The sequence below is a fragment of the Hevea brasiliensis genome, chromosome 5 (genome assembly GCF_030052815.1).
Source record: "Hevea brasiliensis isolate MT/VB/25A 57/8 chromosome 5, ASM3005281v1, whole genome shotgun sequence".
NCBI lineage: Eukaryota > Viridiplantae > Streptophyta > Magnoliopsida > Malpighiales > Euphorbiaceae > Hevea > Hevea brasiliensis.
The window spans coordinates 103,803,694-103,947,872 of record NC_079497.1 but is presented as its reverse complement, the minus strand read 5'-3'; the positions used below and the strand labels follow the sequence as shown (position 1 = coordinate 103,947,872).

General features: G+C 34.8%; 1 protein-coding gene across 2 annotated transcripts; it reads left to right on the top strand.

Moving 5' to 3' along the window:
- The first annotated feature begins 72,984 nt into the window (after positions 1 to 72,984).
- On the top strand, positions 72,985 to 134,984 carry LOC110642452 (pentatricopeptide repeat-containing protein At2g41720). Of its 2 annotated transcripts, XM_021794531.2 has the most exons (10): positions 72,985 to 73,414; positions 73,701 to 73,873; positions 76,563 to 76,668; positions 77,301 to 78,410; positions 78,498 to 78,603; positions 92,600 to 92,804; positions 94,678 to 94,810; positions 95,010 to 95,114; positions 119,657 to 119,777; positions 134,349 to 134,984. In XM_021794531.2, the coding sequence occupies exons 1-10, from the start codon at positions 73,049 to 73,051 to the stop codon at positions 134,396 to 134,398; spliced, it is 2,475 nt and encodes an 824-aa protein (XP_021650223.2). In that variant the 5' UTR covers positions 72,985 to 73,048; the 3' UTR covers positions 134,399 to 134,984. The 2 variants fall into 2 exon arrangements, with proteins under 2 accessions (XP_021650223.2, XP_021650224.2); XM_021794532.2 differs by lacking the exon at positions 119,657 to 119,777.
- Positions 134,985 to 144,179: the final 9,195 nt, after the last annotated feature.

Genomic DNA, 144,179 nt, shown 5'->3' with positions numbered 1-144,179 from the left:
CTTAACACTGCCAGATCGATACTTCTTGCCAAAGACGATCAGCTGCAATTTGTCATAACCGGCAAGCACACCAGCACTGGCAATGGTTCAGAGAATGTTTGCTCCCATACCCTTGAAGAGTGACTTAGCACTCTCATTCTTCAAAATCTGAGAGAAGGCATCAAGAGAGCTCTTGTACTTGATAGCTTCACCAGAGGTCTTCATCATTCTTCTAGGAACAGTATCAATGGGATAGGAGGCAAGGGCAGCACCAAAGCGATGAGCCAACCAAGGGCAAAACTAGCAATGAAACTATCCTGTAATCATTAAAAACAAGAATATGCTATAAAATTAGAAAATTATTGCACCCACTTAACAGTTTGAATGGTCATGGAGACCATGGTAAACTTCTAGCTTATTAGTCTTGAAAATAAACATGAAACAAATCTAAAAACTTTAACTTTACAATTTAGTTTGAATGAGTAACATGGCCAAAGCACTTGCATTGTTAGTTTCCCGAATCGAGATAGGCAGCTGGATGGACTTAAACCGCGAAGCAATTTGTTTTATGTTAGATTTGTTGTTAAATTAATAATATGAAACATTAATTTGCCTAATTTACATAGGTTCATGTATTTTTTTTCCAAATTTAAACTATTTTTCAAAATTATTTTTGCTAAACTACACTATTAATAATAGATGAAAATAATAAATCTCATAATAATAGATGAATGAAAAATACGAATTCAAAGTTAAATATTAGTATAAAATCATATAAATAATAATTATAAATAATATAATATTAATAAAATTATAATTAATATATTAATTAATTGAAATTTGATTTTTTTTGTTAGTTCGGTTACCAACAAAGATAATTAAACTGATAACTGAAAATCGATAATTTTTATTATTACTAATAAAAAACCAAACAAAACCGAATTTACTCTTATCAAAATAATCGAATTTCATTGGTTCAGTTTGGTTATTCGATTATAATTGAATAATACATACTCCTAATTATGAGATCACAAATTAATGATTAATTTTCGTTAAATTAATGGCGATCACTGACCTTTTATTATTGTTATTGTTGTTGTTATTATTGTTGTTGTTGCTGCTGCTATTATTATTATTATTATTATTATTATTATTATTATTATTATTATTATTATTATTATTATTATTATTATAGATGGTGATATGTGGTAAATAATATTTTTACATAAATGAATTTATAAAAAAATAATATAAATAATTTTTAAATATTACATTTTATCACAATAAGTTGTAATTTTGAAAAATCAAATTTTAAAAAATTAATAATTTAAATAATAAATATTAAAGTAGAATCATAAATAATATTAACAATTAAAAAAGAAATAAAAAATAATTAAATAATTATTATCATAAAAGAGTATAAAAATGAGTTATTAATGGAATGTGGCACGTGGCAAATTTTTCAAGGAAAATGCCACTTGACATTTTTTTGAGAATATCACTCTGATTTATATATATATATTAGCATAATGTTCATACCATGCATAGGTAACTTATAATTTTTATTTTTTAATTTAATTTGTACTTGCATTCTAAATATGATAAATTATTATTATTAAATTAATTTTAAATTAAAATTTCTTTATTATTTAATTTAATTTGAATAAATTTTTATCTATTATAATAATAAATTTTTAATTAATTTCTAACATAATTAATTAAAATACTTATTTAATTCTTTTTATATATATATTAATAGTAGTTTTCATGATTATTTCTTTAAAAATGTAATAAAAATACTTTATTCAAAAAATAATTTAAATTTCATTAAATTTTTATATTTTATCTCATAATTTATGTAAATCGATTTTTTATAAATTACATAAAATACATTAAATTAATGAAAAATAATATTATTTAAAAAATATATAAATATAATATTTTTTATTATAAATATAATAAAAAAATATTAAATTACTAATAATGAATTAAATTATTTAATTTTAATAATAAAAAAATATAACATTATTATTAATTAAAAATAACATTCTATTATATTATTTTTAAAAAATATTGTATCTAAGTGTAAATTTTTTTATTAATCTGATATATTTTTTATAAAATAATTATTTGACAAAAGTGGTTATCACTTTACATAAATTTAAAATATAAAATAAATACATTTCATAAAAATTAAAATTTTAAAATGTCTTCATTTTCTATTAATATAATAAATATTAAAAATATATATTATTTTTCAAAATATAGATTATATAATTTTAATATTGTAACTTTTTAATTATATTTATTTGTAGCTAAATTTTTTATACAATCATATTTATAATTTATCTTTGAAATTTTACTTTTATATAAAAATACAATTGTGATATAATTTATGCATAAAAATACAGATATTTAATTAAAATTGAAAAATAATTCTATTGTAATTTAATGATAATAAAATATGAATAATTAAAATATTAGTTGTAATTACATTCAATATGTAATAATAATGAAATAAATATTCAAAAGTTTAAGAAATATTAAATAAGAAATTTACAAAAGAATTAATAATTAAATAAATATTAATTAAACATATTTAAATAAATAAATTTTGAGAAATGACAACTACTAACTTTTGAAAGAAAAGAAAATATTTAGTGAGAGAAGAGTGCTTGATATATATATATATATTGGCATAATGCCCCATGAGTATTTTATAATTTTTACATTTTAATTTAATATTTAATTACATTATAAATAAGTTAACTTATTATTATTGAATTAATTTTAAATTAAAATTTCTCTTTTATTTAATTTAATTTGAATAAATTTTTACTTTTTATAATAATAAATTTTTAATTAATTTATAATAAAATTAATTAAAATATCTATTTAATTCTTTTTATACATATATTAATAGTAGTTTTCATCATTATTTCGTTTAAAATATAATAAAAATATATTATTCTAAAAATAATTTAAATTTTATGAAATTTTTATATTCTATCTCATAATTTATGTAAATTAATATTTATTTTTATAAATTACAGAAAATACATTAAATTAATTAGAAAATAATATTATTTTAAAAATATATAAATATAATATTTTTTATTATTAATATAATAAAAAAAAATTAAATTACTAATAATGAATTGAATTAATTAATTAATTTTAATAATAATAAAAACATATAACATTATTATTCATTAAAAATAACATTCTATTATATTATTTTTCAAAAATACTATATTTTAGTGTAAATTTTTTTTTATTAATCTGACTTATTTTTAATAAAATAATTCAATGATAAAAATAGTTATCACTTTATATAAATTTATAATATACAATAAATACATTTCATAAAAATTAGAATTTAAAAATATTATCATTTTCTATTAATATAATAAATACTAAAAATATATACTATTTTTTAAAAAACAGATTTCATAATTTTAATACTGTAACTTTAATTATTTTTAATCATCTTTATTTGTAGTTAAATTTTTGATGCAATTATATTTGTAATTTGTCTTTAAAATTTTACTTTTATATGAAAATATAGTTGAGAGATAATTTGAGCATAAAAATATAGATATTTAATAAAAATTTAAAAATAATTCTATTGAAAATTAATGATAAGAAAATATGAATAATCAAAATATTAGTTATCATTGCATTCAATGTATAATTATAATAAAATAAAATATTCAAAAATTTAAGAAATATTAAATAAATATTAATTAAATATATTTAAATAAATATAATTTGAAAATGATAACTAATTTTTGAAAGAAATAAAAAAAAATAGTGCAAATTCAAAAAAGGTTTAATAGCATTTAGGTAAAATAAAAATACTTAATGAGAAGAGGTAAAATGACCTTTTATTATAATAATAATAATAATTATTATTATTATTATTATTATTAAGGGTAACAAGTAGTAAATAATATTTTTGTATAAATAAATTTATAAAAAAATAATATAAATAATTTTTAAATACTAAATTTAATTATAAAAAGTCTTAATTTTTTAAAAATCAAATTAAAAAAATAATTTAAATCATAAATATTAAGGTAGTATTATAAACAATAATGATAATCAAAAGAGATATAAAAAATTAAATAATAATTAATATTTATAAAATAATATAAATAATTATTAAATGTTACATTTAATTACAAAATGTCTTAATGTTCCAATCATTTTGACCAAAATCAGTTTAATATGTTTTACCTAGAAGGTTTACTGTTCGTATAGCCCTAAGAAAATTAAAAATAAATAAAATAATAATAAAATATAATAATATAATATAATATATAAATTTCTAAATTCTATATAATAGAACAATTTACATAGTAAATAATAATATTTAATATAAATAACAATATTATTTGATATAGAATATAAATATAAAATATAAAATATAAAATTAAAATAAAAAAAAATCTAAAATTAAAATTAAAATAATAATTAAAGATTAAAAAAAATCTAATAGGATTTAATCATTCTAAACAACTAAAAAAATAGAATTATATTTTGAATTTCCTCTTTTTTAGAGAGAATCAGAGGTGAAGTGAAAAGGCCGAAGTGAGATCTTCTAAGAGCAATGTCTGTTTATATTATATCAATATTATATCTATATAGAAAAAAATTCAAAAATCGAAATAAATATAATGAAAAAATTATATTAATATCAATCTATATAAAGTAAAGAGATATTACCAAATAAATGATACGTGATACTTTTTTATAAATGTTTATCACATATCATTTTTCATAAATACTATCAATTATATTAGTTATTATTTAGTTTTTTTAATTTTTCTTTTGATTATCATTATTATTTATAATATTAACTTAACATTTATTATTTAAATTATTCTTTTTAATTTAATTTTAAAAAGATTAAGACTTTTATAATTAAATGCAATATTTAAAAATTATTTATATTATTTTATAAATACTAATTATTATTTATTTTTTTATTTCTCTTTTGATTATCATTATTATTTACAATACTATCTTAACATTTATGATTTAAATTATTATTTTCTTTAAATTTTAATTTTTAAAAAATTAAGAAATTTTTATGATTAAATGTAATATTTAATAATTATTTATATTATTTTTTAAAAAATTTATTTATGTAAAAATATTATTTACCGTATGTTATCCTTAATAATAATAATAATAATAATAATAATAATAATAATAATAAGTAATTGATGTTCATTAGTTTAAAGAAAATTGATCATTAATTTGTGATCTCATAGTCAACTATCCTATAATTTAATCAACCTTAAATTATTTTATATTTCTAATAAATATTTTTATAATATTATTATATTTTTTATTATTATTTATGAATTTTTTATTAAAAATTTTGAGAGACAAAAAATATATATTATATAAAATGTTTTAAAAATAAAATCTAGAGATTTAATATAATTAGTATATATTATTTTTTATATTAATAATTTAATATTCTTTTTATTTCACTTAATGAAGATTAATTATTATTATTATTATTATTATAGCTAACTTATGACGATTTAATTGAAACAGTAAAATAAATAGGAAATATTTTACTATTATAAAAATTAAATTTGAATGTTTGTTACCATTTTTTAATTAAATAATATTTAATTATAAATTAATTTTTATTTAAATAATTTTCATTTGTTTGACTATACATAGCATATTATATAAGGTATTTAATACACATTAAACACTTTTTTCTTATTAAGTATTTTTATTTCACCTAAATGCTCTTAAATCCTTTTTCCATTTGCACTATTTTTTATTATTTCTTTTAAAAGTTAGTTATCATTCTTAAAATTTATTTAATTAATATTTATTTAATTATTAATTTTTTTTATAAATTGCCTATTTAATATTTCTTAATCTTTTCAATATTTTATTTCGCTATAATTATATATTACATGCAATAATAACTAATATTTTGATTATTCATATTTTATTATCATTAATTGTTAACATAATTATTTTTAAATTTTAATTAAATATCTATATTTTTATGCATAAATTATCTCTCAACTGTATTTTTATATAGAAGTAGAATTTTAAAGATAAATTGCAAATATGATTATATAGAGAATTTAGCTATAAACAAAGATGATTAAAAATAATTAAAGTTACAATATTAAAATTATAGAATTTATTTTTCGAAAAATAGTATAAATTTTTAATATTTATTATATTAATAGAAAATAACCATATTTTAAAATTTTAATTTTTATATAATGTATTTATTTTATGAGATAAATTTATGTAAAGTGATAATCATTTTTATGAAAGAATTATTTTATAAAAAATATATAAGATTAATAAAAAGAATTTGCACTCAGATATGGTATTTTTAAAAAATAATATAATATAATATTATTTTTAATTAATAATAATGTTATATATTTTCATTATTATTAAGATTAAATAACACAATTCATTATTAGCAATTTCATTTTTTTTATTATATTAATAATAAAAAATATTATATTTATATATTTTCAAAATAATATTATTTTCTCATTAGTTTTATGTGTTTTCTATAATTTATAAAAAATAAATATTAATTTATATAAATTATGAGATAAAATATAAAAATTTCATAACATTTAAATTATTTTTTGAATAAAGTATTTTTACTACATTTTAAATGAAATAATCATGAAAACTACTATTGATATATATATAAAAAGAATTAGATAAGTATTTTAATTAATTATATCATAAATTAATTAAAAATTTATTATTATAATAAGTAAAAATTTATTCAAATTACATTAAATAAAAGAAAATTTTTAATTTAAAATTAATTTAATAATAATAATTTATCTTATTAAAAATGAAATTAATAATTAAATTAAAAAAATTATAAATTACCCATGTATAATAGGGACATTATGCTAATCTATGTATATAAAGAGCAAGGAAGTATTCCAAGAAAATGACACATAACACCATCCTTGAAAAGTTTGTCATATATCACGTATCATCTTCCATAAATATTCTCATTTATACTAATTATTATTTAATTTCTTAATTTCTCTTTTGTCATACATTATCCCTCCGTAAAGTATAACATGATCCCGTAATATACTTAATGAATTATCAAATTTCGCCTACCGATAACCCATTAAATATATTACAAGGGATTTTAAACCAAATTCAATTCATTTTAAAGTGAAAAGTGATGTTAAATCATTACTAAAAAGTCTTTAAGTTTAATTTATGTCATAAGTCAACGTTTCAGTTAATTCGACTTTTCGCAAATTTTATAAAAATTTCGGTAGAGTGCCGACTGTAATTTGAGAAAATAGTTCTTCAAAACCTGAAAAGAAAACACTTCCAATGTATTTTTCTCAACTACAACTCCATAAATGCTCAATTCAACACAAACTCAATAAACATCAATTTTATTTAATATATTCAATATACAAAAAAAAAAGTCTTAATTTTATAGAAAATAAAATAAAAATAATATCATTACAAACTTAGCTGTACAACTGCTCGACTAGTTCAATAGATACATATGAATAAAAATATTTACATCAACTAAGTTACAAGGGTATAAATAATATACCCGTACAAGATCCTCAAAATATGCTCCCCTGTCACTATAGCAGCTCACTCTGCTGCTTTGTCCTTTCTCCTATCTGCGACAGCAAATAAAAGCTATCGTTGAGTAATTATACTCAGTGGTACACAACTAAGAAAATTCAAACTCATTATAAAGCATAATATCTCAAAGCATAACAAATCAAATTTTTCATAACAAATAAAATATTTCCAAAATCTCAAGTTAATATGAGTCATTTATTTCAAACCACATTTCACAAATCACAAAGTAAAGGTGTTGCCAAGAACACACAGTTTAAACCATGACACAAAATTTCACGATCAATACTGTGTCGTACACCACGATAAAGCAATTCACCTCACTAATCGTTATTAATGAGAAAAAGGCTAGCAAGCTAATGAGTACTTATATAGTCTTACCCTACTAGCTATTATTAATGGGAGACATAAGCAATTTTAATTGTCAAACCCCTAGTAGCCGTTACTACTGGGGAGTTCCGAATGAGACTGTCATTCTAACTGTGGTTTAAAAACTAATTCATAAAATTTATATTCAAATAATTGCATTTCAATTCACTTAACATAAGTCATTCAAAGAATTTACCTTTATAGGGTTAACAACACATAATTCATAAAATTCAAGGAGAAAATCACAATTGCCACCAAAACATTTATGTTTACAATTCATTCAAAATAATTTACAAAATTAAAATCAATTGAATAAAATTAGTTGTGTACAAATCTCTAATGAGTCCCCTCTCTGCCTTGACTCACTTTTTTCTTATCCTTTGTGGTCTTTTTTTTCTATTGAAACACATAATTTGAAGTGTTTCAGTAATCATTCAAATCACTTTTAATAATAATTCTAACAATTAAACTTTGCATTTTTACTTTACTTATATAGTCCTCTAAGTTGAGTTTCTTTATGTTCTTGGTTATGGTGGTTACTATTCATGTGACTAATTGGGTAAAATATTGACTTTCTCCTATATAATAGGTATACTAGTTCTAATTACCTCTACATACCATATTTTGGATTACAATTGTGTTGGCATTAATTGCCAATTAAAATTTCAAACTTCCTAAGAGAATTTCCAAAATTTCAGTTTTGGTCACTCAGATTTACTGTTCCATTAGACCTATCTATAGTGAAAATTTGACTAACTTTTCTTCATTAAAGTTGTTCCTTAATGTCTTAGCTTTAATTCTCTTTTTGAATCACTCCATTTGGAGGTTTGTAGCTCAAGTTATGCAATTTTTACTAAAACTGGCTGGATTGGTCAAAACCTAGAAATTCTAGTCAAATTTAAGTCTGGCAGATTGTTAACCTAAGTTTGGTTGGTAATTTGACCAGGTTATGGTCAGAATTTGGGTTTTTGTTCTTCATGAAAGTTGTTCTACTATGTCTAAGCATTCCAATGTTATAAAAATCAGGTTAGTTGGACCTTTCTACACTAAGTTATGACTATTTGAACATTTACTATTTATATGGTCAGTTTTATCCAGTGACAGGATACCTAATCCGAATTTAACCAACTTTTACACCAACTTGTAGTCAGTTTTAGGGTAAGGTTTCTACATAAAAAATGTTGCTTTGGGTCTTAATTTTCATCTTCAATTAGCCTCACACCAATTTGAGTAATAGAATTCAACTTATGGCCTTTTAACTAGATAGGGGTCAAGCCGCCAGAATTTGGTCGTTCCACATTCACATCTCAATCTAATTCAATTCATGCATTCCCAATTCAATACACACAAATTGACCTAAATTCAGCCTTACACATATTAATTAGGCAAAAATTCTTAAAATTCTCAATTTTTCCAAAAACCCTAATCACAAGGAACCCTAATTGTCTAATTGCCACAATTCATAAAACTAAAGTGTACTAATCACATATCTTTAGTCATTTAAACTTGTATACCTAGTTAATTGAATTAAAACACATCATTTCCCCTTAGTTCCCATGGCTACTGAAATTTCTTCCCTTCCCAATCATGCATTTTTTTCTTCAATTTCAACAATTCTCAACTCAATTAAGTGCCTAATCATGAAAAGATGAAGAGAAATGAAAGAATCATCACTAACCTCTTGGTTGGCTTTGCAAAACCTTCACTACCCCTCTTCTTTTTACTCTCAAAATGATAAGCAAGCTCTAAGGGTGAATTTTTGTGTTGGGACTTAGGAGATTTAATGAAGGAAACTAAGGGATTTCAACCTTTTCTCACCTTAATAATGGTGGAATGAGAGAAAGTAAGAGAGAGGGAAGAGAGAGAGGGAGGACGGCAAGGAGAAGAAGAAGATGGGAATTTATTTTTTTTTTCTTTTCTTTGTCATTTTATGTTAACATTATCCCCAAATTTCTTAATTTAAAATTATAAATTATTATGATGTCATGCTTGCATATGCATGAGGTCATAATTCCCTTAAATTTCTTATTCTTTTTCTTTTCTTTCCACAACTCTTCATGTTTTTAATTATTTTTCACAATTTTAATTTCCTACATTTTAATGGATTTTCAGGTCAAGAGTTACCTCTAACGGTGAATTGACCAATTTGCCCCCTACCAGTCTAATCCGTTTTTCCAATAGCATTAAATTGCTTCCGGAACTCTAGTTTAATTATTTAAGCTGGTTCTCAATTCTTTTCTCTGGCTTTCACATTCCCACTAGCTTCGCAATTATCCCTAGGCCTAAGGTGCCATAAGGTCCCACTCAAAAATAGGGTAGTGACTGACCTCGCAGTCACTTCCCGGTTCGGTCACCCATCGCTGTGGCCTTGGCTCATTTAACCCATTATGCCTTGTTTTCTTGATTTCTATTTTACCTTCATGTAACTGTTATTAATTTTCATTCATGACATTTCTAGGTGATTTAAATATGATTTTACACATCCCGACTGTCCCTGCGGACACTGGTCACCGGAACAGTGGAATGCACAGAACTACTGATCATAAGGGTGTTACAATTCTCCCCCCCCCTTAAAATAAAATTCATCTCAAAATTTTTACCTGATCTCAGTCTCTGAACAGCTTTAGGTGCTATATTCTCATGTCCTCCTCGTGCTCCCAAATAGCTTCCTGGCCTAAATGATGGTTCCACGGCACCTTAACCAGTAGTATCTGCTTATTCCTTAGCTGTTTCACCTCATATGCCAGAATCTCTATGGGTTCTTCCTCATAAGTGAGGTATGGATTCACCTCAATCTCTTCTACTGGTAGCACATGAGAGGGGTCTGATCTATACCTCCTCAACATAGATACATAGAAGACATCAAGTATCTTTTCCAACTCTAGAGGTAGTGCCAATCTATACGCCAAAGGACCCACTCTCTCTAGAACCTCATACGGTCTAATGAAGCGAGGACTCAGTTTTCCCTTTTTGCCAAATTTCATAATCTTCTTCCAAGGGGAAACCTTGAGGAATACCTTGTCACCCACTGTATACTCAATGTTTCGCCTCTTCAAATCAATATAGGACTTCTAACGATCTGACGCAGCCTTGAGTCTATCTTTAATAAGCTTAATATTCTCCTCTGTCTACTGAACAATTTCTGGGCCAATAAGCTTCCTTTCACCCACTTCATCCCAACACAAAGGAGTTCTGCACTTCCTACCATACAGAGCTTCATATGGAGGCATCCCAATGCTTGATTGATAGTCATTATTGTAAGTAAATTCAATCAAAGGCAAGTGTGTATCCCATAAGCCCGTAGCATATCCTCCAAGATTTGAATTACCCTCTCAGACTGGCCATCTGTTTGTGGATGGAATGTAGTGCTGAAGTTCAATCTAGTTCATAAGGCTCTTTGAAGACCCCAGAATCTAGAAGTGAACCTTAGATCTCTATCTGACACAATCGATACTGGCACTCCATGAAGTCTCACTATCTCATCCAGGTATAGTTTAACCAATCTGTCCAAGCTATGATCTATCCTCACAGGCAGAAAGTGAGCAAATTTGGTCAATCTGTTCATAATGACCCATGCTGCATCATGATTCTTCTAGGTTCTCAGAAGTCCCATCACAAAATCCATCGTAATTCTTTCCCACTTCCACTCGGGTATTGGCAATAGGTGTAGCAAACCAGTTGGCACTTGATGCTTTACCTTTACTTGTTGACAAGTCAAACATTTAGCTACATACTCTGCTATGTCTTTCTTCATCCCATTCCACAAATAATGTTCTTTCATAGTTCTATACATTTTAGTGCCACCAGGTGGCATAGCAAAAGGAGGATCATGTGCTTCCTTCATAATGACTTGCTTCAATTCCACGTCATTTGGAACGTACATTCTTCCTTGGTATAGCAACAAGCCATCATCATTTACCAAAAATCCAGGCTTCTTGCCATCCCGAGTTTCTTTCATCAATTTCACATACTTTTTATCATTCGGTGCAACCATTTTTATCTGATCAATCAGCACTAGTTTCACTTGCCAAACAGCTATCATCTGTCCCTCATCATCTATCTCCAAACTAGCATGCAGTGCTCTCAACTCATATACCATAGACAAAGGGGAAACTCTTAAGCTTGTCATAGTTTTACGGCTCAAGGCATTAGCTACCACATTTGCTTTCCTGAGCTGGTAGTCTATTAAGCAATCATAGTCTTTAATAAGTTCCAACCATCTCCTCTATCTCAAATTCAGCTCTTTCTGGGTGTCTAAATACTTCAAGCTCTTGTGAATTGTGTAGATATAACACTTTTCCCTATACAGATAGTATCTCCAGATCTTCAGAGCAAATACTATGGCAGCAAGCTCCAAATCATGTGTAGGATAGTTTCTCTCATGTGGTTTCAGCTAACGTGATGCATAAGCAATGACATTTTGGTCTTGCGTTAGTACAAAGCCTAACCCATTGTGAGAAGCATCACTATATACAGTGTATTCTTTACCCGAAGTAGGTAAAGTCAGGACTGGAGTTTCAGTCAAACATCTCTTCAATGCATCAAAACTCTACTGACATTTATCAGTCCACTGAAATTTTACATCTTTTCGTGGAGCTGCCAACATAGAAAATCTCTTAACAAAATGGCGGTAATATCCAGCTAAACCCAGAAATCTATGAACTTCTGTAACATTCCTAGGCGACTTCCAATTAAGGATAGCTTCTACCTTGCTGGGATCTACCTTAATACCCTCAGCTGATACAATATGCCCTAAGAAAGAAATCTCTTTTAGCCAAAATTCACACTTTGATAGCTTGGCATACAGCTGTTTCTCCCTTAGGGTCTGTAGCACAACCCTCAGGTGCCTATCATGCTCCTTTGCATTCTTAGAATATACCAATATGTCAACAATAAACACAACCACAAATTGATCAAGGTATGGCCTGAAGATAGTGTTCATCAGGTCCATAAAGGCAGCTGGAGCATTAGTTAACCCGAATGGCATAACCAAAAACTCATAGTGACCATATCGATTTATGAAAGTAGTTTTTGAGATATTCTGCTCATGCACCTTTAACTGATAATACCTTGATCTTAAGTCAATTTTAGAAAACACAGTTGCACCCTTCAACTGGTCAAACAAATCATATATATGGGGCAATGGATATCTGTTCTTTATTGTCACCTTATTCAACTGCATGTAGTCGATTCACAGACGGAGAGTACCATCTTTCTTCTTAACAAACAATACTAGCACTTCCCAAGTTGACACACTAGGGGGGATGAAGCCCTTATCAAGCAACTCTTGCAACTGCACCTTCAACTCCTTTAGTTCAGCAGGTGCCATTCTATACGGAGTAATAAAGATTGGGTCCACACCAGGCAAAAACTCTATTTTGAACTACACCCCTCTTTCCGGAGGTAATCTTGGCAATTCTTCAGGAAACACATCTGGAAAGTCACATACTGCAGGGATGTCTCTCAATGCTGGACTCCCTACTTGGGTGTCTATCACATGGGCCAAGTAAGCTTCACACCCTTTTCGAATCATTTTTTTAGCAAGTGCAACTGAAATGAAATTTGATGTCAATAACTGCCTCTCTCCATGTATTACCACATCACTATACTGAGGGAGACCAAAAGTGACTATCTTCAATCTAGAGTCAATCATGGCGTGATGCCTGGCTAACCAATCCATGCCCAAGATTATGTCATAATCTCTAAAGGGCATTTCAATCAAATTGGATAGAAAAGTATGCCCTTGGATCACCAAAGGACAATCCTTATACATTTGGTTCACCCTAACCTTTATTCCTAACGGACTAGTTACTAGTACCTCAAAATCCATTTTCACATAGGAAAGAATAGTCAAGTAAGCAATGCTGGCACTAACATATGAATGTGTAGATCTAGGATCAAATAGCACATACACATCTTGATCAAAGATAGAAAATGTACCAGCAACTAGTGTAGATCCAGGATCAAATAGCACATACACATCTTGATCAAAGATAGAAAATGTATCAACAACTATGTCAGAAGTTTCAGCCTCTTCTCGTTGCCGCATGGTATATACCCTAGCCGGTGCACCACTATGTTCAGGCTGATTAACTGTGGTCTGACTGCTAGGAGTACTACCTCTGCCTTTACCTCAACCTCGGCTAACTGACTATGAACCTCTGGAGGCAGAACTCTGAACTTACCCTTCAACTGTAGTAGATGGTGTAGGTCTGCGAGCACTCACACAATCTCTGGCAAAATGGCCGGTTCCCCCACAATTATAGCATGCTCTAATAGCTTTATAATAAACCCCTCCGTGTACTCTTCCACAGGTTTCATAAGTACGGACTGAAGCTGTTCCTCTGGATGTCTGCTGGCTAAATAGGGGTGGCCTCAGTCCTTAAGATCTACCTCTATCAGACTTGCGAGAACTGGATCCTCCAAAGTATTTTTCTCTTTCCTGACCCAGTATTGGAAGTTTGACCAGTAGTCTTTTCACCTTTCTCTTTCTCTTCTGTAGCCTTTTTCACTGTTCCATTCTTTCAATCCATTACTCTGCCTTTAGTGGATCCACAATACCCTTGAATTCAGTAGCCCTAAATTTCATCAATTTATCATATTGTCTAGCTAGAGGCTGTGGTTGCATTGCTAGTGCTTGGGTTTGGGCTTGTGTTGACAGGTTCTAGTCATTTGTTGAAATAACATAGCCATCTGCTGAGCGAACTGGGCAGAAAACTGCAGTATGGGTGAAGCTGGAGTTGCTGACCCACTGACATTCTCGAGAGCTGGGGCCTCCCCCTGTGCCTCAGCCTCAACTGACTGCTCTACTGAGCTATCACCTTCTTCCATTTCAGTTTAAAGCGATTATCTACTCCCTGACAACAAACACAAGCAGGATTATCTCCATTAGTTCATATTCATGATGTAAATGCATCATATGTATCAATAAACGGCATTGAGCAGTTGTACTAATAAAAAAAAATTCAAATGTGTAGTTCAAAACTCGTTCAAAACATAGCTCTGATGCCACTTAAACATGTCATACCTTACCCCTCTGTAAGGCATAACATGATCCCATAGTATACCTAATGAATTATCGAACTTCGCCTACCGATAACCCATTAAATATACTACAGGGGATTTTAAACCAAATTCAATTCATTTTAAAGATAAAAGTGATGTTAAATCATTACTAAAAAGTCTTTAAGTTTAATTTATGTCATAAGTCAACATTTTGGTTAATTCGACTTTTCGCAAATTTTATAAAAATTTCGGTAGAGTACCAGCTGTAATTTGAGAAAACAATTCTTCAAAACCTGAAAAGAAAACACTTCCAATATATTTTTCTTAACCACAACTCCATAAATGCTCAATTCAACACAAACTCAATAAACATCAATTTTATTTAATATATTCAATATACATACAAAAGTCTTAATTTTACAGAAAAGAAAATAAAAATAATATCATTACAAACTTAGATGTATAACTGCTCGACTAGTTCAATAGATATATATGAACAAAAATATTTACATCAACTAAGTTACAAGGGTATAAATAATACACCCATACAAGATTCTCAAAATGTGCTCCCCTGTCACTATAGCAGCTCACTCTGCTGCTTTGTCCTTTTCCCTATCTGCGACAGCAAATAAAAGCTATCGTTGAGAAATTATACTCAGTGGTACACAACTAAAAAAATTTAAACTCGTTATAAAGCATAGTATCTCAAAGCATAACAAATCAAATTTTTCATAACAAATAAAATGTTTCCAACATCTCAAGTTAATATGAATCATTTATTTCAAACCATATTTCACAAATCACAAAGTAAAGGTGTTGCCAAGAATACACAGTTTAGACCATGACACAAAATTTCATGATTAATGCCGTGTTGTACACTACGACAAAGCAATTCACCTCACTAACCGTTATTAATGAAGGCTAGCTAGCTAATGAGTACTTATATAGTCTTACCCCACTAAACATTATTAATGGGAGACATAAGTAATTTTAATTGCTAAACCCCTAATAGTCGTTACTATTGGGGAGTTCTGAATGGGACTGTCATGCTAACTGTGGTTTAAAAACTAATTCATAAAATTTCCATTCAAATAATTGCATTTCAATCCACTTAACACAAGTCATTCAAAGAATTTACCCTTATAGGGTTGGCAACACATAATTCATAAAATTGAAGGAGAAAATCACAATTGCCACCAAAATATTTATACTTACAATTCATTCAAAATAATTTACAAAATTAAAATCAACTGAATAAAATTAGTTGTGCACAAACCTCTAATGAGTCGCCTCTCTGCCTTGACTCACTTTTTTTTTATCCTTTCTGGTCTCTTTTTCTACTGAAACACACAATTTAAAGTATTTTAGTAATCATTCAAATTACTTTTAATAATAATTCCAACAATTAAACTTTGCATTTTCACTTTACTTATATAGTCCTCTAAGTTGAGTTCTTTATGTTCTTAGTTATGGTGGTTACTATTCATGTGACTAATTGGGTAAAATGTTGACTTTCTCATACATAATAGATATACTAGTTCTAATTACCTCCACATACCATATTTTGGACTACAATTGGATTGGCATTGATTGCCAATTGAAATTTCAAACTTCCTCAGAGAATTTCCAAAATTTCAGTTTTGGTCACTTGGAATTACTATTCCATTGGACCTATCTACAGTAAAAATTTAGCTAACTTTTCTTCATCAAAGTTGTTCCTTAATGTCTTAGCTTTAATTCTCTCTTTGAATCACTCCATTTGGAGTTTTGTAGCTCAAGTTATACCATTTTTACTAAGGCTAGCCGGATTGGTCAAAACCTAGAAATTCTGGGCAAATTTAGCTCTGGTAGATTTGGTGACCTAAGTTTGGTTATCAATTTGACCAGGTTATGGTCAAAATTTGGGTTTGTGTTGAAGGAGTGGAAGCATGGATTAAGGGCATTTAAGCATTGAAATTTAAAACTTTAATCTAGGGTTACATGCAATATGGCTTATGTTTTATGTGTCTAATCAATTTCAATACTCATAAGCATACCAAAACTCATTTTAGCATGCATTAAATTCTTCATTTGCCATTTAAGATTGTGAATTAACAAAATAATTCATTAATCCCTAATTAAATAGAGAGATTGTGAATACTAACCTCTTGATGCACTTCCCACTCTTAGGATGTTCTTAAGACCCCAAATGTTGTAACACCCTCCCGATAACAACTCCGTACATTCTACTGTTCCGGTGACCGGTGTCGGTCCGGACAGCTAGAACGTCCGGAAAAATAATTAAACTTAAGTGAGGGACCATAATTAACTCAAATATTAATAAGAAACACTTAGTAAAAATTTTAAAAATAAAATACAACCAAGTCAAATAAGCCGGTGCCCAAGCGATGGGTAACCGGAGGGAAGTTGCGGTTCTCGCAACAAGGAGCCCTAGACCCGGGGGAAAAATTATAAAATAATTTTTGGGACTCCAAAAAAGGGTTATTGAGGTTCCCATGGCATTAGAATGCCAAGAAAATACCTAGGAAAAATTTTCAATCGGTACAGACAATTTTGACCCGTTAAGCCAAACGGAGGGCATTTTGGTCATTTCGCCTTCATAGGTGATTTTTGGCCGACTTGTCCAATTGAGTAAATAATTAATATGACATAAAATATGAATAAACATTACTAAAAATTAAATTGAAATTGAGTAGTGATGAAAAGAAAAGAAAAATCAAAGAAAAGCTCATTTATGACATCTTGATGATGTCATTTAAAATTGCCAACCAATCACCATTAAGTAACCATTTGACTAACTAATAAAAGAGCTAAATAAATACCAAGGAAGACCAAAAACTAGCTTCCTTCTCTTCAGCCAAAAACGTGAGTTTCTCTTCTTCCTCCCTCCATTGATGTTCAATCAAGCAAGCTTAATTTCCTACCTTGTTACACCACTAAACCCTAACCCCTTTCATTAAACCTTGACCATATCACTTGGGGAAGCTTTTGGCAGCCAAGAAGAAGAAGGAAAGTGAAGTTTTAGCTTGAAGAAATCTGCCCTACAAGAGGTTAAAGTGAGGTTAGTGCTATCCTTTCACTCTCACTCCTTTAATCCTTGTTAGAGCATCATTTTAAGTTAAGAAATTGTAAGAATTTGAAGTAAATTATATGTGTTAGGGCATCTTCAATTTTCGGTAGCCCTAAGGAAGGATTAGGTTGATTGTTTTAATGAATTTAGAATGGATAGAAATAATGTTTAAGGTATGAATATGCATGGATGTTAAAATAGTGTGCTAATTGAGGTTTATGGGTAATTTAAATTGGACATTAGGGTTTTGAGAAGTGAAACTTGGATTTAGCTTATGAAATTGTGAAAGAACATTATAAGGGTCAATTAGTAACCATTTTAGGCATGTTGACCATGAATTGGACTGAAAAATAGTATAGCCAAGTGAATGTGTAGGCTGCCTTGTTAGTGCAGCAGAGTGACTGAAAATTCAGTCCACTTGCATAGCCATAACTTTGGCTGTGTAGGTCCAATTGATGTTTGGCCAATTGGACATGAAACTAGGCTTATAATGGCACATTTTTGCTGAAGAAACCATGCCCAAAAGACCAAAGCAAGAGGACCAAAACTTGGCCCCAATCCGGACACACTGCAACAGCCCCTGCAGAATTGACCAAATGAATAGTAACTGTTCATTTGGCCATAACTCACTGTAGCTTTGGTCAATTGACCTGAAATTTTTACAGCAACAATTTAAGACATAGACAAACAACTTTTATGAAGAAACCTACCCCAAATTATGGCCAGAACCTAACCTAAATGGCAGTGGCAATCACTGTTCATGTTACTGTAGATATGGTAATTTCTGCAGAATGGAAATCCGGCCAGCTGTGGTTTTTGGACCATATCTGGAGCTACAAACTCCAAATGGAGTGATTCAAAAAAGGAAATTCAACTAGACAAAATAAGGAACAACTTTGATGTTTGCCATTTCTTCAAATTCCCACTGTAACAGTTCCAAATGGAACAGTAAAGTTATGGTACAAAATCTGAAAAATCTGCTCCTTTTGTTTAATGCTTAGAAATGGTATTAACGCTCAATGCCAACAAGTTTTAAATACAAAATGTGGTATGTTGGGAGTGCCAAAACCAATGTACCTAATTTCTACCTAAAAGTCAACATTTTAGTTGACCATAGAGGTGAATAGTAACACCGAAACTTGAAATTCAAAGATTGAAGAATTTTAAAGTATCGAATGCCCTAGTATACCTAACAAGATTGGTTTGGATAGTTTGGCATGCCAATAGGGTTCAGTTAGCAGTACTGCATATGGCGATATGCCATTCTGTGATTTCATGGCTTTTAGCCATTCTGACTTTGTATTGAGACTTGGCCTTGTGCCTGATATTATTTACAGCTTGTTAGCTGTTCTGTTGCACACCGGGAGATGCATATGTGACCGATGGTGTGACGGCCCGAGGTACTAGGTACCCAGTGCCAGTTTACCCGTTATCCAGTCCAGTCATCTAGTGTAGGTTACTTGGGGCAACCAAATGAATAAAAGTGAACAAAGTTAATGAAATAATGAATATACCAACACCAAACAAAGAAAGCATACACATTCTATACACATTTATTTTCTTGCTATTTTCCTTTATTATATTATTGCACCACTAAGCATTATTGCTTAGCGCGTTGCTTTTGCCACGCGTAGGTACTGGAGATTCCGATCGTGAGCCCAGTAGACCACAGACTGGGTGAGTCCATCCTGCAGCTCTGCACAGTGTCCGTGTCACCTCAACTTCTGCAGTGCATTGGTAGGACACTAGGTGTCATTTTGACATTTTGTAACTTAATTTTGATTTTCTCATATGTAATTAAACTAGTGTAATGTATATTAATGTTCATGTAAATTATGAAAATTTTATTTGTGAATGGAAAAGTAAATGTTTATTTGTGATTATACTTGATTATCACATGTGATGGATGTTTGAGAAATGAAAAGGTTGTTGAGAACTGAAATTGAGAAATATTGTTGAGATTTTGGATATTGGAGTTTGAAATGATGGAATACAAATATTTGAAGTGTTTTTAACAGGTTCCGAAGAACTGTTTTCTCCATTTTTAGCCGGTACTCCGCCGGATTTTCTTTAAAATCTTTGGAACCTCAAATAAATAATACTTTTGATAAATGGCTAAAATAAATTATATTTCATAAATTATATTCACAAGCATGGTATAAATTAATTAAGGTATATTAGAATGTGCCGGTACACCGTGTGGCATTACTTACTCGGGTATACTGTACACGGGTACGGGGTGTCACATTTAGTGGTATCGGAGCACGATTTAGGCGTTTATGGGCCTAGATTGAGTCCATACCATGCATTGCATTTGTAAGAGTCGAGGTGACACTAATGCAGATCTGTTTGTCTTTGTTATTTTGAATAGGATATGGACCCTTCATCTCAGAGAGCTGTTGAGGAGGAAGTGGAGAGTCATGCTCCACTGCAGTGAGGCTGGGGCATGAGAGAATCTGCTCACGGCTCAAGCGAGCACGCCGGCCTCCACAGGCCATGTTTCAGCAAATGGCCGACTTCTTTAGACAAATGGCTGGGGTAATGCCAGCACCACCACCACCACCACCACCAGCTCCACAGCAGAAATCACACCTGAAAAGGCTAAGAAAGTTTGGGGCAGTGGATTTCTATGGCAAGAGAGAAGATGACTCTGTTGCAGCCAAGAATTGGTTGAACAGAACAGGCAGAGTCCTAAAACAACTCCACTGCACTCCAGAGCAAAACCTGGAAGCTGCCATATCTTTGCTGCAAGACGATGCATATGAGTGGTGGGACACTGTGTCCAGTGAAGTACAGCCAGAAACTATAACTTGGGACTTCTTCCTCTCTGAATTCAAGAAGAAATATGTGGGTACTGTATACCTGGAAGAGAGAAGAAGAGAGTTTATTAACCTGAGGCAGAGACAGCTATCAGTGGCCGAATATGAGAAGGAATTCGTAAGATTGAGCCGCTATGGAAGGGAGATAGTCCCTAATGAAGCTGAAAGGTGCAAGATATTTGAAGAGGGACTAAATGACAACATCAAGATCCAGCTCACTGCCTTGGGAATCACAGAATTTACCAAGTTAGTGGAAGCTACAATAAAGGTGGAAAAAGTGAGAATCAGTGAGCAGACCAGAAGGGATAGACAGCAGAAGAGGGGCCCGGGTCAGTCTAGTTCAGCTCCTGCATTTGGGAAGAAGTTCAAGGGTCCTCCTGCACAGAGTTCAGCTCACCCACGTGGTCGTGGTCACCTCAGGGGCCCAGGCCACAGTTCACCCCTAGGAGAGGTCAGTCCACACCATCAGTGGGCAGCTCTCTAGGGATGGGGTTCAGGGGACCAGCCCCAACATCTTCTGCATGTCCACACTGCCTGAAGTGGCATAAGGGGGAGTGTTGGAGAGTAACTGGTGTCTGTTTGAGGTGTGGGTCAACAGAGCATCAGCTGAGGAACTGTCCACGCAGAACTACTACAGCTGCTCCAACACAAGCAGAAAGACCTGCTCCTGCACCACAGAGAGGTAGAAAATCTGGTAAATCTGAGGCTGTTGGACCATCACAGAGGCCTGCATCTGAGCCAGCAGAGAGGCGGATAATGGACCACCCGCGAAATTATGCCTTGAGAGCTCAGGAGGAGCAAGATGCCCCGGACGTCATCAGGGGTACGTTCTCCCTCTACACTACACCTGTGCATGCATTGGTGGATCCATGATCCACTCACTCATACATCTGCATCAATCTACCCGTAGAAAGGGGGATACTGGTAGGGGAGAGTGACCAAGACATTCTGGTCACTAATCCATTAGGCCACAGTGTAGTGGTGAACAAAGTATACAAGGGTTGCCCGTTAAGGATTCAGGGGTATGAATTCTTGGCCGACCTGATTGAGTTACCCTTCCACGAGTTTGACGTGATTTTGGGAATGGACTGGTTGTCACGTCATCAGGCAATAGTTGATTGCAAATTGAAGAGAATTTCTAAAAACTTGAGGGTAATGAGATCACGGTTGTGGGGGAAAGGATGATTTCTTGTCCAATGTCATCTCACACCGTTGCAAGAAGAATGATGAGAAAGGTCGTGAAGCCTACCTAGCACATGTGGTGGATACTAGGCGAGCTAAGCCAAACTTGAATGATATACCCACGTAAGAGACTTCCCAGGTATTTCTGAAGAGTTGCACAGTTTACCACCGTAAAGGAAGTCGAATTTGCTATTGAGACAACTGTACATGCACCCATTTCCATTGCTCCTTATAGGATGGCACCCATCGAATTGAGGAGTTGAAAACTTCGGTTGCAAGAGTTGCTTGATAAGGGGTTCATACGCCTGATGTGTCACCATGGGGAGCTCGGTCTTTGTTGTGATAAAGAAGGATGGGACTTTGAGGCTATGCATTGATTACCAGCAGTTGAATAAAGTGACGGTGAAGAACAAATATCCGTTGCCTAGAATTGATGATCTGTTTGATCAGTTGAAGGGAGCAGGAGTATTTTCTAAGATTGATCTCAGATCAGGGTATCATCAGTTGAGGGTGAAGGATGCAGATGTGCCAAAGATTGCATTCAGGACCCGGTATGGGCATTATGAGTTTCTGGTGATGCCCTTTGGCCTAACTAATGCAACATATGCATTCATGGACCTTATGAACCGTATCTTCCATCAATACCTAGATCGGTTCGTTGTGGTCTTTATTGATGATATTTTGGTGTTTTCCAAGAACAAGGAAGAACATGATGAGCATTTGAGGATTGTTCTACAAACCCTGAGAGAAAAGAAGCTGTATGCTAAGTTGTCCAAGTGTGACTTTTGGTTGAATGAGATTGCATTCCTTGGACACATAGTGTCAGCTGATGGGATTAGGGTGGATCCCAAGAAAATAGAAGCAGTGATGGAATGGAAGCCTCCCAGAAACACAACTGAGGTCAGAAGCTTTTTGGGGCTAGCTGGGTATTATAGGAGATTTGTGAAGGGATTTTCCCTAATAGCTGCTCCAATGACCAAGTTGTTACACAAGAATGTCCGATTTGACTGGAATGACAAGTGTCAGACCAGTTTTGAGAAGTTAAAGGCTATGTTGACAGAGGCACCAGCAGTTAACACAACAGGTCGAAAGGACTTCGTGGTCTATAGTGATGCCTCTCATAATGGGTTAGGGTGTGTATTGATGCAAGAGGGGAAGGTGGTCGCCTATGCTTCCGAGCCTAAGGCCACATGAGCAATACCCTACCCATGATTTAGAGCTTGCAGCAATTATCTTCGCACTGAAGATATGGAGGCATTACTTGTATGGTGAAAAGTGCTATATTTACACAGACCACAAAAGCTTGAAATACTTGCCAACCCAGAAAGAGCTCAACCTTAGACAGAGGCGATGGATTGAATTCTAAAAGGACTATGATTGTGTAATTGACTACCATCCTGGGAAGGCAAATGTAGTTGCTGATGCTTTGAGCAGAAAATCCATGACAGCCTTGAGATCATTGAATGCCCGTCTAACTTTGATTCGATATGGAGCTATTTTGGTGAGTTGCAAGTGAGGCCAAACTCACATGCAGATTTTAGATGGGCAAAAGGCAGATGAGAAGCTAATGGCTGTTATGAGCAAAATCTCAGAAGGAAAAGCAACTGACTATGAGGTGAAAGCAGATGGGTGTCTGTATTACAAAGGAAGACTGTGTGTACGGATGATGGGGAATTGCCTGATTCTAAAAGAGGCACACACCGGTGTATATGCTATGCACCTGGAAGTACAAAGATGTATCATGATCCAAGCTTGATTGGTGGCCTGGTATGAAGAGGGACATAGCTGACTATGTGACTAAATGCTTGACATGTCAGCAAGTCAAGGCAGAACATCAAGTTCCATCAGGTTTGCTACAGCCTATATGCATACCTAAATGGAAATGGGATCGGGTCACCATGGATTTTGTAAGTGGTCTACCCCTCACCCAGAAGAAACATGATGCAGCATGGGTGATAGTTGATAGATTGACAAAGTCAGCACACTTTCTGCCAGTTAGGACTGACTACTCACTAGAGAGGTTAGCGAAATTGTATATCAGTGAGATAGTTAGACTGCATGGAATTCCACTTTCCATCATATCTGATCGAGACCCAAGGTTTACATCGAGATTCTGGAAGAAGTTGCATGAATCCTTGGGTACACAACTCCATTTCAGCACAGCTTTCCATCCTCAGACGGATGGGCAATCTGAAAGAGTAATCCAGGTAAATAATTGAAACCAATGAAATTGATATAAATATTGAATTGAAGTGATAACAATAACGTGAAATACTTGTCAGGTCCTTGAGGATATGCTGAGGAGTTGTGTCATTGAGTTTGAGGGAAGTTGGGATAGATACCTCCCATCGCGGAATTTGCATACAACAATAGCTACCAAGCTAGTATCCAAATGGCCCCGTATGAAGCGCTGTATGGGAGAAAATGTAGAACTCCAGTGTGCTGGACTGAATTGGGCGAAGACAAATTAGTGGGGCTAGACCTGGTGAAATAGACTGAGGAAAAGGTAAAACTAATCAAAGCAAATCTCAAGGTTGCCTCGCATGCATGTAAATCTTATGCCGACCTGAAGAGAAAAGAAATAGAATATGTGGTTGGCGACAAAGTGTTCCTCAAGGTGTCACCATGGAAGAAAGTGTTGAGGTTTGGAAGAAAAGGTAAGTTGAGCCCTAGGTTCATTGGCCCATATGAAGTCATTGAACGTGTGGGTCCAGTGGCCTATAGGCTAGCTTTACCACCAGAGCTAGACAAGATCCACAATGTGTTCCACGTGTCTATGCTCAGAAGATACCGCTCAGATCCTTCACATGTCATCTCCAGAGAAGAAATTGAAATGCAGCCGGATTTGACATACGAAGAAGAACCTCTACGGATCCTAGCTCTGGAAGTAAAAGAATTGAGGAACAAGCAGATTCCACTGGTGAAAGTGCTTTGGAGGCGCCACAACACCGAGGAGGCAACTTGGGAAAGTGAAGAGACGATGAGGCAACAATTCCCTCAACTGTTTGCATCAGGTAAATTTCGAGGACGAAATTTAAATTAGAGGGGAAGAGTTGTAACACCCTCCCGATAACAACTCCGTACATTCTACATTCGGTGATGGGTGTCGATCCCACAGCTAGAACGTCCAAAAAAATAATTAAACTTAAGTGAGGGACCATAATTAACTCAAATATTAATAAGAAACACTTAGTAAAAATTTTAAAAATAAAATACAACCAAGTCAAATGAGCCGGTGCCCAAGCGATGGGTAACCGGAGGGAAGTTGCGGTTCTCGCAATAAGGAGCCCTAGACCCGGGGGAAAAATTATAAAACAATTTTTGGGACTCCAAAAAAGGGTTATTGAGGTTCCCATGGCATTAGAATGCCAAGAAAATACCTAGGAAAATTTTTCAATCGGTACAGACAATTTTGACCCGTTAAGCCAAACGGAGGGCATTTTGGTCATTTCGCCTTCAGAGGTGATTTTTGGCCGACTTGTCCAGTTGAGTAAATAATTAATATGACATAAAATATGAATAAACATTACTAGAAATTAAATTGAAATTGAGTAGTGATGAAAAGAAAAGAAAAGTCAAAGAAAAGCTCATTTATGACATCTTGATGATGTCATTTAAAATTGCCAACCAATCACCATTAAGTAACCATTTGACTAACTAATAAAAGAGCTAAATAAAGACCAAGGAAGACCAAAAACCAGCTGCCTTCTCTTCAGCCAAAAACGTGAGTTTCTCTTCTTCCTCCCTCCATTGATGTTCAATCAAGCAAGCTTAATTTCCTACCTTGTTACACCACTAAACCCTAACCTCTTTCATTAAACCTTGACCATATCACTTGGGGAAGCTTTTGGCAGCCAAGAAGAAGAAGGAAAGTGAAGTTTTAGCTTGAAGAAATCTGCCCTACAAGAGGTTAAAGTGAGGTTAGTGCTATCCTTTCACTCTCACTCCTTTAATCCTTGTTAGAGCATCATTTTAAGTTAAGAAATTGTAAGAATTTGAAGTAAATTATATGTGTTAGGGCATCTTCAATTTTCGGCAGCCCTAAGGAAGGATGAGGTTGATTGTTTTAATGAATTTAGAATGGATAGAAATGATGTTTAAGGTATGAATATGCATGGATGTTAAAATAGTGTGCTAATTGAGGTTTATGGGTAATTTAAATTGGACATTAGGGTTTTGAGAAGTGAAACTTGGATTTAGCTTATGAAATTGTGAAAGAACATTATAAGGGTCAATTAGTGACCATTTTAGGCATGTTGACCATGAATTGGACTGAAAAATAGTATAGCCAAGTGAATGTGTAGGCTGCCTTGTTAGTGCAGCAGAGTGACTGAAAATTCAGTCCACTTGCACAGCCATAACTTTGGTTGTGTAGGTCCAATTGATGTTTGGCCAATTGGACATGAAACTAGGCTTATAATGGCACATTTTTGCTGAAGAAACCATGCCCAAAAGACCAAAGCAAGAGGACCAAAACTTGGCCCCAATCCGGACACACTACAACAGCCCCTGCAGAATTGACCAAATGAACAGTAACTGTTCATTTGGCCATAACTCACTGTAGATTTGGTCAATTGACCTGAAATTTTTACAGCAGCAAGTTAAGACATAGACAAACAACTTTCATGATGAAACCTACCCCAAATTATGGCCAGAACCTAACCTAAATGGCAGTGGCAGTCACTGTTCATGTGACTGTAGATATGGTAATTTCTGCAGAATGGAAATCCGGCCAGCTGTGGTTTTTGGACCATATCTGGAGCTACAAAACTCCAAATGGAGTGATTCAAAAAAGGAAATTCAACTAGAAAAAATAAGGAACAACTTTGATGTTTGCCATTTCTTCAAATTCTCACTGTAACAGTTCCAAATGGAACAGTAAAATTATGGTACAAAATCTGAAAAATCTGCTCCTTTTGTTTAATGCTTAGAAATGGTATTAACGCTCAATGCCAACAAGTTTTAAATACAAAATGTGGTATGTTGGGAGTGCCAAAACCAATGTACCTAATTTCTACCTAAAAGTCAACATTTTAGTTGACCATAGAGGTGAATAGTAACACCGAAACTTGAAATTCAAAGATTGAAGAATTTTAAAGTATCGAATGCCCTAGTATACCTAACAAGATTGGTTTGGATAGTTTGGCATGCCAATAGGGTTCGATTAGCGATCTTGCACATGGCGATATGCCATTCAGTGATTTCATGGCTTTTAGCCATTCGACTTTGTATTGAGACTTGGCCTTGTGCACGATATTATTTACACTTTGTTAGTCGCTGCACAGGAGATGCATATGTGACCGATGGTGTGGCCCGAGGTACTAGGTACCCAGGTGCGGTTTACCCGTTATCCAGTCCAGTCATCTAGTGTAGGTTACTTGGGGCAACCAAATGAATAAAAGTGAACAAAGTTAATGAAATAATGAATATACCAACACCAAACAAAGAAAGCATACACATTCTATACACATTTATTTTCTTGCTATTTTCCTTTATTATATTATTGCACCACTAAGCATTATTGCTTAGCGCATTGCTTTTGCCACGCGTAGGTACTGGAGATTCCGATCGTGAGCCCAGTAGACCACAGACTGGGTGAGTCCATCCTGTGACTACTGCACGATGTCCGTGTCACCTCAACTTCTGCAGTGCATTGGTAGGACACTAGGTGTCATTTTGACATTTTGTAACTTAATTTTGATTTTCTCATATGTAATTAAACTAGTGTAATGTATATTAATGTTCATGTAAATTATGAAAATTTTATTTGTGAATGAAAAAGTAAATGTTTATTTGTGATTATACTTGATTATCACATGTGATGGATGTTTGAGAAATGAAAAGGTTGTTGAGAACTGAAATTGAGAAATATTGTTGAGATTTTGGATATTGGAGTTTGAAATGATGGAATACAAATATTGGAAGTGTTTTTAACAGGTTCTGAAGAACTGTTTTCTCCATTTTTAGCCGGTACTCTGCCGGATTTTCTTTAAAATCTTTGGAACCTCAAATAAATAATAGTTTTGATAAATGGCTAAAATAAATTATATTTCATAAATTATATTCACAAGCATGGTATAAATTAATTAAGGTATATTAGAATGTGCCGGTACACCGTGTGGCATTACTTACTCGGGTATACTGTACACGGGTGCGGGGTGTCACAAATGTTATCCTTTTAGCTTGTCCACCACAAGAATACCAAGAAGCAACTATGGCATCCCCAAACTTCGCCTCTCAAGCCTTGCCAACCACTTGAAGATGGGGTTTAGTGCTTTAGTGAAGATTAAAGGATGTTTAGTGAACTAGAAACAATTTCCAACACTTTTAATACAAAGAAAACAAGTGATTTCTCTTTGAATCAAGTGAGAAAATGAGGAGAAGAGAGGAACACCCAAGTTGCCATCCACCATGAATGGAAGAGAGAAAAAATTGATTTCTCTTTCTTCCTTTTGCCTTTTATACGTAGGTCAACTCTCACATACTCCTTGCCACATGTCACCAAAAGATTTCATCTTACTTTTGGTTGACTTAATCTCATGGGGCCAAGTGCCAAGCTCCATTTAAATCATAAAAGGTGGTCTTCCATCATAGGACGACAAGTGGCAAGATCATATGTTGCCATGTGTCACCATATGATTTAATCTTACTTTTATAATTTTTAATTTGAGTTCTCAACTAAATATATATATATATATATATATATATATATATATAAGAATTTCTCCTCTTCAAATTAATTTATATCAAATATAAATTAATTGATTAATTAATCTCCATTAATTAATTTCTTACAATTAAATTCATATTTAAATAATTTAAATATAAATTTAATTCATGCTATACATCCAATAACCTAGATTTGGTTTCAAGTCATACTAGGGACCTTGCAATCTTATTGCAAACCAAACCTAATTAATTAATTAATTAAACTCTTTAATTAATCAATTAAATCACATTTTACTTGATTATTAACTTGTGTAGATGTGTGACTTAGTAGTCTCATTACTTATTGGCAATGATAAATGATATTATCTGAAAATATCATTAGAACTCTTTCTTACCTTAAATGATTTCTCTAAATCATTTCAGGTACATCATAGACCATGGTTGATACCTAGCATAGCATGCCATGGCTACCCAATCAGTAATAAGGAATGCCTTAAATGAACCTTTAATCATATGTTACCATGCACTGAAATCTCTCCGTTACAAAATCCCAATTCCAGCTGATGTCATGGTTAATGTCAAATTCCATTTGCTATGAATATTATGTTCTCTTTTAATTCCAATTCTTGATTAATTAGATTTTCTTGTCAGAAACTCTTTTCTGACTAAATCTATCTGTCCTGGCCAGGAACTTAAAACATCGAGAACAATTAAATGAACTTAGGATCTTATCTCTATTTACTTAGGATAACGGATTCTATCTTGATCAACACTTATCTCCATATATAACTAGTAGGAGCCAACACATGCCCATATACCCATACACAGTACGAGTATGAAAGCAAGTATCAAACTCAAACCACCTATATACAAGAAAACTGTGTTATCTTAGGTCTAAAGATTATATGCACTGATATGATATATGACAATGCATTGACAAGAGTAAACTCCATGTTCTTGTCATAAGCATCACTGGTTCGGCCTACTTATTGTGTACAAGTGTCTATCATGTTTGTTATGTGGCATGAGACTCATCACTCCAACTTATTTATATCTCATATTAATACTTTGGGAACAAACACGATTACAATCTTTCTGGATAAGTCATGTCCTTTTGTGAAGTATCCTCAATTGTGAACCAATTTATGATACTTTATGCTAGAAACACTGTCACTCATATTCTTAACAACTTAAGAATAGAATTTATAACAAAATATCAATGGATCTTTTCAATTACACATAAATGGATTATGTAAGCAGAAATGTGAAAATGCCTTTTATTAATAAAATTATGTATAAGATACATACAAAATGATATGCTCTAGGGCATACTACTAACAATCTCCCACTAGCACTAGAGCTGTAACACCCTAACTTTAGGTAATCCGAATATTCTACTGTTCCGACGACTAATGTCTGTCCAGACAGCCAGAATATCTGGAACTACAGTAAAACTAGAGTGAGGAGACATAAATTGATTGAATAAAGACCAAGAAAAATTAAGAAAAAAAAAAAAAATTGAATTGCAAATGAGTTAAATGAGCCGGGGCTACAGCGATGGGTGACCTTACCGGGAAGCGACTGCAGAGACAGTTGCCAATCCCAGACCTATGAGGAAACCCTGTAAGATAAATAATAGGACTAAATTGAAGGCTTTAGGAGGTTTAAAAGGTAATAAAATGCTAAAAAAAAATTCAAGAAAATTTAATCAATCGGTACAGACAAATGTAACCCGATAAGTCCTACGAAGGGCATTTTGGTCAATTCACCCTCAGTGATAAATTTTGACCTAAATGTCAACCGAAATGAGAGAAAATAAAATATTAAAAATAAATTTAAACATGAATTTAAGTAATGGAAAATGGGAAAAGAAAAAGGAAAAAGAAAGAAATAGAAATTAATGGAATTATGAGGTAAGCATGACATAGGGGATGCCATCATTAAAATTTAAACCAATTAAAATTCAACAAATATATATAGAGATAAGAAGGCAATTTAAAAGAGAGAGAAATCATCTTCTTCTTCCCATTTTTCCCATGGCCAAAACCCTCTCCAAGTGTTCTTCCTCCATTTTTGCTTAATTTAGCTCAAATTCTCCTCCTCTCTCACCATATTTCCCATAAATCTCTTCATCAAAAATCATCTCCACACTATAAAGAAGCTCTAGGCAGCCACAAGAAGAGGAAATCTTAGAGTTTTCACAAGTCCAAGAGATTAATCAAAGAGGTTAGTGCACTATAAGACTTTCCTCCTTTCTTTTATAGTTATTAACACTCTAACTAAGTCAAATTTTTATGAAATTGAAAAGAAAACCTTGGGTACATAGGACTTTAAATTTCGGCAGCCATGGGTTAATTAGAGTTTGATGCTTTTTATGGATGTAAACTAGTTTAGTGATGATGTTTAATGAGCTGTTATGTGTTGAAAGTTGTATGGATTGAGTATGCTTGACCTTGAGACCTTGAGTTAGGGTTTTGACCTAACTATTTGGAGATTTTGTGAAATTGTTTGAAATTGACCAAATTGAGATTGATTGATGATATTTAGAAGTGCTATGAATGACAAATTGTAGTTTGAGAGTAAGGAGGAATGAATATAGGGAGTGCATGTTCTTTGTAGGAAATTCGGACCTATGAGTCCAGTGTCATGTTTGAGCTATAACTGAAATTGTGTGACTCCAATTGATATTAGGCCAATTGGAGGTGAAACTAGACTCAAAATAACCCATTTTTCATGAAGAAATCATGCCCAAATTTTGCCCAAATCTTGACCAATTTATTGTCCCAATCTGGATATCTATACACTGAACCCAGAAAAATGACCAAATGAACAGTTCATTTAGCCATAACTCCCTCTAGAAAGGTCCAAATGACCTAAATTTTATATCATTGGAAAGCTTAGACATAGAACTACAACTTTTATTCATAACAGCAAGCCCAGAAAATGCCTCTAACCAAATGAAATTACTGGCCTAAGTGAGGTCACTAAGCTGACCCGACTCCATTATGTCCAGAATTTTCTGGACATAAGCCTACCTGACCAGTTTTGGCAAAATGGTGATAACTTGGTCTATAAAAACCAAATCCAATGAAACTAGTGGCAAATTTTCCATAAGACATAGATCTACAACATTGATGATTTGACCAAAACCCATAAACTAAGGAAACTAGGTCAATTTACTAGGTTAATTCAGTATATGAATTCTGGAAATTACCTAAGTGATCATTTGACCCTAAAACACTCATTTAGTCATATCTCCAATTAGAAAAATCTAATTAGGATGAGCCATTGATCTGGAACCCTAAGAAATAAGGCTCCAATTTTGTTTCAGACATGGTCCTCAAATTATGAACATAAGAACCCTAAAATGGAGGTCAAAGCTACAGAACTGAACCTGGACCTTGAAGACACAGGGTACCTGAGTCCAGGCCAGTGATTTGGTCATACCTAATTCTACAAAATTTAGAAAATTGTAATTAAAATTTTTCAGTGACCATAAGACATAGGGTAATAACTTTTATGAAGAATATTAGGCCTAAAAATGACTATAGCATGTCCAATTAATTAGACTAAAATAGACTCCAGAATCAGCCTAATTTTGGACTCAGAAAGAGACAGCAAACCAGTTATGGTTATTTGACCATAACTTGGGTTCTAAAAACTCAATTAATATGATTCAAAAAGGAAAATAAAGAAAAGACATAGAAGAACAACTTCCTTGAAGGAAGTGTAGCCAAATAATGGCCACATTTTTGCCAATTGGTTAGATGACTTGAAGACACTAAATCAGGACCTTGAGAAAGGTCCATAAAATAACTGAGTATATGAGATAAAATGAATTAGAATGAATTGTTAAACATGAAAACAACATGAATTAATGAAATTATAAATACTTAATAATATTATTCTGCCCAAAGTACACCTAGACTCATTTATATAGCTTGAATCAATTAGTATACCAATTAGGGACTACAGATTGTAGTACTGCCCACAGGAATAATCATTGACAAATAACATATATCTAAAATGTCACACCTTACCCCTTTGTAAGGCATAACATGATTCCGTAGTATACCTAATGACTTACCAAACTTCACCTACCAATAACCCATTAAGTACACTACAAGAGATTTTAAAACCATTTTCTTACTTTTTGAAAGTGGTGAGCATTTTGCGTAGGAACTAAAAACATTTAATTGAAGTTGATAAGCTATGTAAAATTTTTTGTCCAATTTTATTTTTTCGCAAATTTTGAAAAAATTTCGGCAGAGTGCCGGCAGTATTTGCAAAAACAAAAAATTTTTATCTATAGAAAAACACTTCCAATAATACACTTCACCAAATTTCAACCACCAAATCACTCAATCAATACAATCCATCCAATCTCCACACTTCATAATATTTTCAAAACAGTTAAATAAATTCATTCCCATTGCATTCCAAAATATTTGGTTATCTGTAGAAAAACACTTCCAATAATGCACTTCACCAAATCTCAACCACCAAATCACTCAATCAATACAATCCATCCAATCTCCACACTCCATAATATTTTCAAAACAGTTAAATAAATTCATTCCCATTGCATTCCAAAATATTTTGTTACATTCACAAATTAGTTCACAGACATAAAAAGCCAAAAGACAATATGATTACATATTAACTGTACAACTGCTCAGTTACAAAAGTACATATGACTACAAAACTATTTACATCAAGAAATTATAAGGGTATAATCAAATACCTGTACAAAAGTCTCTGGGTAGTCCCCACAATCAGCAGCTCACTCTGCTACTTTTTCCTTATCTCTATCTGCGACAGCAAAAGAAGCTATCGCTGAGTATAAAAATACTCAGTGGTGCACAATAAAATGTAAAATGCATAATATAAAACATTTATGCATAATTTATAATTCAAAAATCTCACAATCACATTTCACAATTTTTCAAATCACATTTATAATAAATCACAATTTTCAAAGCTTAATATAACACAAATTTGATCAAACAATTTAATAAATACAGTGTTGCCAATAAACAACACAACTTAGGCCATGACACAAAATTTCCAAACATGCCGTATTGTATACCACAACAAGGCAAACTCACCCCACTAATCAAAATCAATGAGGGAGGTGGCTAGCTAGCTAATGAGTACTCATTCAAACTCACCTCAGACTGGCAAGCCAGAGAGGGAGGAAAATGATCAAATATCAAACTCAACCTCACAAATGGAGGAGGAACATAGTAAGGGACTGCCATGCCAAATGTGAATAAAAAACAATTTCAAAATCATATTATTCAACATTTCATGCAAAATATTAATCAATTTTCATTTCAAATTTCCATTTATAAAGTAGGCAACACAACATTTCTCAAAGCAATGTTTAGCATAAATTGTTTCAAAATGTATTCAAATAAATTTTCTAATAGCAATCGAAAATGAAAAGTTATTGTGCACAAACCTGATGTGAGTCGCCTTTAGGCCTTGACTCAGTTTGCCCTATCCTTTTCCAGGTCTTTTTCAGCTGAAACACGCAATTTAAAGTGTTTCAGTATCTTATCTAAGAACAAATCCAATAATTTATTTATATATACTCAATTCTAGCCTCAATATGCTTAAACTAACGTTCTTGGAAATTTTCATTTCAGAGTTACTATTCATGTCAATATATTGACTTTCTTATGCTTAATAGGTATGAGAAATCCAGTTATACCCACATACCACATTTTGGATGCCTAATTTGTTGGTTTTGATTGTTTCTTCAAATTTTAGGTCTCTTAGGTACAAATTTCAAAATTTTCAGATTTAATGTCCTATTTTGTATTATTCCATTGGTTATGTTGCTGTGAGAATTTGGCAAAGTATTCTTGATAAAACTTGTTCCTTATTGTCTTAACTTTACTTCCCTTTTTGAATCACTCCATTTGGACTTTTGTAGCTCAAGATATGGCCATTTGAACATGGCTGGCCGGATTGGTTTAACCCAGATTTCTAGGCACCTAATTTGGTTTTGGCAGTTTTAGACCACTAAATTTGGGTGGCAAAATGACTGGGTTATGGACAGAATTTGGGTTGGTGTTCTTCATGAAAGTTGTAGTGCTATGTCATACTTTTTCAATGCCACAAAAATCAGGTCATTTGGACCTGTATAGTCCAAGTTATGGACACTGTTCATTTGGTCATTTTGGTATAGTGGCAGTGCACTACACCCTGATTTGACCTAATTGTTCACTATGTTATGATCATTTTTTGGGCATGATTCCTAAATGAAAAATGTGCCATTATGTGCCTGTTTTCATTCCCAATTGGCCTCACACCAATTGGGTTAGTAAATTTTCAGTTTTGGTCCATGAAAGGAACCTAAGTCAAGCTGCCAGAATATGCATCCTAACTAATTCGAATTGCACTTGGGTTCTATCAATTCAAACACACCACAAATAACTCCAAATGGCCATTTCAAACCTCAATTAGGTTCCAATACATCAATTACAAATTTTCTCTAAATTTTTTCCCAAACCCTAAGTGCCAAAAACCCTAATTTACACAATTTCTTTGACTAATGCAATTAAAGTTCACAATCAACTTTTATACACCTAATTTAAATTAACTACCACTTCAATTCCATCAAATTCATGAAATATCAATACCCCTTAATGCTGGTCGAATTTTCCTTTAGTCCCCCATAATAGTTTTCTTTTGATTTTTAAGTTGATTTCTAAATTAATTGAACTAAACACACACACACAATAAACTAAAATTTTCAAATTAAATTGCTTACCTCCACTTGACTTTCAATTCTTCACTTTCTTCCTTTTCTTCTTTTCTTTCCTTCTTCTAAAGCCTCCTCAAGTGAATATAACAAGTTTTTATGGATTAATTTTGAGAAATTTAGGGTTTTATTAAGTGAAATCAAGCTTGTATTCAAGCTTTAATGGAGTTCATCAATGGTGGAGATATGTGGAGCAAGCCGGCCAACATATGGAGAAGACAAGAAATGAATATTTTTTTCTTTTTTTTGGTTATTTTAGGTGTTTAATAATTGGCTTTGACTTAGTCAATAATTGGGGGCAAAATAAAATTAATTTTGACATCCCCCATGTTGTCATCCAAGTGATGTAATAATACTTTTTCTTTTCTTTTTTTTTTTTTATTTTTTCATTAATTCTTTAATTTAATTCTCGATCCCGAAATTTTTGTTTCTCTGATTTTATTGCACTATTAGGTCAAGAGTCAGCTCTAGGGGTGAATTGACCAAATTGCCTCTCGCTGATTCAATCCGGTTAGCAAGTTATTCGATATTTCTTCCGGATCCCTGACGTAATTATTTGACCTACTTAAAAATTCTTTTTCGTGCTTTTCTCTTTTCCACTGTGTTCACAATAGTCCTAAGGACCGCGGCGTCACATTTTCTGGTTCGAAATTTGAGTTAGGACTGACTTCGCAGTCAGTTCCCGGTAAGGTCACCCATCACTGTGACCCTCGGCTCATTTAACTTTTTATCCTTTATTTTTCTTATTTTTACTTTTCCATCTAGTAATCACTATTTATTTTCGATCAGGGCTTTTCTATATGTCTTAAACATAGTTTTAGTCCTCTTAATTGTCCGGACCAATACCGGTCACTGTAACAGTATAATTTACCAGGTTATGTAAATAGGGGTATTACATAAAATGATTGTTCTATTGGCTTTATGTCTGCTCGATGGCTATAGTGCCAATTTTCATTATTACTGGCTTATGTCTGCCAACTAGCCTTGTGCCTGACATGACCGTTATATACTGGGTAGACATACGGATGTCTAACTAGTATACTCCCGTGTATCCAGTCTTTATAGTCTGTCATAGGTTACTTGGGCACAGTTATGAGAAATAAAATTTTAAATTCAAACAAGTACATGAGAGAACCATAAATATAAATTATATAAGACCAGATATAAATTACATGAATAAAAAGATACTGATTAATTTAATTGCTTCAAAAGTTTGATAAACATGTAAAAAGACTGTAAATTCATATAATTGTATGTTACTTTATAAAGTTATGCTTAAAATAATTATTTTAAATTATTTAGTTATTTTTCTTTATTTATGCACCACTAAGCACTATGCTTAACGTGTTGGTTTTTCTATCGCGTAAGTATAAGAGACCTACAGCAGCAGTAGTAGAGCCTAGACAGGACTTGAGCAGATCTGCTACAGTGTAGATTGTCACCTCATTAGTCATTTTGGTAGGGCTCATGTATAGTTAAATTTTGCATTTTAGTATTGTATGTAATTAAATGATGTAAATAATTTTGGATTGTAAATAAATTGTAAATTATTGTATATGAATTTTAAATGAATAAATGAAATGAAGTATTTTATTTATTTAAAATGATTACGAGTATTATGATGACATGACATGGTTATGGAAATTATGAAATGAATATGAACTGTTTAACAAGTAAAGAATGGAACCCGCCATGCACAAAATGAAATGGAATAAAAAAAATTCTACACGTAAGATAATATAATTAAATTAATATTGTACACGATAAGATAGGATAGGGTGCCTCAGCACCGAATGTAGCACACCTTGTTCAGTTATATTGCAGACGGGTAAGGGGTGTTACAAGAGCCATTCATTACAATATCTCAGACCCATCTTCTCAAAATGTCGGTCTAACTGAGTTTGTGACATAGCCTTCGTGAATGGATCAGCTTGATTTTTGGCTGATACTAGCCCAACTATCTCTCTAATAATGTGGTAGTGCCTTTCTATGTGTTTGAATTTTTTATGAGACCGGGGTTCCTTAGCCCGTATGACTGCTCCATTGTTGTCATAGTAGAGAGGAACTGCTGACTCAATGGAAGGAACTACTGCAAGTTCTATCACGAACTTCTTCATCCAAACAGCCTCTTTTGTAGCACCTGATGCAGCAATGTACTCGGCCTCTGTAGTGGAATCAGTAATCGTATTCTGTTTGGAACTCTTCCAACTAACAGCGCCTCCATTACAAATGAACACAAAACCAGAGGTAGACTTTCTATCATTGATATCTTATTGAAAATCAGAATCAGTATAACCATCCAGTTGTAGGTCACCACTGTCACACCTTACCCCTCTGTAAGGCATAACATGATCCCGTAAAATACCTAATGAACTACCGAACTTCACTTACCGATAACTCATTAAGTATACTACAAGGGATTTTGAAACCATTTTCCTACTTTTTGAAAGTGGTGAGCATTTTTTGTAGGAACTAAAAATATTTAATTGAAGTTGAAAAGCTGTCACACCTTACCCCTCTGTAAGGCATAACATGATCCCGTAGAATACTTAATGAACTACCGAACTTCACCTACCGATAACTCATTAAGCACCCTACAAGGGATTTTAAAACAAATTTCTTACTTTTGGTAAGTGGTGAGCATTTCTAATAAGTATTTAAAACATGTACTTAAGTGAAAAGCTAGTTGGAAATTTTGGCCCATTTTATTTTTCCGCAAATTTTATAAAAATTTTGACAGAGTTCTGTCTGTATTTTGAGAAAGCAGTTCTTCAAATACCTGTAAAAAGCACTTCTAAAAATTTTCCTCAACAACTGCTTCAGTTTCATACTCAATCTCAATCAATTCTCAACACATTTATCAACTTTCAAATTTCAAATCCACTGTCCAATGATCATCAAAATACTAGCAATCCATTTCATTCATATTTTATTAGAAACAAAACAATTTAGATACATCATTACAACATTTACATTAAGAGAATTTCAAACTACAATATATATTACAACTTTAAAACAAATTTTATACAAACTGCTCAAGACCCATTTTTACATGTCCATACATTTATGTGCAATATATACATCAAAAGAAATATTTACAGTTAGGGTATAAATTATACCCAAAAGCTTTAAGCTGATCGGTCCTCACACCTCAGCAGCTCAGTCTGCTGCTCCTCTAGTCTCTGTATCTGCGACAGCAATAGAAGCTATTGCTGAGTACTAGGACTCAGTGGTACACAACATACTAAAATAATCTTTATGCAAAAATTAAATCACATTTATTCAAAATTTGAACTGAGCATGCGAGTTAAACACAAAACATAAATTATGAGGTTTTAATCCCAAACAATTTCATTTTGAAGTATCAAATCACATTTCATAAAACCCACAATTAGATCATGCCATTCGAAACAAATAGAATCTCAATAGCCAGAGGCTAAAGAGAAATCACATCACAAGACTAGCTAGCTCAAATATATGGATATCCATTCACATCCTCTTCTACTGGCACACCACAACACTTCTCCAGAGAAGGAATCAAAATTCGAAACTAATTACCCCCACTAGTCGTGCTAGTAAGGTGTTCAAATATATGGTCATGACACTGTGGTTTCAAAACTTATCTTAACAATTTGCTAAACATTGTCATTTCAAATATACACAATAACTTTCACAATTTAAATCAAAACATCATAAATAAGGTCACAATAAACTTTCACAATTTAAAGCAAAAGTAAAATGCATATTTCATTCACTTTATCAATGGATTTTAAAGCATAGTGATGTTGTGCACAAACCTCAAACGAGTCGCCTGTTAGCCTTGACTCGACTCCTCAGGTTCAGTCCCGGTATTCTTTTCCACTGAAACACACAATTTCACAGTGTTTCAGTACCATAACTTAGCATAAATCCAATAATAAATTTAACTTCACTTTTATCTAGCTCTAACGTGCTAAATTCGATGTTCTTGAAATTTTGTGTTTCGGGTTACTATTCACTACACTATTCAAGTCAAATTGTTGAATTTCTAAGGCTTAATAGGTATGAGAACTCCAACTTCACCCACATACCACATTTTGGTCATTAAATTTGTTGGTTTTGGTAATTTTCTCAAAGCTTAGGTCTTTTAGGCAAAATTGTCAATTTTCGGTTTTAGAGTCCTAAGTTGCACTGTTTCATTGGTCCTTTTACTGTTGGAATTTGGCAAACCTTCCTTCATAGAAAATGTTCCTTATTGTCTTAAGTGTATTCTCATTTTTGAATCACCCCAATTGGAGTTTTGTAGCTCAAGTTATAGCCAAAATACAATTACTGTTCACGTGCACTGTTCATGCTGCAATTTTGGTTATGGCAGATTTTTGATCCATCTTCGCGCATTAATTTGATCAAGTTAAGTCCATAATTTGGTCTAATTTCCTTCATATGAAATGTTCTACTATGTCTTAGGTTTCCATCGATTCAAGAATCGCCTAAATCGGAGTTTTCTAGAGAGAGTTATAGCCATTGGAACTTTACTGTTCAAATGGAAATCTGCAGTTTTGCAGGTTCAGTAACTCAATTTTGCTCAATCATTTGATTAGGTTAATGGCATAATTTGGGTTGGTATTCTTCATGAAAGTTTTAGATCTATATCTTATCTAATTACTGGTAAAATTTCAGGTCATTTTGACTTATCTAGCTCGAGTTATGACCAAATGAACAGTTACTGTTCGTTTTTTTGTGCAGTGGCAGACTGCTCTTACTCAAGTTTGGTCAATTTGTTCACTAGGTTTTGGTCAGTTTTTTGGACATGGTTCCTAAATGAAAATTGTGCCATTTTATGTCTATTTTCATCATCAATTGATGGCATATCAATTGGATTTGTAAAATTTCCTTTTTGGTCCTTCAAAGTTGACTTGGCAGCATGACCATTCAACCTACGAATTTGACTTCCATTCTAATAATTCCCACACATCTCCTTTGGTCATTATTGGCCATTCTTTACTTCACAATAGGTCAAAGTCATTATTTATGCTTTTCTCCAAAATTTGCCTCAAAACCCTAGGCTTCCAAACCCTAATTTCACTTAATTGTTACAATTAATCACATTTATACATTTTCACCTTACTACCATACTCATGCAAGTTTACTAACACCTTTAATTCATTTAAAATACATCCACTCTCATACATCCATGGCTGGCCGAAAATTCCCTCTCTTCCTAATCATGCAATATTTTTCAATTTTCTTCATATAATCTCATTCATTTCTACCCTAAATCCATCATATATACTAAAAGAAAAGTTGGATTAGCTTACCTTAAGTGAGCAGAATTTGTCTATCCAATTCTTCAAACTTTGCTTGATTTATTTACTCCCAATCTTCTTATCAAAGTTCAAACACAAGTTTTAGTTATGGGATGTGGAGATTTCATGGCAAGATTTAGGGTTTAAAGGAAGCTTTAGGTGGCTTCAATGGAGGTTTTCATGAAGTAAATGGAAGGGATGGGAGAGAGAGTGGACGGCTTGAAGTTAAAGAAAAAGACAAATTTTTTTTCTTTTCTCTTTTTGCTTTTTAATTGTTAGTAATTATCCCTTTTAAAAGACCAAAAATCCTAATTACTAAATAAATTAATTAATTTCTTTATGACATCATGCATGATGTCATCACCTTTGACTTTTCCATCTTCTTCTTCTCTTTTTTTTATTTATTTATTTTTCTATTAGTTCTTTAATTTAATTCTCGATTCCGAAATTTTCTTTTCTCTGATTTTATTTGACAGTTAGGTCAGGAGTCAGCTCTCGGGGTCAATTGACCAAATTGCCCCTCGCCGGTTCATCTCGGTTTGCAATTAATTCCATATTTCTTCCGGCTCCCTGACCTAATTATTTCACTGGCTTAACAGTTCTTTTTCGTGATTTTTTCTTTTCCACTGTGTTCATAAGGGTCCTAAGGACCGCGGCGTCACTTTTTACGGTTCGAAATTTGAGTTTAAAATGACTTCGCAGTCGTTCCCGAGAAGGTCACCCATCGCTGTGACTCTCGGCTCGTTTAACTTCTTATGTTCTGTTTTTCTTATTTATACTTAACTACTTGAACATTACTAATTATTTGTGTTTATGGTTTATCTAATTGTCTTAAGTATGGTTCTAATCCCCTTAATTGTCCGGACCGACACCGATCACCGAAACAGTGAAATCTACCAGGCTATGCAAACGGGGTGTTACAATTCTCCCCCCCTTAAATAAATTTCGTCTCGAAATTCTACCTGGTATCAATCTCTGAACAGCTGTGGGTGCTGTCTCCTCATGTCCTCTTCTCGTTCCTAAGTAGCCGAATGATGGTTCCACAGCACTTTTACCAACGATATCTGCTTATTTCGTAGCTGCTTCACCTCATAAGCCAGAATCTCTATGGGTTCTTCTTTATATGTGAGGTCTGGATTTACTTCAATTTTCTCTACTGGTAGTACATGAGATAGGTCTGATCGATACCTCCTCAACATAGACACATGGAAGACATTATGTATCTTTTCCAACTCTGGAGGTAGTGCTAACCGATATGCCAAAGGACCCACTCTTTCCAGAACCTCATATGGCCCAATGAAACGAGGACTCAGTTTCCCCTTTCTGCCGAATCTCATAATTCTCTTCCAAGGAGAAACCTTGAGGAAAATTTTCTCACCTACTGCATACTCAATATCCCTTCTTTTCAGATCAATGTAGGACTTCTGACAGTCTGATGCAGTCTTAAGTCGATCTCGGACCACCCTGATCTTCTCCTTAGTTTGCTGAACAATTTCGGGTCCAATCATCTTTCTTTCACCCACGTCATCCCAACACAACGGGGTTCTACATTTTCTGCCATACAAAGCTTCATATGGAGGCATCCCAATGCTTGATTGGTAGCTGTTGTTGTAAGCAAACTCAATCAAAGGCAAGTGTGTATCCCAACTGCCCTCAAACTCAATCACACAAGCCCGTAGCATGTCCTCCAAAATCTGAATTACCCTCTCGGTGGCCATGCATGCGTGGATGGAATGCAGTACTAAAGTTCAATCTAGTTCCTAGGGCTCTCTGAAGACTACCCCAGAATCTAGAAGTGAACCTAGGATCTCTGTCTGACACGATGGATACTGCCACTCCATGCAGTCTCACAATTTCATCGATGTATAACTTGGCCAATCTTTCTAAACTGTAGTCCATCCGAACTGGCAGAAAATGAGCAGATTTAGTCAATCTGTCAACAATGACCCAAACTGCATCATGACTCTTTTGTGTCCTCGGAAGTCCCATCACAAAATCCATCGTTATTCTCTCCCATTTCCATTCTGGTACTGGTAGTGGATGTAACAACCCAGCGGGCACTTGATGCTCGGCCTTCACTTGCTGACAAGTTAGGCATTTGGATACAAATTCTGCCACATTCCTTTTCATACCCATCCACCAGTAATGCTCCTTTAGCCCTCTATACATTTTTGTGCCATCAGGGTGCATGGCAAAAGGAGACTCATGTGCTTCTTTTAAAATGATCTGCCTCAAATCAACATCATTAGGAACACACATTCTGCCCTGGTGTAGCAATAGACCATCATCTCTGATTGAGAATTCTAGTTTCTTGCCTTGTCGGACTTCTTCCATCAGCTTCTGATATTTCTGATCATTCTGAGCAGCTATTCTGATCTGATCAATCAACACTGGCTGTACATGCCATGCAACTGCTGTCTGCCCATCATCATTAATCTCTAAGTTGGCATGTAATGATCTCAACTCATGTACCAAAGACAAAGGAGTAACCCGTAGACTTGCCATAGTCTTGCGACTTAAGGCATCAGCCACAACATTAGCTTTCCCTCGCTGATAGTCTATCAGACAATCATAGTCTTTTATCAACTCTAACCATCTCCTCTGTCTCAAATTCAACTCTTTCTGGGTGCCCAAATACTTCAAACTCTTATGATCTGTATAGATGTAACACTTTTCTCCATACAAATACTGTCTCCAGATCTTAAGAGCAAACACGATAGCTGCAAGCTCCAAATCATGTGTTGGATAATTCCTCTCATGCGGTTTTAGCTGGCGTGATGCATAGGCAATGACATTTCGATCTTGCATCAACACACAGCCTAACCCGTTGTGAGAAGCATCACTATATACTGTATATTCTTTACCCGGAGTAGGTAAAGTCAGGACTGGAGCTTCAGTCAAACATTTCTTCAATTCATCAAAACTCTGTTGGCATTTATCCATCCACTGAAATTTTACATCTTTTCTAAGCAGCTTGGTCAATGGAGATGCCAACATGGAGAATCCCTTCACAAATCTACGGTAGTATCCAGCTAAACCCAGAAAACTACGAATTTCTGTGACATTTCTGGGTGGCCTCCAATTAAGGACAGCTTCAATCTTACTTAGATCTACTTTAATGCCCTCTTCTGATACTATATGCCCCAAGAAAGATATTCCCTTCAGCCAAAATTCACACTTCGACAATTTGGCATATAGCTGTTTCTCCCTCAAAATCTGCAGTACAATCCACAGATGTCTATCATGCTCTTCTGCATTCCTCGAATAGACCAATATATCATCTATGAATACCACAACAAACTGGTCGAGGTATGGTCTGAAGATAGTGTTCATCAGATCCATAAAAGCAGCCGGAGCATTAGTTAACCCAAATGGCATAACCAAAAACTCATAATGGCCATAGCGGGTTCTGAAGGCAGTTTTAGGAATACTCTGCTCTTGTACTTTTAGCTGATAATAACTTGATCTCAGGTCAATTTTGGAGAACACAGCTGCACCCCTCAACTGATCAAACAAGCCATCAATGCGGGGCAATGGATATCTATTCTTTATTGTCACCTTATTCAACTGCTGATAATCAATACACAAGCCGAGAGTGCCATCTTTCTTCTTTACAAACAACACTGGCGCTTCCCAAGGTGACACACTAGGGCGGATAAAGCCCTTGTCAAGCAATTCTTGCAACCGCACTTTCAACTCTTTCAATTCTGCAGGTGCCATTCTATATGGCGTTATGCAGATTAGATCCACACCAGGCATAACATCATTTTCAAACTGCACCTCTCTTTCTGGAGGTAATCCTGGCAATTCATCAGGAAACACATCCGAAAAATCACATACAGTAGGGATGTCTCTTAGTGCTGGACTCCCCACTTGGGTGTCTATCACATGTGCCAAGTATGCTTCACACCCCTTTCTGATCATCCTTCTGGCTAGTGCAGCCGAAATGATGTTTGATGGTAGTAAATGCCTCTCCGTGTATTACCACATCACCGCAAAGGGAGACCAAAAGTGATCGTCTTCGCCATACCAATCATGGCGTGATGCCTGGCTAACCAATCCATGCCCAAGATAATATCATACTCTCTGAAGGGCATTTCAATCAAGTCTGATAGGAAAACATATCCTTGGATCACCAAAGGACAGTCTCTATAGATTCTGTTGACCCAGACCTCTTGTCCTAACAGACTAGTTACTAGCACTTCAAAACCCATTTGCACACATGGAACAACAAGTGAACTGACTATGCTAGCACTAACATATGAATGGGTTGAACCCGGATCAAACAATATAAATACTTCTTGATCAGAGATAGAGAATGTACCAGCTACCACATCAGAAGTCTCAGCCTCTTCTCGCTGTCTCATTGTGTAGACTCTGGCTGAAGCACTTCCTTGTCTTTGATTGACCAAGCGTGCTCGATCGTCAAGCAGTGCCTCTACCTCTGCCTCTTCCTCTGCCAAATGACTGTGAACCTCTAGGAGCAAGACTCTGAATAGATCCCTCGGCAGTAGTAGGAGCTGGACCATATCTCGGAGCACTAGTACAGTCTTTAGCTATATGGGCCTTGCCTCCACAGTTAAAACAGGCTCTAGTGGCCCAATAGCATTCCCCCCCATGAATCTTACCACAAGTCTCACAGGGGCGGACAGAATGTGGACCCCTGCTCGACTGCTGACCAGACCTAGGGGGTCTCTGTCCAGAAAATCTGCCTCTGCCACAACTTCCACCTCGACCCCTGCTGGGTCCACTAAACTTCTTTTTCTTTCTAGAGGTAGCACCAGAACTCTGTTCAACTGATTTTTTCCCCTTGTCTTTTTCTAATTTCTCAACTTTTTCTGATTTCTCTTTCACTGGGGTTGCCTCTGATTCAATTCTCTCCAGTTCAAGTGCTTGAGACATAAGCTCTAAGAAGTTGCTGTGTCTGAATCCCACAACTTGCATCCTTATGCTGGGCTTCAAACCCGTTTCAAATCTCTTGCACCTTGCCTTGCTGGTATTAAGGAGACTCCCAGCATAATGACTTAAACGGGAGAACTCCCTCTCATACTCTACCACTGTTCTGTTGCCTTGTTTTAGACTCAGAAACTCTTGTAACTTCTGATCAACATATGCATCTGGGATGTATTTCTGTCTGAACTCTCTGATGAAGTCATCCCAAGTCAGCACTGGTGGTTCAGCCAAGCCGTGGGGGATGGTCTTCCACCAATCATACGCATCCCCTTCCAGTAGAGACACAGAATACTCAAACTTCAGTTCATCTAGGCAGTGTAGTTTCTTAAATACTCTGTCCATTCTTTCAAGCCATTGCTCTGCCTCTAAAGGGTCCACTGTACCCTTAAATTCTGTAGCCCCATAGTGGTTGTGTCACAGGTGTCTGGGGTGGAGCTTGAGTAGGCATACCCTCAGCTATTTGTTGAAACATTGTCGCCATCTCACAGTAAACTGTGCAGGAATCGCGGCATTTATGGGTGGTGCTCGACCCACTGACATTCGGTAAAGCTGGGGCTTCCCCTTGTGCCTCAGCTTCAACAGACTGCTCAACTGAGCGATCCCCTTCTTCCATAACAGTCTGGAGTAGGGTATCTCCTGAACAAGTAACACAAGGAGATTTCCCTCTGTTAGTTCATATTCATGATGTAATGCACTGTATGTAACAAAAATGGACATTGAGCAGTTGTACTTAACAAAGAAAAGACACAAATTTGCAAGTTAAAATATACTTCAAAAATTTGCTCTGATACCACTAAAACATGTCACACCTTACTCCTCTGTAAGGCATAACATGATCCCGTAGAATACTTAATGAACTACCGAACTTCACCTACCGATAACTCATTAAGCATCCTACAAGGGATTTTAAAACAAATTTCTTACTTTTGGTAAGTGGTGAGCATTTCTAATAAGTATTTAAAACATGTACTTAAGTGAAAAGCTAGTTGGAAATTTTGGCCAATTTTATTTTTCCACAAATTTTATAAAAATTTTGACAGAGTTCTGTCTGTATTTTGAGAAACCAGCTCTTCAAATACCTGTAAAAAGCACTTCTAAAAATTTTCCTCAACAACTGCTTCAGTTTCATACTCAATCTCAATCAATTCTCAACACATTTATCAACTTTCAAATTTCAAATCCACTGTCCAATGATCATCAAAATACTAGCAATCCATTTTATTCATATTTTATTAGAAACAAAACAATTTAGATACATCATTACAACATTTACATTAAGAGAATTTCAAACTACAATATATATTACAACTTTAAACAAATTTTATATAAACTGCTCAAGACCCATTTTTACATGTCCATACATTTATGTGCAATATATACATCAAAAGAAATATTTACAGTTAGGGTATAAATTATATCCGAAGGCTTTAAGCTGATCGGTCCTCACACCTCAGCAGCTCAGTCTGTTGCTCCTCTAGTCTCTGTATCTGCGACAGCAATAGAAGCTATCGCTGAGTACTAGGACTTAGTGGTACACAATATACTAAAATAATCTTTATGCAAAAATTAAATCACATTTATTCAAAATTTGAACTGAGCATGCGAGTTAAACACAAAACATAAATTATGAGGTTTTAATCCCAAACAAATTCATTTTGAAGTATCAAATCACATTTCATAAAACCCACAGTTAGATCATGCCATTCGAAACAAATAGAATCTCAATAGCCAGAGGCTAAAGAGAAATCACATCACAAGGCTAGCTAGCTCAAATATATGGATATCCATTCACATCCTCTTCTACTGGCACACCTCAACACTTCTTCAGAGAAGGAATCAAAATTCGAAACTAATTACCCCCACTAGTCGTGCTAGTGAGGTGTTCAAATATATGGTCATGACACTGTGGTTTCAAAACTTATCTTAACAATTTGCTAAACATTGTCATTTCAAATATACACAATAACTTTCACAATTTAAATCAAAACATCATAAATAAGGTCACAATAAACTTTCACAATTTAAAGCAAAAGTAAAATGCATATTTCATTCACTTTATCAATGGATTTTAAAGCATAGTGATGTTGTGCACAAACCTCAAACGAGTCGCCTGTTGGCCTTGACTCGACTCCTCAGGTTCAGTCCCGGTATTCTTTTCCACTGAAACACACAATTTCACAGTGTTTCAGTACCATAACTTAGCATAAATCCAATAATAAATTTAACTTCACTTTTATCTATCTTTAACGTGCTAAATTCGATGTTCTTGAAATTTTGTGTTTCGAGTTACTATTCACTACACTATTCAAGTCAAATTGTTGACTTTCTAAGGCTTAATAGGTATGAGAACTCCAACTTCACCCACATACCACATTTTGGTCATTAAATTTGTTGGTTTTGGTAATTTTCTCAAAGCTTAGGTCTTTTAGGCAAAATTGTCAATTTTCGGTTTTAGAGTCCTAAGTTGCACTGTTTCATTGGTACTTTTACTGTTGGAATTTGGCAAACCTTCCTTCATAGAAAATGTTCCTTATTGTCTTAAGTGTATTCTCATTTTTGAATCACCCAAATTGGAGTTTAGTAGCTCAAGTTATAGCCAAAATACAATTACTGTTCACGTGCACTGTTCATGCTGCAATTTTGGTTCTGGCAGATTTTTGATCCATTTTCGTGCAGTAATTTGATCAAGTTAAGTCCATAATTTGGTCTAATTTCCTTCATACAAAATGTTCTACTATGTATTAGGTTTCCATCGGTTCAAGAATCACCTAAATCGGAGTTTTCTAGAGAGAGTTATAGCCATTGGAACTTTACTGTTCAAATGGAAATCTACAGTTTTGCAGGTTCAGTAACTCAACTTTGCTCAATCATTTGATTAGGTTAATGGCATAATTTGGGTTGGTGTTGTTCATGAAAGCTTTAGATCTATATCTTATCTAATTACTGGTTAAATTTCAGGTCATTTTGACCTACCTAGCTCGAGTTATGACCAAATGAGCGATTCTTGTTCGTTTTTGTCTTGATGTGATTTGCTCTTACTCAAGTTTGGTCAATTTGTTCACTAGGTTTTGGTCAGTTTTTTGGACATGGTTCCTAAATGAAAATTGTGCCATTTTATGTCTATTTTTATCCCCAATTGGTGGCATATCAATTGGACTTGTAAAATTTCCGTTTTGGTCCTTCAAAGTTGACTTGGTCATGCTACCAGCAGCATGACCATTCAACCTACGAATTTGACTTCCATTCTAATAATTCCCACACATCTCCTTTGGTCATTATTGACCATTCTTCACTTCACAATAGGTCAAAGTCATCATTTATGCATTTCTCCAAAATTTGCCTCAAAACACTAGGCCTCCAAACCCTAATTTCACTTAATTGTTACAATTAATCACATTTATACATTTTCACCTTACTACCATACTCATGCAAGTTTACTAACACCTTTAATTCATTTAAAATACATCCACTCTCATACATCCATGGCTGGTCGAAAATTCCCTCTCTTCCTAATCATGGAATATTTTTCAATTTTCTTCATATAATCTCATTCATTTCTACCCTAAATCCATCATATATACTAAAAGAAAAGTTGGATTAGCTTACCTTAAGTGAGCAGAATTTGTCTATCCAATTCTTCAAACTTTGCTTGATTTATTTACTCCCAACCTTCTTATCAAAGTTCAAACACAAGTTTTAGTTATGGGATGTAGAGATTTCATGGCAAGATTTAGGGTTTAAAGGAAGCTTTAGGTGGCTTCAATGGAGGTTTTCATGAAGTAAATGGAAGGGATGGGAGAGAGAGTGGACGGCTTGAAGTTAAAGAAGAAGACAAATTTTTTTTCTTTTCTCTTTTTGCTTTTTAATTGTTAGTAATTATCCCTTTTAGAAGACCAAAAATCCTAATTACTAAATAAATTAATTAATTTCTTTATGACATCATGCATGATGTCATCACCTTTGACTTTTCCATCTTCTTCTTCTCTTTTTTTTATTTATTTATTTTTCTATTAGTTCTTTAATTTAATTCTCGATTCCAAAATTTTCTTTTCTCCGATTTTATTTGACATTAGGTCAGGAGTCAGCTCTTGGGGTCAATTGACCAAATTGCCCCTCGCCGGTTCATCTCGGTTTGCAATTAATTCCATATTTCTTCCGGTTCCCTGACCTAATTATTTGACTGGCTTAACAGTTCTTTTTCATGATTTTCTCTTTTCCACTGTGTTCATAAGGGTCCTAAGGACCGCGGCGTCACTTTTTACGGTTCGAAATTTGAGTTTAAAATGACTTGTGATCGTTCAGAAAGGTCACCCATCATTTGTGACTCTCGGCTCGTTTAACTTCTTATGTTCTGTTTTTCTTATTTATACTTAACTACTTGAACATTACTAATTATTTGTGTTTATGGTTTATCTAATTGTCTTAAGTATGGTTCTAATCCCCTTAATTGTCCGGACCGACATTGGTCACCGGAATAGTGAAATCTACCAGGCTATGCAAACGGGGTGTTACAAAAGCTATGTGAAATTTTTAACCAATTTTATTTTTCCTCAAATTTTGGAAAAATTTCGTCAGAGTGCTGGTAGTAATTGAGAAAAACAAAAAATTTACTTGTGGAAAAACACTTCCAATAATAGCACTTCATCAAATCTCAACCACCAAATTACTCAATCAACACAAATCCATCCAATATCCACAATTCAAAATAAGATTATCATCCTAAATTTTTCCAAAATTAGTTATACACCATGCATTTAAAATATTTGATTACATTCACAATTTAGTTCATAGACATAAAAAGCCAAAAGACAATATGATTACATATGATTTTACAATTGCTCAGTTACAAAAGCATATATGACTACAAAATTATTTACATCAAGAAATTACAATGCTATAATCAAATACCCATAAAAAAGTCTCTGGGTAGTCCCCACAATCAGCAGCTTACTCTGCTGCTTTTTCCTTGCCTCTATCTGCGACAGCAAAAGGAGCTATCGCTGAGTATAAAAATACTCAGTGGTGCACAATAATATGTAAAATGCGTAATATAAAACATTTATGAATAATTCACAATTCAAAATTTTCACAATCACATTTCACAATTTTTCAAAGCTCATTATAGCACCGTTTTGGTCAAACAATTTAATAAATACAGTATTGCCAATTCATACACAACTTAAACCATGACACAAAATTTCTGATCAATGCCGTGTTGTACACCATGATAAAGCAATGTACAACCTTACTAATCGAAATCAATAAGGGAGGTGGCTAGCTAACTAATGAGTACTCATCCAATCTCGACCTCAACTGGTAAGCCAGAGAGGGAGGAAAATGAATGATCTCAACCCCATAAATAGAGGATGAATGATGTGGTACTGTCATGCTAAGTGTGAACACAAAATCAATTTAAAACAATTTATTCAAATAATTTGTGAGAAATCTGGTCTATTTCTGAAGTCATATTCACAATCAACAATGGCAACACAATTCATAATTAATTCAAAAATCAAATTTTCAAGAATCATATATTTAAACAAAATTTAATATGCACAGACCTGATATGAGTCGCCTCTGGCCTTGACTCAGTCCTTTATCCCTTTTGAGTCTTTTTTAGCTGAAACACACAATTGACAGTGTTTCAGTATCTTATCTCACAATAAATCCAATAATTAATTCCTATATGCTCAATTCTAGCCTTAACATGCTTAAACTAACGTTCTTGAAAATTTTCATTTCGGGGTTACTATTCATAGTACTATTTAAATCAAAATGTTGACTTTCTTATGCTTAATAGGTATGGGAAATCCAATTACACCCACATACCACATTTTGAGTGCCTAATTTTTTTTTTTTGTTTTAGTTGTTTCTTCAAATTTTAGGTCTCTTTGGTACAATTTCAAAATTTCCAGATTTAATGTCTTATTTTGTATTGTTCCATTGATCATGTTGCTATGGGAATTTGGCAAAATATTCTTCATAAAACTTATTCCTTATTGTCTTAACTTTACTTTCCTTTTTGAATCACTCCATTTGGAGTTTTGTAACCCAAGATATGGCCATTTGAACATGGCTGGCCAGATTAGTCTATCTAGAATTTTTAGGCACTTAATTTGGTTCTGTCAGTTTTGGATCACTAAGTTTGGATGGCAAAATGACTGGGTTATGGTCAGAATTTGGGTTGGTGTTCTTCATAAAAGTTGTAGTGCTATGTCATACCTTTCCAATGCCACCAAAATCAGGTCATTTGGACTTTTATAACCCAAGTTTTGTTCATTTGGTCATTTTGGTACAGTGGCAGTGCACTACACCCGGGTTTAACCTAATTTTTCACTATGTTGATGTCATTTTCTGGGCATGATTTCTACATGAAAATTGTAGTTTTGGATCTTAGTTTTCATCTCCAATTGGCCTCACACCAATTGGAGCAACCAATTTTCAGTTATGGCCATTTGAGTTGACCAAGGTCCAACTACTAGAATTGGCTATTTCATCTGCACAATTTCAATTCCATTTCATGCATTCCTATGGACTCCCAAACATCCCAATTGGTCACTTAAAACCTCAATTAGGTCTAAATAAATCAAATTACCAATTTCCCCTAAAGTTCTAAAGCTCAAGATCCCTAATTCATTAATTTACTTAATTCATGAAATCAAAGTACATAATCTTCATCCACACATTCAATCCAACTTACCTACATATTCAAGTATGAATCTAAAGAGATAAATGAAAGAATTTCACTAACCTTTTTGGGTAGCTTTTCTCTCTTCACTTTTCCCACTTCTTCTTGAATTTTTCCTTTACTAATCTTCTTGCCAAAGCTTGATTATAAGTTTTAGTTAAGGAATTTAGTGGATTTATGGTTTAATTTGGGGTTTATGCAAGCTTGGAAGGAACTTCAATGGAGGGAGTTAGAGTGAAGAGAGAGAAAAAAAATGGAAAGAAAATGATGACAATGAGGAGAGGAAAAGAGAAAATGAGCTTTTAAAAAGGTCACTTTTGGCTGTCGAAGTGCCCAATTTTGGTTGCCAGAATCCTCTTTGAATGAAATGACTTTTAAGGCTTAAAAACCAAAATTCAAGAATGCATTTCGGCAGCCAAACTTCCCACTTTCGGCTACCTAAATGCTCACTAGAGCGAAAGTGTCAAAAGGGCACTTAAGCATCGAAATTGCATAACTTTTTAACCGGAACTCATATTTTCGATCCGTTTGAACCGTTGGAAAGTTAATTTGATAAATTTTCAATGAAGGTACTTTCAAAAACAATTTTGCATTTCTCAAATGTAAAAATTTCATTTTAGTCCCCCTTTCAAGGAAAAGTTACAAGTAGAGACACTATTCAGAGCCTGAAAGTTCGGGTGTTACAGCCACCTCCATAAATTAAGAATAAATTCTTAGTTCTTCTCAAGTACTTAAGGATATTCTTGACAACTATCTAGTGTTCCAAACCTGGATTGGATTGAAATCTGCTAGTCAAACTAACAGCATATGCAATATCCGGCCTAGTAAACAACATTGGATATATCAAACTTCCAATAGCTGAAGCATATGGAATCCTGACCATTTTATCTCTCTCTTCAGGTGTCTTTGGAGACATTTCTTTAGAAAGATGGATACCATATCTTACTGGTAACAATCCTCTCTTGGAATCAAGCATGCTAAACCTCTTTAACACTTTTTCCAAGTATAGACTTTGGGATAAACCTATTATTCTTTTCGCTCTATCTCTTTAGATGCGAATTCTAAGAATATAGGTTGCTTCCTCTAAGTCTTTTATGGAGAATAAATTTGACAACCGTACCTTGACAGTTATCAATATACCTATGTCATTGCCTATCAATAAAATGTCATCTACATATAAGACAAAGAAAGTGACAGCACTCTCACTAACCTTCTTATATACACATTGCTCATCCATATTTTTTATAAAACCAAATGATTTAATGGCTTCATCAAAATGGATGTTCCAACTCCTCGAAGCTTGTTTCAACCCATAAATCGATCGTTTTAGCTTGCACACCTTGGAACTATCTTGGGATTCAAAACTCTTAGGTTGTTCCATGAAAATGTTTTCATCAATGTTTCCATTGAGAAAAGCTGTTTTGACATTCATTTGCCAATTTCATAATCATAGTATGCAGCTATTGCTAATAAAATCCTAATAGATTTAAGCATGGCAACAGGCGAGAAAGTCTCCTCATAGTCGATTCCTTGCCTTTGGCGAAACCCTTTCGCAACTAGCCTTACCTTATAGGTTTTTACCTTTCCAGCAGAACTAATCTTCTTCTTGAAAACTCATTTGTTTCCTATAGGTACAATACCTTCAGGTGGGTCAACAAGATCCCAAACTTGGTTCTTATGCATGGAATCAATTTCGAATTTCATAGCTTCAATCCATTTAGAATAGTCTATATCTGATACAACTTCTTCATAGGTAAAAAGATCATCTCCATGATCTATTTCTTCATGAGCAAACAACTCTTGTTCATCTGCATGAAGAAAACCATATCTCTTTGGTGGATGAGATAACCTGGTTGATCTGCGAGGAATTATTGTAGATGTCACATCAATAGGCATAGGTTGACTAAATGGATCTATATCCATATGATTTGTTGGTTGGTCAGAATTCTCCAATTCTAACTCTATTTGCCTTCCTTTAACACCTTCTTGAATAAACTGTTGTTCAAGAAATATGACATCTCTACTTACTACAACCTTTTGTAATGTAGGCAAATAAAAATAATATCCAAAACTTTCTTTTAGATACCCAACAAATCAACCCCTTTCTGATTTGGTTTTTAATTTATCAGTCTTCAGCTTTTTAATGTAAGCTAGACAACCCCAAATTTTAACATGTTTAAGACTTGGTTTTCTTCTATGCCATATCTCATAAGGTGTGGAAGAGATTGACTTTGATGGAATCCTATCTAGGATATGCAAAGCTGATTTTAATGCAAATCCCCAAAAGGAGACTAGCATATCATTATTCTTTTTTATAAATTTATTTATGTAAAAATATTATTTGCCACATATTACCCTTAATAATAATAATAATAATAATAATAATAATAATAATAATAATAATAATAATAATAATAATAATAATAAAAGGTTATTGATGGCCATTAGTTTAAAAAAAATTGATAATTAATTTATGATCTTATAATAAACTATTATATAATTTAATCGACCTTTAATTATTTCATATCTTTAATAAATATTTTTATTACATTATTATATTTCTTATTATTTTTATTATGAAATCTTTGTTAAAAATTTTGAGAGACAAAATATGTAGTCTACTTAAAAAGTTATAAAAATAAAATATAGATATTTAACTTATTTATAATTAATATATATTATTTTTTATGCTAATAATATAATATTCTTTTGATTTCACTTTTTTAATATTAATTAATGCTTATTATTATTATTATTATTATTATTATTGTTGTTGTTGTCGTCGTCGTCGTCGTCAACTTATGGCCATTTAATTGAAACGGTCAAATAAATAGAAAATATTTTACTGTTATAAAAATTAAATTTTAATGCTTTTGTTATCATTTTTTAATTGAAAATATTTAATTATAAATTAATTTTTTATTTAAATAGTTTTCATTTATTTGTCTATATACAGCATGTCATATAAGATATGTGATACACATCAAACACTATTCTCTCATCAAGTATTTTCATTTTACCTAAATGTTCTCAAATCTTTTTTTATTTGCGCTACTTTTTTTATTAATTTTTTCAAAAGTTATTAATTATCACTTTTAAAATTTATTTTATTTAAATATATTTAATTAATGTACGTTTAATTATAAATTTTTTTTATAAATTTCTTATTTAATATTTATTAAACTTTTGAATATTTTATTTTATTATAATTATATATCTAATGTAATTATAACTAATATTTTGATTATTCATAATTTATTATCATTAATTTTAAAATAATTATTTTTAAATTTTAATTAAATATCTATATTTTTATGTATAAATTATCACACAATTATATTTTTATATAGAAGTAGATTTTTAAAAATAAATTGCAAATATGATTACATCAAAAATTTAGTTACAAATAAAGATAATTATAAAAAATTAAGGTTACATTATTAAAATGATGACATCTGCCTTTTGAAAAATAATATGTATTTTTAAAATTTATTATATTAATAGAAAATTATGATATTTTAAAATTTTAATTTTATTAAATATATTTATTTTTTTATCATAAATTTATGTTAAGTGATAACCAATTTTGTTAAAGAATTATTTTATAAAAAATATATCAAATTAATAAAAGAAATTTACACTTAAATATAGTATTTTAAAAAAACAATATAATAGAATGTTATTTTTAATTAATAATAATGTTACATATTTTTATTATTATTAAAATTAAATAATTCAATTTATTATTAATAATTTAATTTTTTTATTATATTAATAAAAATAAAATATTATATTTATATATTTTTAAAATAATATTATTTTTTTTATTAATCTAATGTATTTGTTGTAATTTAAAAAAATAAATATGAATTTACATTAATTATGAGATGAAATATAAAAATTTTATGAAATTTAAATTATTTTTTGAATAAACTACTTTTATTAGATTTTAAACGAAAAATAATCATAAAAACTATTATTAATATATGTATAAAAAGAATTAAATAGGTATTTTAATTGATTACACTATAAATTGATTAAAAATTTATTATTATAATAGGTAAAAATTTATTCAAATAAAAATAAATAAGAAAGAAATTTTAATTTAAAATTAATTTAATAGTAATAATTTATCTTATTTAAAATGTAATTAAAAATTAAATTAAAAAATTATAAATTAGTCATGCAAATCATAGGTATTATGCTAATATTATATATATATATATATATATATATATATATATATATATATATATATATATATATATATAAAGCAAATAGGTATTTTCAAGTAAATGACTTGCAACACTTTTTTAAAAAAGTTTGCAACGTGTTGCCTTCTATGAATACTCTCCTTTATACTAACTATTTTTAAATTTTTTTATTTCTCTTTTAATTATCATTATTATTTAGAATACTAACTTAACATTCATGATTTACATTATTATTTTTTAAAAAATTTAATTTTTAAAAGTTAAGACATTTTCTAATTAAATACAATATTTAAAAATTATTTATATTATTTTATAAATACTAAATATTATTTAATTTTTTATTTTTCTTTTAATTATCCTTATTATTTACAATACTACCTTAACATTTATAATTTAAATTATTATTTTTGTTAAATTCGATTTTAAAAAATTAAAACCTTTTATGATTAAATGTTGTATTTAAAAATTATTTATATTATGATTTTTTATAAATTTATTTATGTAAAAATATTATTTGCCACATATTATTCTTAATAATAATAATAATAATAATAGGTCATTAATGGCTATTAATTTAAAGAAAATTTTATGATTTAAATTATTATTTTCTTTAAAATTTGATTTTTAAAAAATTAATACCTTTTATGTCACGACCTAAACTATGAGCTAGATCGGCACTAGGACTTGGGTCAGTATAAGACTCTCAAAACCCGTAGTAAGCCTAACAATTTTCTAGCCCAACCATAAAACTCATGTTTTGGGCTCAATTTCAAGAAAACAACCGAACAGAGCCTGACTATATCCTGAACCATCCAACAAGGAGTTCTTAAGTCACCCGACCTGTAATCACAAAATGTATCTGTTAGTAGAAAGAATACAAGTAATGAAAGAAACGATTGTGCATTTTTCTGTTGCCTTATTTACAGAGATACTACATCTATTTATACATGAGAATATGAGCTAATTTTGACAAGAATAATAATTGCTATAATTATGCTAAACTAATCTCCTATAATCATGCTAATTGCTGCAATTATGCTAAACTAATCTCCTATAATCATGCTAATAGCTATGATTATACTAAGCAAATCTCCTATAATCATGCAAAGACAGATTTTTCTATAATCATGCTAACACCCCCCTCAAACTCAAGGTGGTAGCACGGGTACCAACTTGAGTTTGCTTAAGAGATTCTAAAAGCGAGCGGGAAGATGCGTTTTCGTGAATATATCAGCAGTTTGGCTGACAGAGGAGACAGGAATCAAACATATGGTGCCATGAGCAACATGATGACGTACAAAATGACGATCAATTTCAATGTGTTTGGTATGCTCATGAAATACATCATTATGAGAAATCTGTACGGCACTTCTATTATCGCAATGAAGCATAGTGGCAGAAGAATAAATGACACTCAAATCAGTTAATAACCACCATAACCAAAGTAATTCAGATGTAGCATTAGCAAGAGCACGATATTCAGATTCTGTGCTAGAACGTGCAATAACAGTTTACTTTTTGCTACGCCAAGAGATAAGAGAATCACCCAAGAAGAAATAATAACCAGTTGTAGAGCGACGGTCTGTCAGATCACTAGCCCAATCAGCATCAGAGTAGCCAGATAATACTAGGGAGGAGGTAGCAGAAAAGTGCAAACCATGATAAAGAGTGCCTTTGATATAACGAAGGATTCAAAGTAATGCAGAGAAATGAGTTGAGAGAGGAGCAGACATAAACTGGCTCACCAGATGAACATCATGTGAAATATCAGGTCGAGTAACTGTGAGATAAACAAGACTCCCAATAAGCTAGAGTGGCAGACATGGAAGCAGGGGAATTAGAAGAGATAATCTGTTTAAATAGTGCCTCAAGATCACTTATGGTGATGGCAGTAGAACCCTCAGTAGCAGCAACAGCAGTGACAAAGGAAGATCCAAGGATAGAGGTATTGCGAAACCAGGTGATGATCTGATGATTTTTACTATCCTAATCCTCGAGATGGTCTGTAAATTTTATATCAGTTTCATCGTTCTGTCTTGTCAGCGTAGTGATATCTCTAGTAACAATATGCCAAAGCTTGCAACTTATTAAAAAACCTTTTCATTCCTTGAACCCAAAGATTATAGTTGGACCTAGTCAGAACTGTTGCAATAGGTTTTGAAATATCAGATTTCTCCATTGATTTCCTTGTCTATAGCAGAGTGTAGATTGATAACAAGATGAGGAGAAAAAATGGTATAATAACAGGAAAGAAAGAATGAACCAGAATAGGTTGTAGAGAGAGAAGAGAGACCCCAAAAACTAGAAATAAAAGCTTTACGGCTCTGATATCATGTTAGTAGAAAGAATACAAGTAATGAAAGAAAGGATTATGCATTTTTCTGTTGTCTTCTTTACAAAGATACTACATCTATTTATATATGAGAATATGAGCTAATTTTGACAAAAATAATAATTGTTGTAATTATGCTAAACTAATCTCCTATAATCATGCTAATTGCTGTAATTATGCTAAACAAATCTCCTATAATGATGCAAAGACAGATTTTCCTATAATCATGCTAACAGTATCCATTTGGAGAGCTCAGCTCACCCTCACAATCCTTAATCAATCAATTTAATCAAATGGGAGCTCAGCTTCCTCATCCAAAATAAACATCTATCCCACATATTCACACATGCATAATTAATAAGTTTACAATTTCAAAATAAATAATTTTTTATAGCCCCAAGTCAAATAAAATACTCCTAACACATGCGGAGTTCTAAATTTCAAATTAACAATATAAATTCTCGATACTGCAACTACTTTTGGATCTTATCCACTTCCTTTTCCTGTTTCTACTATTGTTGATATCTTTCCAACCTACTATACTTATTCTTTAACCTTTGTCCTCTCTCACTCTTGTACCTTTTTCCTTCAAGGATGTCCATCCCATCATCAACTTCAACTTTCTTTTTATTTCTTAGTCCTATCTTGATTACTAGTTCCATTACTTCTAGACTTCTAACCTTATGGTTGGCTCTTACCAGCACATCCTTCATATTATGTAACGCTTGTAATTGACCATAAGAAATTCTTCTTGTATCTCCTTTTTCAACTTGACCATCAGAATATTATCATTCCCTACTACCCTTTGTAGGAAATCGCTCATCATGGTTAGATAGGAGCCCTTAAAACTATAAGTTCCACCTGAACTAACATAGCTGTGGGAAATGTGTGCTATGCCATAATTCCAGACAAGATATTTGATGTGTTCATTCTCCTTAATATAACCATATATACTGCCCATAGCTCTCCAAACTTCAACCTCAAATTTATCCATCAGCAACAATTTTATCCACTAAAACACATTCACAAATAGTACTTCCTCCAGCTTATAGTTTAGGAGAGTTGTAAGCCTTAGTAACTAACTCGGTTTAACTTCTGTCATTACTCTAATTGTCCTTTCATACTTAACATTAGGTACATACTTACAGTCATTTCCTTTTAAGGAGAATATGTACGGACTGGTGCCTACTAAATTCTTAAATATTGGGTCACCTTAATACAATTTCCCTTATTTATGTAGTCTTCTAGAGCCAAAAGCATGAGTTAAACTTGAAGAGAAAGAGAAATCTCCTCCTACAATCATCAGTACACTGTTGTCTAACCCATGTCTCTTAGTCTTCTTTTTGAAATTTCATCATCTTTTTCTATAAGATATCAGCTGTAACAATCCTTCTATTGTATCACCGATTTGCCTGACATATCATCTTAAGATTTACTATCTTTACTTATACTCCATTTTTACCTTTTATGCTTACCCTCGCTCTTTTACATCCCCATATCTTATTGTATTCTAGAAGATATCTCTCACTAATGGACTCTTCCAGAATTGATTCTAATCATATTTACTGCCATAACTCTTATCCTTATACTTCTTAGTGACCTGTGACTGTTACTCATATATATTTCTCCCGGCTCTATCTCCTATTGTCGTTCTATCACTTATTTTCATTCATGTTTCCTTATAAAGTGACCCTATTGGCTATACTGAAAATGCTTACCTAACCTTTGATCGCAAACCTCATAACTGCTATCTCACCATCTCTACTCAGGACCTAAGCCTATGTGCCATTTTCCACCATCCTTTTTATTCGTCATGCCTATTTAAACCTTTAGGTTTACTTTTATTTAACTTACTTCTTATTAATTCACTCCTTTGCCTAATAGGACAATTTAAGATACCATTGCACATCCTATAACCTTTGCTTACTTTGGTTGCATTCCTCAACTAACTTTCCTCACACTGCTAGAAGTTTAAATGGATCTTATCCCAGTGTTACCTACTCCATCTTGGGAATAAGAATAGATAGAGTTTGATCCATATCCTGCAACTCTGAACTCCATGTTTTGGCTCCTGACACTGCCCAAATTATGACCTACTCTAAGTCCTACACTTTTAAATCCTATATCTTGACAACTATCCTCACTTATGTAATCTTGTTTTGGGCTTTCTAATATTGCTTTTCAGTTCATCCTATTTACCTTGCCCAAGATGACACTTTATATACTTTATATCTCACTTTGATCTTCCTAATCTTGTCCTATTCTTGGCTATTCAATTTGCTCTTTAATTCATCTCTTTTATCTTACTCAAAATAGAACCTTGATTACTTTATTCCTTAGCTTCATTCTTTTTCTTGACCTGATAGCTATGCTAGATAACTGTACTTTTTAGTGTCTTTGCTAGGTCATCTTCACCTTTGTACTACTCAGAATTAGTCTTTCGACCACGCTAATTAGCACTTCCACTGCCATTCGAATTTCTCTCCTATTACATCTGAAACCAACTATCCAAATTTTCATTTCTATATTCCCTTCTACCTACTGATATTCTATGACTTATTTTTGCTAACTTGCAGTCATTATCCTTTCCACTGCTTAACTACAAACTACCCTTTAGTACCTTAAGGAAGGAATCTACAGGATCCCCTTTTTTCCTTGCTACTCTAAAGCTCTACATCCATCATGATCTAATCCCTTATATTCCTTATAATGAAAATTGTAGCCTCCCTAAGGGGGTACCTGAGCAACTATTTCCTATCACACTATAGTCCCATTTAGGACATCATTCCACATATCATTATATTAGTGGTACTCTTCTGTCACTCCTGAGAAAACATTACCATATTCTGTAGCATAACTGACTACAAGAGAAGTACTACCTTTATTGTATAACCACAACTGTATAAAGCTATCTGCTCTCTTTTTGTATAATAAACTTTCCTATAATGCCATTTTGTAGGCTACGAATATTATTCATAACCTTCAATCTCCTTTAGGGAGTAGAACCATACTTATGCTCCATTATCACACAAAGGAGATGCTATCTTCATTAAGCTTTAGGCAATATGTCCACTATAACACCAACATTGCTAGCGATCTCATACCAGGGACCAGAGGATCCCACTAATTAGGTGTCATCATTACACTGCAACCATAATAAAAACCTTTAGTCTCGTACTACTTATGCTATAACTCTACGCTCAAGTTAAGATAACTGAGTCACTGACTTTAGTTATCACTCAACTAGGACCTTTGATATTCTATCCCAAGGGTCTTAAACCCTAACTAGGAGTTTTCCTAACTCTTGTGCAGAAATAGAGCTCAGTCTTAACATAACTGTACCAAAACATAGGCTGTCTACAAACACCCTCATTATGGAGCACTACAGGGAAGCACACAGTTCTACATAATAATTCCATGTCGGTACTGTAATTTGTAACTTACAACATAAACATCGAGAACATTACATAGTTACTATGGTACATCCCAACAGACTAGTTTCCCTAATCTCTTATCTCTCTGGAACCCACTGATATTATAAACTTACTCTGACTAGGCTATCCATTGATGACTACAAGCAATGATATTCCTACCCCTATATAGGGCAACTATACTGCCATAACTCACCTTTATATACTCATGTCTTGTAACATCCTTAATTTTTAAATAAATATTTAGTTATAAATATTTTATTCTAACCCTAGTATTGTGGACTTCGCATAGGTACTTTCGTTTCGTAGAAATTCGATCGTCGCCCGGATCTGTAATTTCGGGTCGAGCAAATAAGCTGCTGAAACCATTTCAAAACCAGGTCAAGATTATAAGCTACCCCATCATTTTCAGATGTCCCGGATACGTTTCCAGTATCAGAATTAGCGTAGTTAAGCCTGAACCCCAAGTTTCCTTAATTATTTAGTTTTGGGTTTAGATTAAAAATCCACAAAATATTCGTGGTAGGTTAGAAAATTATAATTCCTTTTACATTAGCTTAATAATATTACTAAGGACCACGGGGCATAATTTTAGAATTTTTAGAGCTCATTTGGATAGTTTTTGCAAAAGGGTTAGTTGTAGGGACTAAATTATAATTTTTCAAATTGTGGTTGTTGACTGTTTGAATGAGCCCAAGAGGGGCCATGTGATGTGATTGAACTATGGTTGTATGACTTGTGGATATAGAAGTGCATTCTGAACCCTTTTACAAGTTGGGCAGGTTTTAGGTATAGAGGAGACTCCGCTGGATTTTTAGTACGACTTAGGGTATCTTTGATTCTTTTTAAACTTGTATTAAGTCAATTATAGTTAATAATTGTAATGAAATTGTCAAGTGAGTTGGGACAGCCATCCTCCTTCACCTAGCCGCCACAGTGACCTCGGTTTAAGTCTGTGAGTAAAATATTAATTTTAATTATAATTTCAATATTATTATATGTTCAAGCATGCCCATGCATCACTTATAATTATGTATCTATATAGTTAAACCCTAGGCACGTTTTATATTGCATTCTTAATTGATGAAGTGCCATGAATATTATTTATGGTAATTTAAAGCAATGTGCGTGTGTTGGTATTGGATATGGATAGGACGGGTAGACGAGGCTTGAGAGACACTCTGTAACACCCCTATTTGTATAGCCTGGTACATTTTACTATTCCGGTGATCGGTGTCAGTCCGGACAATTAAGGGAATTAGAACCACATCTAAGACACCTAGATAAGCCCTGAATACAAATAATTAGTAATTGCCAAATAGTTAAGTATAAAGAAGAAAAATAAAGCATAAAAAGTTAAATGAGCCGGGAGTCACAGCGATGGGTGACCTTCCCGGGAAGTGACTACGAGGTCAGCCTAAACTCAAATTTCAAATCGGAAAATGTGACGCCGTGGTCCTTAGGACTATTGCGAACATAGTAGAAAAGAGAAAATCACATAAAAGAATTTTTAAGCAAGTCAAATAATTAGGTCAGGGATCCGGAAGAAATATCGAATAACTTGCAAACCAGATCAGACTGCGCGAGGGGCAAATTGGTCAATTCACCCCTAGAGGTGACTCATGACCTAACTGTCCAATAAAATCTGAAAAATGAAAATTTTGAAATATGGAATTAAATTAAAGAAGTATGGGAAAAACAAAAGGAAAAGAAAATTAAATTAAAAAGACTTGTGATATCATAAGGCCCATGTAAGCATGACATCATTAACAAATTTAAATTCTAATTATTTAATTATAGATAATTACAAAGAGACAAATAAAGAAAATTAAAAGGAAATTTTTTTCTATTTTCTTCTTCTTCTTGCCGTGAACCCATTCTCTCCCTTCTCTCTCATTTTTTCTTTTCCTTCCATCCATTAAAGCTCACTTTGAGCTTTTGTAACCCTAAATTACCACATAAATCCCTTAGAAAACTTGTAGAAATCCTCAAATTGAGCTTCAAGAAAAAGATTTGAAAGAGAAAATTTGAAGAAAATTAAAGAAACAAGAAGTTAGGAAAGCCTCATATAAGGTTAGCAAAGTTATTTCCAAATTTCTCTTTATATTCATGTTTAAGCATAAGAATTAAGTTAGAAATTGCTAAAAATGAAACAAAAATAACATGTATAGAATTCCATGGAATTTCAGCCAACTTGAGATGTGGTAGGAATTGATTGAGTTTGATTGAATTAAAGGTGAACATGAGCTTGAATGAGTTGATTGATCATGTTTATATGCTTTGATTTAGTGAGATGTAACAATTAGTGAATTAGGGTTCTTGGCACTTAGGGTTTGGGAGAAAAATTATAGAAAATGGTCAATTGATGTAAATGACCTTACTTGAGTTGAGAAATGGTCAATTGTGACCATTTGTGGTGCGTGTGAATTGTTAGAATCAAGTTTCAATTCGGATTGGTTAGGGTCAGTATGCTGATAGCTTGACTTAGGTCCCTTTCAGAGACTAAAACTAAAATTTTACCAACCCAATCAGTGTGAGGCTAATTGAGAATGAAAATAAATACAAAATAGCACATTTTTCATTCAGGAATCATACCCAGAAAATGATCATAACTTAGTGAACAATTAGGCCAAATCCGGATTTGGGCACACTGCCCAGTACAAAAATGACCAAATGAACAATTGTTACTTAAATGACCATTCTAGGAAGATCCAAATGACCTAAATCTTATACCGATGGAAAGCTGAGACATAGCCCTACAACTTTCATGAAGAAAACAAACCCAAAGTTTGACCATAACCTATCCAAAAACTCACATGCAATCAGCATACCAAAAACTGCCAATATCCAGAAAATGCCCCGAATTCTAGGTAACACCAAATCCAGCTAGCCCATTCAAATAGTTATATCTTGGGCTACAAAACTCTAAATGGAGTGATTCAAAAAGGGAAATAAAGTTAAAACAATAAGGAACAACTTCTATGAAGAAAACTTAGCCAAATTTCAACAATAACATGACCAATGGAATAGTATAAAATAGGACACCAAATTTGAAAATTTTGAAATTGTGCCTAAGAGACTTAAAATTGAGGAAACAACCAAAACCAATAAATTAGATAACCAAAATGTGGTATGTGAGTGAAATTGAAATCCCTACACCTATTAAGCATGAGAAAGTCAACAATTTGACTTGAATAGTATCATGAATAATAACCCTGAAGTGCAAATTTTAAAAACGTCAAGTTAAGCATATTAAAGTTAGAAATAAATAGATTTGAATTTGTTTTTAGATTTATGATAAATTATGATACTAAAACACTATAAAATAGTGTGTTTCAGTTGAAAAGAATATCGAAAAAGAACCCGAAGCATCGAGTCAAGGCCAAAAGACGACTCGCATAAGGTTTGTGCACAACATAAATATTCTTTGAAATTTCTTTGCAAAGTGCATGAAATGAATTGTGATTTACTTATATTGCAAAATGGTGATTGAAATAAACAAATTGCGTTGACCTAAATTGTTGTAAAGTTTAATTGTATGTGTTTGATTTGATAATAAATGTTTAGTAAATTGCTAAGACAGTTTTGAAACTACAATGTTATGACCATATATTTGAATGCCTCACTAGCATGACTAGTGGAAGGAATTAGTTTTGAATTTTGATTTCCTCTCTGGCTGAAGTGTTAAGGTGTGTGTTAGTAAAGGAAGAAATTGAATGGATACCCATAGTTTGAGCTAGCTAGCCTTGTGATTTCTCATAAGCCTCCGGCTATTGAGATGAATATTATTCTGAATGGCATGATATAACTGTGTATTTTTATAAAACTTATTTTGAGACTGTTTTGACTAAAATATTGAATTGTCTTTTTTATCCACTTTTCATTTTTAGTACTATATTTGAATAATTGTGATTTGAATTATGCATAAAATATTATTTTAGTATGTTGTGCACCACTAAGTCGTAGTACTCAGCGATGACTGTTTATTGCTGTCGCAGATAGAGAGACTAGTGGAGCAGCAGAGTGAGCTGCTGAGGATCTCGGAGCTACGTCCTTGAGATTTTGTCGAGTATAATTTTATACCCTGATTGTAATGTTTATTTTGGTGTATGTAAATGTATGTACATGTATAAACTGGTCATGAGCAGTTGTATAGATTTTCTAATAATATTATTTTAGATTTTCTAATGTAAATTTTAGGTTGATAAATGTAAATTGATTTTTCTTTAATGGAATATAAATGAAGTTATTTAGTATTATTTTTTAAGACAATTGAATTGAGAATTATTTTGAATGATGGAGTTGTAAGAAATGATGTTGATGTTTGTTGTGGTAGTGATTGATTTTGATGAAATGAATTATTTGAAGTGTTTTTACAAGTATTTGAAGAACTGTTTTTCCCAAATATAGATGGCACTCTGCCGAAAATTTTCCAAAATTTGCGTAAAAATAAAAATGGATAAAAATTTTAATTGGTTTTTAAACTTCAATTAAATATTTTTAATAACTGCTATAAAAGCTCACCACTTTCAAAAAGTAAGAAAATTGTTTTAAAATCCTTTGTACTGTATTTAATGGGTTATTGTTAGATGGAGTCGATAATTCATTAGGTATACTACGGGATCATGTTATGCCTTACAGAGGGGTAAGGTGTGACACACTCGTTGAGACCCGATCCTTTTATGGATAAGTCGGGGTAGGCACGGCTCAAGATGATCTCGCTGGCCTCGCATTTGGTTTATCAAGCAAAAGTCCAGCTTAAGAGACACTCGCTAACAAAGGTTGGATTAAAAGAGCTGTATAGAGGATCAGCTTCTATATATATATTGTTTAAACATTATTGGGTGTGTGAGTGCTCCAAATTGCCTTTTTGCTGTTATGATGTGAATTTTATGAAAATTATGATGGTGTTGCATTTTACTCATTAGGATGCATTAGCTATAGATAGCTATAAAAATTGTATTTAAAATTGGTATTTTACTCTCTGAGTCGAACGCTCACTCTTGTTCACCTATTTAATTAATCAATTAAACTCTTTAATTAATTAATTAAATCACATTTAACTTGGTGATTATCTTGTGTATGTGTGTGAATTACTAGGCTCATCACTAATTGGCAATGAGATATGATATTAACTCTTAATATCATCAGAACTCTTTCTTACCATAAATGATTTCTCTAAATCATTTTAGGCATCTCATAGACCATGGTTGATACCTAGCATAGCATGCCATGGCCACCCAATCAGTAACAAGGAATACCTTTAAATGAACCTATAATCATATGTTTCCATGCACTAGAATATCTCTGTTACAAAATCCCAATTCGAGCTGGAGTCATGGTTTATGTCAAACTCCATTTGCTATGAATATTATGTTCTCTTTTAATTATAATTCTTGATTAAAAAGATTTTCTCATCAGAAACTCTTTTCTGATTAAATCTGTTTGTCCTGGCCAGGAACTTGAAATATCAAGAACAATTAAATGAACATAGGATTTTATCCCTATTTATTTAGGGTAACAGATTCCATCTTGATCAACACCTACCTCTATATATAACTAGTAGAAGCCAACACATGCCCATATACCCATACACAGTACAAGTATGAAAGAAGTATCAAACTTAAACCACTTATATATAAGATAACTGTGTTATCTCAGGTCTAAAGATTATATAAACTGATATGATTTATGACAATGCATTGATAAGAGTAAACTCCACGTGCTTGTCATAAGTGTCACTGGTTCGACCTACTTATCATATATAAGTGCCTATCATGTTTGTTATATGGCATGAGACTCACTATTTCATCTTATTTATATTTCATATAAATACCTTGGGAACAAACATGAATACAATCTTTCTGGATAATTTATGTCCTGTGTGAAGTATCCTCGATTGTGAACCAATTTATGATACTTTGTGCTAAAAATACTATCACTCATATTCTTAACAACTTAAGAATAGAATTTCTAATAAAATATCAATGAACCTTTTCTATTACACATAAATATATTATGTAAACGGAAAAGTGAAATTGCCTTTTTATTAATAAAATATGTACAAGATACATACTAAATGATATGCTCTAGGGCATACTACTAACACCATAAAAGCTCATGTTTTGAGCCTAATTTCAAGAAAACAACCGGACAGAGTTCAGCTATAACCTGGACCATCCAATAGGGAGTTCTTAACTCATCCGACTTGTAATCACAAAATATATCTATTTGGGGAGCTCAGCTCACCCTCACAAATTCTCAATTAATCAATTTAATCAAGTGGGAGCTCAGCTCCCTCAAAATAAACATCCATCCCACACATTCACACATGCATAATTAATAAATTTATAATTTCAAAATAAATAATCTTTTACAATCTTAAGCCAAATAAAATACTCCTAACATATGCGGAGTTCTAGATTTCAAATTAACAATATAAAATATGGATACTACAACTATAGACTTATGAGGAAGAAAGCAGGTTAATCACAAGGAAACAAATCTTCCCGTAACCTAAAAAAATAGAGTGAACAGGAGTGAGTGTTCAACTCATAGAGTAAGATATTGATTTTAAGTACAATTTCTATAACTATCTACTACTAATGTATCCCTAAGGATGAAATGAAACATAAATCAACATATTCAACCCAACTCAATTAATAATCACACAAAGAATAATTTGGAGCACTCACATACCCAAATGTCACATTAGAATATATACATATGGGAGCTGATCCCTTATATAACTCTCTTAATCCAATGCCTGCCAACGAAATCAACTCGAGCAGGACTGTCTTTTAATAATCTAAATGCGGTAATTAACGAGATCAACTTAAAGCTGTACTCGCCCTGACTTATCACAAAAAGGATCGGGCCCTAAGCGAGAATAGCTTAAGCTGATCTGCTTGTCCTACCCATATCCAATACCATTACACCACACGTACGCCGACACACACACAGAGCTCTAAATTACTCTAAGGCGACATTCATAAAAATTTCATCAATTAAAATGCAACACAAGACATGCTTAATATTTAACTACATACATATATATATAAGTGATGCATGGGCACGTCTTGAATCACAAAATAACATTGAAATTATAAATAAAATCAATATCTGCTCACTATACACTGAAGACTACTGCGGCGGCTGAGTGAAGAAAGATGGCTGACCCTGCTCACTTAAACAATTATATTAATAAATTTGTCAGCTCTAATATAAAATAAAAACTTAGAGAGTTAAAAGACACCCTAATTTATGTCAAAAATCTAGTAGAGTTTCTCCGATACCTAGGATCTATCCAACCTACAAAGTAGTTCAAATAACAATTCTAATATCACAAGCCTCAAGCCCACATATTATCAACTTCACATGACCCCTCTTGGGCTTTCCAAACTAGACCAAACTCTCATAATCAGACAATTCAATTATAAGGCTTAAAACTGATATTTTTCAAAAACCATCCAAACTAACTTTAAAAATTATATAAACTCACATCGCGATCCTTAACAATATTATAAGGCTATTATAAAAGGAATCACAATTTTCTAACTATCCATGATTATTTTATGAATTTTATTCTAAATTCGATATTAGGCAAAATGAACAAACTAGAGTTCGGATTTACCTATGTCAAATCTGACAACTAGAACATGTCTGAAACATCTGAAAACACTAGGATCAACTGTAATATTGACTATGTTTCGTGACAGGCCACAGGGCAGTTAGTCTGGCTGAAAACTAGGTCCTGGATGCTGGTGAGATATCATCGATCTGATCCCACCTACATAAAACCAAAAAATTATCAATAATTATCACAAATTTTTTTTTAATTTTTGAGAATTGAAAAGGCTCGAAAATCTCACCAAGCAATATGGATCATCCAATGATCACCTTTTCAAACGGTGTCCAATCGAAATGGGGTTAGTCCCATCTAGACAGTCTTGATGCGTTGAGTCCATTAGTGGTCTCGAATTTCTAATCCAATGGTCGGATCGCCAGAAAAACGAACAGAAGGCCACTGCCACCATTTTCTCTCTCCTTTCTCTCTCTCGTCGGATCCCTCTCCTTCAGCGTTGGCTTCAGAGGCTGCTGGTCATAAATGACAACTACTTGTGTAAGCAAGCTGTTGCCACCCATAGTCGGTGGGATGGTCATTAGAAACGACCGAAATCTGCCTGCAAAGGGGACATATGGCGCATCCCTTCCACCTCTCTCTCTCTTTCTCTCCTTATTTTCACTACTCTCGCCGGCCCTTGCCACTGCTGGCTAGCGTCTGGGGATCATCTGATGGTGAGGGAGCACACTGAAGCATCATCGGCGCTGGAGGTGGTCGGACGGAAGGGAAGAATGAAGGGGAAGAGAAGGAAAGGAGAGAGAGAGAGAGAGAGAATATGGGGGGGGGGGGGGGTGGAGGGTGCTGCCGGTTTTGAAGTTTTTTTTTTTTTACTTTTAATTACGCTATTAGTCCCTAAACTCTTTTAGATATTTACAATTAGGTCCAAAATTCTTTTATTATATTTAAATTAAATAAAACTTTAGTAATAATAATAATACTCTAAAAAAATTAATTATTATTAATTTAATTTAATTTTACATAACTTTAATTGATTTTTGATAATGACAATATTACAAATAACAATTTAAAATAATAGTAACAGTAATAATAATACATGTAAAAAGTAACATTCATAAAGTGAAAATATCATTATTATGAAAATATTAATTTAATACCATAAATAAAATAGTAATAATTTAATAATCTAATTTTTAAATATTTTCTATGTGTATATATAAAAAAACCAGGTTGTTACATTTTATGATTAAATTTAATATTTAAAAATTATTTATATTTTTTTTTATAAATTTATTTATGCTGAAATATTATTTGCTACATGTTACCTTCCATAATAATAATAATAATAATAATAATAATAATAATAATAATAATAATAAAAGGTCATTGATGACCATTAGTTTAAAAAAAATCGATCATTAATTTGTGATCTCATAATTTGCTATTATACAATTTAATCAATCTTAAATTATTTCATAAATATTTTTATTGTATTGTTATATTTTCTATTATTTTTATTATAAAATATTTGTCAAAAAAATTTGAGCGATAAAAAGTGTAGTCAATATAAAAAATTATAAAAATAAAATATAGAGATTTGACTTATTTATAATTAGTATGTATTAATTTTTTATGTTAATAATTTAATATTTTTTCATTTCACTTTTTTTAATATTAATTAATACTTATTATTATTATTATTATTATTATTATTATTATTATTATTATTATGGCTAATTTATGACAATTTAATTGAAATGACAAAATAAATAATAAATATTTTACCGTTATTAAAGTTAAATTTAAATAATTTTATTATATTTTTAACTAAATAATATTTAATTATAAATTAATTTTTTATTTAAATAGTTTTCATTTATTTATCTATATATAGTATACCATATGAGACATTTGATATACATTAAACACTTTTTTTTCATTAAATATTTTTATTTTACCTAAATATTCTCAATTTTTTTGTTGATTTACTTTATTTTTTATTATTTATTTCAAAAGTTATTAATTATCAAACTCAAAATTTATTTATTTAAATATATTTAATTAATATTTATTTAATTATTAATTTTCTATAAATTTCTTACTTAATATTTCTTAAACTTTTTATTATTTTATTTCATTATAATTATACATCTAATATAATTATAGCTAATATTTGGATTATCAATATTTAATTATCATTAATATTTAAAAAAATTATTTTTAAATTTTAACTAAATATTTCTATTTATATATATAAATTATCTCTTAACTATATTTTTATGCAGAAGTATAATTTTAAAAATAGAGTATAAATATTATTGTATAAAAAATTTAGCTAAAAAATGATTAAAAAAATTAGAGTTACAATTTCGCAATTATGAAATTTGTCGTTTGAAAAATTATATTTTTTTAATATTTTTTTGAGCACATATGTTTTTAATATTTATTATATTAATAAAAAATAACAATATTTTAAAATTTAAATTTTTTTGAAATATATTTATTTTATACTATGAATTTATATAAAGTAATAATATTTTTTATTAAAGAATTATTTTATAAAAAATATATTAAATTAATAAAAAAAATTTCACTTAGGTATAATATTTTTTAAAAATACAACAAAAATATTATATTTATATATTTTATTAATATATTTTTTATAATTTATAAAAAATAAATATTTATTTACGTAAATTATAAAATAAAATATAAAAATTTTATGAACTTCAAATTATTTTTCAAATAAAATAAATTTATTACATTTTAAATAAATAATTATAAAAATTACTATTAGTATATAAAAAAATTAAATAAATATTTTAATTAATTGTACTACACATTAATTAAAAATTTATTATCATGACTTTTAAAAATCAATTAAATAAGGAAGAAATTTTAATTAAAAATTAAATTAAAAAATAAAAAGTTCTAAATTATCTATGCACGAGTGTGTATAATTATCAATTAAAAAAAAAAAGTGTATACAATTATTGTGCGAAATTGATAATACACGCACGGTGGAGCTCCCGCTTACTTTCCTATCCACCAAAAATGGCGGCGATAAACTATCTCTGCTACCACCGGCCTCTGCTGAGCCCCTCACCAACGCTCTCCAACTCAAAAATCCTCTGCAAGAAAAAGAAAAACAATGCAGCTTTTGAGGAGAAGAAGTCGGTATTCGTGGACTATGACACCGGCCAGCACCATGTCTCTACTCAAGTCTCTGGACTCAGGAAAGCCGACCTTCAGAAACGATACCGTTTAAAAGTCGAAGGCGACAGGTTCCAGAAGGACTGGAGTCTGTCTCAGGTCGTCGATAAAATTCTCCAGCTCGGCCCCAAATCTGTTGACGTTGAGCGTCTCCTAAACCACTGGGTCGGCCGTTTCGCCCGAAAGAATTTCCCTTGTCTTATCAAAGTAACATTTCTCTCTCTCTGTACCAGTCCTTAGGTATTTAGGGTGTAGGGTTTGGTTTTTGCGCAAATGCTATGAATCTAGATTATATAGTTTAATTTCAAATTGTTTTGTTGCAATCATTTGATTTTTCCCCCCATTTCAGCTAGCGTGAGGGATAAAATTTTCCTGTTTATTTCTCTATTCCTGTGATTGTGGCTCTGAAATTGAGATGTTGGTATGAGAACGTTTCCGAAATGAAAGAGAAAAAAAGGACTATGGTCTCATTGGTACTTGTTGACTGGTGTAGGAGATAACGCAAAGGGGCTCATTGGAACATAGCATTCTAGCATTCAATTGGATGAAACATCAAAAGAATTATTGTGCTCGTAATGATATATACAATATGATGATCAGACTACATGCCAGATATAATCGCACAGATCAGGCGCGAGGTTTGTTTTTTGAGATGCAAGAATGGAGGTATGCCATTTCCCCATCCTATTTGGCAGGCTTGATAGTAGATAATAGTTGTCAAATTGGGAATCAAAATTCTCATTTGTGAATTGAGAATTGAATTATAAGATTTAGATGAATTCTGAAATTGGTTAAAAATATTTTATAGTGATGTAAAACAAGCAAAAATACATCAAAATATGACATTTTGACCAACACATCAACTTTAAATCTTTTCTCTAAAGTAAAGTGCTTTATGTTTTAGAATATCATAAAACTCAACTCAACTAAGCCTTTGTCCAAAAAATTTGGAGTCGGCTATATGGATTTATTTTCTTCGCTCTAAACGATTTTGGTTAAACCCTCAGAAATATATAATGCCTCTGGGTCATATTGTACTACTTTATTCCAAGTCAGTTTAAGTCTACCCTTCTTTTTTTTTCTATCCTCTAACCTAACCTAATGTTCTATACTTTTCTAACTGGAGCCTCCGTATGTTTACGTTTCACATGACCAAACCACCTCAATCTCTCTTCTCTCAACTTATCCTCAATTGGCACCACTCCTACCTTTTCTCTAATACTCTCATTACAGACTTTATCTAGTCTAGTATGGCCACTCATCCACCTTAACATTCTCATCTCTGCAACTCTTATCTTAGACACATACGACTCTTTCAGTGCTCAACACTCACTACCATATAATATGGCCGGTCGTATGGCTGTATGTTAAAATTTTACTTTCAACTTATTAAGAATCTTGCGATCATATAAAACTCCCGTGGTACGTCTCAACTTCAACCATCTGGTTTTAATCCTATGACTAACATACTCCTCACATCCCTCATCTACTTGAAAGACTGAGCCAAGATATTTAAAGTGATTGCTTTGGGATAGTACCACTCCATCCAAATTAACTCCTTTTCTATCACCAGTTTGGTTGATGCATCCCACATCGGTTTTGCAGGGAGGTCTTGGGTGTTATATATATAAGTTTGCAAACCTCTCCTTGTGAGCTAGCTTTTGAGGTGGAGTTAGGCAGGTTCGTATCATTTGGTATCAGAGCCTCACTCTGTATGGGTCGGTGGGCCATGTACAAAGGTTCCTTGACGTTCTTCGGGAGAGGTCAGGGTGAACAAGTTATGTCACGAGGACGTTTAGTCTAGAGAGGTCTGGAATGATGCGTCCCACATCCGTTCTGCAGGGAGGTCTTGGGTGTTATATATATGTGTTTGCAAATCTCTCATTGTGAGCTAACTTTTGAGGTGGAGTTAAGCAGGTTCATATCATTGGTCTTCACTAAACTTGCAATGCATGTATTCTGTCTTCGTTTTACTTAACTTAAAGCCTTTTGATTCTAGAGTACTTCTCCAAAGCACTAGTTTTTCTAGTGACTCGTCTCATCTATTAGAACTATATCATCCGTAAATATCATGCACCAAGGGATACTCTCTTGTATATGTTTTGTCAATTCATCTAAAACTAATGCAAAAAGGTAAGGGCTTATAGCTGATACTTGGTGTAATCCAACTGAGATCGAAAAATCTCTTGTGTCCCCTCCCAATGTGCACACAATAGTAGTTGCTCTTTCATACATATCTTTGAACACTTGTATGTACCTAATAGATACTCTCTTTTGTTCTAACACTCTCCATGAGACATCTCTTGGAACACTATCATAAGCCTTCTCCTAATCATAAGACATCTCTTGGAACACTATCATAACTTGATGTTAATCTAATCTAGTCTAAACTAAATTCTAATTTTATTTTATTATGATTCAAGAGTACTAACCATATAAAAAATAAAATACATACATAATATGATTACTAACTAAACAATATTCTATAAGATAATCTCTAATTCTTGATAATATTATAACACAAAATAAATTATAAAATCTTGGGTAACTATTGCTATTACAAAACATGGTAAGTCCACCGTTAGCTTGGAGGAGTATTGGAATAGTGGGGGAATGCCAGAGTAGGAGTAGAAGATGTAGATGCATATTGCTTGAAGAGTTATTTAGTTTTGTTTACTTTATGGGATTATTTTAATTATTTTTTTGAACTTTAATTCAGTTCAGATCACTTGGGGGATCCATGCTAGGATTACAGTTAAAAATTTGAGTTTTAAGTATGGTCTTAAAAATGCATAGGGAAGGAATCGGGGGAATCGGTTGATTCTTATTGATTTGCTTGATTTAGCACTAATTCATGTATATTTGGAATTGGCCTATAGCTATTATGGAAAAGAAATACCTTTAGAATATTAAATTTTATTCTAATTTTGACCAATTTAGGTCAAATTGTTCAAATGGACAAAATTAATACGAACTTTTAAAATTGGGACAATTGGTATAATTGGAAGGATAGGACATAATTGCGAAAAGTTGAAAAGGTTTTGCTTTTTCAACAGTTTGGCAAAAAATAAAAAGATGTATTTTATTCTTCACATCTGGAGCAACTCTGCAGTATATAGTTTTGTGTTGAGAGTTCTTTTCTTCTTCCTATATCTATAGTTCTGTTTTAAACTTGTTTCCCATTATTTATATTTGTTAAAGGTCATATATAAACATATAACATATATTTGGTGGAGGATTGGTTTGAAGGAGCGAAGGTTGTGAATTGTGATGGAAAACTAATTTTGGCCCATCAATTTTTTCACATATCTTTTTGGTGACATCATGATTCCATATTGAGTTTTTCAATTGCTAGGTGCAAGCCAGATGCTGAAACTTACAATGCTCTTATCAATGCACATGGAAGAGCGGGTCAATGGCGTTGGGCTATGAATATAATGGATGACATGCTGCGTGAAGCTGTGTGTATTTGATTTCTCCTTCCCTAATCAATCTTAGTGGTCTGATTTGATGTGAGCCTCCTTATTTTCACGTTAAAATGGCATGTGCATAGAAATGTTTGCAATGCTAACATGTAACATTGGGGATCAGTTGCTGACTTACTGTAATCATCAATGTTTGCAGGATTATGTGTTTTATAAATGTCATATTTGATGGTATTTCAATTCTACAATAGCTATTTGGGAATGGAGATTTGAGTGACATTTGTTGATATGATAGTGTGGCTGCCAGTCATCTAAGGTTTGTGCAATTGTTGAACTGGTGGACATGGAACTTTGGAAGGTCTGGAATATGGACTGATAATTTAGATGGATATAATGCATTTTGTATGAATGGAGTTTTAATAGATATGTTATCTTCTGTATTCTCTATATTTTTTAAATTGGTGCTGCCTAAAAGAAAGTTATCCAATGCAATTATCCTTCTTGAGTTCCTCTCTCTGTGCAGGAAGTACTTCTATTCGAAAGAGATAATCATCTTGCTCTTCTGTTTTCTAAATGATGTGTACATATGATTTACATTTTAAACCTTTTAATGAATTTCATGTCATATGGAAAAGATGTATGTGACCTTAACATTCCAATTCCTGCAGATTCCCCCTAGTCGGTCGACATATAATAACTTGATCAATGCTTGCGGATCTACTGGAAATTGGAGAGAAGCTCTGAAAGTCTGCAAGAAAATGACAGAAAATGGAGTTGGTCCAGATCTGGTGACTCACAATATTGTTTTATCTGCATATAAGACTGGTGGTCAGCATCTAAAAGCTTTGTCATATTATGAATTAATGAAAGGAACAAATATTCGTCCCGATACAACCACCCTTAACATTGTGATTTATTGCTTAGTAAAGCTCGGTCAATATGAGAAAGCTCTTGATATTTTCAATTCCATGAGGGAGCAGAGAGCAGAGTGCCACCCAGATATTGTAACATTCACAAGCATCATCCATTTGTACTCTGTGAGTGGGCAGATTGAAAATTGTAATGCTGTCTTCAATATTATGCTTGCGGAGGGTCTGAAGCCCAATATTGTTTCGTATAATGCACTGATAGGAGCATATGCTTCTCATGGAATGAGTGAAGAGGCATTGTCAATTTTTAATGAAATTAAAACAAGTGGATTTCACCCTGATGTAGTGTCTTATACTTCCCTGCTTAGTTCCTATGGAAGATCAAAACAACCTAGAAAAGCAAGGGAAATATTTAACATGATGAAGAGAGACAAGATGAAGCCAAATGTTGTCAGCTACAATGCACTGATTGATGCTTATGGTTCGAATGGTCTCTTAGGTGAAGCTGTGGAAGTTTTGCGGGAAATGGAGCAGGATGGTATTCACCCAAACATTGTCTCCATATGTACTCTTTTGGCAGCTTGTGGCCGCTATGGTCAAAAGGTGAATGTTGATGCAGTGCTTTCAGCCTCCAAAATGCGTGGCATTGAATTCAACACAATTGCATATAATTCAGCTATTGGAAGCTATATGAATGTGGGGGAATATGAAAAGGCTGTGGCTTTGTACAAATCCATGAGAAAGAAGAAAGTAGCAACTGATTCTGTTACTTATACTGTCTTGATTAGTGGTTGCTGCAAGATGTCAAAGTATGATGAGGCACTTGAGTTTTATGCAGATATGATGGATCTGAAAATTCCTTTGACCAGAGAGGTTTACTCATCTCTTTTATGTGCCTACAGTAAGCAGGCATGTGCATTAGCAAGATATGTGTCGTTCTAATCTTTTTATAATTTGACAGAGAACTCATATATTCTCTCTGTGTATATATTTTAGGGCCAAATCAAAGAAGCAGAATCTATTTTCGATATGATGAAGGCAGCTGGTTGCTGTCCTGATGTAATTACTTTTACTACAATGCTACATGCTTACAATGCTGCAAGTGAGTTTGTTGAATTAAACTCCTTATTTGTATGTGTGCAATTTATATGTTTGTGTGAACTAAGGAATACTTTTATGTTGATTGAGAATGGTATATTGCGTTGAACTTCTGACTCTTAATACGACAACAACTAAGTCTTAATCTCAAATTAGTTGGGATCGGCTATGTGGATTCTTTTCAAAATTTTGTTTTATTTGAAACAAATTCCCTAATATCTAAAAATTGTAAATCATTTGATACTATTTCACTCAACGTAATTTTAGGTGCTTTCAATACTCTACATTTGATATGACCAAAACACTGTACTAGGGCATTCACTGCTCTACGGTGGATATGCCCAAACCATCTTAGTTGATCCTTTCTCATTTTATTGCCAGTGTTTGCTACATGCACTCTTTGGTGAATGTGGTTATTTCTAATCTTATCTATTATCATATTGCCAAACATCCATTTTAACATTTACATTTTTACCATAATTATCTTGTTTGTATGTTATACCTTGGATGCCTAATATTTACTTTACTCCAATACAACATAGATGGCCTAACCATTGTTTTATAGAATTTACTTTTCACTTTGTCAAGGATTCTACGATACGTAGCACACCCGATGCACCCTTCCATTTCATCCATCCTATTTTGATTCTATGAGTTATATTCTCGTATATTACTATATTTTTCTAGATGATAGAACCTAAATTACTTGAATTGGTTGCATTTTGGCACTAAAACTCCATCAAATTGAACCTCACCTCCATTCCTTCTATGAGAGCTAAACTCACAATGTGTATATTCCATCCTATTTCTACTTTGCCCTAAGCCCTTACTCTCAATAGTCCTCTACAACTCTAACTTTTAGTTAATTCCTTTATTAGTTTTATCCTTAAGACAAAATCATCTGTATTCTGCAAATAACATGCGCCATGGGACATCATATTGAATATGAGTAGTAAGTTCATCCATAACTAAGGTAAACAGGCATGAACTTAAAGATGATTCCTAATGTAAACCCACTATTATAGGGAACTTGTCCATATCCCTTCCTATTGTTCTTACACTTGTAACCACATCCTCATATATGACCTTAATGATATATATTTGAAATGGATTCCGTTCCTCTCCAGTACCTATCAAAGAGCTTCCTTTGGTGCTCTATCATATGCCTTTTTTAGGACAATGAATACCAGGTAGAGATCCTTCTTCCCCCACCCCCCTAAATTTTCATTAATCTTAACAAAAAGATAGGTTTTATTGTAAATCTACTACGCATAAAGCCAAACTGGTTCTATGATTTTATTATAGGAAGTCAATCATATAATTATGTAAATAATATTCTTTCTTAATTAGTTAGCTTAATTATTGTGATATCTTCCCGATTAAAATACCTAATTATAGGATCCTGTCTATTTGTTTTACAACCCCGCAAGTGCACGAATTGCTAACAGTAATAAAATAGTGAGTGAAGTATCGTTCCCACGAGGAATTTAGTTAGCAAGTGCTAAACTACATAGCAATTCTGACTGTCTAGGCTACCGAATATGGATGGAGAGTGATTAAATCTATTTTGGGTGCTGAAAGTAAATTTTGAACAAAACTGTCTATTGAAGCAATTCCAGAATTAAGATTTCACACTTTTAACCTTATTATGGATTTTTTCTTGTTTATTCATGGGATTGAGATTCGTTGCTTTGATGGAAATTAATCCTAAGATATCCTTAGGGGTGAGCATTCGGTTCAAACCGAACCGAATTAAATTACCAGAATCGAATTACATATTTTAGAAACCGAACTGAATCGAAATGGATGAAAAACTGAATTGAACCGAACTACTCTATTTCGGTTTGGTTCGGTTCAAACTGATAAGTTTGATTTTTGTTTGATTTTTTAATTTAGACTTAATTTTCAAGTTATTTGGTCTAATTTTGACTTTAGTTTGAACCTAATAACCATTAATCAATGAAATTAAACAATTTATATATATATAATTAAATATAATTAATAAATTCTCCATAAAAATAAATCAATTTAAAAATCGATTCGGTTCGATTTGGTTTGATTTGAATATATAAAATTAATATTCAGTTCGGTTTGGTTTAACCGATTTTTTCTCTTCAAAACTGAACCGAGCCGAAATAAACGAAATTTTTATAATATAAAACCGAACCGAACCGATTGAACTAAATTGACTTGGTTCGGTTTGATTTTTTGGTTTAAACCAAAATCTGCTCATCCCTAGATATTCGAGGTCCTCTCTCAAGGCACCTAAAGTGTGTTTCAACCAGAACCAAACCCTACTCTCGTTGGCGATTAGTTCTAATAAAAACTCTTTAAATCTATGATTAATTATGGAACTTCACGAAGGATTTTAGCCTATCTCTAGGTCAGATTTCCTAAGTTCAATATTCTGATTTTCCAACACTAACCTTCGCCTTTCAGTCCTTTAATTAGGATCTTATATCATGTCTAAGTGGGTACCAACACTTAGCATGCATTAAGAACGCGGAATATTAAATCAAAGAACAAAACTCAAATCCAACAAATAAAACTCAATATTGATGTATAATAATGATTATAAGAGCTACTCTCCTAATTTTATAATAAAGAGATTACTCACTCATGGTGAGATTAACAAACATAATGAAAATAAAATGAAAGAAAATGAAAAGTCCGCTTAAAGATATAGAACAAAAGAACTGAAGAGGATTTTCGGCAGCTTTGGACTTGTGAAACTTTGGCTGAGGATTCCCCTTTTGTGCTGATGCTCTGTTCTTCAAGACGGCTATGAAGAATGTGTATGTGAAAGTGAAATTAGGTTTCTGATTGAGATTGAGAACTCCCTTTCTGTTTTCTGCTGCCTCTATTTATATTCCAAGTCTAGGGTTAGGTTTTTAGAGTTCCAAAAGCATTAGAAGTCTCTCCTCTTTGTAGAAACTGGAGCTGGAATCAAATCAGGAAATTGGTTGCCGCATGATACACGACCCGTGTGTCACTACACGGCCTAGGGCCGTGTAACTTATTAGAGCTTGAACGGTTGCATCTTGTATTGGCACAAGAGATTACACGGGGCGTTGCTAGTTACACTGGTCTGATTACACGGCCCGTGTACTTTGGTTCTTCTTTGGCTCTTTTAGCTTTCTCTTGGCAGTAGGTTACATGGGTCCGTGGCTTTGCTTACACGACCCGAGTAAAGTATATCAGCAACACTTCTCTTTCCTTTGGTCTTTTCAAACTTTCTTCTGCACTCCTATGCCTTGAAACTTCATCCAAACACATGAAATGATGCAAAAAATATGGAATTTAGAGCTTGGCAACGGAATTTATAAAAGTTGATGAAATTAATGATCATGCATGAGATTATTTATCTAAATGCTATGAAATACTATACAAATGTACTTAAAAACATCTATATAATACAAGTGCATCAGATCCTTTATATATAAATACCTTGTATCTCATTCAATACAATATATAGAAAAATATTTACTACATGGTATCAAAGCCACGTAGGAAAAGAATTTTTTGGTTCTGTGTTTGAGAAGAACCATCAGAGTCATTGTTGTGGCGTTAGGTCACCATCTCAAAGTGACATTTGGGTCTCACCGTCCATCCAGGAAGGAAGACCATCTGCCGGTGACCTCACCTAGAAAATCCGGCCATTAGGAGGTTGGCGAGTGGGTCTCACGTGCCATTACAAGTTTTTGCCGCCATCCCACTAGCTAGCACGTGGAGGTGCGTCTGCCATCATCTGCCGGTCCGATTCCTCTCGCCGGCATCGCGTTGGGGTGTACACTGCATCCCTATTAGTTATTTTGTTATAGGGTGCTCTTGTGGAGGTGATTTGTCTTGGTCTACCTACTGTTAGGTATGTCTCTGGCTTTTGTTTCACCGAACTGCTATAAAATTGTGTCTTGAGCTGTGTTTGCTTTGTGTTTATTAGTTTGGGTAAGGAGATTTTTGTGAGTTGCTGCTGTGAAATTTTTTTAATGGCTGAAAGCAAAAGTGTAGGTAGCAGATGTGATTTCTGTGATGACTAAAATCACGGAACACAAACTTCATGGTTCTAATTATTTTGATTGGAGTAAGACTGTTCGGTTTTATTTGCGGAGTATCGATAAGGATGTTCATCTCACTCAAGATCCTTCTACTGATGATATAAAGCAAACTTGGATGAAGGAAGATGTTTGTTTGTTCTTGCAAATTTGAAATTCTATTAACAGTGAGGTAATTAGCCTAATTAATCACTATGAGTTTGTTAAAGAGTTGATGGATTATTTAGAATTATTATATTCGGGTAAATGAAATATCTCTCGTATTTATGAAGTATGTAAGACATTTTATCGTGCAGAGAAACAAGATAGGTCCCTCACAGCTTATTTTATGGATTTTAAAAAAATCTATGAGGAGCTTAATGTCTTAATGCAGTTTAGTCCTGATGTGAAAGTTCAACAAGCTCAAAGAGAACAAATGACTGTCATGAGTTTTTTGGTAGGTCTTCCCCTAGAGTTTGACACTGCTAAATCTCAAATTCTTTCTAGTTTTGAAATTTCATCTTTGCATGATACTTTCTCAATAGTACTCCGTACTGAAGCTCCCCAATTCTCTCAATCTATCAATAGTGCTCTTGTTAGTCATACTGATAGTGGAAGACAAAGTAATAGAGGAGGCAGTAAGGGAGGGTATAATGGCAATAGGGAAAACTAGCGTGGTGGAGAGGTTGCCCCTAATCGTGACTCATGAGGAATTGAATGTTATTATTGCCATGAGCTAGGTCATACAAAAAGATATTGTCCGAAGTTTCAGAATAAGAACCAACAATCTCATATGGCCAATGTGGCGGTTGATGACTCTTCAGTAGCTCCTTCTGAGAAAGCAGTTTTGGCTTCGGCTGAAGAGTAAGCACAGTTCTTTCAGTATCAGGCATCTCTAAAGTCTCCTAGTTCCCCAGTCACTGTAATAGCTGAGTTAGGTAAATCTACTACACGCATTGTCTCCTCCAAGTGAGTCATTAATTCTGAAATTACAGACCACTTGATAGGTAATTCTAGCCTTTTGTCTAACTTTCAAACTCATCATCCTTTATCCTCTGTTGTTTTGGCCAATGGATCTAAGTCTTGTGTCATTGGTTATGGCGTTGCAAATCTCACACCATCGATTTTTGTTTGTAGAAAGAGATGATTCTCTTTGATTTCAATTAATCTGTACATGGGTATATATATACAATTGATTCCTATAATTGTGTTTTACTAATTAGGAAGAAATCCTAAATAGGAATACAGAATACATAATATACAGAGAAATAATATAGTGATCGACTTTCCATAACACTCCCCCTTAAGTTGGAGCATAGATGTTAATCATGCCCAACTTGTTACAAATATAGTCAATCCTAGCTCCATTAAGAGCTTTTGTGAAAATATCTCCTAACTGCTCTCCAGTTTTGATGTGTTCTATTGAGATGATCTGTTGTTAAATCTTTTCACGAACAAAGTGACAATCAATCTCAATATGTTTGGTCCGCTCATGAAACACTGGATTAGAAGCAATATGGAGAGCAGCTTGATTATCACATCACAATTTCGCAGGCAGGGAGGTCTTAAAATCAGTCTCATCTAGTAATTGAAGTATCCACATTACCTCACATACTGATTGTGCCATGGCTCTGTATTCGGATTCAGCACTAGATCGAGAAACTACACTCTGCTTCTTGCTTCTCCAATACACTAAATTTCCTCTAACAAATACGCAATATCTAGTAGTTGACCTCCTATCAACCTTAGATCCAGCCCAGTCAGCATCTGAAAAACATTCAACATTCAAATGCCCATGATTACCAAATAACAAACCTCTTCCTGGAGCGCCTCTCAGATAACACAAGATTTGTCCCAAGACTTCCCAATGAGCAACAGTTGGGGAAGACATAAACTGACTTACCATACTAACGGCATAAGCAATGTCAGGACGAGTGACTGTAAGGTAGTTCAATTTTCCTATCAATCTTCTGTATCTCTCTGGATCTTCAAACAACTCATTAGCCCCTGCTAACAGTTGTAAATTTGGAGTCATTGGTGCACTACAAGGCTTAGTACCTAATTTTCTTGTCTTTGTCAATAAATCGAGGACATATTTTTTTTGAGACAAGAAAATACCCTTCTTACTTCTCATAACTTCAATACTCAAGAAATAAATTAACAATCCCAAGTCTTTGGTTCGAAATTGGGTTTGGAGAAATGTTTTAAGAGATGAAATACCTGCAGAGTCACTCTCAGTGATGACAATGTCATCCATATAAACTACCAGGAGAATTAGACCAGCCTCAGATTGCCTATAAAATACTAAGTGATCACACTTACTCTTTTGCAAACCAAATTCCTGTACTGCTTCATTGAATCTCCCAAACCAGGCCCTATGACTTTGTTTCAAGCCATAAAGAGACTTCCGAAGCCTACAAACTTTACCCAACTCCCCCTAAGTAACAAACCCAGGTGGTTGTTCCATATACACCTCCTCCTGAAGATCACCATGAAGGAAAGTATTCTTGATATCCAATTGGTGCAGGGGCCAATCATATGTAGCTGCTAAAGAGATAAACAAGCGAACAGAAGTAAGTTTAGCTATAGGAAAAAAAGTGTCAGAGTAATCAACCTCATATGTCTGAGCATATCTTTTTGCTACAAGGCGTGCTTTTAACCTAGTCACAGAACCATCAGGATTTACCTTTACTGTAAATACCCATTTGCAACCAATAGCTTTCTTACTAGTGGGCAAAGGCAACAGTTCCCATGTACCATTAGCATCTAAAGCCTCAATTTTCTCTTTCATAGCAGCACACCAGCCAGGATAAGACAGTGCCTCACCAACAGTATTAGGGATAGGAATAGAGTCTAAAGAAGTAACAAAACACCGAGAACAAGAAGACAGTTGATTATAAGAAACAAAAGAAGAGAGAGGGTAAGTACATATATGTTTACCTTTACGAAGAGCAATGGGTAAGTCTAGATCAGAATCATGATCAGTATGAGGTACAGAATCTCCCAACGAAGTAGTCGGTGGAGGATCTGAGTCAGGAATCTCCAATCTCCTGGAATAAACATGAATAACGGGAGGTCGAGTAGGTCTAGAGACAGAAGGAACAGGCTGTGGGAGAGGACTAGACATTGGTTGGACAGTATATATTAAGAGATCATCCTCCTCCCCTCGACTCTCATACATAGATGATTGAAGAAAAAATGGAGTGGACTCAAAAAATGTGACATCTGCAGAAACAAGATAACGATTAAGAGTAGGAGAGAAACAATGGTACCCTTTTTGCAGCCGGGAGTACCCAAGGAAGACACATTTGAGAGACTTTGGATCCAATTTAGTAACCTGTGGATGAACATCATGCACAAAACAGGTACAACAAAAAATACGGGGTTCAACAGGGAATAAAGATTTTGTAGGAAACAGAGCAGTATAAGGAATATTCCCATTAAGGACAGAAAACGGCATACGATTGATAAAAAAACATGCCGTAGAAACTGCATCTGCCCAAAAGTGTTTAGGAACTTTCATCTGAAAAAGAAGAGCACGAGTTACCTCAAGAAGATGTTGATATTTTTTCTTTCGGCCACGCCATCTTTGGATGGGGTATCCACACAGGAAGACTGATGAAGAATGCCATTTTGTGTCATATGAGACTGAAATTGTGCTGAAAAGTATTCTTTGGCATTGTCACTTCTTAATATGTGCACAGAAATATTAAATTAAGTTTTGATTTCATTACAAAAGGCACAAAAGATAGAAAACAACTCAGAACAATTCTTCATTAAATATAACCAGGTAACACGAGAGTAATCATCAATAAAAGTAACAAAATAACGAAATACAGTTTTAGAATTAACAGAACAAGGACCCCAAACATCAGAATGAATTAACTCAAAATGGGATGAAGCTCGTTTATTGACTCTAGACACAGAAGGCAAACGATGATATTTTGCAAACTGACACGACTCACATTCTAGTACTAATAAAGACTGAAACTGAGGACATAGCTTTTTCATGGTAGACAAAGAAGGATGGTCTAATCTACAATGAGCTTCAAGAGGTGTTGAGGTGCTGGAGCAAACAAGCGACCGCGGTACATGATTTTCCAGAATGTAGAGACCACCTGACTCATGTCCTCTACCAATAATCTGCTTCGTCGTAAGATCCTGAAATAAACACTGATTAGGAAAAAAGGAAACAGAACAATTTAAGGTATGAGTAAGTTTACTAGCAGAAAGTAGATTAAAAGAGAATTTTGGTAGACACAAAATAAATGACAAAGAAATTGACGAAGTTGGGTTCGCAGTTCCAGAACCCATGACACAAAAAGTGGAACCATCGGCTAAAGTAAAAGTAGAGGAGGTGAGATTAGACTGGAATACAGATAGAAGACTAGAATTACCTGTCATGTGATCTATCGCACCAGAATCAATAACCCATTTGGATGAGGAAGACATAAGGCATGTAGTGGATTTACTTGACTCAGCGATCGCAGTGACAGGGGAATTGGTAGGCTTTACAGATGCCTGATATTGGGAAAACTGTGCAAAATCCTCTGTAGATACCAAAATAGTTTTCTCAGAGAAAGATACTATAGAATCCTCTGCTGCCATATTTGCGATCTGTGATCGCTGATTTTTCCTCTGAAGTTGCAGACAATTATATTTTGTATGGCCAGGCTCATGGCAATAATAACAAATGACTCATCTTGAGTCCTGATTAGAACTAGCCTCTCCATTACGCTGATTACTTCTGTTGCCTGTAATTCCTCCTTTACTTCCTCTTCTATTATCTTGTTGTCCATTTGGATTACGGCTAACAAGAGCACTAATGGCAGAATATGAAGATTGGGTACTCTATGTACGAAGGACCCGTGTGAATGTTTCATGCAAAGAGAAAATCTCAGAACTAGAGAATATGAGATTTAGCAGTCTCATATTCTGAAGGAAGGCCTGCAAGAAAACTCATAACAGCCAGTTGCTCTCGTTGGGCCTGCTAAACTTTCACATCAGGATTAAAAGGCAACAATGCATTAAGTTCCTCGTATACCCGTTTAAAATCCATAAAATAAGCCGTGAGAGACTTATCCTCTTTCTCAGCACGGTAGAATGCCTTACAAACATCATAAATAAAGGAGATATTCCCTTTACTAGAATACAGAAAATCTAAGTAATCCATCAATTCCTTAACAAATTCACAGTGATTAATTAAACTAATTACCTCACTGTGAATCGAGTTCCGAAGCTGCAAAAACTACCGAGCATTCTCCCTTAGCCAAGTTTGTCGTGTATCATCCGTAGGTGGATCTTTAGTAAGGTGATCATCTTTATCAATGCTACGCAAATAGATCCTAACAGTCTTACTCCACTCCAGGTAATTCGAACCATTAAGTTTGTGTTCTGTGATCTTAGTCATTACCGGAATCACATTAGAAATAACATTTTTATTGTTTGTCATTTGTTGAGACAAAGAAAACTAACCGAAACGCTAATCCAAAGTGTTTGCAGCAGCAAAATAACCCAAAATCACAAATTAAGCAAATACCGAAATAGGATCTGAGAGCCAAACCTCAGAAGTCCTTTAATGGTATATTGGATCAGGCAACAGCACACAGTGGTGGAATGAGGGGGTTGAGGCGACGTCGGTGATGTTGATTGGAGTCGAAACGGCCGGTCGGCGGCCAAGGTCTCTTCTGAGCTGGGTGGTGAGAACAAATAGTCACAGTAGATAGATGACCTGCTCTGATACCATGTAGAAAGAGATGATTCTCCTTGATTTCAATTAATCTGTACATGGGTATATATATACAATTGATTCCTATAATTGTGTTCTATTAATTAGGAAGAAATCCTAAATAAGAAATTTTAAATAGGAATACAAAATACATAATATGCAAAGAAATAATATAGTGATTGACTTTCCATAACATGTTTCATCTGTTTTGTGTCTACCCAAATTTGCCTTTAATTTACTCTCTGTTAGTAAAATTGCTCGATTCTTAAATTGTAATGTCTTATTTTTTCCTGGTCATTGTTTGTTCCGGGAACTTACGACGAAGCAAATTAGTGGTAGGGGATATGAGTCCAAAGGCCTCTACATCCTTGACAAACAAGTGCCAAGATCTCTTGTGTGTTCTAGTAATTTATCTCCTATTGAAGTTCATTATCGGTTGGGACATCCTTCTTTATCTGTCTTGAAGAAATTATGTCCACAGTTTCAGTCTTTGTCAGTTTTATATTGTGAGTTATGTCAGTTTGCCAAACATCATCGTTTGCCTAAAATATCTAGTGTCAATAAACGGGCTTCTTCCCCTTTTGAGTTGGTTCATTTTGATGTTTGGGATCCACGTCCTGTTGTTTTAAACTCTGGATTAAATTATTTTATTACATTTGTTGATTATTATTCTCGTGTTACTTGATTATTTTTAATGAAGAATCGTTCATAATTATTTTTTATTTTTTGTGCTGAGATTCAAACTCAATTTAATACCTCTGTGTATATTAAAAAGTGATAATGCTAAAGAATATCTTTCTAGCAATTTCCAAACTTATATGTAATAAAATAGTATTATTCATCAGACATCTTGTGTTGATACTCCATCTCAAAATGGATTGCTGAAAGAAAAAATTGACATATTCTTGAGGTAGCACGATCACTCCTTTTCCAAATGAACGTCCCTAAATAGTTTTGGCCTGATGCAGTTTCTACAGCTTGTTTCCTAATTAATTGTATGTCATCATCTGTCCTTAATGATGACATTCCTTATATCATTTTGTTTCCCTCTAAATCTTTGTTTCCTATTGAACCTTGTATCTTTGGTATTACTTATTTTGTGCGAGATGTTCGTCCATAGGTTACTAAACTGGATCTCAAGTCTAAGAGATGTCTGTTTCTCGGATATTCTTAACTTCAAAAAGGATATAGATGTTTTTCTTAGACTCTTAATCGTTATATTGTGTCTGCTGATGTTACCTTTTTTGAATCCACTCCATTCTTTTCTCCCTCACTTATTTATGAGAGTCAGGGGGGAGGAAGATGATCTCTTAGTCTATTCTATCCATCCAGTGTCAAGTCCTTAGACAAGTCCTCAGAATTCTCTTGCACTAGCACCTGCTTGACCCCCTCGACCACCTGTTGTTCATGTTTATTCCAGGAGATTGAAGACTCTTGACTAAGATCCTCCACTTGCTTCTTAGTCAGAAGATCCAGTTCCATTCACTGCTCCTTCGTCTGAATTAGATCTTCCCATTGCTTTTCGCAAAGGTAAGCGTTAATGTACTTATCCTATTTTTTCTTTTGTATGTCATGATCAATTGTCTCCTTCTTCTCGTTGTTTTGTTAGTTCTCTAGACACTATTTCTACTCCTAAAACTGTTGAGGCATTATCCCATTCTGGTTGGCGTGCTGCAATGGAAGAGGAAATTGTGGCTTTAGATACTAATGGTACTTAGGAATTGGTGCATCTGCCTTCGGATAAGAAAGCTATTGGATGTAAATGGGTTCTTACAGTGAAAATAAATCTTGATGGTACTGTGGCTCGTCTCAAGGCTCGCCTTGTTGCTAAAGGATATGCTCAAACTTATGAGACTGATTACTCTAACACGTTCTCCCCTGTTACTAAACTAGTTTCTGTTCACTTGTTTATTTCTTGGTAGCTAGATATGATTGGCCTTTACATTAGTTGGATATCAAAAATGCTTTCCTTCATGGTGATCTTCAGGATGAAGCTTATATGGAGCAACCACCAGGTTTTGTTGCTGAGGGAGAGTTAGGCAAAGTTTGCAGGCTTTGAAAATCCCTTTATGGCTTGAAACAGAGTCATCAAGCTTGGTTTGGTAGATTCAGTGAGGTAGTTCAGCTGTTTGGTATGCAGAAGAGCAAGTCTGATCATTTAGTATTTTATAGACATTCTAAAGCTGGACTAATCTTGCTTCCAGTATATATTGATGATATTGTCATTACTGGAAATGACTCTGCAGGCATTTCATCACTTAAGTCATTCATTCAAATTCAATTTTAAACAGAAGATTTGGGTTTGTTAAAATATTTTTTAGACATTGAAGTTTCAAGGTGTAAGAAAGGCATCTTTTTGTCTCAGAGGAAGTATGTCCTTGATTTACTAGCGGAAATTGGGAAATTAGGTGCCAAACCATGCAGTGCACCAATGACTCTTAATCTTCAACTCACAGTAGGAGATGGTGAATTATTTGAGGACCCTGAGATAGGAGATTGGTTGGCAAACTTAATTATCTCACAGTGACTTGTCCAGATATTGCATATTCAGTTATTGTTGTCAGTCAATTTATGTCCTCTCCTATTGTTACCCATTGGAAAGCTTTGGTATAAATTTTATGTTACTTAAAGGGCGCTCCAAGTCGTGGTCTCTTATATAGCAATCATGGGCACTTAAATATTGAGTGCTTTTCAGATGCAAATCAGGCAGGTTCAAATATTGATAGGAGGTCAATTACAGGATATTGTATCTTTGTTGGAGGAAACTTAGTATCTTGGAGAAGTAAGAAACAAATTGTAGTTTTTCGTTCGAGTGCTGGATCAGAATATCGAGCTATGGCCGAAGCTGTGTGTGAAGTAATGTGGACACATCAGTTATTGGATGAAGTTGGTCTTGAGATCTCATCTCCTGCCAAGCTATGGTGTGACAATCAAGTCGCTCTCCATATCGCTTCTAATCTAGTATTTCATGAGTGTACTAAGCATATTGGAATTGATTGTCACTTCCTTCGAGCAAAGATTCAACAGAAGATCATCTCAACAAGGCATGTCAAAACTGGAGAGCAGTTAGGAGATATCTTCACAAAGGCTCTGAATATGGCTCGGGTTGACTATATTTGTAACAAGTTGGCATGATTAATATCTATGCTCCAAGTTGAGGGGGAGTATTTTAAGAAGTCAATCTTATAATTATGTAAATAATATTCTTTCTTAATTAGTTAGGTTAATTATTAGGATATCTTCCCAATTAGAACACCTAATTATAGGATTCTTTGTATATAAATACCTTGTATCTCATTCAATGTATTATATTGAAAAATATTCACTACATCCAATTGTTCTTACACTTGTAACCACCTCCTCATACATGACCTTAATGATATTTATATATTTGGAGTGGATTCCGTTCCTCTCCAGTACCTATCAAGGAGCTTCCTTTGGTGCTCTATCATATGCCTCTTTTAGGACAATGAATACCAGGTAGGGATCCTTCTTCCTCTTCCCTTAAATTTTCATTAATCTTAACAAAAAGATAGGCTTTATTGTAAATCTACTAGGCATAAAGCTAAACTGGTTCTATGATACCTTAGTAGTATCCTTGAGTCTGTATTCAATGACTCTTGCTCATAATTTTATCGTGTAGCTCTTTAGTTCAATGCCTTGGTAGTTTGTACAGCCTTTGTTCTTCAATATAGGAACCAAAGTGCTCTTCCTCCACTCATTTGGCATCTTTCAAGATTTTAGTATGCCATTGAAATTAATCTATTTCAACCTTCCCAAGGAATTTTCATACTTCAATAGGGATAACATTTAGGTTGCAAGATCTCCCTTCATATTTTTAAACTCAACAAACCTAATTCTACGAGTGTAGTTAAGGTTATTCTCCATCAAAGGAACATTAAGGCCGGTAAAGGCATCCTCATGAGTTACATTGACCAGTTGATCAAAGTAGCATTCCCATCACTCTTTAATCTCATTATCACAATATCTCTTGAAAAAACTTGTTGAACTTCTGACTCTTAATTAAAACAAAAAAATCTTTAATTCTTGATTAAATTGCATTATTTCTGCTTATGTTGTGAGAAAATTAACGATATGAGCATGCAAAATAAGTAATCTCTCTATCCTTATAATTAATTTGCAGCCACTTCTCATCCCTTCATATCCCTAAATTATTCTCTACTTCATGCTTCTTAGCGCCTTTCTCTGAAACTGTGTTTCTCTGTCCTTTTATGATTCAGAATACTGGGAAAAAGCATGTAGTCTACTTCAAGAAATGGAAGATTATAATATCCAGCCAGATACAATTGCATGTTCGGCTTTGATGAGAGCATTCAATAAAGGAGGCAAGCCAACAAAGGTTCTTATTCTGGCGGATTTTATGAAAGAGAGAGAAATCCCATTCAGTGATGCCATTTTCTTTGAAATGGTTTCTGCCTGTAGCCTGTAAGTATTCACTCTTATTTTATTTTATTCCTAAAGGAAGGATTAAGCAATTTAGAGGTGCATGTGAATGGTCTTTTGCTGGTATTTTTGTAATCATATTGTTAGACCTGGCTGCTACATGAATCAACCTTGCTCATGGATGTACTTACATGACTGAGATGTGGACCATAGGTGGAACTGAATCTTGCTGATAGCTGTTATTGGTGTTCCTAATGATGCTTCTTTCATCCTTTAGAGATATTTTTAGCAAATATATGCTTATCACCCAAAAGGAAATCTAATAATATCCATAGTTTGAAGGGAAATAACACAATTCACTGTTAATAATTAATTTAAGATGTAGTTCCCCTATTGTCTTAAGTTTGTTCAAAAGGAAATTTGTTATGCAAAATAATGAGCTAGTCAGTTTATCAATACGATCATCACTGCATCAAGATTTTCTCCAGAAGATAAGTTCCACATTCTATTATATTATATATGCGTTCCACTCAAGTGAAGAATATTAAGTCAAGTATCATATAGTGAAAGGAAAAGGAGTAGACACAAAATTATAAAACTAATTTACTAAAGTTTCATGTTGAGAATTCTTGCATTAATCTTTCTTCTTCTTCATCTTCATCTAATCTGCCTCTGTTGTCTTCCCTTTTCTGGAGGCCTCTTGCCCTAACAAAAGCTAAGGTGGGGGCTATATGTTAACATGTACATTTAATAATTAATATCCCATGCTTTGCCCCATTTTGCTCTTGAGCCAAGGCTTAATAATAAATTTTTGTAATTGATAAGAAAGTAATTAAACAAGTAAGCATCAAGGGAATGAGGTAAGTATATCAAGTGTGTAATTGCTCACTTAGACCCATATGAGGCTTTTTGGCTGCACCTCACCCTGTTTTGTTTTTGTTGGGGGGGGGGGTGGTTGTGGTTGTGGGGTGGGGTGGGGTTGTGCGTGTGCGCTCTAAGGGTTAGCAATTTCCAGTGGTTCAATAAAAGATAGTATTCCATTGGTCTCATTCAATGCTTTGTGTTTTCCCACTCTACCATGGCAAGGCTGCATTATGCTATGGGTTACTGGCAGTGTAGATTATTTAGATTCATTTTGCCTTTATTATCTACTTGTGTAAATAGTAAGTTTCGGCATTATAGCGTAATGCAGCGTGAAGATCACAAAAGAACACACCCTCACAGTGAAAAATAGAGAGAAAATTCTCTGCAATATTTTTATTAACTGAAATCTAAACTATAGTACACAGATTTTAGGCTATTAGTAGAGTTTTAAGTCTCCTAAACTAACTACGAATATATGCCTACTATTTAGGAAATTTAGATAAACTAAAATGCATTAGGATTCCTTGATTAGATAGGAAAAACTAAATCCTAATTAAAATAGGGAAACTAGAAACAAATCCTGATGGAAATAGGAAACTAAGACAAGTCCTAATTTAATTAGGGAAACTAAATTTGGAGTAATAACTTACTGAAATAGGAAGTCTAGAGTAACTTGGATAGCTTCGGAGGTGAATTTGGACTGAAACAAGCAAGATCCCCGCTGCTGGACAGAGAACCACACGCCCTCGGTGTGTGGACTCTGGACAGGACTGGTACATGCCCAGGAGTGTACTGCACTGCCACACTTTGCTAGAATTTCTGGAAGTTGCTGCAACATACTGATTTGGCTCTGTTTTCAACCCAGCCTTGTTCCTTTGCCTTTTTCCTTGTTTCTTTTACGACCAAGCTCTGCATCATAGTGACCTAAATCTTCTTATGACTTGCCTAGATGAGTGACTTTAGGCATCATAAATTTCGTGCTCTTTTAATGAGCGCTCACTAACTATGCTTAGTTTATGCCATATTACTGACATATGAACTTTGGTTGCAGATTACGAGATTGGAGAAGAACAATTAACTTGGTGAAATTGATGGAACCTTCATTCTCAGTAGTTTCTATTGGACTTTTGAATCAGCTTCTTCATCTTCTTGGAAAAAGTGGAAAGATTGAGTTTATGATGAAGGTAAATGAATATTATTCAAATGCTTAATAATAATTATGTCATTGAAACAGAATATTGAAATTGGATAGTGAAGCACTAATTAATCCTAAGCTTCATATGTGTGGTACTGTGTCTTATTTTTTAACGGTAATATTCTTTTATTTTCTTTGATATCTTTTGTGCTTAATTTGCATTACTTTTTTCTTGTTCATCCGAGCAGTTGTTTTACAAGATCACAAAATCAGGTGCTGAAATAAACTTCAACACTCATTCAATCTTGTTGAAGAATCTTGTGGCTGTTGGAAATTGGAGAAAATATATTGAGGTATATTTTCTTTTTCAAATTTCTGTTTAATTTTATATATAATTTCATACCTTCTCTTTTAACAAATAAATGCATGGATAGCATGCATTTTCTCAATTTCTAAGTTTTGGTTCCAAGTTGAGCAGATGTCTTTATATTTCTTAAATTTCTAGGATGCATGTTTTGGACTTTTAAGCTTCAGTGTAGCAGCATAGAGTAATTAAAAGCATTTGATGTAACTATAGAAAAGTTGATAGTCATTTTTGGAGTTTGATAGATATGCCTCTTAAAATAAATTTAGATGCCTTGATAGCATGAAGCGTAAAAAACATATTCCTTAAAATTTTAATGTCCATAATTTGTTAATAGCAAGGAGATATGAGGGATTGGAAGTAATTAATTTTACTTAACAGATCAGATTTGCCACTTTTGTATGTCCTGTGACTGTGACTGCAAAGTTTATCTTTCATTACCATACAAAGTTGTTTTTAATGTTGCAAATGTCATAGACATGCAAGGGTGGCACTAGACTTTTTTTTTCCCTTGTTTTTTTGTAAAAGCTAGAAAATTTAACTGCACGTTGTGCAGAATTCCATATCTCTTATTTTGGATGGTATGTTATAATGATTTTAAAAATCAATTCTAAATTTGAGAAATTATTTGCCGTTGTTCTATATAATAACAAATTTTATATGAGATTAAGTGATTATTAGAAAATAACTCTTATTTGTAGACTATATATTGTAAACTTACATCCATCTTCAGTTTATGTAATTGGATCTTTTTAAATAATGTTTTAAAACCGCTGATACTAACATGATACCTTTGAACTTCTGAATTTATTCTCTATTGATTTCAACTTAAGATGTACATGCAGTGATGGCTAAAATGAATTTTCTATTTCTACAAAAGAATTTGGAGATATGCTTAATATCCCAACTCACTTGCAAAGGAAATTAACTTTAGGTTAAAACCTAGATCATGTAATGTTAACCTTACTGGTATTATCGATTAGCAGTCATAGTTATTAAAGACTCAAGGCGCACTAAGGCGCCAAGGGGTATTGGAGCTTAGGTACAAGGCGTAAAGCGTAGCCGCGCGCTTGAGCAAGGTGAAGTGCAAAAAAAAAAAAAAAAATCCATTAAAAATAAATTATATAATAAATTCATTAAAATAAGCACTATAAATTTAATTACTATAATATTGATTACATATGTAATATGTTATTCATTTCATTATTTATTTTTATTTATTACATCACCATGATTGTCAATTAAACTATATATATTTGTGAAAATTATCATTAAAATGTATTATATTAATTTTACTTTTCTATCAAATATAATATTAAAATAATAATTTTAATTTTTTATTGTATTATAATTTTAATTTTCACTATATATTCATTTTAATAATAGTTTACTAAACATAACTTAAAGTAAACTTATTACAAATAAGTATGTATCCAATTTAAAAATATTTTATATTTATTTTTAATTTATGAAAAATTAGAATTAAAAAAAAATATATATGAAAAGAAACTAATAATTAATAAAATATATTAGCTTCTCGGTGCAATTTATGATCTTAAACTGCTGCATTCTACTATAGTGAAATGGTGCTCATGTGGGACTTAGTGAAACGCTGTGGTTTCAAAATTAATAGGGGTAAGTTTCCTGTTGACCAGTCAATCAGCCCATTTAAATAGTATTAGTGCATGACAGATAGGACACCAATAAAAGTCCACTTCTTCTTCTTCTTCTTCTTCTTCTTCTTCTTTTGTGGCTGTGGTCTTCTTCTTCTTCTTCTTCTTTGTTTCGTGGCTGCTGTTTGCATGTGGGTAAGGAAAGAATAAGCAATTTCTGGATTTTTTATGGCTGGGCTCCTTGGGGCGCGCCTAACCTTGGTGTGCCTCCTATAGGTTGCTCACCTTTGAGCTCTTGAGGCGTTGGGTCACTTGCTTGGTGCGCCTTGCGCCTTAGGCGCGCCTTTGATAACTGTGTTAGCAGTGTTGTCACCAGGAGGTTGGGCACTCGCCTAGGCACCCGGGTGAGGTGAAATCCAGGCACCTTGCCTGGGAAGCCTCTAGGTGAGGCCACTTCAACCAGATGCTGCCTAGGCCCCCAGGCGAGGCGAGGAAAGGCGAGAAAATGCAAGAAACTTAAAAAAAAAAAAAAGGTTGACAGAGAAGTTGATCATGGCCCTCCTCAAATTGTGAAAATTTTTTTTCTTGGTCACTTTTTTCTTAAACCAGTATATTATTTGAAATTCTGCATGTATTCTATATTTTTTGTCTAAAATTTTGTCACAGTTGTTCCAAATGAGCATGTTTATTGTTCCTTGTCTTGTTCTTATTACTCCTTATTAGAAGTGTTGTGGAGTTCTTTGGATTTCATTGTTCTTATACTCAGTTAGTGGAAATAAAAGAATATTTTCATTCTTCTTCTTCATTGATCTATGATTTAAATTCCTACTCCATCAAATACACTTTCTATCCCAAATATTTTTATCCCTCTTAAATATTAGTTTTTAAGGAAACATTCAATTCGTGCAATGAATATTATTTTTCTAAAATTCTGGCACGTTACACATTACAATCTATTTGAGTACTCTATTACAGTAATCTAATCTATTCTAGTATTTACAAGTTACTATTCTAATATATTCTAGTGTTCTTAATTCTTATGATGGATTTTTTTTTTTTTTTTTTTTTTTTTTTATTTGGTTAGGATCAAAACAGATGGCTGAAAAATCTATAGTATCATCATACGCAAATAATAAAAAGGATCCAATATGAAAACATACAGGAATGCCTAGCACCTAGGCAAGCGCCTCGGGCGATGGAGCATCTTCTCGCCTTAAGGGTGTCTAGCGCTTTTGACAACACTTTCAATTAGGTTTAGAGCAATAACTAACGAAAATTTATCACTACAATAAACAACAATATGAAAACTAATTGTAGAGATTCTTGTGAATGAGATTAAGTATCCTTGCTTGATATGAAGTGTGTTCAATAGCAAAGAGGCTGAGAAACTCCTGGGAAAGAGCTCTAAAACCACATTAAACAGAGGAAAGCCTTGATAAGACATATAATTTAATTGTTAAGTAAGAAACTGTTAAGAGTAAGGACCTGTTCTTCACCAATTATAATTTCCACAAAAGAAAAAAAGAAATAGAATGGATAAGTAGAGAAGGAATTTTGATTAATCAGGAAAAACAATCTCAATACAAGAATATGTTTTCCTCCAGTAGAGTCTCTCTGCCCACCGAGCTTACAAAAGCTGGTAATTCAGTACTACAATTCCACACCTCTTTATTCTACTATTAACCTATATATAGAGTTCCCTCCCTTTACAAATTTGTTAATCACTCCAGCTGTATTTCCTAAATATTCGCCCCATTCTGTTGAGCAGCCACTGTCCACCTATTTTCTTGATCCTTGAGTCTTCTAGAATACACCTTCCATTCCCTTTTTGCTCTACCTCTTCCTTCAGCCAGCATCTGGCGTGTATCATTGCCACCTGCTACTGCAACAGCCTTGTCCTCAAGGCTGAAATCTGGAAATTGGCCGTGAAAATCACTCACATCAATCCAAGTGGCTTCCTCAATAGGATGTCCTTGCCAACGAACCAATACTTGGTGAACTGTAGTGCCATTTTGAACAAAGTCCCTATGAGCCAAAATAGTTTCAAGAAGAATAGGAATAGGTTCATCAACAGCCAGTGTAGCAGGGAGGTCTGTTACTACAGGATGATCTCCTATTACCCGTTTCAATTGAGATACATGAAAAATAGGATGAATTCTAGCAGTAGCAGGTAGCTGTAAACGATAAGCAACAGGCCCAATGCGAGCTGTAATACGAAAAGGCCCATAAAATCTGGCAGCAAGTTTTTGGATTGATGCGAGAATGCACTGTGTGCTGCCTATAAGGCTGTAATTCAAGAAAACGGTTTCGCCTACATGAAACTCAAGATCACGACGTTTTTTTATTAGCGTGCTGCACCATCATAACTTGTGCTTGCTGTAAATTGTATCTCAATTGCCTAAGTATCTCATCTCTATCCATCAAAGCATGAGAAACAGCTTCCACCCTTGTTTCTCCTGGCAAAAACTGAATGAGTGAGGGAGGAGGTTTACCATATACAATCTGAAAGGGAGTGAGCTTTGCAGCCCCTTGAAAACTAGTATTATACCAATACTCAGCCCAATGAAGCCATTTAACCCAACCTTTGGGTTGTTCAGAAGCAAAACACCGAAGATATTGTTCCACACTCTGATTTAAGACTTGATCGACCATCGATCATGGATGATAGGCAGAACTCATTCGTAACTGGGTACCCATCAATCTGAAAATTTCAGTCCAAAAATTACTAACAAACACTGGATCATGATCACTGACAATAAAATGAGGAACACCATGGAGCTTGATGATTTCTCGAACAAAAAGATCAGCAACAGTAGCAGCTGTAAAAGAATGGCGCAGAGGGAGGAAGTGGCCGTATTTAGAAAGTCGATCAACCACAACTAATATACAGTCCACGCCTTGAGATTTTGGCAATCCAGTAATAAAATCCAAAGAGATATCTTCCCAGATATATGTTGGAATAGGAAGAGGATGTAAGAGGCCTGCAAGAGAGAGAGTCTCATACTTGTGCTGTTGACAAATAAGACAAGAAGCAACAAATTGTTGGACTGATTTCATCATCTCACGCCAATATAACCCTGTAGCCAACCTTCTATATGTTCGGAATGCCCCAGAATGACCTCCAATAGGGGTGGAATGATACTCTGAAATAAGACGGTGCACCCAATAAGAGGTTGATGGAATGACCAAACGGCCTCTATAAAATAAATGCTGTTGGATGAGAGAATATGGGGGCCTAGAATGAGCATCATGTCGTAAGGCCGCAATAATGGGTTGTAGGACTGGATCTTGTTGTACAGCATAAGATACAACATCTAAATCGAGCCAGTGAGGTTGACTTATAGCAGCTAATTGCATATTATCAAAATCACCTCGACGAGATAAAGCATTAGCAGCAGAATTCGATTTGCCGGGTTTATAATGCACCTCAAATTGAAACCCCAATAACTTAGAAACCCAGCATTGTTGGGCAGGGGTGATAATGTGCCGCTTCAAGATATGTTTCAAGCTTCGTTGGTCTGTTTTAACAATAAATTTCTGGCCTAACAAATAAGGTCTCCAATGCCGAATAGCCAACACTAGGGCCATTAATTCCTTATCATAAGCCGAATTAGATAAAGTGTGAGAAGAAAGAGCACGACTAAAATAGGCAATAGGGTGACTGCCCTGCATAAGAACGGCCCCAATACCGTTACTCGATGGATCACATTCGATTTCAAATTGTTGTTGAAAATTGGGCATCACCAAAACTGGAGCAGAGACAATGGCTATCTTGAGCTTCTCAAAAGCAATGTGAGCCTGAGAATTCCATTGAAAGTGATGTTGAGCTGCTTTAGTAGTCAATGAATTGAGGGGTTGAGCAATTTTGCCATACCCATTAATAAACCGACAGTAATAGCCTGTAAGAGCAAGAAAACCTCGAACAACTCAAACTGATTTAGGAATGGGCTATTGAAGTAGAACAGAAATCTTTTCAGGATCCATTGCGACACCCTTGGGAGAAATGATATGCCCTAAATATTCAATGGTACGACGGCCCATTGCACATTTCTTTTTATTGACATGAAACTAGTGGTGTTGTAGGGTCTGAAGAACTATGTCCAAATGATGCAAATGATCTAGCCATGTTTTATTGTAAATAAGAATATAATAAAAAAAAACCAGCAAAAAGCATATCAGCAGAAAGCATCTCAAAAACGGGCGAAATATATCATTCATAATGGCTTGGAAGGTGGCAGGGGCATTAGTTAACCCGAACAGCATAACGAGGAACTCGTAGTAGCCAAAATGCGTCCGAAAAGCCGTTTTGGGAATGTCCTCAGTCTTGACCCGAATCTGATGGTAGCCCGAACGCAGGTCAATTTTGGAAAAATAAGTTGCCCCATGTAATTCATCAAGCAACTCCTGGATCACCGGAATAGGGTACTTATCAGGAATCGTGGCTTTGTTCAATTTGCGATAGTCTACACAAAACTTCCAACTCCCATCTTTTTTCTGAACAAGTAAGACCGAACTAGAAAACGGGCTAGTGCTGGGGCGTATAATACCGGTTGCTAACATTTTTGAAACCAATCGTTCTATCTCATCCTTCTGATAGTGGCCTTAACGGTAAGGTTTGATTGAAATTGGATCAACCCCAGCTTGTAATGGAATACCATGGTCAGTTACCCTAGAAGGGGTAAAGTACTAGATTCAGTAAACACAAAAGAATACCTGGCCAATAATGCATTAAGTTGATCAGTTTGAGAAGAGGAGAGACCGAAAAAATTCCTCAGATGTAGGCATCAAAGAAGAGCAATTCAAAAGCAAAATACCATATTCAACATCTGCCATTTTAATAAGAGAATGGAGTGAAACGGGGGAGTGGATCACAGACGGATCCCCAGTGAGAGTAATTTCGCATCCTCCTTGTGAAAATTTCATAGACATTTTCTGCCAATTAACACAAACATCACCTAGTGTTTCCAACCAAGAAATACCCAAAATGATGTCGACGCCTCCCAAAGGAAATACATAGCAGTCAGTGGAGATAGAAAAATCACTTAGAATAATAGAGAGAGTCTTACAAAGCCCAGAAGAAGTTTCACAACGCCCATCCCCCAATCGCACTACAAAAGGAGAAGTCACCTGAGTTTGCAATTGCAAAGTGGTAACCAATTTTTCAGAAACAAAACAGTGGCTAGCGCCACTATCCACCATTACAATGACTGGAGTATTAGCTACCGTGCCCTGTAATTTCATAGTCCGAGGATGACTGATGCCTCCCACCGAAAACAAAGGAAGGTCCATTTGAGTGAAATGGGACTCAATTGCCGTTGGAGAATCGGATCAGCAATGTCAACAGAGTCCAGATCCCCAATACCTGATAGGTCATCATCTTCGCCAGCAATTAACAAATGCAAGGACTTGTTAGGTCATTGGTGCAATGGAGAATATGGAAGCTTACAGCGAAAATCGAGGCCCTTAGCATGAAGATCTTGAAGTTCCTGATTGGAATATTGGCGATAGTTTCTGCCCTTGAGACTCTCTGGTGGTGTTAGTGTAAGAGACGATGGTGAAGAAGAAGTGGAAGGTCGGAGACTAGACCTAGGGGGCTTATCCACAGGTGTGGGCTTATGGACTGAAGAAACAGATTGGGTAGGAGTAAAATGGGCCTGATATTTTGCACCTGAGCTCAAGAATGACTTAGAGCCATATCCAAAAGAATTAGCCATCTTCCCCAAAGGAGAGGAAGTACGTCGGGGTTCTGAAAATGCTGACGAGATTTGGAGAGCATGCTCAACCTCTCGAGCAAGAGTCATGGTGCGTAATAGATTTGTAGTTTCATGATTGCGTAATTGAGACTGGATGTCATCACGAAGACCATTCAAAAAATAACCCAAATAATGGGGATCTGTCAAGTGAGGGACCTGCGCCGCTCTAACCACAAAATCATCAATTTATGTGTAGAAAGAGATGATTCTCATTGATTTCAATTAATCTGTACATGGGTATATATATACAATTGATTCCTATAATTGTGTTCTACTAATTAGGAAGAAATCCTAAATAGGAATACAGAATACAAAATATACAGAGAAATAATATAGTGATTCACTTTCCATAACATAGTGATTGACTTTCCATAACACTCCCCCTCAAGTTGGAGCATAGATGTTAATCATGCCCAACTTGTTACAAATGTAGTCAATCCTAGCTCCATTCAGAGCTTTTGTGAAAATATCTCTTAATCGCTCTCCGGTTTGATGTGTCTGTTAAGATGATGCATTGTTGAATCTTTTCACGAATAAAGTGACAATCAATCTCAATATGTTTGGTTCGCTCATGAAACACCGGATTAGAAGCAATATGAAGAGCGACTTGATTATCACACCACAATTTCGCGAGGAGGTCTTAAAACCTGTCTCATCTAGTAATTGAAGTATCCACATTACCTCACATACTGATTCTGCCATGGCTCTGTATTCGGATTCAGCACTAGATCGAGAAACTACACTCTGCTTCTTGCTTCTCCAAGACACCAAATTTCCTCCAATAAAAACGCAATATCCAGTAGTTGACCTCCTGTCAACCTTAGATCCAGCCCAGTCGGCATCTGAAAAAAATTCAACATTCAAATGCCCATGATTACCATATAGCAAACCTCTACCTGGAGCGCCCTTGGATAACACAAGATTTGTTCCAAGGCTTCCCAATGAGCAACGGTTGGGGAAGACATAAACCGACTTACCACACTAACGGCATAAGCAATGTCGGACGAGTGGTGTAAGGTAGTTCAATTTTTCTACCAATCTCTGTATCTCTCGGATCTTCAAACAACTCACTATCCCCTGCTACAATGTAAAGTTGGAGTCATTGGTGCGCTACAAGGCTTAACACCTAATTTTCCTGTCTCTATCAATAGATCGAGGACATATTTTCTTTGAGACAAGAAAATAGCCTTCTTACTTCTCATAACTTCGATACCCAAGAAATACTTTAACAATCCCAAGTCTTTGGTCTGAAACTGAGTTTGGAGGAAGGTTTTAAGAGATGAAATACCTGTAGAGTCACTCCCAGTGATGACAATGTCATCCACATAGACTACCAAGAGAATTAGACCAGCCTCAGATTGCCTATAAAATACTGAGTGATCACACTTACTCTTTTGCATACCAAATTCCTGTACTGCTTCACTAAATCTCCCAAACCATGCCCTAGGACTTTGTTTCAAGCCATAAAGAGACTTCCGAAGCCTACAAACTTTACCCAACTCCCCCTGAGCAACAAACCCAGGTGGTTGCTCCATATACACCTCCTCCTGAAGATCACCATGAAGGAAAGCATTCTTGATATCCAATTGATACAGGGGCCAATCATATGTAGCTGCTAAAGAGATAAACAAGCGAATAGTAGTAAGTTTAGCTACAGGAGAAAAAGTATCAGAGTAATCAACCCCATATGTCTGAGCATATCCTTTTGCTACAAGGCGTGCTTTCAACCTAGCTACAGAACCATCAGGATTTACCTTTACTGTAAATATCCATTTGCAACCAATAGCTTTCTTACCAGTGGGCAAAGGCAATAGTTCCCATGTACCATTAGCATCTAAAGCCTCAATTTCCTCTTTCATAGCATCACACCAGCCAGGATGAGACAGTGTCTCATCAACAGTAGTAGGGATAGGAACATAGTCTAAAGAAGTAACAAAACACCGAGAACAAGAAGACAATTGATTATAAGAAACAAAAGAAGAGATAGGGTAAATACATGAACGTTTACCTTTACGAAGAGCAATGGGTAAGTCTAGATCAGAATCATGATCAGTATGAGGTACAGAATCTCCCAACGAAGTAGCTGGTGGAGGATCTGAGTCAGGAATCTCCAATCTCCTAGAATAAACATGAACAACGGGAGGTCGAGTAGGTCTAGAAACAGAAGGAACAGGCTATGGGAGAGGACTAGACATTGGTTGGACAGTATATATTAAGAGATCATCCTCCTCCCCCTTGCTCTCATACACAGATGATGGAGAAAAAAATAGAGTGGACTAAAAAAATGTGACATCTGCAGAAATAAGATAACGATTAAACAACGGTACCCTTTTTGCAGCCGGGAGTACCCAAGGAAGACACATTTGAGAATTTTGGATCCAATTTAGTAACCTGTGGACGAACATCACGCACAAAACAGGTACAACAAAAAATACGGGGTTCAATAGGGAACAAAGATTTTGTAGGAAACAAAGTAGTATAAGGAATATCCCCATTAAGGACAGAAGACAGCATACGATTGATAAAAAAACATGCCGTAGAAACTGCATCCGCCCAAAAGTGTTTAGGTACTTTCATCTGAAAAAGAAGAGCACGAGTTACCTCAAGAAGATGACGATTTTTTCTTTCGGCCACGCCATTTTGGGATGGGGTATCCACACAGGAGGACTGATGAAGAATGTCATTTTGTGTCATATAAGGCTGAAATTGTGCTGAAAAGTATTCTTTGGCATTGTCACTTCTTAATATGCGCACAGAAATATTAAATTGAGTTTTGATTTCATTACAAAAGGCACAAAAGATAGAAAACAACTCAGAACGATTCTTCATTAAATATAATAAGGTAACACGAGAGTAATCATCAACAAAAGTAACAAAATAACGAAATTCAGTTTTAGATGTAACAGAACAAGGACCCCAAACATCAGAATGAACTAACTCAAAAGGGGATGAAGCCCGTTTATTGACTCTAGACACAGAAGGCAAACGATGATATTTTGCAAACTGACACGACTCACATTCTAGTACTGATAAAGAATGAAATTGAGGACACAGCTTCTTCATGGTAGACAAAGAAGGATGACCCAATCTACAATGAGTTTCAAGAAGTGTTAAGGTACTGGAGCAAACAAGCGACCGCGGTACATGATTTTCCAGAATGTAGAGACCACCTGACTCACGTCCTCTACCAATAATCTGCTTCGTCGTAAGATCCTGAAACAAACACTGGTCAAGAAAAAATGAAACAGAACAATTTAAGGTGCGAGTAAGTTTACTAACAGAAAGTAGAGTAAAAGAGAATTTTGGTAGACACAAAACAGAAGACAAAGAAATTGACGAAGTCGGGTTCGCAGTTCTAGAACCCATGACACAAGAAGTAGAACCATCAGCTAAAGTAACAGTAGAGGAAGTGATATTAGACTGAAAAGCAGATAGAAAACTAGAATTACCTGTCATGTGATCTGTCGCACCAAAATCAATAACCCATTTGGATGAAGAAGACACAAGGCATGTAGTGGATTTACTTGACTCAGCGATCGCAGTGACAGGGGAACTGGTAGGCTTTAGAGATGTCTGATACTGGGAAAATTGTGCAAAATCCTCTGCAGATACCAAAATAGTTTTCTTAGAGGAAGATATTGTAGAATTCTCTGATGTCATATTTGCCATCTGTGATCGCTGATTTTTTCTCTGAAGTTGCGGACAATTATATTTTGTATGGCCAGGCTCATGGCAATAATAACAAATGACTCCTCTTGAGTCCTGATTAGAACTAGCCTCTCCATTACGCTGATTACTTTTGTTGCCTGTAATTTCTCCTCTACTTCCTCTTCTATTATCCTGTTGTCCATTTGGATTACGGCTAATAAGAGCACTACTGGCAGGCTGTGAAGATTGAGTACTCTTTGTACGAAGGACGCGTGTGAACGTTTCATGCAAAGAGGAAATCTCAGAACTGGAGAGAATATGAGATTTAGCAGTCTCATACTCTGAAGGAAGGCCTGCAAGAAAACTCATAACAGCCAATTGCTCCCATTGGGCCTGCTGAACTTTCACATCAGGACTAAAAGGCAACAATACATTAAGTTCCTCATATACCCGTTTAAAATCCATAAAATAAGCCGTGAGAGACTTATCCTCTTTCTCAGCACGGTAGAATGCCTTACAAACATCATAAATACGGGAGATATTCCCTTTACCAGAATACAAAAAATCTAAGTAATCCATCAATTCCTTAACAAATTCACAGTGATTAATTAAACTAATTACCTCACTATGAATCGAGTTCTGAAGTTGCAAAAACAACCGAGCATCCTCCCTTAGCCAAGTTTGCCGTGTATCATCAGTGGGTGGATCTTGAGTAAGGTGATCATCCTTCTCAATGCTATGCAAATAGACCCTAACAGTCTTACTCCACTCCAAGTAATTCGAACCATTAAGTTTGTGTTCCGTGATCTTAATCATCACCGGAATCACATCAGAAATAACATTCTTATTGTCTGCCATTTGTTGAGACAAAGAAAACTAACCGAAAAGCTAATCCAAAGTGCTTATAGCAGCAAAATAACTCAAAATCACAAATCAAGCAAATACCGAAATAGGATCTGAGAGCCAAACCTCAGAAGTCCTTTAATGGTATACTGGATCAGGCAAAAGCACACAGTGGTGGAATGAGGGGGTTGAGGCGACGCCGGCGATGTCGATCGGGGTTGAAACGGCCGGTCGGCGGCCAAGGTCTCTCCTGAGCTGGGTAGTGAGAACAAATAGTCACCCTAGATTGATGACCTGCTCTGATACCATGTAGAAAGAGATGATTCTCATTGATTTCAATTAATCTGTACATGGGTATATATATACAATTGATTCCTATAATTGTGTTCTACTAATTAGGAAGAAATCCTAAATAAGAAATCTTAAATAGGAATACAGAATACAAAATATACAGAGAAATAATATAGTGATTGACTTTCCATAACATAGTGATTGACTTTCCATAACAGTATGCATCGACGGAACCAGTATGTTTGACCGCAGCGATTCGTTCATAAGGACTGTTAATACCATCAGACCCATAACGATTCAATAGCTCCATTGAAAATTGCTCCTATGTCAGTGTTTTGAAGTCGTTGACGAAGCCAGCGAAGCCAATGAACGGTATTGCCATCCATGCATATAACGGCCAAATGGATCTTGTGCTCCGATCGAGTACCATTTAACTCAAAGAATTGTTCAGCCCTAGTGAGCCAACCCAAAGGATCAGTACCATCAAAAAGTGGAAGTTCAATACGGCGAGCTGCAAGAAGAGTTTGATCCAAATTTTGGAATTCTTTGGGGCGACATATAGAACCATCACTAGAAAACGCGGGCACAGATGGCAAGGGAATTGAGGTGGGGGAAGTAGTAACCACACTTTCAGGTAGCACAGTTTTTCCTCTCGCAATAGTGCTTAATAGATCCTCAATAGCAGCAAATTTGGAATGAAAAAGCTCATGATCAGTGTGAAATTTAGTGAATCCGTCTTCGAGAGTGGAAACGGTCCTCTCTAACGAATCAAATTTGGTGTCCATTCATGTATTGGGCATTCGAACGGCAGGTTGGACCAATTTGTTAGAGTAAGGACCTGTTCTTCACCAATTATAATTTCCACAAAAGAAAAAAAGAAATAGAATGGAGAAGAAGAGAAGGAATTTTGATTAATCAGGAAAAACAATCTCAATGCAAGAATATGTTTTCCTCCAGTGAGTCTCTCACCTTGCGAGCTTACAAAAGCTGGTAATTCAGTATTACAATTCCACACCTCTTTATTCTACTATTAACCTATATATAGAGTTCCCTCCCTTTACAAATTTGTTAACTGTAGAAAGAGATGATTCTCCTTTATTTCAATTAATCTGTACATGGGTGTGTATATATATACAATTGATTCTTGTAATTGTGTTCTACTAATTAGGAATAAATCCTAAATAAGAAATCCTAAATAGGAATACAGAATACAAAATATACAGAGAAATAATATAGTGATTGACTTTCCATAATACTCCCCCTCAAGTTGGAGCATAGATGTTAATCATGCCCAACTTGTTACAAATGTAGTCAATCCTAGCTCCATTCAGAGCTTTTGTGAAAATATCTCTTAACTGCTCTCCAGTTTTGATGTGTCCTGTTAAGATGATCTGTTGTTGAATCTTTTCACGAATAAAGTGACAATCAATCTCAATATGTTTGGTTCGCTCATGAAACACCGGATTAGAAGCAATATGAAGAGCAGCTTGATTATCACACCACAATTTCGCAGGCAGGGAGGTCTTAAAACCTGTCTCATCTAGTAATTGAAGTATCCACATTACCTCACATACTGATTCTGCCATGGCTCTGTATTCGGATTCAGCACTAGATCGAGAAACTACACTCTGCTTCTTGCTTCTCCAAGACACCAAATTTCCTCCAATAAAAACGCAATATCCAGTAGTTGACCTCCTGTCAACCTTAGATCCAGCCAATCGGCATCGAAAAACATTCAACATTCAAATGCCCATGATTACCATATAGCAAACCTCTTCTGGGCGCCCTTGGATAACACAAGATTTGTTCCAAGGCTTCCCAATGAGCAACAGTTGGGGAAGACATAAACTGACTTACCACACTAACGGCATAAGCAATGTCAGGACGAGTGACTGTAAGGTAGTTCAATTTTTCTACCAATCTCCTGTATCTCTCTGGATCTTCAAACAACTCACTATCCCCTGCTAACAGCTGTAAAGTTGGAGTCATTGGTGCGCTACAAGGCTTAACACCTAATTTTCCTGTCTCTATCAATAGATCGAGGACATATTTTCTTTGAGACAAGAAAATAGCCTTCTTACTTCTCATAACTTCGATACCCAAGAAATACTTTAACAATCCCAAGTCTTTGGTCCAGGCGAGTTTGGAGGAAGGTTTTAAGAGATGAAATACCTGTAGAGTCACTCCCAGTGATGACAATGTCATCCACATAGACTACCAAGAGAATTAGACCAGCCTCAGATTGCCTATAAAATACTGAGTGATCACACTTACTCTTTTGCATACCAAATTCCTGTACTGCTTCACTAAATCTCCCAAACCATGCCCTAGGACTTTGTTTCAAGCCATAAAGAGACTTCCGAAGCCTACAAACTTTACCCAACTCCCCCTGAGCAACAAACCCAGGTGGTTGCTCCATATACACCTCCTCCTGAAGATCACCATGAAGGAAAGCATTCTTGATATCCAATTGATACAGGGGCCAATCATATGTAGCTGCTAAAGAGATAAACAAGCGAATAGTAGTAAGTTTAGCTACAGGAGAAAAAGTATCAGAGTAATCAACCCCATATGTCTGAGCATATCCTTTTGCTACAAGGCGTGCTTTCAACCTAGCTACAGAACCATCAGGATTTACCTCATCAGTAAATATCCATTTGCAACCAATAGCTTTCTTACTAGTGGGCAAAGGCAATAGTTCCATGTACCATTAGCATCTAAAGCCTCAATTTCCTCTTTCATAGCATCACACCAGCCAGGATGAGACAGTGTCTCATCAACAGTAGTAGGGATAGGAACATAGTCTAAAGAAGTAACAAAACACCGAGAACAAGAAGACAATTGATTATAAGAAACAAAAGAAGAGATAGGGTAAATACATGAACGTTTACCTTTACGAAGAGCAATGGGTAAGTCTAGATCAGAATCATGATCAGTATGAGGTACAAGATCTCCCAACGAAGTAGGCGGTGGAGGATCCGAGTCAGAATCTCCAATCTCCTAGAATAAACATGAACAACGGGAGGTCGAGTAGGTCTAGAAATGTAAGGAACAGCAGGCTATGGGAGAGGACTAGACATTGGTTGGACAGTATATATTAAGAGATCATCCTCCTCCCCCTTGCTCTCATACACAGATGATGGAGAAAAAAATAGAGTGGACTAAAAAAATGTGACATCTGCAGAAATAAGATAACGATTAAACAACGGTACCCTTTTTGCGTAGGAAGTACCAAGGAAGACACATTTGAGAATTTTGGATCCAATTTAGTAAATTGTGGATGAACATCACGCACAAAGCAGTACAACAAAAATACGAGGTTCAATAGGAACAAAGATTTTGTAGGAAACAAAGTAGTATAAGGAATATCCCCATTAAGGATGTAAGACAAGATACGATTGATAAAAACATGCCGTAGAAACTGCATCCGCCCAAAAGTGTTTAGGTACTTTCATCTGAAAAAGAAGAGCACGAGTTACCTCAAGAAGATGACGATTTTTTCTTTCGGCCACGCCATTTTGGGATGGGGTATCCACACGGAGGATTGATGAAGAATGTCATTTTGTGTCATATAAGGCTGAAATTGTGCTGAAAAGTATTCTTTGGCATTGTCACTTCTTAATATGCGCACAGAAATATTAAATTGAGTTTTGATTTCATTACAAAAGGCACAAAAGATAGAAAACAACTCAGAACGATTCTTCATTAAATATAATAAGGTAACACGAGAGTAATCATCAACAAAAGTAACAAAATAACGAAATTCAGATTTAGATGTAATGAACAAGGACCCCAAACATCGAATGAACTAACTCAAAAGGGATGAAGGCCATTTATTGACTCTAGACACGAGAAGGCAAGCGATGATATTTTGCAAGCGACATGACTCACATTCTAGTACTGATAAAGAATGAAATTGAGGACACAGCTTCTTCATGGTAGACAAAGAAGGATGACCCAATCTACAATGAGTTTCAAGAAGTGTTAAGGTACTGGAGCAAACAAGCGACCGCGGTACATGATTTTCCAGAATGTAGAGACCACCTGACTCACGTCCTCTACCAATAATCTGCTTCGTCGTAAGATCCTGAAACAAACACTGGTCAAGAAAAAATGAAACAGAACAATTTAAGGTGCGAGTAAGTTTACTAACAGAAAGTAGAGTAAAAGAGAATTTTGGTAGACACAAAACAGAAGACAAAGAAATTGACGAAGTCGGGTTCGCAGTTCTAGAACCCATGACACAAGAAGTAGAACCATCAGCTAAAGTAACAGTAGAGGAAGTGATATTAGACTGAAAAGCAGATAGAAGACTAGAATTACCTGTCATGTGATCTGTCGCACCAAAATCAATAACCCATTTGGATGAAGAAGACACAAGGCATGTAGTGGATTTACTTGACTCAGCGATCGCAGTGACAGGGGAACTGGTAGGCTTTAGAGATGTCTGATACTGGGAAAATTGTGCAAAATCCTCTGCAGATACCAAAATAGTTTTCTTAGAGGAAGATATTGTAGAATTCTCTGATGTCATATTTGCCATCTGTGATCGCTGATTTTTTCTCTGAAGTTGCGGACAATTATATTTTGTATGGCCAGGCTCATGGCAATAATAACAAATGACTCCTCTTGAGTCCTGATTAGAACTAGCCTCTCCATTACGCTGATTACTTTTGTTGCCTGTAATTTCTCCTCTACTTCCTCTTCTATTATCCTGTTGTCCATTTGGATTACGGCTAATAAGAGCACTACTGGCAGGCTGTGAAGATTGAGTACTCTTTGTACGAAGGACGCGTGAACGCTTTCATGCAAAGAGGAAATCTCAGAACTGGAGAGAATATGAGATTTAGCAGTCTCATACTCTGAAGGAAGGCCTGCAAGAAAACTCATAACAGCCAATTGCTCCCATTGGGCCTGCTGAACTTTCACATCAGGACTAAAAGGCAACAATACATTAAGTTCCTCATATACCCGTTTAAAATCCATAAAATAAGCCGTGAGAGACTTATCCTCTTTCTCAGCACGGTAGAATGCCTTACAAACATCATAAATACGGGAGATATTCCCTTTACCAGAATACAAAAAATCTAAGTAATCCATCAATTCCTTAACAAATTCACAGTGATTAATTAAACTAATTACCTCACTATGAATCGAGTTCTGAAGTTGCAAAAACAACCGAGCATCCTCCCTTAGCCAAGTTTGCCGTGTATCATCAGTGGGTGGATCTTGAGTAAGGTGATCATCCTTCTCAATGCTATGCAAATAGACCCTAACAGTCTTACTCCACTCCAAGTAATTCGAACCATTAAGTTTGTGTTCCGTGATCTTAATCATCACCGGAATCACATCAGAAATAACATTCTTATTGTCTGCCATTTGTTGAGACAAAGAAAACTAACCGAAACGCTAATCCAAAGTGCTTATAGCAGCAAAATAACTCAAAATCACAAATCAAGCAAATACCGAAATAGGATCTGAGAGCCAAACCTCAGAAGTCCTTTAATGGTATACTGGATCAGGCAAAAGCACACAGTGGTGGAATGAGGGGGTTGAGGCGACGCCGGAGATGTTGATCGGGGTTGAAACGGCCGGTCGGCGGCCAAGGTCTCTCCTGAGCTGGGTAGTGAGAACAAATAGTCACCCTAGATTGATGACCTGCTCTGATACCATGTAGAAAGAGATGATTCTCATTGATTTCAATTAATCTGTACATGGGTATATATATACAATTGATTCCTATAATTGTGTTCTACTAATTAGGAAGAAATCCTAAATAAGAAATCTTAAATAGGAATACAGAATACAAAATATACAGAGAAATAATATAGTGATTGACTTTCCATAACATAGTGATTGACTTTCCATAACAGTATGCATCGACGGAACCAGTATGTTTGACCGCAGCGATTCGTTCATAAGGACTGTTAATACCATCAGACCCATAACGATTCAATAGCTCCATTGAAAATTGCTCCTATGTCAGTGTTTTGAAGTCGTTGACGAAGCCAGCGAAGCCAATGAACGGTATTGCCATCCATGCATATAACGGCCAAATGGATCTTGTGCTCCGATCGAGTACCATTTAACTCAAAGAATTGTTCAGCCCTAGTGAGCCAACCCAAAGGATCGCATACCATCAAAAGTGGAAGTTCAATACGGCGAGCTGCAAGAAGAGTTTGATCCAAATTTTGGAATTCTTTGGGGCGACATATAGAACCATCACTAGAAAACGCGGGCACAGATGGCAAGGGAATTGAGGTGGGGGAAGTAGTAACCACACTTTCAGGTAGCACAGTTTTTCCTCTCGCAATAGTGCTTAATAGATCCTCAATAGCAGCAAATTTGGAATGAAAAAGCTCATGATCAGTGTGAAATTTAGTGAATCCGTCTTCGAGAGTGGAAACGGTCCTCTCTAACGAATCAAATTTGGTGTCCATTCATGTATTGGGCATTCGAACGGCAGGTTGGACCAATTTGTTAGAGTAAGGACCTGTTCTTCACCAATTATAATTTCCACAAAAGAAAAAAAGAAATAGAATGGAGAAGAAGAGAAGGAATTTTGATTAATCAGGAAAAACAATCTCAATGCAAGAATATGTTTTCCTCCAGCAGAGTCTCTCTGCCCACCGAGCTTACAAAAGCTGGTAATTCAGTATTACAATTCCACACCTCTTTATTCTACTATTAACCTATATATAGAGTTCCCTCCCTTTACAAATTTGTTAACTGTAGAAAGAGATGATTCTCCTTTATTTCAATTAATCTGTACATGGGTGTGTATATATATACAATTGATTCTTGTAATTGTGTTCTACTAATTAGGAATAAATCCTAAATAAGAAATCCTAAATAGGAATACAGAATACAAAATATACAGAGAAATAATATAGTGATTGACTTTCCATAATACTCCCCCTCAAGTTGGAGCATAGATGTTAATCATGCCCAACTTGTTACAAATGTAGTCAATCGTAGCTCCATTCAGAGCTTTTGTGAAAATATCTCCTAATTGCTCTCCAGTTTTGATGTGTCATGTTGAGATGATCTGTTATTGAATCTTTTCACGAACAAAGTGACAATCAATCTCAATATGTTTGGTCCGCTCATGAAACACCAGATTAGAAGCAATATGGAGAGCAGCTTGATTATCACACCACAATTTTGCAGGCAGAGAGATCTTAAAACCTGTCCCATCTAGTAATTGAAGTATCCACATTACCTCACATACTGATTGTGCCATGGCTCTGTATTCAGATTTAGCACTAGATCAAGAGACTATACTCTGCTTCTTGCTTCTCCAAGACACCAAATTTCTTCCAACAAAAACGCAATATCCAGTAGTTGACCTCCTGTCAATCTTAGATCCAGCCTAATCAGTATCTGAAAAACATTCAACATTCAAATGCCCATGATTACCATATAATAAATCTCTTCCTGGAGCGCCCTTCAGATAACATAAGATTTGTCCCAAGGCTTTCCAATGAGCAACAGTTGGGGAAGACATAAACTGACTTATAACACTAACGGCATAAGCAATGTCAGGATGAGTGACTGTAAGGTAGTTCAATTTTCCTACCAATCTCCTGTATCTCTCTGGATCTTCAAACAACTCACTATCCCCTGCTAGCAGTTGTAAATTTGGAGTCATTGGTGCACTATAAGGCTTAGCATCTAATTTTCCTGTCTCTGTCAATAAATCGAGGGCATATTTTCTTTGAGACAAGAAAATACCCATTTTACTTCTCATAACTTCAATACCCAAGAAATACTTTAACAATCCCAAGTCTTTGGTCCGAAACTGGGTTTGGAGGAAGGTTTTAAGAGATGAAATACTTGCAGAGTCACTTCCAGTGATGACAATGTCATCCACATAGACTATCAGGAGAATTAGACCAGCCTCAGATTGCCTATAAAATATTGAGTGATCACACTTACTCTTTTGCATACCAAATTCCTGTACTGCTTCACTGAATCTCCCAAACCAGACCCTAGGACTTTGTTTCAAGCCGTAAAGAGACTTCCGAAGCCTACAAACTTTACCCAACTCCCCCTGAGCAACAAACCCAGGTGGTTGCTCCATATGCACCTCCTCCTGAAGATCACCATGAAGGAAAGCATTCTTGATGTCTAATTGGTGTAGGGGCCAATCATATGTAGCTGCTAAAGAGATAAACAAGCGAACAGAAGTAAGTTTAGCTACAGGAGAAAAAGTGTCAGAGTAATCAACCCCATATGTCTGAGCATATCCTTTTGCTACAAGGCGTGCTTTTAACCTAGCCACAGAACCATCAGGATTTACCTTTACTGTAAATACCCATTTGCAACCAATAGCTTTCTTACTAGTGGGCAAAGGCAACAGTTTCCATGTACCATTAGCATCTAAAGCCTCAATTCTCTTTCATAGCAGCACACCAGCCAGGATGAGACAGTGCCTCACCAACAGTATTAGGGATAGGAACAGAGTCTAAAGAAGTAATAAAACACCGAGAACAAGAAGACAATTGATTATAAGAAACAAAAGAAGAGATAGGATAAGTAAATGAACGTTTACCTTTACGAAGAGCAATGGGTAAGTCTAGATCAGAATCATGATCAGTATGAGGTACAAGATCTCACAACGAAGTAGCTGGTGGAGGATCTGAGTCAGGAATCTCCAATCTCCTAGAATAAACATGAACAACGGGAGGTCGAGTAGGTCTAGAAACAGAAGGAACAGGCTGCGTGAGAGGACTAGACATTGGTTGGACAATATATATTAAGAGATCATCCTCCTCCCCCTGACTCTCATACAAAGATAATTGAGGAAAAAATGGAGTGGACTCAAAAAATGTGACATCTGCAGAAACAAGATAACGATTAAGAGTAGAAGAGAAACAACGGTACCCTTTTTGCAGCCGGAAGTACCCAAGGAAGACACATTTGAGAGACTTTGGATCCAATTTAGTAAATTGTGGATGAACATCACGCACAAAGCAGGTACAACAAAAAATACGAGGTTCAACAGGGAACAAAGATTTTGTAGGAAACAAAGCAGTATAAGGAATATCCCCATTAAGGACAGAAGACAGCATACGATTAATAAAAAAACATGCCGTAGAAACTCCATCCGCCCAAAAGTGTTTAGGAACTTTCATTTGAAAAAGAATAGCACGAGTTACCTCAAGAAGATGCCGATTTTTTCTTTCGGCCACGCCATTTTGGGATGGGGTATCTACACAGAAAGATTGATGAAGAATGCCATTTTGTGTCATATAAGACTGAAATTGTGCTGAAAAGTATTCTTTGGCATTGTCATTTCTTAATATGCGCACAGAAATATTAAATTAAGTTTTGATTTCATTATAAAAGGCACAAAAGATAAAAAACAACTCAGAACGATTCTTCATTAAATATAACCAGGTAACACGAGAGTAATCATCAACCAAAGTAACAAAATAACGAAATCCACTTTTAGAAGTAACAGAACAAGGACTCCAAATATCAGAATGAACTAACTCAAAAGGGGATGAAGGCCATTTATCGACTCTAGACACAGAAGGCAAACGATGATGTTTTGCAAACTGACACGACTCACATTCTAGTACTGATAAAGACTGAAACTGAGGACTTCTTCATGGTAGACAAAGAAGGATGACCCAATCTACAATGAGCTTCAAGAGGTGTTAAGGTACTGGAGCAAACAAGCGACCGCGGTACATGATTTTCCAGAATGTAGAGACCACCTGACTCACGTCCTCTACCAATAATCTACTTCGTCGTAAGATCCTGAAACAAACACTGGTCAGGAAAAAAGGAAACAGAACAATTTAAGGTACGAGTAAGTTTACTAACAGAAAGCAGATTAAAAGAGAATTTTGGTAGACACAAAACAGATGACAAAGAAATTAACGAAGTCGGGTTCGCAGTTCCAGAATCCATGACACAAGAAGTAGAACCATCAGCTAAAGTAACAGTAGAGGAATTGAGATTAGACTGAAAAGCAGATAGAAGACTAGAATTACCTGTCATGTGATCTATCGCACCAGAATCAATAACCCATTTGGATAAGGAAGACACAAGACATGTAGTGGATTTACCTGACTCAGTGATTGCAGTGACAGGAGAACTGGTAGGCTTTAGAGATGCCTGATATTGGGAAAACTGTGCAAAATCCTCTGCAGATATCAAAATAGTTTTCTCAGAGGAAGATACTGTAGAATCCTCTGCTGCTATATTTGCCATCTGTGATCGCTGATTTTTCTCTGAAGTTGCGGACAATTATATTTTGTATAGCTAGGCTCATGGCAATAGTAACAAATGACTCCTCTCGAGTCCTGATTAGAACTAGCCTCTCCATTACGCTGATTACTTCTGTTTGCCTGTAATTCCTCCTCTACTTCCTCTTCTATTACCCTGTTGTCCATTTGGATTACGGCTAATAAGAGCACTACTGGCAGGCTGTGAAGATTGGGTACTCTCTGTACGAAGGACCCGTGTAAACGTTTCATGCAAAGAGGAAATCTCAGAACTGGAGAGAATATGAGATTTAGCAATCTCATACTCTGAAGTAAGGCCTGCAAGAAAACTCATAACAGCCAGTTGCTCCCGTTGGGCCTGCTGAACTTTCACATTAGGATTAAAAGGCAACAATACATTAAGTTCCTTATATGCCCGTTTAAAATCTATAAAATAAGCCGTGAGAGACTTATCATCTTTCTCAGTACGGTAGAATGCCTTACAAACATCATAAATACGGGAGATATTCCCTTTACAAACATCATAACCGAAACGCTAATCCAAAGTGCTTAAAGCTACAAAATAATCCAAAATCACAAATCAAGCAAATACCGAAATAGGATCTAAGAGCCAAACCTCAGAAGTCCTTTAATGGTATACTGGATCAGGCAACAGCACACAGTGGTGGAATGAGGGGGTTGAGGCGACGCTGACGATGTTGATCGGAGTCGAAACGGCCGGTCGGCGGCTAAGGTCTCTTCTGAGCTGGATGGTGAGAACAAATAGTCACCCTAGATAGATGACCTGCTTTGATACCATGTAGAAAGAGATGATTCTCCTTTATTTCAATTAATCTGTACATGGGTGTATATATATATACAATTGATTCCTATAATTGCGTTCTACTAATTAGGAAGAAATCCTAAATAAGAAATCCTAAATAGGAATACAGAATACAGAATATACAGAGAAATAATATAGTGATTGACTTTCCATAATATTAACCACTCCAACTGTATTTCCTAAATATTCGCCCCATTCTATTGAGCAGCCACTGTCCACCTATTTTCTTGATCCTTGAGTCTTCTAGAATACACCTTCCATTCCCTTTTTGCTCTACCTCTTCCTTCAGCCAGCATCTGGTGCGTATCAGAAACTCATAAGTGGTTTGAACCCTAAATTGAAAAAGTAAAAAAGGGAGAATCTATGTTTGATAACTTAAAGTATACATTGGTTTATAAAATTTGTAGTACTTGCTATTAACTCTACGCTGAGAGTCCTTGTTTCGGTGCTTTCGTGCTAGAGAATTGTGAGCTTTTTTATTTAAATCATGGACTTCTTGCTCCAGGCCATTCATAACCCAAGTATCACATGTTTAAAGTTACATGAACACATCTTCAAATGAGTTCTTGAACTGTTGGTTGCTATCATAACATTCTATAAAGAATCCAAGGACTGGTCTGGGGGAAAAAAATCATATTTTTGGTTTGTTGGTTGCTGACGCCTATGGCCATTCCAATTTTTTAAGATCGTGTTTTGTAGGGAGGAAATAGCGGAAAGGTAATGGAAGTCATTATTTCACTATAAATGGAATGTCTAATTTTTTTTTTCTCAATTATTCTTGAAAACAGATATAAGACATGATGTTGGCGTAAATTTATAGAGAGTCCAAAGGCAGGGCCCGTTTGATTTTCATCAAACATTTCCCATGGACTTCATAAATCCATGGCAATCAAAAAGCCTCCATAAATTTAACCATGAAGTTCATTAATGCATGTTAATCAAAAGGCACTTCGTAACATAAAGAGTTGAAACTTGAAGGTTATCTAAGAGAGGGAAGAGAAAACGGCTGAAATTGAAGCATGAGAATGAGAGTGAGAAAAAGCAAAAGAGGAAACCGTAATTGATTGCAATGGTTTCAAGAACCTTTATATCTCTTATCATGATGCCACATGGCGAGAAAGTGAGAACTCACTTTAGCAATAAAAAAGAACCCCTTAGCAGCATGGTGTCAACCTCTGTTAGAGTTCAGCTTTATATTATTTATATAGAAATAGATAGATGTATTGGGCAATAAAACATGCTGATATGCCCTTGTCTGAATTGTTATTTGAGTTCTTTTAATTGTACAAGAATGGAAAAACTCAGCAAATTTGACAATGCAGGTATTGGAATGGATGGTGGATGCTGGAATTCAACCTTCAAATGGGATGTATCATGATATATTCTCCTATGTGCAAAAAAGTGGTGGGCCTGAATGTGCTGCTATCATTCAAGAAAGAGTTGGTATTGCAGAGTCTCATCTCCCTTGCAATAGAATTATATTAATTCAGATTTCATGGTTTTATTTATTATGCACACAATTCTATCCAGCTAGCCACCCCATCCTCCATTAATGTACCATTGTTGTGGGCTTCGTTGGGTTTCCTTTTGGTTACTGCTGCATATAGTTGGACAACTATGGCTATATTTCTATGGTTGGTAGGAAAATGACCAAGATATCCTCCTACCTTTTAAAGGCTTTAGGAATTTAAATTTTTCCCCTAAAACTTTGTTTATATCATGATGACACAACCCAGATTCTCACATGGAAGTTTATGGACAAGACTAGAAGGGAACGTTTTTAACCCTTGGAATAGGGTATAATGGTGCTAAATGTTATTCGAATTCGGAAAGTTAGACCAAATTTAATTTGGGAAGATAATTATACTTGTTGGAAGGTCAAAGACATAAGAATAAATATAGTTCTTAGACAGGTTGAGGACCATCTTAGGAGAAATGAATATTTCAAGGCGAATAACACCTTAAATATATTGCAGAGAGCTTTCTGCCAAGTTCAAAATGTACCAGTTTATCATCAAGATAGCTTGGTAGGATCATCTTCCAAGAGTGACACCCTTTTGAAAGTTTTTGAACTTGGAAGAGATTGCATTATAGGAGAATTATTTTTTTTTTCATAGACTTTTAGGAAGGGTCTCTTGAGCTTGTTTGAATAGTCCTGATCAGTTTCTGAGAACATATAGGAAGTCATAACCCTAAAATTCTTGGGATTTAATCTTGAAATCTGTTTTTCAAAAGTAATAGTAAAACTTAAGGAGAGTTCAAACTCTCAATAGTCCTTGTGGATTGACTTCATTTGAGCATTTGCATAATGAATTGGAGTCATGCTAGAGATGGTTGCCCAACTGCTTGAATAGTGTGTAATTGTTCACTTTTTCAGCAGTGATTTTCCTCATCTTTTTTTCCCCCTCAATTTTGCTCTGCTTAACTTCTATTATTTCAAATTTCAAGTCCAAATTTTTTTTTTCCACAAAGAAATTTGAAAAATTCCTATTATTCTATCTTTTGGTTTTGATACCCTTCAGGGGAGCATGTTCATATAGTGGCGAAATTAAGAGTTACTTAAGGATATTTTTAGGATTTTCTCTTTGTTTTTTAATTTCTTTCAACTTTCCGTATTTTTTGGGATAATGAAGTTAGTAACAAAGTCCAAACGTTCTTTTTTCTTTGGAAAATAATTCTTAAATTCATTGCCTAAGAGTCAATCCTTTAAATGTCTAGAATAATCTTCAATAAACCAATTTAGAGAATTAAGGCGATCAACAATATAATTTAACAATCCTACTTCTAAATACTTACATATTAGTGATCAAGATAAAGTAGTTAGAATGAGAAAAATATCTGGTCATTTCGGTGTTGGGCAAATGCACCAAGCATTTCATAAAAGTTAAAAATGTAAAACTCAAGTTCTTGATATAAGGAAAAAATTTGAATTCAATATCTTCATGGGAAAGCCTTCTCAGTCTTTTGATGCTAGCAATTTAGTTAATATTTGTGAAATTCTTTGTTTCATACACGGCAAAAATAAGATACTGCAATCTAAGAGTTGTTGCACTTAACTTCCGTAAACAACACCCCCCCCCCCCCTCTCTCTCTTTGTCTACTTTAATTTAAAGCTAAACCTTAAAGCCTTTTTTTTTTTTTTTGCACTTTGATTAGAAGACATAAATGATAAACATTGTTGAAATTAGAGAAAATTAAGTGTTTCTATTTGTATTTCACTGTACAAATTGATTTACAATTATTCTAATTTATACACAAAGACTAAAATCTAAATAGGAAAAAAATAAAGGCTGATAAATACAAATATTCCTAAGTTACAGCTAATGCACTAATTAAGAGATTTCTAATTTACAGCTAATGCACTAATTAAAGGATTCTAATGCTCCCTCTCAAGTTGGTTTATGTCTATTGCATATGCCCAACTCGCAAACTAGGGTATGAAACACCTTACAACTTAATCCCTTTGTAAACACATCAACTAACTGATCTTGCGAACCCACGTAGAAGACACTGAACGAACCATCCACAATTTTTCCTTTTATGATGTGTTTATCAATCTCTATATGCTTGGTTCGATAATACTGAACTGGATTGTGAACTATACTGATGGCAGCTTTGTTATCACAAAATAAAGACAAACCACTAGCTTCTACCAGTTCTAATTCCTCCAACTTCCGCAACCACAGTAACTCATAGATACCTTGAGCCATTGCTCTGAATTCAGCCTTTGCACTGGATCTAGCTGTCTCATTCTGCTTCTTACTTCTTTAGGTAACTAGATTATCACCAATAAAAGTACAATATCCTAATGTTGATCTCTTATCATTAAGAGATTCAGCCCAATCTGCATCTATAAAGGCCTTAATCTGAAGGTGGCCATGCTTTGAGAACATAAGTTCTTTCCTAGGTGCAGATTTTAAGCATCGTAAGATGCGGAAAACAGCCTTCAAATGAGATTCGCGAGGATCATGCATATATTGGCTCACTAAACTCACTGCATATGCTATGTTTGGTCTAGTGTGTGAAAGATAAATCAGTCTACCAATCAATCTCTGATATCTCCCTATATCTATTAATTTTCCAACTCTAGCTTGCAATTTATGATTTGTTTCAATGGGAAGACTCTGTTGGTTTACAGCTCAACATTCTTGTTTTTTTCAACATATCCAGAATATACTTCTTTGGAGAAATAAAAATTTCTTTATCTGATCTGGCAACCTTTATTTCAAGAAAATACTTTAGCTTTCTCAAATCTTTGATTTAAAACTCTTATGCTAGCCGCTTCTTTAGATGAGCTATTTCTTCCTTATCATCACCAGTTACTACAATATCATCCATAGACAATAAGTAGTGTGATTTTATCTCTACAATGTTTTATAAATAAGGTGTGATCAGCATTACTTTGGTAGTATCCAAAGGAAGTCATTGTTTTACTAAACTTGTCAAACCATTCCCTAGGTGACTGTTTTAAACCATACAAAGCCGCCTTCAATCTGCATACTTTTATTCTGATTTTTTCATCCTCAAACCCTGGAGGAATTTTCATATACACTTCTTCTTCTAAGTCACTATATGGAAAGACATTTTTTATATCAAACTATTGTAGGCTCCACTAAAGATTTGCTGCACATGATAGTAAAATTCTGATGGTATTCATTTTAGCAACAGGAGCAAAGGTTCCTTGGTAATCTACCCCATATGTCTGTGAGAAGCCTTTTGCTACCAACCTGGTCTTATACCTTTCAATTGAACCATCTGCTCTATGCTTCACAATGAACACCCATTTGCATCCAACTGGCTTCTTTTTCAGTGGGAGAGTTTCTATGTCTCATTTTTTGCCAAAGCTTTCATCTCCACCATGGCTGCCTTTCATTTTGGATCAAGACATGCTTTCTTCCAATATTGTGGGATAGAAACAACGGAAACAGATAATAGAAAGGCTCTATAGGATGGAGACAAAGAATCATAGGAAATGAAGTTAGAGATGGGATATTTAGTACAGGTTCTAACACATTTTCTAAGAGCAATAGGAATATCAAGATCATTATTAGAAGAGGGAAGAGCAGACTGAGACTCATCAGGAACCAAAGGAGACTCATCACATACCTTAGGATGTCTAGGAATTGAATCCAAAGTTTCCAATTGATCGGCAGTCTTCTGCTTGATGGCTATATTTGTCTTGTTACGCCGAGTATATAATCTCAAATTTGGCCTATTTAGTCTCCCTTGAGATTTAGGTGACTATCCTTGAGTATCATTGTTGGGTCTAAGCTCAAAATTTAGATTGTGAAAATGAAGATCAGGAGAGGATGAAGATGAAGGGAATGACACCTCTTCCTTCCTAAACTTCCATTAAAGAGGTGGATGAAAATAATATTCAAATTCTCTGAAGGTAACATCCATGCTCACAAAATATTTTCGTGTAGGTGGGTGATAACACCTATACTACTTCTGAGTATTGGAATAACCAACAAAGACACATTTGAGGGCCCGAGGTTCTAACTTCCCACTATTAAGTTTATGAACAAAGCAAACACATCCAAAGACTTTTAGAGGGAAAATATATGAATTTTTACTTTGCAAAACCTCTAAAGGACTCTTGAAACTCCAATGTCTGAAGGGGCATCCTGTTAATAAGATAGGCAGCAAAAAGAATAGCATCCTCTCAGTAAGGTTTAGGAATATTCATGATAAACATAAGAGACTTAGCAACTTCAAGTAAGTGTCTATTTTTCCTCTCAGATACTCCATTTTGTGGACTAGTGTTAACCTAACTAGTTTGATGTAAAATCCTATGAGATTTCAAATACTCTTGAAAGACGTCATTCATATATTCTATACTATTATCAGTTCTCAGTATTTTAATATGGACATCGAACTGTGTTTTAATCATTTTGTGAAACTGCTGAAAATAAGAAAAAAAACTTCATTTTTTCCTTTCATTAAATATACCTAAGTTAACCTACTGCAACAATCAATAAAGGTCACAAATCATCTATAATCCGATAAAGATATAGTTTGAGTAGGCTAATCATAAAATGAACTAAACCTTATTATTTATTGCAGTATAAGATTGTCTAATATGTTTAGCAAACTCACAAGCATCACATACTAACAATTCAGTTTTGCATTGCTTAAATAAAAAAGGGTAAAGTTTCTCTTAACACAGTAAATCAAGGATGTCCTAGTCTCCTATGCCATTGAATAATTTCTTCCTCAGCACCCTTAGATTGCACCAACATAGCCTGGCCAACATAGTCATTTAGTAGATATAGCCCATCTTGCAATCTACCATTGCTAATCGTTCTTCCTGTTATCAATTCCTGAAAAATGCAGTGAGTGGGAAAAAAATTCAATTTTGCAGTTGAGAGCTTTTGTGATAGAATTGACAGATAGAAGGTTAATAGTTTCTGCATATGAAAAACAGAAATGAGACTTATAATAGTAGTGCTTTTAATAGAATTTGTTCCGGAAACATTAGATAAAGATTCATCTGCAGTGCGGACTTTTTCTTTGCCTAAACATGGAGAATAGGATATGAAATTATTTGAAGAGTCTATCATATGCTTGTTTGCTCCAGAATCTGTAACCCAAAAAGAATTATTAAGATTGCCAAGAAGAGCATTACCTGAGTTGACGAAGTTGGAAGAGGCAACTATAGTTGATTGCGATTCAAGTTGTGATAGCAATCGCCTTAAAGTTTGTACCTCTTCAGTGGAAAACATCCCAGTAGTAGCAGTATCTTCAGAGGGATCTAAAGCCTTAGATACATTAGCTTGTGATCTAGCGCAGCTCATTCTTTTTCCTCCACGTCCTTTGGCTGGGCGACCATGTAGTTTCCAACAGTGTTCCTTAGTATGCTTGGTTTTTCCGCAATAGTCGCAATGGAGCTAATCCTTATTTGATGGACCATGTGATTGTTCTCGTGAAGAATTAGCAATTAGCCCTGCCTTATCAACAGACACAAAATGAACTATGACACTCCTTCTACTCTCCTCCTGCTGAACATAAGAGTATGTCTGTCTCAAGGTAGGTAAAGGATCCTTCTCAAGTACTTGGCCTCGAATCTGATCATATTCCCCATTTAACCCAGTAAGAAAATTATAGATCTGCTTTTTCTCAATCAGTTTTTGGAACTTACCTGCATCATCTGGACATGAAGCTTGAAAGTCCTGGTAGAAATCTAGTTCCTGCCGTAGAACACTCAATTCTGCATAATACTGAGCAACAGTTATTTCATCCTGTTTCAAATCACGAACCTTATTTCTAAGCTCATACACTTGTGCATTGTTTCCAACTTGAGAATAAGTCTGAGAGATTGCACCCCCAATGGTAGCTGCACTATCCAGTAGCAAATATTCATGAGCTATATGAGGTTGCATGGAATTGATGAGCCATGACATAACAAGAGAGTTCTTTGATTCCCACTTATTGTAGATAGAATTCGCAGTTTCTGGTTTTTTCTTACTTCCAGTGATATACCCCAGTAGTCCTCTAGCTTGAATGAATAACAGACATGATCTAGACCATGCCAAAAATTCATTCCATCCAATTTTACGAGATTAATTTGTAAAGAGGGGTTATCACTAATAAAATCCGCCTTTTTTTTTTGAGATTTCCTTCTTCCCATCAACCATTTAAATAAAAATAAAGACAAATACTGTGTTAAAGAGAAACCCAAAAAATAAAAGTGCAAACTAGCTGAGGGAAACAGGTGGATCAGGGGCGCAAAAAGTAAGGAAGATGGCGGCAAGGAGAAACGGCCAGAAAAACTGACCGGAAATGGCTTCACGCGAAGGCGCGTGTTACTGGGGGCGCACCCTTCTGATAGCGTGTGACGTGCCTTACCGGATGACGGCGATACTTCGAGCGAGCGCCGGTGACCTGCTGTTCTTCCTCCTTGGGTGGGCGGTGACACTCACCTCCCTCAATAGACCTGCCTTTTAGGCTTACCCACACAAACCCTAACTTTTTTGGTACTTTTCACGCTAAGAATAGTTGGCTTAGCTTTGATACCATATTGAAATTAGAGAAAATTAAGTTTTTCTATTTGTATTTCATTGTACAAATGGATTTATAATTATTCTAATTTATACACAAAGACTAAAATCTAAATAGGAAAACAATAAAGGCTAATAAATAGAAATATTCCTTATTTACAGCTAATGCACTAATTAAGGGATTCGTAATTTTCAGCTAATGCTTTAATTAAAGGATTCTAACAAACATTTATAAAAGTATATACCTTAGCTGTGAATGATCGTTTACTAATCTTCTGTAGTAGCTTCAGCTTATCTACAAGATCATCACCAACATCAATTTATATTATAAAGATTCATAATATCTCCTTTTAGACTATTATGGAGAGTATCAAAATACATATTAACAAGAACTCAAAGAAAAACTTGAAAGAAACTCTAATATTAGTTTTGCTCCTTTTGCTCAAATAAGGAGTTATATTTGGATAAAACTTAACAATTCTTGACCTGAACATTGTTAGCTGAAAAGCAAAAATAATTGTTCACATGGAAATAGTAGGCAATTGGTGTCTTTAGTGTTGTTTTCCTATTTCTTACAAGGACAATAATTTACATGAATCTTGTCTTATATATAAGATAGGGCACATTTTTTTTCTTTGACAAAAGATCAATTTGCGTTATAATATTAGCAATAAGGTTTAATTAAACCCAAATGGCAAAATTCAAGTCAATTAGACTTTAAAGTTAGCACAATTGTCAAAAGGCCCCAATTACCCCGAACGTTTGTGATACAAAAAGTCAATTGTATTATAAAGTTAGCAAAAGTAGTCAATCGATCCCAATTTCAATTCCCTGGAATGTGTGATACAAACACTAAAATAGCGAGTAAATGAATACAAAATATTGGTATTTTCCAATTATCTCCCTATGAATACCAAAACATAAAAAATCTTTGATTGCTACTTCTCTTTGTCATCCTTTGAAAAATCTTAAGGCTTGTTTATTTGTGGAAAATAGTTTTCTGTTTTCCATTTTTTTAAAAAAACTCCAATGTTCGTTTTCTATAAAAAACAAGGAAAAAAGGGGAAACATTTTCACCTATAATTAAACAAGGAAAAAAGGGAAAACATGTTCACGTACAAATAATAGAAAATGAGATAAAAAAATTATTTATATATTTCATAATTAAAAAATATAATATTATAAAATGTATTTGAAACTTAATTTATTTTTAATATTTGTTATTCATTTATTTTATGATAATATGATTATATCATTATAAATAATTTTTTTTTTATAAACAATTACTCAATTTGTAATTATAAAAAATTATAGTATAATTTTAGTTGCAAAAAAGTTATTGTTTGTAGTTTGGAAAATATAATTTTTGTTATAAAGGAAAACAGTGGAAAACAATTTAAAGCTTTCCCAATCTTAAATTTTGGAAAACTGGAAAACTAATTTTTCTATTCTACACAGAGAAAACTGACACCTGTGACCACGAAAGCTCTGTTTTTTTAGTTTTCTTAGAAAACTTTTGTAGAAAATTACTCCAATTTTTTATAAGTGAATAGGTCCAAAGCTTTTCAATTTCTCATTATAGCCGCGTTTGCTAGCTCTGCTTTCTTTCTTACACAAACGTTTTCTCATCTCTCTTAAAGACCCATTTATTCTCTCTCTAAGAACTTAAATCAAAACCCACAAAACCCCCCAACCAAAATCATCACGGCCAAATCCAATGACGGTAACTCAATAGATACAAGAGATCGAATAATCTTTACAATCTGCTACTTTTACCCATTTTTTGATGGAATCCAATATGGCAAATATGTGATAACCCAATTCTCTCCCAGTTAAGATCTGTTTCAATCTTTGATGCTAATTTTGTAGATAATGACAACTCTAATAGAAACTATCAAAATTTATAACAAAAAGGTGGTAGAATTGAAATTTTTAGACTTCCCATTCAAGGAGTTGTCCATCTTGATTGTCCATTTAGCCTTAAGGTTCGACCCCACTCATTGAGGAAGAAGAAAGGCACTCTAGTTCCATATGTATATGTAGGGAGAGAGAGACGGGTAAAGGTGGGGATAGTTGATGAGGGGAGAAGGTTGGACTTTGGGATGGGGCAAGACTGTATGAGTAGTTAACGAGGGTGGTTGTAATGGTGGTGGTGGTTGTAAAGGGGGTTGGTGAAGATAGGAAGGAAAGGGGTAATTGGAGAGAGCATGAAATGCGTGATTAAATTGTAAAACACCAGAATTTTCTAGAATTTTTTATTCATTTTAGAGTGCTTGTATCACGCTTCTAGGAAATTGGAGTCAATTGGCCACTTTTGCCAAGTTTAGAGTTTAGTTAACCCAACCTGTTGGGTTTAATAGAATCTTGTTGACCAGATTAAGGGCAAATTGACCTTTTGTTCGTTTTTCTTCACATTAAAGTAGTTCCAATAGATGCAACTTTAATTTTATTGGATGCTCCTTTAATTTTATTGGATGCTCTATGAAAAGTGAGTCCTCATTTATTTATGTTGAGCTTGACATCATAGACGAAATTTTTAATCACTTCATTTCTAAGTGTTCAACAAGGATTTCCATTCTATGTTCTTTGGATTGGAGCATCTTTATTAGTTTATCTACATATTGTTCTCTATGACTCGAGAGTGTCATGTCCTTTATGAAACGTGTCCATTTGGAAACAAAAAGATCTTTGGACCAATGAGAAATGCATAGTTTGGATTGTAAGCTACTTTCTCCTGAACAACTTAAAAGAACTCAATATGAAGAGCTTTGTTAATTAACTTTGTCTAATATTTTTCACCTAACTAAGATCTTGATTATTGACTTTTTGAGATTAAATGAGTTATTTAAGTGAAAAAGAAAGGACATTCCATATCTAACAAGTATATTGAATCTTAAAATCGTCGTCACACTCCATTAATGTGCTAACAATCTAAAAGGATAGAAGGACAATTTGTTCCTTAAATTTGGCATGGAGACTCAATTAAACACAACCATTTTTTCGGTTAATTTTACCTTAAACTTGTCAAAATGTCTCTGTTGAGTTTTTAGAAAGAAAGAAAAAAAGGGAGGGAAAGGGAGAGAATTGGAATTAATCTCAAAGGATTACATTTTCATTTTCTTGTCCTTAGCATAATACATAAGGCTCCATATTTATAATGGAAGATACGAGATATATGGCATTTCTTAAATCACTCCTTAATACAAGCAATCGCACAAATCAATTGCATGATTTTCTTATAACCCTTGATGAGATTTTTGCTGAAGTTATGGATATCTCGACAAGAATGAGAATTTGGGAGAAAAATAACTTTGGGACTCAAACCCTTGGCTAAAATGAAGAAGAATGAGAATATGGCCGAAAAATAGCTGCACTCAAACCCTAGGCTCTGATGAAGGAGAAGAAGAAATAGGGACTTCAACCCTAGACTCTCAAATCATGAAGAAAGAAAAGTAAAGGAAGATGAATAGGTTGGGACTAAAACCTATAGCTTTGGAACTCAAATCCTGAAAAAGGAAAATACCTTTTAGGACTTAAACCCATAACTTTGTGAAGAAGGAGGGCAATAAGAAAGAAAAAAGAAGTAAAGGAAGATGAATAGCTTAGGACTAAAACCTATAGCTTTGGAACTCAAATCCTAAAAAAGGAAAATAGCTTTTAGGACCCAATCCCATAGCTTTGTGAAGAAGGAGGATAATAAGAAAGAAAAAACCCTAAATTTTTTTGCAGATTCTGATACCATGTTGAGTTTTAGAAAGAAAGAAGAAAAGAGAGAGAAAATGAGAGAATTGAAATGAACCTCAAAGGATTACATTTTTATTTTCTTGTCCTTAGCATAATATATAAGAGTCCATATTTATAATGGAAGATACAAGATATATAGCATTCCTTAAATCACTCCTTAATACAAGCACTAATTAAGCTAATCAATTGCATTATTTTCTCATAAGCATATCCCGTAAATTAAAGTAAAATCTCATCAAATTCCAATAGTCTCAATTTGACACAAATCTGAAATGTGAGAAACACGTGCAATAAAGGATCATGTGAGGTGTTGGTAGCTATTTATGGTATTTTATTCGTTGATATTTTATATAAATAATTTCTAATATTTTTTAAGAGTTTTTTAATACTTCTATAAAGAAAATGTTTTCAAAAAATATATATTTTTGATGTTGGAGTTGTTAAATATTTATTGAATTTGTTTTCCAATTTTAAGGTGAGATTGAGTAAAAAATGAAAATTTTCAATTGAAATCAGTCTATCTTAAATATATAAATGTTATTAAGGACATATATGAGGGGGAGGTCACAAGTGTGAGAACTGTGGGAGACTACGCACCATTGCTTATGGTTCAGACTATGCACTTTGTAGAGATGGTAGATTGGTTCCCTCCATTTTGTCCAATAATCTCTTTATTTTAGACAAGGAGATGTTTCATAGAGGATGTGAAAATCAATGAAATTATTCTTAAGCCTAATTGATAAGGATCCTAGTCTAAATTTCAAATATGAAAATAAGATTTGGAAGAAGACAACAAAGCATAGAAAACAACACTTTGCAGATAAGCTAACTAAGATACTCTAGTGTAGAAAAGATGATATGAAAGTGGATATTCTTGGTGATCACAAATGAAGTGATTACCATTGGGTAGAAGTTTTTAGAGGTAAGATATAATTTTTTAAGTAATAGGTACATAGGTGTCTTATTTGGAAATAGGGTTTTCAGGGGGGTTAAGGTTTTTGAAGGTTTTAAAACCTCCAAAATCCCTACTTTTTTAACCCACCAAATTGGTAGGTTAGAGAGATTTTAATACCTTACTTTTCATTACCTTACTTAACTTTAAAAGACCTCCATGTGCCTCTCCCAAATAGAGTGTAAAAATGTTATGCATGATGTTAGCCATAGCATGAATTATTGAGGAATTGCCTTTCTTAGAACATTCAATGTAATTAAATTTTTATCTACATGAATTGACTTAATGTCGTGTTGGGAGGAAAGAGCTTACTTTGTTTTACTTGTAAAGGTTAGATTCTTGTGAATTATTACCCTTGTAGCCACTTGGGTAATAAAATTAGAGACATAGATAATCTACTATTTGCATTTAAACAATTATTTTTTGCTTTTGAGCTAGCAAACATTAGTAGGAACACTAGCTGTTGTATTTCCTCTGTAAATTGCTCCTTATTTGAGTGAATGAAACAAAAATAATATTATAGGTTTTTTTTAAGCCTTTATTTGTGAGTTTTTGCTACTATATACCTTAGTACTCTCCTTAACTATCTAAAAGAAGAAGCGTTTGTAGGTCTTGGTAATTAGGAGAAAATAGAAAGGGCATGCATGAAACAAAAGATCCTTCAAATCAAATTTGTGGTGTTGGTGATGAGCTTAGACAGAAGTTAAAGCTTTTGTTGTTGGACTACTGTTCATGGTAAGATGTGTCTTCCAATCAAAGTGCTCAAATAAATTGGCTTTGAGGTCTAGCTTTAATGAAACTAGACAATAAGGGTTAAGTGCAAATCTTAGACTGTGGGATCTTATTTTGCCTTGCATGAACAAAAAATTTCATAAATATTAACCAAATTGTCTAGGATTAAAAATTTGAGAAGCTTTATAATGAAGATATAAAATTCAAAAATTTCTCAAATTAAAAAAAAAAGAGTTTAATTGTTTTCACTCAAGGTTGTCAAGCTCGCTTTTTTAACCTAGAATTGGAGAAGGGGCTATAAAATCGAACAGTAAAATTATGCGATTTTACAACTTATTTAAATTACCTTTTAAAAAAAATCATATTTATATAAATACATAAATAAACTTTCATATGCACTTAGGCATAAGAGGTTATAAAAAGCTTTCTAATATATTGTTAAGTTTTATATTTAAATTATTTTAGTTTTAAACGAAATATTTTTTTCACCAAGTTATCAATATGAGAATAATTAAAATTATACACACACGCACACATACATATATATATATATATATATATATATATATATATATATATATATATATATATATACATAAACTTCATATTTGAAAGTATGATTCCAAGTTTTTAACTTTGAGAAAATGTAAATACAAATAATGGAAATATTTGATGAATAATATATAGAAATTGGATCATATTTATTATAATTGAGGTGTAACAGAGTTGTTCAAAAAATAATAGTTATTACTTATTTAAAAACTTAAAAAATTCTAGAATTTATTTTAAAATAAACAAATGATAATGATTTTGATAAATTAAACGGAAATATTTTTAGTTGTAAAATTTTAAATCTATAAAATTGTAAAAGCGTATAATCGTAAACTTGTAAAATTGTGTTGTTTTTAATATGATTTTACTTGATTGTAATTTAACATATGTTTTGACTCGTTTTGGTAATTCTAACTCATAAAATCGTATGAGTTAACTCGCAATTTGAACAATTATTCACTTTTTTGAAAAGCTTGGTGCGTTTGCTTGACACCTACATAACCAATGATTATCCTCATTTTGATTATTTTCATCTTGATCGGTACATGTTGAAATCAAGGGCCAAGGAGTGTTGATTAATACACAAACAAGTCTCCGTTCTAAGTTGGGCTTGAAATTGGCCTCTCCATTAGTTTGGTTTGCCAACACTTTTATGCCTTTTATTTTTCTTGTATACTATCTATGTGGGACTTGTTCCAACATTGCGATTAAGGATCCAATAGTAGGATTTTAAAATTTTATTGATTAATTATCTGTTTTTTAATTAAAAGTTATTATAGATACATAAAGAATTGACTCTTAGGCAGGGTGAATTTGAGAATTACTTTCTCGTAATTCTCAATAAAAGAAAACATTGGGTTTTTTAGTTAGCTCTTATTATCTCAAAGAATACGAGAAGTTGAAAGAAATTAGAAAACAAAGAAAAAAAAATTCCTAATGAGGAGAAAAAAAATTCCTAAGTAGCTCTTTGGTAGCAGGTTCCCCTGAATGGTATCAGAGCCTAAGTTTTTAATTTTTTTGTGAAAGTGGAGTAAAATGAAAGGAATGCACTACTTATGCACTTGGTCAACTAGCACTACTCTTCCTTGTGTGATTCAGCTCAATGATACAATAGATTTTGGCAACACAATACTTCCACAATATTCAGGACAAAATATTTGTGTTTTTAATTGGGCTTGTGAATGCATATCGCTAAACTCAATATCTGAATCTTGTACATTGAAGACCTTCAAACATCACTAACATAAAACCAAATTTCTTTTGGAAATTATATATGAAAATAAAAAGGATGCAAAGCCTATTTGTGCATCCAATTTGTGTGTTTTTGTCTATATAGATTATAGTCGAACCAGATTTGATGAATTAATGTAGCATATATCTAGTCATATTATCTCCTTGAAGGATCTAACTTGGAGCTGTGATTGTCATCAAATAAAATTTTTACCTGTCACATATATAAATGGCCTTTTCTTTTCTAGCAGACTAGATTGCATTGTTAAGTTGAAGAGCAACTCCTAAACAAGGAGAACAAACGGTTTTATCATTTTAATTGAAAGTTTAGGTAGATTATAATTTTAGCGTATTGCACACCAGTATTTCATTTAGCGTATTGTATGATAGTATTGCTCTAAGCATGGTCTGAGTTCTTATCAATGCTAAAACAGGGGGAGCAAGGGTTATAAGGTGTTGGTCTGTTCAAAGACTAGGCAGATTAGAGTTGCATTGAAGTATTTCATGAAATTTTACAACATGATACTGTTGCCTCAATAATATGGGATTTTTACCAATTTTTGGAGAACTGCAAAGAGCATAAGACTTTTCTTTTCATAATTTTTAAAGCATCAACCTATAACTGCTATACATGTAGTTAGAGGTAGCCCTGAATCCTTGTGCTGTGCTCCTTTCAGCACCAGTCCTTCGATGGTTCATAATATGCAATTACATATTTACACTCCTGTAATGGTATATTAAATCTATTTGGAGATTGATTTTGGAAAATAGTTTGAAGCTTTATCTGGTTCTGATGCCTTGCAGAATCACTAAGAAGAAAATGTGAGAATCAAAATTTCTCTGCCAAGGTGTGATTCTCATTTTTCTAGCTTTGTACTGGTCAAATGGGACAGTAACGTAGAAGCTATAACCTGCAAGAACGGTTTCTGCCACTCGTATAACCAGGGTAAAACTTGCCTTGTGTGATACAGTGAAAATGGAGCTCAGGACTGGGGTGCCAAATTCCTTCATATAACGTCAGTTACTGCAGGTGTAATTAGACGTCTGGACTATGCTTACTAGGAATTTGCACATGTGGGCAGGTGTTTTGCTTGCGTGGTCCACGCCTCACTTCCATCAATACTGATGCAGTTCAAGTTAGCACAAGCTTGGGAAATGATTAGGAAGACGATTTTTGTTCCAATTAGGGATGTAATCTTGAGGTAATATTTTGCCGCTGCTCCAGGTGAAATATTCGGAGCAAATGCTTAAGTTGATAATCTACTAGTCTCAGTTAGAAATGGATATTTTAGCTGCAATGGCTGGAGTGGAAATCTTGGGTTGTCTTTAGATCAAATCATGGGATAGAATTCAATTTCATTAGTATAATTCATTTAAGATGTTTGGAATATTTCTTTATTAATAATTTAGTGAGTTAATGAAAGGCCTATGTTCTCTTTATAGAGAGAATTTTTCCCTGGCCGTGAAACAAATTCTCTATTCACATTTTCAATCGATTCATATCTTTGTCTGTTAACAGTGAATGAGGCAATTAGGGATAGAATTCAATTATAGTTTGAAATACAATTGTGGTAATGTCTGTTACTCGAGCTAACAAACCCGACATGTACAGAGGACTTAAGAAGCCGAAGAAAGAGGTGCACTGTCAAAATGCGCATCCCTTGAAACCGACTTTTTGTTAGCACGCGTGGAATGGTTGATTGGTTGCTGGATTATGCCAGTATACTTGGGTAAATTATGAGCTTGAGTAAAAAGAACATATAAATAGGCTAAGTGGCTCTCCAATTCGCGCCATGTGTAGGCAATTTCAAGAGGCACTAAAATTAACGTATTCTTAAAGTCATTTGAAATTCGAATAACTAAAGCATGGACAAGAAAGAAACCCAAGTGGCACGGTTGTTGAACACAAATGATAAAGATATCCACTCTAAAGCACGACCCATAATTCATACATTGAGTAGGTGGCAATTGATAAAAGAAAGGAATACACACTTCTCTAGATCCAGAGATTATATGGTCTCAGTGCACTGTGTCACAAGTGTAATTTAGTTTTTGCTTTTTTTTTTTTTTTAACAAGTATGATTTAGTTTTTGTTTTTTTTTTTTAAATATGATCTGGTGCACCAGATCAACCAAATCACAATACGTGTGATATTATTGTTTACATCATAATTTAATTTTAATATTTTTAGACTATAGTTAATTAATGAGTTTAAAATATTAAATTAAATTGCTAATTTAATGTGATCAAGCCAATAGCTCAAGCTGACAGAAGATTAACAGTCAGTGGATATTAATTATGTGGAGTCAAACCGATTAAATAATTACCCGTACAAGTGATTGTTACTTATTCAGTGTTTAAAAATATCTACTGAAAGCAAGCATGGAAGTAGAGTAGTGAGCTTATCCAACTACTCAAAGCCGTTCTTACCCTGACTTGTCCATAAAAAGGATCGGGTTCCAGCAAGTCAAGCTCTAACCATTCTACCCATCGTACCCATATCCAATATCATATTACACGCATGCTGACACGCACACAGCTCCAAATTACCTTAAGGTGACACCCATAACAATTTCATTAAATAAAGATGCAATATAATCTGTGCCTAAGATTTAGCTATATACATATATTTATAGGTAAATGTATGGGTATGTCTTGAATATGTAATAATATTGAAATTATAAATAAAATTAATATCTACTCACAAATCCACTAAATATCACTGCGATGGTTGGGAGGAAGAAGAAGGTTGATTCTGATCACTTAAACAATTATATTAATGAATTCGTCTGTATTAACATAAAATAATTATTTAAAAATTTGGGGTGTTATATTCTTCCTCCCTTACAGAAAATTCATCCTCGAATTTTGCACAAGGCAGAATAAAAGTGCATAATTACATATTAAACAAGTATGGGTACTTGCTACACATATCCCACTCTAACTCCCAGGTGCATTTCTCCATAAATTGGCTCCTCCATGAGATTTTAACCATAGGGATTTGCTTTGACTGAAGCTTTCGCATTTGATAGTCCACTATGACTGCTGGTTGCTCCTCGAAGGTTAAAATCCCCATTTAACTTCATTGTATCTCGTTGTAGCACATGAGAAGGATCGGAAACATACTTCCTGGGCATGGAAATATGGAATACTGGGTGGACATGAGAAAGATTTGATAACAACTCCAACTGATAGGCAATTGCTCCCACTCTGTGTCACGACCCAACCTATGGGCCGGACCGGCACTAGGACCTGGGCCAGCCTAAAGCCCCCGAGGCCCATAGTAAGCCTTAACTATTCATTAACCCATCTCTAAGGCCCATTTGGGCCCAATTTCAAGAAAACAAACGGACAGAGTCCGGCCATAAAATGAACTTACCAACGGGGAGTTTTCGACTTACCCGACCTGTAAACACAATAAACAATCCATTGGGGAGCTCAGCTCACCCTCCACATACTCATCAACATAATAATAAATGGGAGCTCAGCTCCCTCATCCAATCCATCAAAATAGACTTAAAACATTAAGTTTACAGGTCCAACATGATAATAATATTACAGACCAAATTCAAATAATTACTGCTAACACATGCGGAAATTCTAGGAGTAATTAAAATTACACAAATATCGATAAACCACCTGCGAAGTATAAAAGCAGGTTAACCCAGAATAAATATCCTCCTGTGGCCTGTAAAAATTTTTGAACAGGAGTGAGCGTTCGACTCAGAGAGTAAAATATCAATTTTAACCATAATCTCTATAACTATCTCAGAACTAATGCACCAGAGAGTGAAATGCAACATCAACATCATATTCACATCATAGCATCAAAAAGGTAATTTGGAGCACTCACGCACCCTGTAGCATTAATCATAATATATTGGGAGCTGATCCCCTATACAGCTCTCTTAAATCCAACCTGGTGCCAGCGAAGAACTCAAGCCGAACTTTCGCTTAATAAACCAAATCGAGGGTCCCAGCGAAGAACTCAAGCCGTGACTACCCCTCGAAGGAACGGGTCCCAGCTAAGAACTCAAGCCGTGACTACCCCGTCCTATCCATAGTCCACACCACATCACACGCACGCCAACGCACGCACACTGCTCCAAATTACCACAACAACACTCATGGCACATTAACAGTTATGAATGCAACATAAATCGTGCCTAGAGTTTAACTACATAAATATATGCATATAAGTGATGCATGGGCATGCTGAACATATAATAATATCGAAATTACGATTAAAATTAATATTTTACTCACAAACTTGACGACAAATTACTGTAGCGGCTGGGCGGAGGAAGAAGGCTGTCCCGACTCATCTGACAATTACATTACATCTATTTAATAAATTTGACTCAATACAAACAAAGAAAAAGATCAAGTACGTCCTAAGTCGTGCCGAAAATCCGGCAGAGTCTCCCCTATACCTAGGACCTACCCAACCTGCAAAATGGCTAAAAGCGCACTTCTATACTCACAATCCATACATCAACAGTTCAATCATATCACACAGCCCCTCCTGGGCCCATCAAATCAGTCATTCATCACAATACGCAAAATTTCAATTTTGTCCTTATTATATATCATTTTTGCAAAAATTGCTCAAACAAGCTCTAAAAATTATAAAACTTTGCCCCGCGGTCCTTAGCAATATTACTAAGCTATTGCAAAAAGAATCGTAATTTTCTAAGCTACCACGAATATTTTATGGATTTTTAATCCTATTTAAGCACTAGAAAATTACGAAAAAGCAAGGTTCGGGTTTACCTTTGCCGATTCCGACTTCGGGAACGCGCTCGGGACGTCTGACAATGGGGGGCTAGCCAAAGCCTCGGTCCAATTCGGAGACTTTTCCGTGCGGTGCATGCGGCGAAATTTGAACCGGTCAATCGCCGAATTTCCGCGAATCGAGGATACCTACACGAAGCCCATAACACGGGGGTTAGTACATAAATTTTTCAGAATTTTCTAAGCTCATTTAATGGTCGAAAATACACTGCGAAGTTTCGTGGGACCCACCGAAAAACGGTGTCGAAAAAATTCGAAATTTATGTCGTTGCGAAGCTCTCGACGAATGGAGCGTGCTGGTGGCCTCGGTTTCCTTGTGGGATTCACGGTTTTCGAGAAATCTAGCCTAAAAGTCGAAATGGGCTAAAATCTTCCCGAGTAAAAATCGGACAATCCGCTCGATGGATTTCGGCGTTCTTGGTGTCTATGGAAAGCTCTCGCCGAGTAGATGATTTTGGACACAAGACCCGGTCCAATCGGTGGCCGGATCGGCCGGATTTGGCCGGAGAAGTCGAAGCGGCGCGCGCGCGCGCAGGGGCGTTTTCACGCGCGTTTTTCCGGCCGTTCGGGCGGCGGCTGGCCGGCGGCTGGGGGCGGAGAGGAGAGAGAAACGAGAGAGAAAAGGGAGAGAGCCATCGCGCGCGGGAGAAGAAAAAGGAAGAAGGAAAAGGGCCGGTCCGATTCGACCGGTCCGATCCGGTCCGGTTCGATTCGGCCGGTTCGATTCGAAATACAAAATTTTGAATTTTTACTCTGCCTCGGGACCGAAAACGAGGTCCAAAAATTCCGAAAAAATTCCATAAAACTCAGAAAAATACGTAGACTCCAAATATATTTTTAGTTTTGCCACGTGGTCTTTAAATTAATTTTTAAAAATCATCAAAGTTTATATTTTCGGAAAATCGAACCCGATTTTTAAAATCCGAAAAATCTCAGAAAAATTCCAAAAATTCAAATAAAATTAAAATACCAAAAATACTCATAAATAATAAAATTTTGGGGTGTTACATTCTTCCCCCCTTACAGAAAATTCGTCCTCGAATTTTACACAAGGCAGAATAAAGCACATGATTATACATTGAACAAATAAGGGTACTTGCTACGCATGTCCCGTTCTGACTCCCAGGTGCACTCTTCCACCGACTGACTCCTCCACAAAACCTTAACCATAGGGATCTGTTTTGATCTCAGCTGTCTCACTTGGTAGTCCACTATGGCTACAGGCTGCTCCTCAAATGTCAAATTTTCTTTTAGCTCTATCACATCCGGCTGCAGTACATGAGAAGGATCGGGAATGTATTTCCTGAGCATGGAGATGTGAAACACGGGATGAACGTGAGAGAGGTTGGGTGGTAGCTCCAACCGGTAGGCAACTGCTCCAATTCTATCCGTAACCTCAAAAGGTCCAATATACCGAGGTGCCAACTTGCCCTTCTTTCCAAATCTCATGACTCCCTTCATTGGAGAAACCTTCAGGAATACATAGTCGCCCACTGCAAACTCCACATCCCTCCGTCTGGGGTCTGCATAACTCTTCTGTCTGCTGAAAGCTGTCTTCAGTCGTTCCCTGATTAAGGGAACCATCTCTGAAGTGTACTGCACCAGGTCTACATCGTGCACCTTCGCTTCCCCCATTTCTGTCCAACATAGAGGAGACCTACACTTTCTTCCATATAGTGCCTCATAGGGTGCCATCCCTATGCTGGAGTGGTAACTGTTGTTGTAGGCAAACTCCACCAAAGCTAGCTGCTCATCCCATTGACCTCCAAAATCCAAGACACTCATGCGAAGCATGTCTTCCAGTGTTTGGATTGTCCTTTCAATTTGTCCGTGCATGCGAGGGTGGAAGGTCAGAAGTTCAACTGTGTGCCAAGTGCCTCCTGCAACTTTCTCCAAAACCGAGAAGTGAACTGGGGCCCTCTGTCAGATATTATGGAAGCCGAAACTCCATGCAATCTGACTATTTCTCGAATGTAGAGCCGGGCATACTGTGCCACAGAGTATGTAGTCTTCTGAGTAAGTGGTGATTTGGTCGACGGTCTACAATTACCCATATCGAGTCATATCCTCGCGTGGTACGAGGCAACCAGATCACAAAATTCATAGTGATCATTTCCCACTTCCATTACGGGATAGGGAGCTATTGCAGCTTACCTGACGGTATCTGGTGTTCAAACTTCACCTTCTGACAGTCAAGCACTTGGACACAAAGTCTGCTATGACGATCTTCATGCCATTCCACCGTATCTATCTTTCACATCCTGGTACATGTTGGTGGAACACAGGTGGACATCATCTTGTGTATAGTGTGCCTCTTGCATGATTTCATTCTCGAGGTTGTCCACATCGGGCACACATATCCTAGAACCTTGCACTAGGGCGCCATCATTGGCAAATCCAAACTCACCACCTTCACCTTCTTTGTACTCTTTCTATGATCTTCATCAGTTGTTGGTCTCTGTGTTGGGAAACTCTAACTCTGTCCCTCAAGTCTGGCCTCACTGAAAAGTGAGCCAACAATACCCCCTCATCTGAAAGATCTAGGATTAAACCTTGATCCATCAACTCATGCACCTCCTGAATCAATGGTCTCTTCTCTACTGAAATGTGCGCCAAAGCGCGGAAGATTTTCGCTCAAAGCATCTGCTACAACATTGGCCTTCCCAGGTGGTACCGGATGGTGCAATCATAGTCTTCGAGCTCCATCCATCTCCTCTGTCTCAAGTTTAAGTCCCTCTGTTGGAAGATGTACTTTAAACTCTTGTGGTCGGTGTATATCTCGCACACTTCGCCATACAGGTAGTGTCTCCAGATTTTCAGTGCAAAGATTACAGCCGCCATTTCCAAATCATGGGTGGGGTAGTTCTGCTCATGCCTCTTCAGCTGCCTTGAAGCATAAGCCACTACCTTTCCATTCTGCATCAAAACACACCCTAGGCCAACTCTGGAGGTGTCACAATACACGGTGTATCCTTCACCACTCACAGGTAGTGTCAACACAGGGGCAGTGGTTAGACACTCCTTGAGCTTCTGGAAACTCACCTCACAGTCATCTGTCCAAATGAATGGAACATTCTTCCTGGTCAACTTAGTTAAGGGAGCCACTATCCTGGAGAAATCTTGTACAAAACGCCTATAGTAGCCAGCTAAACCCAAAAAACTTCGCACCTCAGTGACTGTTGTAGGCCTAAGCCAATCAGTTACAGCTTCAATTTTCTTGGGATCCACTTGAATGCCGTCACTAGAAACCACGTGTCCCAAGAATGAGATGCTTTCTTGCCAAAATTCACACTTTGAAAATTTGGCATATAGCTGGTGCTCCCTCAAAGTCTGCAACACCATCCTCAAGTGCCACACCTGTTCTTCCTCGGTCCGAGAGTATACCAGAATGTCATCTATGAATACGATGACAAAACGGTCCAAAAATGGCTTGAACACCCTATTCATCAAGTCCATGAAGGCTGCTGGTGCATTAGTGAGTCCAAAAGACATCACCAGGAACTCATAATGACCGTATCTTGTCCTGAAAGCCGTTTTGGACACGTCCTCATTCTTGATTCTCAATTGATGGTAGCCTGACCGCAGGTCTATCTTGGAAAAGAATCTAGCTCCTTGGAGCTGATCAAACAAATCATCGATCCGAGGAAGTGGATACTTGTTCTTCACAGTCACCTTGTTCGGTATGCGTAGTCGATACACAACCTCAATGACCCATCCTTCTTTCTCACAAATAGAACAGGAGCACCCCAGGGTGAAGTGCTCGGACGTATGAAACCCTTGTCCAAAAGCTCCTGTAGTTGCTCCTTCAGCTCTTTCAATTCTGGTGCCATCTCGTAAGGTGGCATCGATATGGGGTTTGTACGGCACAACATCAATGCAAAACTCTATTTCCCTTCTGGTGGCAACCCCGAAGCTCCTGCAGGAAGACATCCATAAATTCTCTGACAACAGGAACATTTTCCATGCTGACACCTTCTACAGATGTATCTCTCACCAATGCCAAATACCCTTGGCATCCACGCCTCAACATTTTTCTGGCATTAATTGCTGACACCAAATTATATGGAGCCACGCTCCTGTCACCATCAAAGCTAAATTCTTCCATACCAGGTATGTGGAAATACACCTTTTTGTTCCTGCAGTCTAAAGTGGTATAGTGAGTTGACAACCAATCCATCCCGTGATTACATCAAAATCCATTCTTGGTAGAGGAACCAAGTCTGCTGTGAGGATCTTTCCATCCACTACCACTGGGCTACCCGGAAAAACCATATCTACATCTATATTGTCACTAAGTGGGGTAGCTACTGACAAAGGGCACTCTAAAGTTGTAGGGTTTCTACCCAACCTCATGGCAAACACAGGGGAGACAAATGAGTGCGTAGCACCCGGATCTATCAAAACACGAGCCTCATAAGAAACGGACGGAAGAATACCGCCACAACCGCATTGGAAGCTCGAGCATCTGGTGGGTCGGGGTGAAAACCCGAGCTTGACCCCTACCCCGAGTGGCGTAACCACGACATCGACTTCTACCTCTGATCCGCCTCCAAATCCACGTCCCCCTTGTCCTCGGCCTGTTGGCCCAATCGATCACTGCCATGTTGGAAGCGCCGGATACAATCGAGGAACATTCGCAATGAGAACCACTGTGACCCCATCGTGGCTCATTGAACATGGGGCATTCTCTAGCAAAGTGACCGGTTGGCCACACTGAAGCATACTCTGATCCCATCAAACAAGGTCACGAAAGTCCTCTTCCACACTTTGTGCACAAGGTGCCAAGGAGGATCTGAGCGGACCAGGCTGCTGTACCGAATCGTGACCACCGCTTTGGATCCGTACCAGTGCGAATCCTCGTGGTTTGTGTCTAAAACCACTTTTCTTGTTCCTACTCTTTCCTCTGTAATTACTCTGGCCACCACTATCCGGAGTACCCATGGAAGGGACACCTGAGGAACCCTCTGCTCTGTTTTTCTTTGCTCTTCCGCTGTCATCTATAGCATAACTGATCTCAATCTGTCTAGCTCGATCAACCACCACATCAAAAGACTGATCAGACATCATGGCCAGGTTTGCATATCTCCTGTCAAGCCCCTTTAGGAATCTTTTCACCTTCATAGTCTCTGTAGATACTGCTGTAGGGGCATATCTGCTCAATTCCAGAAATTCTGTAGCATATTCATCTACAGACCTGCCATTCTGTCTTAAGGCCTCAAAGGCCCACTGCTTCTGATCTCTGAAGCTTTCTGGCACAAACCGATTGATAAAAAGTTCCACAAACTGAGCCCATGTCAAACCCTCCATCCGGGGTAACACGTAGTCATTCATCCATTGCCTAGGCATGGGCCCCATGACGTGCTGCATACACTCTATCAATCTTCTATCAGTCAACTGTAATTCTGTTCCTGCCTGTCTGCAGGAATCCAAAAACCGATATGCATCGTCTGACACATCATAGGTACCAGGCACCAACTTCTTGAAATTTATGATCTGTTTGTAAGATTCCTCTCTTGGTGCGGTGGACTGCTGCTGCTGTGGAGGGTGGACCATATACTGCGCCATCATGTCGATGGTTCTCTGCAGACCAGCTAGAGTAGCTGCCATGGGGTCCATGGGACCCTATGCCACAAAAGACTGATCCTGAACTGGTGGCAGCTGCTCTTCTACTTGAGCAGCTCTAGGCCTCCTACCCTGCCTCCTCGGGGCAGGCGCCTCATCCTGTGCCGACACCTCGTCGGGCACATGCAGTTACAGTGCGATGGCGGCTCTCACCTTCTACGCATTTTCCTGAAATTCAGCAGCATTAGCCCATAAAAATTCAAAACTGTCTATAGACTC

What these genes read in the sequence shown, in the direction of transcription:
- LOC110642452 (XM_021794531.2), top strand. Translation starts at nt 73,049, where the DNA reads ATGGCGGCGATAAACTATCTCTGCTACCACCGGCCTCTGCTGAGCCCC. An exon ending in AGATTGAGTTTATGATGAAG is followed by an intron (nt 94,811 to 95,009) that starts GTAAATGAATAT and finishes TCATCCGAGCAG; the next exon opens with TTGTTTTACAAGATCACAAA. An exon ending in ATTGGAGAAAATATATTGAG is followed by an intron (nt 95,115 to 119,656) that starts GTATATTTTCTT and finishes TTGACAATGCAG; the next exon opens with GTATTGGAATGGATGGTGGA.